Here is a 134,130-nt window from a genome sequence, read left to right as displayed (position 1 = left end):
CAAGAATTTATTAACACATGCAGTACAAATACAGGCAGAGGAAACTCATTGCCGGGTAGCTCAAAGGGGCGGTTAGGACTTGGGCTTACCTAGTGTCTAACAAGAAAATAAATTTTAGAGAAGTGACAAGGAAAGGAAAAGGAGTTGAGGCTTTTGGGGCGGCCACCTGTGGGAAGGTGAGTACATGGGTGAGACTAATGGAAGGTAAGTGTTGTGTTGATAAGCTTTGTTTGTGTTGATTCTGATAAAAGTCTCCAGTATTAAGATCCCTTTGCCCTTCATGGTACAAAAGAGTGGAGGGTGGAGAGTTTGGTGTCTGCTGTTTCTCACTCATCTTCAACTTAAAAGAATGCATATGCCAAAGTGGAATATTTTGGGGTGGTATGTTCTGATTCCCCACAAGTGCCAAAAGCACTGTCAGCAATTCCACCGAAGATGCGCGGTCTCCTCGGCGTATTCCTATCTACCAGTTACTGAGAGGTTCCCCCAGGACAAGAGTGGAAACACTACTGACAGGTCACTGGAAATGCAGCTCAAACTGTGTGGTCCTGACGGATTATTTTTTTTCTTTTTTTTTTTTTAATTTGGGACATTTGCATTATTTCAAAGTTTGAACATAAAGAGAGATTTTACTAATATTTTTAGCCTGTGCTATTTTAAAACTGTAAAATTCAAATTTACATAAAACATATTCACCCTGTAATTCCTATTGCAGTAAAATCTCTGAAGGAACTCTGATGAAGGTTGGGGTGAGGAGGGAGTTTCCCTGAGGAAACTGGGTTTGAGCTCAGATTGGAGTGAGAGGATGTCAGTAGTGAATTGGGCAGGAAGGTGGAGGGCGCAGAGGACCACTCCTGGAGCAGAGGGAACAATGTGCATCTGGGCAGCAGGATGGATGGCAGGAGACTTGGTACCGTGAGGATGTTAAAGAGGCTCATGGGACCTGAATGCAGTTAGCTGGGGGGCCAGGGGGGCCTCGGATGAGCCCAGAGGGGAGGCAGGGTCCAGACCAAGGGTTCAGACAAGAGGTTGGTCTTGATCTTCTAATATAGAAAGAAACATCAGGAAAACTGATGAAAACTTTGAAATGGGCAAAAAAGATTCTGGGGTTATCTGATTTAATAGGACCTGAGCTGCCTTTGAGGTGTTGAAAACTCTCTTAAGTTTGGGATGGTAGATTTTATGTGTCAACTTGACAGGCCATGGAGCACCCAGATAGCTGGTTAAACATTATTTCTGGGTGTGTTTATGAAAACATCTCCAGAAGAGGTTGGCATTTGAATCAGTAGACTGAGTAAAGCAGATTCCTTGCCAATGTGAGTGGGCCTTATCTAATCTACTGAGTGTCTGAAAAGAACAGAAAGTGGAGGAACGGTGAATTTGCTCTCTGCCTGACTGTTCAGCTGGGACATTGGTCATCTCCTGCCCTCAGACACTGGCATTCCTGGTTCTCAGATCTTTGGAGTCAAACTGGAACTTAGGCCATCGGTCCTTCAGTTCTCAGGGCTTCAGACTTGGACTGAACTACACCACCAGCTCTCCTGGGCCTCCGCCCTGCAGACAGAGGATCATGGGATTCTTCAGCCTCCATAACCACATGGGCCAATTTCTCATAATTAATTAACAAATAAATAAATAAATAACCTATTGGTTCTGTTTCTGCCTAACACTGACTAATACAAAGTTGTAAGAAACTGACAGTAATATAAATGATTCTAGTCTGTAGAAATGTCGATGACCTTTGGCAAAAATGCAGTTGATTTTTGCCCTACAGATATTGACTAGTTTTGCATCTATTTGTAAATTTTTTAACATTCTTGATGGTACATAGATATGTGTCCCTTGAATTGTCCATTCAGTCTGTTGTAACGTCTTGCTGGTTCCCTCATTAATTAGTGAGTTAAATAAAATCTGGGACACATGTTTCTTTTAGATTTGTATGAGAGCCGTGATTTTAGAGCTTTTAAAAGGAGCCCTCTGCAGAATTTAAGTGAATGAGTGGCATGATCTCTATAGAATATTTTTTAAATATTAAAAGTAATAGGTTGAATCATGAAAGTGTTACCAAGTCCAGGCTCATACCACTCACCACACAACAGGCCAATAAATCAAGGGATGAGGTGTTGGGGCAAGAATAGCAACTTTATTCAGAAAGGCAGCAGACTGAGATGAAGGTGGACTAGCGTCCCAAAGAACCATCTTCCCCGAGTTAGAACTCAGGCTGCTTTTGTACTAAAAGGGGGTGGGAGGTGGGGATGGTTGCTGCAGACTTCTTGAGAATCCTTTGTTCTTGCAGCTGTCCACATGGGTCTGGTCACAATGTTCCTATAAAGCTCCCACAAGACAAATGCTATTCTCTGTTCTGCAATTTTTATCTCTATATGAATGGGAAAGGGTTATACCTTTAAAGGTCAGAGCCTTGAGAATGGACTACCCTATATATTTCAGGCTATAGGCAACATTCTTTTAGTGATTAACTTGTAACAAAAGCAATAGAATACAAAGGTTAAAGAAACATATCCAATACGCAGTCAGATACATTCTTCCCTGTTAGAAAAGTGCCCACATTAAACTGTTTTTCACTTACATAGACAGCAATTTCATATTAGGCTCAATCTACTATAAAGAAGAAAATAAAACCCATGTGAAAGTATCACCCCTAGATAAGCATTATGAATTTTTAATACATAGCTTCTGTTGTTTTCCTCATTATAAGTGATACATATTAACTATGGAAAAATTAGAAGATTCAGGTAAGCAGAAAAGGAGGAAAATTTTAAAAGATTTCTCTTAAGCCCAACATGCAAAGACAAGCAGTTAGTAGCATGGCATATATCTGTTTAAAAAATATTCTTATATGATCTACTGTTTAGGAACCAGATTTTATTTACTTAATATATTGTAAGCCTCTGCCCCCAGTCAGTAAACACTCACATTATTTTTAATGGCTAAGCAAAATTCCATCAAAGGAAGGTGCATCACTTATCTAAGCATATTCCTGCTGTTGGGTGTCACATGACTGGCACATTTTATCACAGTGGTGAACATCGTCATGGCTGGATCAGAGCATAAACACCTAGTGATTTCCCTAGGATCAGGTCTGAAAAATGCAATTTTTACTACGGAGACAGTAAAAAGTTCAGTGACTGCTAGGGGTGGGAGGATAAATAGGCAGAGAAGAGAGTATATTTAGGGCAGTGAAAATACTATGCATGATACTGTTAGGGGAAATGCATGTCATTATACGTTTGCAAAAACCCATAGAATGTACAACACCAAGAGTGAACTCTAAAGTCAGCTATGGACTCTGAATGGTTGTGATGTTTCAATGCAGATTCACCAATTGCAACAAATGTTCCCCTCTGGTGAGGGATTGATAGCGGGGAGGCTCTACACAGAGGCTGGGGAGAGCTGCTGGGCAGGGGATATACCCTCTGAATCTGCTGCTTAAGTCTGCTCTGAACCCAAAACTGCTCTAAAAGATAAAGTGGGTTTTTTTCTCTCTTTTTTTTTTTTTTTTTTAATGCAATCCCTGGGTCAGAAGACATGCACATCTCAGGAAGTCTGAAACATTCCGGATTAGCAAGAGGCTCTCCAAGATAATTATATTGTCCCTAGCAGCTAATGTCCAATGCAATCAACATTATCAGCTATTTTAATTTTTGTCAATTTGAATGGCAAAAAAAAATACTTAAATAATTGTTGTTTTAATTACAAAAACAACAAAAGACCTCTTTATTACTTTGTTTATTTTGTGTATTCTCCCAGCCAGGACCTGTTGGCTGATCTTACTTGGATATCTACTCTCTCCATTTGTTGTATTCTTCCCATTCCATGGACCACATTGGCTGTGTCTACCTGCTAGCAAAACTTTACCTTTGTGGTCTCCCTCTTCTGGATTTAGGAACCACGATGTGTTCACCTTTCTGTTCCCAGCAAGGCTTGATACAGTGCCAAGCCCAAAGGGTGCCCCACGCACAGCTACTGGCAAGGCCCAACATCCACGGCAGAGAGAGTAGGTAGAAGGAATCTGAGCCCTCGGGGACTCTGAAGAGCCGGACTGCCTCATACGTAGAGAAATAAATGTCTACCATGTTGAAACCACTGCTATTTTGGTCTCTATAGCAGCCAGACTTATACACCAACTAATACAAGAGGATTCATAGATAAAAGCTAGAGACCATAAGGAAAATTCAAGATTTACTGGCCAAGGTTTTGGTCCTAGATGGTTAGAAAGACCAATGATTTGCGGTCATAAATGGTGCAAGTTACTTAACCTTACCAGACTCAGTTTTTCTTCTGTAAAATAGTGATACTAATATCTAGCACATGGGCTTGCATTGGATTAAATTTGATATGTCTGTAAAGTGCCAGGCACATAATAGATGGCCAGCAATGGGCAAGTATCATTATAACTAAATATTTCAAAAAAAAAGGAAAAAAGGAGTTTATGCATAAACTTAACTCTATTAGACACTAGTGTAACCTTCTTTACACAGCATAGGGATTTCTTGGCCTGGGTTTCTAAAAAAGAAGATCCTGAGAAAAAAAGCATTTGTGAGCAGGTAGTTTATTTGGAAGGTGATTCCAGGGCAAGAGAGAGGAAATGAAAAGAACCAGTGTGTTAGTTTTCTAGGGCTGCTGTAACCACACACTGGGGGCTTGGAACAGTGGAAATCTATTCTCTCCCAGTTCTGGAGCCGGAAGTCTGAGATCAAGTTGTCGGCAGGGCGGTGCAACCACTGAAACCCGTAGAAGAGACTCTTGATTCTTCCTCCTGGTTTCTGGTGTTTGCCGTCAATCCTTGGTGCTCCTGTGCTTGTGGCGGCATCACTCCAATCCCTGCCTCTGTTGTCACATGGACTTCTCGCCCCACATCTTCATTTCATCTTCTGATAAAGACACCAGACATGTTAGGTTGGACCCACCCCAATCTAGTATGACTTGTCTTAACTTGATTACATCTGCAAAGACCCTATTTCCAAATAAAGCCACATTCACAGGTACCATAGGTTGAGCCTTAAGCATTCTTTTTGATGGGGACACAATTCCACAATTCAACCTACAACAGTGAGATGGAGAAGGAGGAAGCCACAGTCTTTTCTTTTAACATCTTTATTGGAGTATAATTGCTTTACAATGGTGTGTTAGTTTCTGCTTTATAACAAAGTGAATCAGCTATACATATACATATATCCACATATCTCCTCCCTCTTGCATCTCCCTCCCACCCTCCCTATCCCACCCCTCAGTGTGGTCACAAAGCACTGAGCTGATCTCCCTGTGCTATGGGGCTGCTTCCCACTAGCTATTTTACATTTGGTGGTATATATGTCCATGCCACTCCCTCATTCATTCCCAGCTTACCCTTCCCCCTCCCCGTGTCCAAAGTTCACTCTCTACATTTCCGTCTTTATTCCTGTCCTGCCCCTAGGTTCTTCAGAACAGTTTTTCTTTTGTTTTTTTTTTTTTTGTTTTTTATTTTAGATTCCATATATATGTGTTAACATACAGTATTTGTTTTTCTCTTTCTGACTTACTTAACTCTGTATGACAGTCTCTATGTCCATCCACCTCACTACAAATAACTCAATTTCGTTTCTTTTTATGGCTGAGTAATATTCCATTGTATATATGTGCGAAATCTCCTTTATCCATTCATCTTTTGATGGACACTTAGGTTGCTTCCCTGTCCTAGCTATTGTAAATAGAGCTGCAGTGAACATTGTGGTACATGACTATTTTTGCGTTATGGTTTTCTCAGGGTATATGCCCAGTAGTGGGATTCCTGGGTTATATGGTAGTTCTATTTTTAGTTTTTTAAGGAACCTCCATACTGTTCTCCATATTGGCTGCATCAATTTACATTCCCACCAACAGTACGAGAGGGTTCCCTTTTCTCCATACCCTCTCCAGCATTAATTGTAGATGATGGCCATTCTGACTGGTGTGAGATGATACGTCATTGTAGTTTTGATTTGCATTTCTCTAATGATTAGTGATGTTGAACATCCTTTCATGTGTTTGTTGGCAATCTCTATATCTTTTTTGGAGAAATGTCTATTTAGGTCTTCTGCCCATTTTTGGATTGGCTTCTTTGTTTTTTTGATATTGAGCTGCATGAGTTGCTTGTAAATTTTGGAGATTAATCCTTTGTCAGTTGCTTCATTTGCAAATATGTTCTCCCATTCTGAGGGCTGTCTTTTCATCTTGTTTATGGTTTCCTTTGCTGTGCAAAAGCTTTGAAGTTTCATTAGGTCCCATTTGTTAATTTTTGTTTCTATTTCCATTTCTCTAGGAGGTGAGTCAAAAAGGATCTTGCTGTGATTTATGTCATAGAGTACTCTGCCTAAGTTTTCCTCTAAGAGTTTTATAGTGTCTGGCCTTACGTTTAGGTCTTTAATCCACTTTGAGTTTATATTTGTGTATGGAGTTAGGGAGTGTTCTAATTTCATTCTTTCACATGTAGCCGTCCAGTTTTCCCAGCACCACTTGTGGAAGAGGCTGTCTTTTCTCAATTGTATATTCTTGCCTCCTTTATCAAAGATAAGGTGACCATATGTGTGTGGGTTTATCTCTGGGCTTTCTATCCTGTTCCATTGATCTATCTTTCTGTTTTTGTGACAGTACCATACTGTCTTGATTACTGTAGCTTTGTAGTATAGTCTGAAGTCTGGGAGCCTGATTCCTCCAGCTCTGTTTTTCTTTCTCAAGTTTGCTTTGGCTATTCGGGGTCTTTTGTGTTTCCATACAAATTGTGAACTATTTTTGTTCTAGTTCTGTGAAAAATGCCATTGGTAGTTTGATATGGATTACATTGAATCTGCAGATTGCTGTGGGTAGTATAGTCATTTTCACATGTTGATTCTTCCAATCCAAGAACATAGTATATCTCTCCATCTGTTTGTATCATCTTTAATTTCTTTCATCAGTATCTTATAGTTTTCTGCATACAGGTCTTTTGTTTCTTTAGGTAGGTTTATTTCTAGGTATTTTATTTTTTTGTTGCAATGGTAAATGGGAGTGTTTCCTTAATTTCCCTTTCAGATTTTTCATCATTAGTGTATAGGAATGCCAGAGATTTCTGTGCATTAATTTTGTATCCTGCTACTTTACCAAATTCATTGATTAGCTCTAGTAGTAGTCTGGTAGCATCTTTAGGATTCTCTATATGTAGTATCATGTCATCTGCAAACAGCGACAGCTTTACTTCTTCTTTTCCAATTTGGATTCCCTTTATTTCTTTTTCTTCTCTAATTGCTGTGACTAAAATTTCCAAAACTATATTGAATAATAGTGGTGAAAGTGGACAACCTTGTCTTGTTCCTGATCTTAGAGGAAAGGTTTCAGTTTTTCACCATTGAGAATGATGTTGGCTGTGGGTTTGTCATATATCGCCTTTATTATGTTGAGGTAAGTTCCTCTATGCCTACTTTCTGGAGGGCTTTTATCATAAATGGGTGTTGAACATTGTCATAAGATTTTTCTGCATCTATTGAGATGGTCATGTGGTTTTTCTCCTTCAATTTGTTAATATGGTTTATCACATTAATTCATTTGCATATACTGAAGAATCCTTGCATTCCTGGGATAAACCCCACTTTATCATGGTGTATCACCCTTTTAGTGTGCTGTTGAATTCTGTTTGCTAGTATTTTGTTGAGGATTTTTGCATCTATGTTCATTAGTGATATTGGCCTGTAGTTTTCTTTCTTTGTGATATCTTTGTCTGGTTTTGGTATCAGGGTGATGGTGGCCTCATAGAGTGAGTTTGGGAGTGTTCCTCCCTCTGCTTTATTTTGGAAGAGTTTGAGAAGGTTAGGTTTTAGCTCTTCTCTAAATGTTTGATAGAATTCGCCTGTGAAGCCATCTGGTCCTGGGCTTCTGTTTGTTGGAAGATTTTTAATGAAAATCTCAATTTCAGTGCCTGTGATAGGTCGGTTTATATTTTCTATTTCTTCCTGGTTCAGTCTTGGAAGGTTGTGCTTTTCTAAGAATTTGTCCATTTCTTCCAGGTTCTCCATTTTATTGGCATATAGTTGCTTGTAGTAATCTCTCATGATCCTTCGTATTTCTTCAGTGTCAGTTGTAACTTCTCCTTTTCATTTCTAATTCTATTAATTTGAGTCTTCTCCCTTTTTTTCTTGATGAGTCTGGCTAATGGTTTATCAATTTTGTTTATCTTCTCAAAGAATGAGCTTTTAGTTTTATTGATCTTTGCTATTGTTTCCTTCATTTCTTTTTCATTTGTTTCTGATCTGATCTTCATGTTTTCTTTCCTTCTGCTAACTTTGGGGTTTTTTTGTTCTTCTTTCTCTAATTGCTTTAGGTGTAAGATTAGGTTGTTTATTTGAGATGTTGCTTGTTTCTTGAGGTAGGATTGTAATGCTATAAACTTCCCTCTTAGAACTGCTTTTGCTGCGTCGCATGGGTTTTGGGTCGTCGTATTTTCATTGTCATTTGTCTCTAGGTATTTTTTGATTTCCTCTTTGATTTCTTCAGTGATCTCATGGTTATTAAGTAGTGTATTGTTTAACCTCCATGTGTTTGTGTTTTTTACAGATTTTTTCCTGTAATCGATACCTAGTCTCATATCATTGTGGTCGGAAAAGATACTTGATATGATTTCAATTTTCTTAAATTTGCCAAGCCTTGATTTGTGACCTAAGATATGATCTAGCCTGAAGAATGTTCCATGAGCACTTGAGAAGAATGTGTATTCTGTTGTTTTGGGATGGAATGTCCTATAAATATCAATTAAGCCCATCTTTTTTAATGTATCATTTAAAGCTTGTGTTTCCTTATTTAATTTCATTTGGGATGATCTGTCCATTGGTGAAAGTGGGGTGTTAAAGTCCCCTACTATGAATGTGTTACTGTCAATTTCCCCTTTTATGGCTGTTAGCATTTGTCCTATGTATTGAGGTGCTCCTATGTTGTGTGCATAAATATTTACAATTGTTATATCTTCTTCTTGGATTGATCCCTTGATCATTATGTAGTGTCCTTCTTTGTCTCTTGTAATAGTCTTTATTTGAAAGTCTATTTTGTCTGATATGAGAATTGCTACTCCAGCTTTCTTTTGATTTCCATTTGCATGGAGTATCTTTTTCCATCCCCTCACTTTCAGTCTGTATGTGTCCCTAGGTCTGAAGTGGGTCTCTTGTAGACAGCATATATACAGTTCCTGTTTTTGTATCCATTCAGCCAGTCTATGTCTTTTGGTGGAGGATTTACTCCATTTACATTTAAGGTAATTATTGATGTGTATGTTCCTATTCCCATTTTCTTAATTGTTTTGGGTTTGTTATTGTAGGTATTTTCCTTCTTTTGTGTTTCCTGCCTAGAGAAGTTCCTTTAGCATTTGTTATAAAGCTGGTTTGGTGGTGCTGAATTCTCTTAGCTTTTGCTTGTCTGTAAAGGTTTTAATTTCTCTGTCAAATCTGAATGAGATCGTTGTTGGGTAGAGTAATCTTAGTAGTAGGTTTTTCCCTTTCATCACTTTAAATATGTCCTGCCACTCTGTTCTGGCTTGCAGAGTTTCTGCTGAAAGATCAGCTTTTAACCTTATGGGGATTCCCTTGTGTGTTATTTGTTGTTTTTCCCTTGCTGCTTTTAATATTTTTCCTTTGTATTTAATTTTTGATAGTTTGATTAATATGTGTCTTGGTGTGTTTCTCTTTGCATTTACCCTGTATGGGACTCTCTGCACTTCCTGCTCTTAAGTGACTATTTCCTTTCCCACATTAGGGAAGTTTTCAACTCTAATCTCTTCAAATATTTTCTCAGTCCCTTTCTTTTTCTCTTCTTCTGGACCCCTATAATTCAAATGTTGGTGCGTTTCATGTTGTCCCAGAGGTCTCTGAGACTGTCCTCAATTCTTTTCATTCTTTATTCTTTATTCTGTTCTGCAGTAGTTATTTCCATTATTTTATCTTCCAGGTCACTTATCCATTCTTCTCCCTCAGTTATTTTGCTGTTGATTCTTTCTAGAGAATTTTAAATTTCATTTATTGTGTTATTCATCATTGTTTGTTTGCTCTTTAGTTCTTCTAGGTCCTTGTTAAACGTTTCTTGTATTTTCTCCATTCTATTTCCAAGATTTTGGATCATCTTTACTATCATTTTTCTGAATTCTTTTTCAGGTAGACTGCCTATTTCCTCTTCATTTGTTTGGTCTGGTGGGTTCCTACCTTGCTCCTTCATCTGCTGCGTGTTTCTCTGTCTTCTCATATTTCTTACCTTACTGTGTTTAGGGTCTCCTTTTCGCAGGCTGCAGGTTCATAATTCCCGTTGTTTTTAGTGTCTGCCCCCAGTGTCTAAGTTTGGTTCAGTGGGTTGTGTAGGCTTCCTGGTGGAGGAAACTAGTGCCTGTGTTCTAGTTGATGAAGCTGGATCTTGTCTTTCTGGTGGGCAGGGCCATGTCCGGTGGTGTGTTTTACGGTGTCTGTGACCTTATTATGATTTTAAGCAGCCTCTTTACTAATGGTTGGGTTTTGTGTTCCTGTCTTAGTAGTTGTTTGCCATAGGGTGTCCAGCACTGTAGCTTGCTGGTCGTTGAGTGGAGCTGGGTCTTAGCGTTGAGGTGGAGATCTCTGGGAGAGCTTTCACCTTTTGATATTACATGGCGTTGGGAGATTTCTGGTGGACCAATGTCCTGAACTCGACTCTCCCAGCTCAGAGGCACAAGCCTGACACCCGGCTGGAGCACCAAGACCCTGTCAGCAACACGGCCAGGTACGTGGGGAGTTTCTTGCCTTTTGGGAAGTCTGAGGTCTTCTGCCAGTGTTCAGTAGGTGTTCTTGGAAGAAACAGTCTTATCAAGGAGACCACTGTGGATCATAGTACTCCATCACATTTGGACCTCCTGAGAAGTGTACACACTGCCCCCAGAACAATTCACCTAAGGACAGGAGGAGAGAGCACTTCCTGCCAGCCTCTGCCCCCGCAGGTAGAGTATCTTCTCCAAGGACATAACTCCCCACGTTGAGCTCCCCCAAGTCACAGCATCCAAGGAGCCCTGGAGTAGAAAGTAAAAACCTGAAAGACATGCTTAATGTAAGCCATTATCAGCATGAAGTGACTTGAACACAGAGCAGAAATGCAGTCCCGGCCCCTGCTGAAATCAGAGGCCAGGCCAAGAGGACACGAGTCAGAGCGTCACATGTCTGCTGGACACCCCAACACCTCTCAGATTGCTCTTTTTCTATGTTAATTCCACTCAATCTTCAAGTCTGTGACAAGCCACAATCTCTATAGATGACTCCATAGAGAAGGTGTGGGTGAGTAAGCAACCTGCAGCTAACCAGGGACCATGATTGAAATGTGTCATCCCCACTCTTCCACCACTGGCTCTCCATTTCCCTCATGCTCCATCAGCTCTTCCACTGGTCCAGGCTGCTTGCCTAAGTGCTGTCCAGTCATTGCTATCACCAGATGGGGGAGCACCAATAGAAGTCCAGACAACCTCCAAGTCCCAGGCATCCTCCCCTGTTTCAGTTGCATGGCAGCAACCATAGCCCCGGTGGTAACCGAGGTTAATGATCCTAGCTGGAAGAGTATATTCTTTCTTTGCCTACTAGTCCATCCACAGGGGAGGCCCAAAAGATGGGGTGATGTCATATTCAGGTGCAATGGAATCTTTACTGTGAACCTGAGTGGAAGCCCCCAAACTCTAACCCCAGGAACCAGAATCTCTAATCCTATAGAATGTAATTTTTCTGGCAAAATCTACTGGGAGTGACAGTGAAGGCAGCTGATCCCACTTCCAAGATTTGCTTTCCAGACCTGCAGATTCTGGCCGTTAGAAGCCAAGCACCATATGTTAGCTGCTGGTTCAGCATCACGTTGGCTATTGTTGCAGCACCATATGTTTGCCGCCCCAGAGGATGTGTCCGACTCCAGGGGACATCAGCTCTGAGCTGGCACAGTTGCTGAGCCTTTAATGGCCTTTTTTTGTTGTTGATTTAGGCTGATTGCTTCCAGGCTATGTAGTACATGGTAGAGATAATGGATTATATGGTCATGTACTCATGACACACTTTTTTGTCCATAAAATGGGTCCTTGGTTTGAGCTGATGTCATGCCGATCCAATTTGATAAATCATTCATCCTGAGGCCCTCTGATGGTGGTGCTGGCAGGACAGGAGCAGGAAAGGCAAACTTATATTAGGAGCAGATGTCAATTCCAGTAAGGATAAATTCCTCCTGCTGTAACTGAAGGACTCCGATGTTATCAACTTGCTAACAAATGACTGGTGGCTTCCTTGACAAGTACATCCTTGTCAAGCAGCCTAGACCTCAGGTGTCAGGTGTCCTCCACGTGACAAGAAGCCCTGTGAGGTCAACCTGGCTTTGTCACTGGGCTGAGTAGTGCTTGTTGATGGATGAGTGGGCTTTAAAAATGTGCAAAATCTTTTAAAAGCAGTCATTAAATTGGAGGGCTTCTATTGGTACCCTGGCCCCAAGCCAGGAGTTCCCCTCTTAGGTACCATCCTGTTCACACACTGATACAGTTCGCACACTAATGATTGTATGCAAAGCAAAATAAAAGTGGTCCTTGAAAGTGAACTTAGATTTTCAAAGACAAATAAATTATTTTTTTTTAATGAATTCCAGAGCATGGGAAAGCATAAATTGCCTTCGGAACATCATCATCTAATTTCTTCTATTCTATTTTTATGATGGAATTCTCATTTTAGGCATGTCAAAATGGCTTGACACATCACAGGTGCACGTGTCTGGAAAACGATCACATCACCCTTTTTTGGCCATCAGTGCTTGCACAGGGGCTCAGAGCTGCCTGGGAAATGATACCCCCTGGATGCTAACATGGGCTTTGGTAGTGGGATCTTTCTTGCTCCTGAGGGTGAGAGTTAAATTGACTTTGACTTCCGATAATGTACATGGTCACCTTCTGCTGTGTCCTCACATAACAAAGAAAGAGAGAGAGCTCCCTGGTCTCTTCTTGTGAGGACACTAATCTCATCATGAAGATCCAACTGTCATGGCCTCATCTAACCCCAGTTATCTCCCACAAGGCTCATCTCCAAATACCATCACATTGCAGTTTAGGGCTTCAACATATAAATTTTGGAAGGGGGAGGGGGTGGAGACACAATTCAGTCCATAGCATCCAGTCTCTGATCTACAACCCTACTTCTTCTAGGTCTCCACCAGAGGTCTCCATTTAATTTCTGAATTTCCAGTTAATTTTTTTAAATAATTCCAACCCACAGACTAAATGAGGGGGAAATCTCTCAAAGTCCATATCTATGGATCAAGGCCTTTCCTCATCATCTCTCCTACTCTAGTCCCCTTTCTTCACATTCCCCACCCCCCATCACTGGAGTTGAAGGCACACATATGCACCTGCACACACACTCATATGGTTAAAAATTAGTATAATGAGAGGGAGTTAGGAAGCAGACCGCATTCAGTGAAGGAAAATCACAACCCTCATGTCATTATCGTATCAATCTCACATCAATCATATCAATGTGAATTTCATATTAAACATTTCAATCTCATTTCATTCACATAGACTGATGGGATGTAAAGCATCAACCAGCCCCTGGGGCCTCCTTGTCTGCACTCCCTCTTGGATCCTGCAGGTTACCTGAGCCCATGGTCTCTTACCATCTCGACCAATTTCACCCTCCATGGAGTCCAGAATTCCGAAACAGCAGCTGTCACCCGCAGCCAATATTCACTTCATATTTTACTTTAATTTGCACAATTACCTACTTTAGTCTCATCCTAAATCATAATATCCATGGAATTAAGGCCATGATTTTTTCTTGTAATGTTTTTTCCTGATTGACACTAAAATAAAAGTCATAATTATGAAAATTAAAATTGTGTTTGTGCTATCAAGAATCATCTAATGGACCACTTGTAGGAAAAATGGTCATCTGGCCCAAAGTCAGATTTTATATATTTAGTCCTTTTTTTACTCTAGAAGAGGAAACTTGTCTTCTTTTGGGTCTGTTAAAGTGTTTAGAACTTGGACTTGGGGTTCACCTGTTGGGACTGTTAGAAGCTCTTTTATTGTAACCACAGCAGAGAAGAAAGAGGAACCATTTTCAAATGCTGAAAATCATTTAGGGGTTTCTATGTCAGGGGAACAAAGGGGCTTGATTTTACACAATGGAAGAAAAAGTATCCTGGTTCCATTTTGAGTAAACGCAGTGACATTTGAAGTGATTAACACCAAGTAGTATTTATGAGCTGTTACCATTTCCCATGTTTAATGACTGCAAAAATACCTAAAACATGTTTAAGCATGTTGGCACTCATACAAAAGCAGAGTTTTACATTCCAGATGGGTACAGCAGGCTCTGCAATAAAGCCACCAGGCAAGTGAGTCATGATCTCTTGATTTGGAAGAGCAGAAAATCACAACGGATCCATCAGGCACATTTAGCAGAAAACACAATACAGTCCACCTGAGTCTTACTGAGCGCCTCGCCTCACTGCTAACTTGATGAGATGGCAAATTGTTCTTTATGACACATCCTTAGGTTGTAAATATCCCCTGTGTGTCAGGATGAGTTGCAGCCACATATGCTTCAGATATATAGGAGAGAAACCCCAGAAAACAGGGGCTCATTCACGTAGGCATTTTCTCTCGCAGAAAAACGTCCAGAGGTAAAAGTCCTGGACCAGTTCCCAGAGTCCTTCCTTCTCTCTGCTCTGCAGCCTCAGCTGGTGGCTGGAGCAGGATAAAGGAAAGCTCCAGAGGATGCACTGACCAGCTGAGTCACCCAGTGGTAAGGCACCTTTCCAGGAGGTACACATAACACAGTGGCTAGAATTTAGTCAAATATCCACTGTACCTGCAAAGGAGGATGAGAAATGTACTCTTTTGGGCCCAAATAAAAGGACTTAGGATAAAGGTGTGAATAGAAATAGTTCCACTGACTTCTGTTATCAGTGTAGAGAGAAGAATGTATTACATTTTATGAAGAAGCAAAGTACTCTTAGGTCCAAGCAATTAGTTTCATAATTTCATGCCATCAAAAACCAATCTCCTTCTTAAAGTGAGTCTAAATTTCCTGATTTCATTTTTTTTAAAGGATGTGTATTATTCAGGGACCTGATTCTGACCCTAATGGGAATAAAATTAATATTTGAGTCTTGCTTAGTGAATGCAAACTACTTTTTGATCTGTAATCACATATAGTTCTAATAATGCCTCCATGAGGTAGGTTCTGGGGAGCGTGGTCCTTACCACTTACCTGCTATGTGGCCTTGTATAAGTGATGTCCCTTATCTGAACATATAGTTCCTTGTGGTGGGCAAACTCCAAGATGGTCTCAATAACTCCTCCCTCCTGGTATTCATGCCCTTGTGTAACGTCCCCCGTTTGAGTGTGAGGGGACCTTCTAACCAACAGATACAGCCAAAGTGATGGGGTGTCCCTTCTGTGGTTGCAAAAGGTGGTAACTTCCACCTTGCTAGCCAATGCTCTCCACTGCCTTCTCAGCAGGCACAGTTTCAGGAAGTAAGCAGTCGTGTTGGAGAGGTCCATGGCAAGGGACTGAGACTGTGGGAAGACTTCAGTCAACAGCCTGCAAGAAACTGAACCCTGCTGGCAACAACATGAGCTTGGAAGTGTATCCTTCCCCAGTCAAGCCATCAGATGAGATCTGAGTCCTAGCCAAACCTGATTGCAGTCTTGTGGAAACCCTAAACAAAACCACAAGCTAACTATCTGGACTCCTGACCCACAGCAACTAGGAAATAATAAGTATGTGTGGTTCTAAGCTATTTTGTCATAATTTGCTACACAGAAAAAGCTAACAAATACATTTCTCATAAGTAAAATGAGAATAATTCACCTATAAGGAAAAATAAGGACAATAATACTATCTACCTCATACACCATCGTGAGCTCCAAATGAGATACTGCATATAAACTCCTTGGAGAATACCCCACACTTAGAAGGTGCTCATTTATAGTGTGGATGCTTTCAGTGATGTTGATTAATTCACATAATAAATAATACTGAGCTTTGACAGCAGGGAGCACAATAGAAATCTCTGCTTTGGGGAACCTCATACTCTACAGGGGAAAACAGACAACCAATAAATGAACAGACAAATGTATGTTGTGTGGTGGTAAATGTTATAAAGACAAATAAGGTAGGGTACAAAAGATAAATAGTAACAAGGGATACAATTTTAGTTAAGGGTTGGTATTGTTAAGTATATCAGTCAGGATAAGATAGGCTCTGTCATGATACCAAATAATCCCCAAATCATGGTGGCTGCACACAGTCTAAGTTTATATCTCACTCAGGAGAATTCTGCTCATCTTGCTTCCTCAGACACCCAGGTTTGTGGAAGTTTCATCTTAAAAATTTTTCCTTCATTGAGACAGAAATGTGACAAATCCTGTGCTTGCTCTTAAAGTCCCCCACCCCCACCCCCTGCCACTACCTGCATAAGTAACAGATTATTTCTGCTTATATTGCACTGTCCAAATCAAACCACATGGCAACACCTAACATCAAAGCGCTTGGAAGGAGGGAAACCCCCATGTAGTGAACGGCACTGCTAACGTCACACAGAGCTCAGCTGTGTCACTGTTTTTACACAGTCATCACCACGAGTCTCCTGTCCTTGCTCTAAGCACGAATGAGATGCCCTTCCTTCTCTCTGCCTTTGGCAGGGTCTCTTGCTAGCTTTTCCATTTATAGTGTTTTCTAAAAGCACCCCTTTATAATTTGTCATACTGCAAAGTCCAACTCAGCATGTGTTTTTGTAAATAAAGTTTTATTAAAATATAACCATGCTCATTTACTTACATATGGTCTATGGCTGTTGAAAGCAAGTCTAAGTAGTCATAGCAGGTATATGGACCACAAAGCCAAAAGTATTTATTATCCTCCTTTACAGAGAAAGTTTGCTGACCCCTGATCTACATCTATACTCAGAATTTTAAAAAATGAGCATGACCTTTCATTCAGTAATTCCCCTTTCTGAGGAAACAACAAGGAAGGTGCACATAGTTTATATAAAAGAAGGTATAGTAGGGTAGTATTTATGATAAATGACAGATGGATGAATGAATGCATAGATAGATAATAAATGGTTTTATGTGTCAACGTGGATAAGTCACAGTCCCCAACTATTCAATTAAATGCTAACCTAGGTGCTGCAGAGAAGGTATTTTGTAGATGTGATTAATGTCTATAATTGATTTGAAGTAAAAGAGATTACTGTAGATAATCTTGGTGGGCTTGATTCGATCAATTTAAAGGCTTTAAGAGCAGAACTGAGGCTTCTCAAAAGAAGAAATTCCACCTGTGGACTTCATCTTTAGATTGTACTGAGTTCCAGCTGCACCTTCTGATGGTCTATACTGTGAATTTCAGACCTGCCTATCTGGATATACATATATCATCTCCTAGTAGTTCTGTTTCTCTGGTAGGACTCTCATTGATATAGATAGGTAAATAGATGGTATAATACTGTGATTTATAATAAGACATACATGTGTCTGCTCTTCATCCCCATTCCTAGCACAGAGTTCCTAAAACCCTTGGAACTTCCTAAGTGATAAGAGATAAAGATGGCTTTCTTATTCACAGAAGGCTTCCTTCAACCAAGGCTGCGTTTGTGAATGCAGTGATGTTTAGAAAGCCCCTAAGGATGGGGGGGCTTGTTGCCAGGGGAATCACCCTTGTGATTAGAGGGTTGGAACTTTCAGCTCCATGCCCTGCATCTACCTAGGGAGGGGAGAGGGCTGGAGGTTGAATTAATCACCAATGGCCAACGATTTAATCAATCGTGCCTATATAATGATGCCTCCATAAAAACCCAAAAGAATGGTGTTCAGAGAGCTTCCAGGTCAATGAACAAGAATACATCCATTGCTAGGAGGGTGGTTCACCCCAGACTCCACAGAGGCAGCAGATCCTGTGCTTGGGACCCTTGCACAGCTCCCCCTATGTTTCTCTTCATCTGGCTGTTCATTCTGTCCTTTACTTTCCTTTGTAATAAACCAGTAATCTAGGAAGTAAACTGTTTTCCTGAGCTCTGAGAGCCACTCTAGCAAATTGATCAAACCCAAGGAATGGGTCCATGGAAATCTTCCATGTATAGCAGTTGGTTGGAAGCACAGGTAACAACCTGGACTTGAGATTCGTGTCTGAAGTGGGGGGAAGGGGCAGTCTTACAGGAGGACCGCATTCTTAACATGTGGGATCTGATACTCTCTCCAGGTAGGTAGTGTCAGAATTGAATTAAATTGTAGGACACCCAAGTGGTGTCACAGAATTGCTTGGCGGGGGGTAAACACACCTCCCCACATATCTGGCCACAGAAGTGTTCAGTGTGAATATTGAAAGTACAGTAGAAACACAGCAGTGTTTTTCCTACCTCAATTAAATAACCTCGGGAGACCAGAAGGGGGAGCTCTCACACCATGCCATGATTGCAGAGCCCAACAGGAAGAAAAGGAGACTCCTCTCCCTTCCTGGAAAGGACTCAGCCAGTGCAACACCGCGGACTCTTTGTTTACTAGAGCCCTACCAACTTCCTTTACCCCTATATAAAAGCGTTCTCCTTCCCTACCTGTGCAGGGAATTTGAAGGTAGCTCACCATGGTTGCAGACCCTAAATTGCAATTCTCTGCTGATCCCAAATAAACCCATCTTTGCTGCAGAAATATCTGGCAGTCTATTTGTTTTAGGTCAACAGTACGTACATATATACATACGTACATACAACGGAAGCAACTGAACGAGAAATTTGTTAAATATAGTATGGTTGAGCACTGGTGGCGTGAACATAGCCTGAAGGGGTTAGTGCACCACGGATAGCCGGGAGGGAGTCCGAGGAAAAGTCTGGACCTGCCGAAGAGGCAAGAGACTTTTTCTTCCCTCTTTGTTTCCTGGTGCGCGAGGAGAGGGGATTCAGAGCGCTGCTTAAAGGAGCTCCAGAGACGGGCGCGAGCCGCGGCTAGAAGCATGAGACGCTAAGGCTCCTGCTGCCACCACCAAGAAGCCTGTGTGCGAGCACAGGTCACTCTCCACACCTCCCTTCCGGGGAGCCTGTGCAGCCCGCCACGGCCAGGGTCCCGGGATCCAGGGACAACTTCCCAGGGAGAACGCACGTCGCGCCTCAGGCTGGTGCAACGTCACGCCAGCCTCTGCAGCTGCAGGCTCACCCCGCACTCTGTACCCCTCCCTTCCCTCAGCCTGAGTGAGCCGGAGCCCCCGAATCAGCGGCTCCTTTAAGCCCGTCCTGTCTGAGCAAAGAACAGACGGCCTCCTGTGACCTACATGCAGAGGCGGGGCCAAATCCAAAGCTGAACCCCTGGAGCTCTGCGAACAAAGAAGAGAAAGGGAAATCTCTCCCAGCAGCCTCAGGAGCAGCGGGTTAAATCTCCACAATCAAGTTGATGTACCTGCATCTGTGGAATACCTGAATAGACAACGAATCATCCCAAATTGAGGAGGTGGACTTTGAGAGCAAGATTTATTATTTTTTCCCCTTTTCCTCTTCTTGTGAGTGTGTATGTGTATGCTTCTGTGAGAGATTTTGTCTGTATAGCTTTGCTTTCACCATTTGTCCTAGGGTTCTATCCGTCCATTTTTTTTGTTTTGTTCTGTTTTACTTTTTAAAAAAAAATTTTTCTTAATAATTTTTTTTATTTTAATAATTTTATTTTACCTTATTTTATTTTCTTTTATCTTCTTTCTTTCTTTCTTTATACTTTTTCTCCCTTTTATTCTGAGCCGTGTGGATGAAAGGCTCTTAGTGCTACAGCCAGGAGTCAGTGCTGTGCCTCTGAGGTGGGAGAGACAACTTCAGGACACTGGTCCACAAGAGACCTCCCAGCTCCACATAATATCAAACAGTGAATATCTCCCAGAGATCTCCATCTCAACACCAACACCCAGCTTCACTCAACGACCAGCAAGCTACAGTGCTGGATATCCTATGCCAAACAACTAGCAAGACAGGAACACAGCCCCACTCATTAACAGAGAAGCTGCCTAAAATCATAATAAGTCCACAGACACCCCAAAACACACCACCAGCCGTGGACCTGCCCACCAGAAAGACAGGATCCAGCCTCACCCACCAGAACACAGGCACTAGTCCCCTCCACCAGGAAGCCTACACAACCCACTGAACCAACTTTAGCCACTGGGGCCAGACACCAAAAACAACAGGAACTATGAACCTGCAGCCTGCGAAAAAGAGACCCTAAACACAGTAAGGTAAGCAAAATGAGAAGACAGAAAAACACACAGCAGATGAAGGAGCAAGATAAAAACCCACCAGACCTAACAAATGAAGGGGAAATGAGCAGTCTACCTGAAAAAGAATTCAGAATAATGATAGTAAAGATGATCCAAAATCTTGGAAATAGAATAGAGAAAATGCAAGAAACATTTAACAAGGACCTAGAAGAAATAAAGATGAAACAAGCAATGATGAACAACACAATAAATGAAACTAAAAATACTCTAGAAGGGCTCAATAGCAGAATAACTGAGGCAGAAGAACAGATAAGTGACCTGGAAGATAAAATAGTGGAAATAACTACTGCAGAGCAGAATAAAGAAAAAAGAATAATAAGAACTGAGGACAGTCTCAGAGACCTCTGGGACAACATTAAATGAACAAACATTCAAATTATAGGGGTTCCAGAAGAAGAAGAGCAAAAGAAAGGGACTGAGAAAATATTTGAAGAGATTAGAGTTGAAAACTTCCCTAATATGGGAAAGGAAATAGTTAATCAAGTCCAGGAAGCACAGAGAGTCCCATAAGGATAAATCCAAGGAGAAACATGCCAAGACACATATTAATCAAACTTTCAAAAATTAAATACAAAGAAAATATATTAAAAGCAGCAATGTAAAAACAACAAATAACACACAAGGGAATCCCCATAAGGTTAACAGCTGATCTTTCAGCAGAAACTCTGCAAGCCAGAAGGGACTGGCAAGACATATTTAAAGTGATGAAGGAGAAAAACCTACAACCAAGATTACTCTACCCAGCAAGGATCTCATTCAGATTTGATGGAGAAATTAAAACCTTTACAGACAAGCAAAAGCTGAGAGAGTTCAGCACCACCAAACCAGCTTTACAACAAATGCTAAAGGATCTTCTCTAGGCAAGAAACACAAGAGAAGGAAAAGACCTACAATAACAAACCCAAAACAATTAAGAAAATGGAAATAGGAACATATATATCGATAATTACCTTAAATGTAAATGGATTAAACACTCCCACTAAAAGACACAGACTGGCTGAATGGATACCAAAAATACCCCATATATATGCTGTCTACAAGAGACCCACTTCAGACCTAGAGACACATACAGACTAAAAGTGAGGGGATGGAAAAAGATATTCCATGCAAATGGAAATCAAAAGAAAGCTGGAGTAGCAATTCTCATATCAGACAAAACAGACTTTCAAATAAAGACTATAGAAAAGGAAAAGAAGGACACTACATAATGATCAAGGGATCGATCCAAGAAGAAGATATAACAATTATAAATATTTATGCTCCCAACATAGGAGCACCTCAATACATAAGATAAATGCTAACAGCCATAAAAGGGGAAATTGACAGTAACACATTCATAGTAGGGGACTTTAACACCCCACTTTCACCAATGGGCAGATCATCCAAAATGAAAATAAATAAGGAAACACAAGCCTTAAATGATACATTAAACAAGATGGACTTAATTGATATTTATAGGACATTCCATCCAAAATCAACAGAATACACATTTTTCTCAAGTGCTCATGGAACATTCTCCAGGAGAGATCATATCTTGGGTCACAAATCAAGCCTTGGTAAATTTAAGAAAATTGTATCAAGTATCTTTTCCTACCACAATGCTATGAGACTAGATATCAATTACAGGAAAAGATCTGTAAAAAATACAAATACATGGAGGCTAAACAATACACTACTTGATAACGAAGTGATCACTGAAGAAATCAAAGAGGAAATCAAAAAATACCTAGAAACAAATGACAATGGAGACACGACAACCCAAAACCTATGGGATGCAGCAAAAGCTGTTCTAAGAGGGAATTTTATAGCAATACAATCCTACCTTAAGAAAGAGGAAACATCTCAAATAAACAACCTAACCTTCCACCTAAAGCAATTAGAGAAAGAAGAACAAAAAAAACCCAAAGTTAGCAGAAGGAAAGAAATCATATACATCAGATCAGAAATAAATGAAAAAGAAATGAAGGAAACAATAGCAAAGATCAATAAAACTAAAAGCTGGCTCTTTGAGAAGATAAACAAAATTGATAAACCATTAGCCAGACACATCAAGAAAAAAAGGGAGAAGAATCAAATCATTAGAATTAGAAATGAAAAAGGAGAAGTAACAACTGACACTGCAAAAATACAAAAGATCACGAGAGATTACTACAAGCAACTCTATGCCAAAAAAATGGACAACCTGGAGGAAGTGGACAAATTCTTAGAAATGCACAACCTGCCAAGACTGAACCAGGAAGAAATAGAAAATATGAACAGACCAATCACAAGCACTGAAATTGAAACTCTGATTAAAAATCTTCCAAAAACAAAAACCCAGGACCAGATGGATTCACAGGCGAATTCTATCAAACATTTAGAGAAGAGCTAACACCTATCCTTCTCAAACTCTTCCAAAATATAAGAGAGGGAGGAACACTCCCAAACTCATTCTATGATGCCACCATAGTTTTGGAAGTTTTAGCCACAGCAATCAGAGAAGAAAAGGAAATAAAAGGAATCCAAATCGGAGAAGAAGAAGTAAAGCTGTCACTGTTTGCAGATGACATGATACTATACATAGAGAATCCTAAAGATGCTACCAGAAAACTACTAGAGCTAATCAGTGAATTTGGTAAAGTAGCAGGATACAAAATCAATGCACAGAAATCTCTGGCATTCCTATACACTAATGATGAAAAATCTGAAAGTGAAATCAAGAAAACACTCCCATTTACCATTGCAACAAAAAGAATAAAATATCTAGGAATAAACCTACCTATGGAGACAAAAGACCTGTATGCAGAAAATTATAAGACACTGATGAAAGAAATTAAAGATGATACAAATAGATGGAGAGATATACCATGTTCTTGGACTGGAAGAATCAACATTGTGAAAATGACTCTACTACCCAAGGCAATCTACAGATTCAATGCAATCCCTATCAAACTACCACTGGCATTTTTCACAGAACTAGAACAAAAAATTTCACAATGTGTATGGAAACACAAAAGACCCCGAATAGCCAAAGCAATCATGAGAACGAAAAACGGAGCTGGAGGAATCAGGCTCCCTGACTTCAGACTAAACTACAAAGCTACAGTAATAAAGACAGTATGGTACTGGCACAAAAACAGAAAGATAGATCAATGGAACAGGATAGAAATCCCAGAGATAAACCCATGCACATATGGTCACCTTATCTTTGATAAAGGAGGCAGGAATGTACAGTGGAGAAAGGACAGCCTCTTCAATAAGTGGTGCTGGGAAAACTGGACAGGTACATGTAAAAGTATGAGATTAGAACACTCCCTAACACCATACATAAAAATAAGCTCAAAATAGATTAAAGACCTAAATGTAAGGCCAGAAACTATCAAACTCTTAGAGGAAAACATAGGCAGAACGCTCTATGACATAAATCACAGCAAGATCCTTTTTGATCCACCTCCTAAAGAAATGCAAATAAAAAGAAAAGTAAACAAATGGGACCTAATAAAACTTCAAAGCTTTTGCACAGCAAAGGAAACCATAAACAAGACCAAAAGGCAACCCTCAGAATGGGAGAAAATATTTGCAAATGAAGCAACTGACAAAGGTTAATCTCCAAAATTTACAAGCAGCTCATGCAGCTCAATAACAAAAAAACAAACAACCCAATCCAAAAATGGGCAGAAGACCTAAATAGACATTTCTCCAAAGAAGATATACAGACTTCCAAAAAACACATGAAAGAATGCTCAACATCATTAATCATTAGAGAAATGCAAATCAAAACTACAATGAGAGGGGCTTCCCTGGTGGCGCAGTGGTAGAGAGTCTGCCTGCTGATGCAGGGGACACGGGATCGTGCCCCGGTCCAGGAAGATCCCACATGCCGCGGAGCGGCTGGGCCCATGAGCCATGGCTGCTGAGCCTGCACGTCCGGAGCCTGTGCTCCGCAATGGGAAAGGCCGCAACAGTGAGAGGCCCGTGTACCACAAAAAAAAAAAAAAACTACAATGAGATATCATCTCACACCAGTCAGAATGGCCATCATCAAAAAATCTAGAAACAATAAATGCTGGAGAGGGTGTGGAGAAAAGGGAAAACTCTTGCACTGCTGGTGGGAATGTGAATTGGTACAGCCACTATGGAGAACAGTATGGGGGTTCCTTAAAACACTACAAATAGAACTACCATATGACCCAGCAATCCCACTACTGGGCATATACCCTGAGAAAACCATCATTCAAAAAGAGTCATGTACCAAAATATTCATTGCAGCTCTATTTACAATAGCCAGGAGATGGAAACAACCTAAGTGTCCATCATCAGATGAATGGATAAAGAAGATGTGGCACATATATACAATGGAATTTTACTCAGCCATTAAAAGAAACGAAATTGAGCTATTTGTAATGAGGTGGATGGACCTAGAGTCTGTCATACCGAGTGAAGTAAGTCAGAAAGAGAGAGACAAATACCATATGCTAACACATATATATGGAATTTAAGGAAAAAAAAATGTCATGAAGAACCTAGGGGTAAAACAGGAATAAAGACACAGACCTACTAGAGAATGGACTTGAGGATATGGAGAGGGGGAAGGGTAAGCTGTGACAAAGTGAGAGAGTGGCATGGACATATATACACTACCAAACGTAAAATAGATAGCTAGTGGGAAGCAGCTGCATAGCACAGGGAGATCAGCTTTGTGCTTTGTGACCACCTGGAGGGGTGGGATAGGGAGGGGGGAGGGAGAGAGATACAAGAGGGAAGAGATATGGGAGTATATGTATATGTATAACTGATTCACTTTGTTATAAAGCAGAAACTAACACACCATTGTAAAGCAATTATACTCCAATAAAGATGTAAAAATATAAATAAATAAATAAAACTCTTAGAGGAAAAAAAAGGAAAAAAATATAGTATGGTTATAATTTAACTAAAGAATGGGAAATCCTTTAATGGAATTCTATAAAATCATTGAGAACCAAGTTGCAGAAGAACGTCATGTGACAATGTACACTCTATATTACTAAGTGATCAAAGAATGACAGAAAAAAATTTTGCAACATAATTGTAATTTTTTGTAAAATGTTTAAGTATGTGATTGTTTATGGGTGTTTGTGTGTGTTAGAGAAATAGAGAGAGGCAGACCATCAATTGGGTGGCTTAAACAATAGACATTTATTTTTCACAGTTTTGGAGGTGGAAAGTCTGACCTGTTGTGGAGGTGGGGTGGGTGGAGGGATTGCCTCCCCTGGGCCCAGCGCTGTGTCGGGGGCCGTTTCTACAGTCTCATTTAACCGGCCCTACAGTCCTGAGAGGCGGTATCATACACATTTTAGAGATTAAAACGGAGGCTCTAGACATTGCGTTGCCAAGAGCCATGCCATTGGTAAGCCAGGAGCTCTGCTTCTGTCTCTGACACCAAAGTCTGCCCGTTCTTTTCCTGCTCTACTGAGTTGTCTTTTTATTAGGATATTTATGAGAAAGTTTATAAGGGGCTTTGCTCATCTAACCCCTCATTCAGAAAACTGCCCTTATCATGAAGGATGTCATTTCGGATGTCTGTCTCTACAGCGTACATTACTGCCTCTTGCAGTTCAATCCATCAGCCACTTTATACTAAGATTTCTCTCTGTTAGGGCAAGTATTGTTGTTTGTTTTGTTTTGAAGCATCTTTTTTTAACAGATATAATTGACATATATTCGTTTCAGGTATATAACATAATGACTCAATATACGTATATATTATAAAACTATTACTACAATAAGTCTAGTTAACATCCATCACCTCACAGAGTTAACAAAAATTGTTCTTCTTGTGATGAGAACTCTTAAGATTTACCCTCTTAGCAACTTACAAATATGCAACATAGTACTATTAACTATAGTCCCCATGCTATAGTCCCCAGGACTTATTTATCTTATAGCTGAAATTTTGTACATTTTGACCCCCTTTCCCCATTGTACGCTTCCCCCAGCCCCACCTCAGACAACCACCAACCTCTTCTCTTTATCTATAGCTCAAGGGGGTTTTTTGTTTTGGTTTTTGGATTCCACATGGATTTTTTGTTGCTGTTGTTAAATAAACTTTTTATTTTAGAGTAGTTTTAGATCTACAGAAAAATCCCCAGGATAGTACAGGGAGTTCCCAGGTACCCCCTCCTCCAGCTTCCCTGCTTATTAACACCCTACAGGAGTAGGTACCCTTGTCACAATTAACAACTGAAGATTGATTTATTCTAATTAACTGAAGTCCATACTTCATTCAGATCTCCTGTTTTCCCTGAATTCTTTTTTTCCTTTCCTGAGCCCCACCCAGGATCCACCATGACACTCAGTCACCATGTCTCTTTGGGCCCCTCTTGGCTGTGACAGCTTCTCAGACTTTCTTTGTTTTTGATGACCTTGACAGTTGTGAGACCTACCGGACAGATACTCTGCAGAATGCCCTTCAGCTGCGATTTGTTTGATGTTCCTCATGTACCATACAGATGTAGGGTGTTAATTACAGGGGAAACTGAGTGTGGCGTATATAGAAACCCTCTGGACTGTATTCAATTTTTCTGTAAATCTAAAACAATTCTAAAATTTAAAGTTCATTTTAAAAAGCCTAAGACAAGAGAATGGTCAGTTGAAAACTATATCATCAAGATACCATCTTCACAATGTCAAATGGCCGAAGATTGCGCTGTGATTATTAGTACAATGCTCAGCTCTGGGTGTTGGTGTGCTGGTGGGAACAATGCTTCCGTCGGTCTCACCGGCTCTCAAGGCCGGAGCACGCGAGGACTTACTGCGTGGCAGAAAAAAAACACATTAATACCAAACCAGATGGGTAGTTCAGTGTATTCTATATGCTATATTTGTAGGAAAATATTTTAGGGACTAATGACATTTATTGTGCAGCGCAGTATGCAGTGAGTCTGTGGGTATTATATACACAGGAGATGCATGTATATTTCCTGTCTGTTTCTTCTATCTCCCCGTATCAGTTAAGCTCATCAGTTAGCAGCCTGATCATGACCTGGAAGAGAATTAGGTCAGGCTGGCCCCCAGCCAAGCCAAACTGCAGGCAGGGAGAGCCTGGGGTCTCCTTCTGTGCCTACACTGGCCCAGGTGAAGCCTCGGAAAGGTGAAGTGACCTCAAGAATTTTGTCATTTACAGGTGGTCCCGGTACCCATCCATTTACTCAACACATGTAGAGCACCTATGGCCTGTCAGGGCCCATTTTTCGTGCAACAGGGACATAAAGCAAACATGGTTTCCTCCCTCATGGAGCTTACAGTCAGGTGGAGGAGAAAGGCATGCAATAAAAATAGATCTCACCAGTATAAGCCCATGGTCTAACACTGGTGAGGGGTGGAGAGTTACAGTTTGACCCTCCGCTGAGGTGTTTGTAGCAGGGAAGGTCGGGAGGGAGGATGGTCAGGGAAGAGGATGTCCGGACCTGAATGATGCTTCCCCACTGGAAGAATCCCAGGCGTTGTGACAGGTACTAAGGGAAGATGTGTAGGCGGGAGGGGCAGGTGGCCTTCCAATACCCCTCAGGTCACCCCCGCAGGCCTCGGCTCGTCTACCCACCCCACGGCTGGGCGGGGTCCCCATGAGCGTGTCCAGGGCCTCAGGGGGCTGTAGGTGCCTCGGCTCCCTGCGGACACAGCACTGGCTGATCCGACGGCACACACTGGGGGGCTGCCGATTGGCTTTGAACGTGCATTCATGCAACTTTGGTTCTGCTGTCAGTGTGAGAAATCCAAGGTGCGTCATCTGAGCAAAAATGAGCGATTTATTATAAGGGCCCAGAGTGGCTCACAGACGGCATGGACAGAACCGGGTCTGAGCTTCAGGCCCAGTGGAGCCCGACACCTGTATCCCTTCCCGCTTCCCTTCCCCTCTCCTCCCCTTCCCCGTGTGTGGGTGAAGCTCAGCTCCTGCTGCTGCCCTTTCATCAAAAGCCACGGTCCATCGGCATTGCCCTCCAGCCCTGGAAAAAGACTGACTGTACCCTGCAGGTCTCACGTCCATAACTCCAGGGTGGAATGCTCATTGCTCCATCTTAGTTGGTGTCCAGCTCCAGGCCGGTCCACTGTGGCCCGATGAGCAAGGTCACAAGAGGAAATGGCACTCCACGTGGTCCATTGCAGGGCGGTGGGGCCGTGGGGGACCAAGCCAACGCTGTGTCCACTACCGCCAGCCTCCTATCCGCGGCAGGCTTGTCAGTCCACAGATGGAAGTCTCCTGTTCTCTGACTTACGTGGCTTCTGATTCTGCCCATCTCAGTGGTCCTCCAACTCTCCCCAGGGGCCCGCGGATGCTGCTGCTTCCCCTGGCCCAAGAGGACGTCATCTGCTCTGGGCACGATTTCGCCACTGGTCACACCTGGCCACTAGGTGGCGACAGACCTCCGCGTGCCGCACAGTCCCCTGGTCACCGCCTCCTCTGGGACACCAGACCCCCGAGTCCCACAGAGGGAACAGCCAGCAAGCCTGGAAGAGCGGGCCTGCCGCCCAGGCGGGAAGGTAACAGACCCCGTGGCTGCAGGGAAGGACTCAGGCAGGGAGCAGCCCCGGAGGCCAGAGCAGGAGCCCTCAGCTCGGGCTAGAGGGCGGCCTCCTTTGCGGTACTCTGACGCACCTCGTAGTGGACTCAGTATGGTCCTGAGGCCAAGATTCACTTATGGGGGAGAAGTCCCAGGGAATCGGATCCAAAGAAACCTGCCTCTGGGTAAATGGAGATAACGCAGTGTTTCTCTGTATCTAATATGAGGGGGACTCCATGGGTGAGGGCTGGGATTCTTGGACCACGTGCTGGATGTCATTCGGGATGATGGTGTTGACAGCATCACACAGACGGGGAGGCTGAGGGGCTGCCGGGGAGGGCACAGAGCTTCCAGAACTGGAATACGATGCTTGTTGGGCAGCAGGGCTCCAGAACTGGGGGCTGGGAGGCCACCAGAAAGCCAGGCCCGGGCTCCCAGCACTGTGGAGGCCTCAGGATCTCCCTCCCTCCCTCCTCTTCCCTTCCCCTTCCCTCCCCCTCCCTCCTCCCCTTTCTCCCTTCCCCCTCCCTCCCTCCTATCAGGGCCCTCCCAGCTCCAGGTTTCATCTCCTCCTCAGGGGACCATCAGAGACTAGTGTCTCGAGTCCATTCTCTAGGTTCCTGTGGGATGGACTCTGACCGTCCACCTTGCTCAGGTGTCCCCACTGCCACCTGCCGTCATGGGCACACAGGGCTGGGCCACCAAGAACAGGAGTGGCTGCCAGGGCCTCATCTATGGGTTGGAGGGTAGGTTTCCTAAGAAGGGTTCGTGGATGAGAAGTTCCTCCCAACACACATTCTAGAAGTTGGTGACCCAGGCTTGGCCCTCCAGCCATGGCTGGGCTGCCCACCAACCTGAATCAGAGAAGCTGGCCCCTGCTGGAGGCCTTCGTGTGCCCCTCATAATGGTACCCTGCTGGGGAGTGAGCAGGGGCATTTCCTTTAGGAATTCTGCGTTCACAGCGCTGGACTCTGTACGTGACACTCCCACCCTCGCATCTGTGGCTCGGCACCCAAAGTTCCAAGCTGGCATCTCCGTTTGTCCACGTGGAAATCTTCTCCAGTCCTCCGGCACCTTCCGGGGCCTGGGTCTAGTTCTCACTATGGCCCAACAGCACTTTCTGCCCCCAAATTCTATGAAGGTCACTAAATTAAACAAACTGTGGGGTTAATCATTATAGTCCATATCTTCATATACTACCCAGTCTGGACCTACATATATAACTGAAGAGGAAAGACAATTAAATAACTCGGGATCCTGCCTCCCCACCCAGATGCGTCCTGCTTGGCCAGGAGTGGCTCGTGGTCACCAAAAGTAAGCCATGCAGTTAAGAGCCTGAACTTCATTCTGAGCAACATTTGGTTTCAAATACCCGTTCATCCTCGCTGTCTACACTATCTTGAGTAAGTTACTGCACCTCTCCAAGCTAGGGTTGCCGGATTTAGGGGAAAATCAACAGTAACAATAACAATAACAGACCGTCCAGCTAAATTTGAAATCTCAAATAAACAAAAAATAATATTTTAGTATAAATAGGCCTCCAATATTGCATGGGCTATACTTATACTAAAAATTATTTGTTGCTTACCTGAATATCTGGACTTATACTAAAAAATGATTTGTTGATTGTCTGTAATTAAATGGACATCTTATATGTCATCTGGAAAATCTGCAAGCCCCATACCTTCAACAGCAAAATGAGAATAATTGAACTTACCCTTCATGAGGTTACTATGTGGATTTTATTAAATAATTCATGTAAAGTAATGCCCAATATATTAAAATTATTATTCTTGTATCTAGCATAGGTTTGCCTTTGACAGTCTTAGTTGATGCCTGTTGCCCCTGGGAAATTATTAATAGTTTTCCTTTTTACATTCAAAACTGTCCCAGTTTGTATAAATTATATGTTCATCACAGGTACAGGGGCCAAATGTTTATACCACATTAAGTCAGTGTTTGTTGGAATGTTTTCCTTCATTTCAACCACCAGATGGCACTGCAGGGTGATAAGCCGAATGAGAAAGATGTACATAAAATTTTACCTTAATAACATCCCTGGGTCCGTTCCCTGCCCACCCAGCACACGCGCGCGCGCACACACACACACATTTCATTTTATTCGGTGTTGTTGGGTGACTCAGTGATTCTCTGAATGCTCACCCTAAAGCTGGAACACAAAAAAAGAAAACTGTAAATAACACTAGTCATAAAACTCATGAATGATTATCCTCTGGCCATATTTTGTTCTTGAATAGAATAAAGTAGTATTTCTAACTTTCATAATTCAGGCTAAAATTAGCCAGAACTTTCTTGGCATTCTACAAGAACATCTATTTTCTTATTTGCTTACAACGCATTGTTAGTATCTAAAACAGTACCAAGCATGATAAGTGCTCAATGGAGAATGAATGAATGAATGCCAGGGCTGATTGTTAAGAAGATAAATATATGGACCGCCATAATTTGGACTGAAACTTTCTGGAAGCTGGAGTGATGTGACCCAGTTGAAAACAGAAGCACATATTTATTTACATTTAGAGAGAGGGTTACGGTACCAGGGATTATCAGCTCTGTGTCTTAAGGGAGAATCAAATGCTCTTCTTGGAAAACAGAGGTCAACTAGAATAAAAAGCTAAAATTTTCCTCTGCTCGATTCTTTGCTTATTCTACCCTCAATAGGAAAATAAAGGGTTTTCTTTTCCCTTTATTGGAAAGGAAAGAAAGTCACATTCAAGAGAGATTTGAAGACCCAGTCTTCAGGTACCAGCATACACCAAGCAAGGAACTGGTCAGAGATAAAAATATTTTTCCAGGCCAGTGCACCAAGAAAAACATTAAATAATTTCTTTTTCAGTTCTATTAATAAATAAGACACACACCCCGCAAAAGCACCTCAAAACATGTCTGTCAGCAAAACAGAAGAAAAGCAGCATTTCAAACACTGAGTCCTATTGGCCTTTTGAAATTTAACAAAAAGAAAATTTCACCTGAGAACCAAATATGTATATTGTTGGTACAAAATAAATTCATGATCATAATAAAACACTCCCGCATCACAGGGATATCCACAAAAACCTCCCAGCAGCAGCTGAGAGACAGAAGACGTGCATTTCTTTTTTTTATTGAAGTATAGTTGATTTACAATGTTGTATTAATCTCTGCTGTACAGCAAAGTGACTCATATATATATTCTTTTTCATATTCTTTTGCATTATGGTTTGCCACAGGATATTGAATATAGTTCCCTGTGCTCTACAGCAGGACCTGTTGTTCATCCATTCCATATATACTAGTTTGCATCTGCTAATCCCCAAATCCCAATCCGTCCCACCCCCACCTCTTGGCAACCACAAGTCTGTTCTCTATGTCTGTGAGTCTGTTTCTGTTTTGTAGATACGTTCATTTGTGTCGTATCTTAGATTCCACACATAAGTGATGTCGTATGGTGTTTGTCTTTCTCTGTCTGACTTACTTCACTTAGTATGATCATCTCTAGGTCCATCCGTGTTGCTGCAAATGGCATTATTTCATTCCTTTTAATGGCTGAGCAATAGTCCATTGTGTGTGTATATGTGTGTGTGTGTGTGTGTGTGTGTGTACCACATCTTCTTTATCCATTTATCTGTCAATGGACATTTAAAAACATGGAACACTTCCCAAATTTGCATGTCATCCTTGCACAGGGTCCCCGATAATCTTCTCTGTATCATTACAATTTTAGTGTGTGTGCTGCCGAAGTGAGCATGGAAGACACACTTTCAACCGCAGCGTCAGCGTTGATGCTGTCCAGTCCCGACGATGCCTGAAGCACAGCTTTTATGAGAAAATGAATATCTAGGGTTATCATCAAGACAGAAAGTTCTTCATGAGAAAGGATTGTTTAGGGCTAATGACACCTTCCGCCACCTGAATCTGTCCTTTATAAGAAACCTTGCCTTACCCCATCCTCCCAGCTCTCAGCAATAACATTTCAACAAAACGATCTGGGGTCCAGATGAAAATGAACCCCATTGAAAGCCTACGTGGCAAATCCTGGAGGAAACAGGATGGGTTTCTTAGCCAACATGTCCATAGCTAGTGGTTATGAACGTGTGTCTGGGGACCAGACTGGGCTGCATCTTATCACATTCAAGGGTTTTGGCTGTAAACAGCATCTAACTCCGGGTCACAAGCAAAATTCAGGGGAAAGTTGGGCAGCTCAAGGAATAGATGGAGCTGAGAACAGTGTTTGGAAGCAGGACCAGATCCTGGGTGTCTACACAGCAGGACCTCTCAGCCTCTCAGCCACTGATAGTTCAGGGCCCATCAGGGGGATGAACGTGCTCCCACCACCTTTTTCCATCTGGAGATGATTCCCCTCAAAATTCAAGTCCCAGAGAAAGTCTGCATGGCTGAGTTTGGGGCATGTGCCTACCCCTTGGCTGGAGCTGACAGAACACCTTGACAGATGGACACCCCCAGGGCAACACACATCAGGGAGAAGTCCTTTTCCAAGAGGAGATGCGATGTTTTTAACAAGTAGGAATGGATGCTGTGTAGGCAAAATGTCCACAAATGCCCATTGTGCCGAATTGGAGGAACCACTTCCTCTCTCTCCCCAGAGGCCTGCCTGACCCCGGAGCAGACATTCCCAGCCTCTTGGAACCTCTGTGGCCAGGTCCACTATTCTGTCTGCGCCTCACACCTTGTTCCTGCAAGAAGAGGAGGGATTTAGGGAGAGAGGAGTGGGGACAGCTAGAGCCCTCCCGGCCCTGCCCCATCAGGACACGCTTGCAGGTGCCCTGATCCAGGCACCCGCATGCTCTACCTACCCCTGTCCTCCCTGTGGGAAGCTGGCCTGGTCTGGGCTCAGGCACACCTGGGGGCTCCTGAACTCTTTTCTGGGAAGTAAGTTCTGGGCTTTGTGACTTTCAGGATACAGGTGGACAGGCTCCTTTCTGAGACGGGCTGGGGACGTGTTGCCTGGCACACCTGAGCCTTCCCCAAAGCAGGCCTGTAGCAGATGCTGAGGGAGACCCTCAGATGTCCCCCCGGCTTCCAGGAGTGTCACCTGCATGGCTCACACTTTACTGTGTCTCCAGGAATGGTCCCCAGCCAAAGCGAGCTTCCTTGCCCAAGGTTTCACTCCCCTCCCAAGGGCAACCTGTATCCAAAGACCCAGGGTGTGGGAAGACAACAGCCAGCCCAGCCCCAGGCCTCAGTTCGGAACACTGTGAAGGGCCGTCCCCTCTTCACAGAACCACGGGGCTGGCCGAGGTCTCTGTTACCACCACATTCCTGCTGCTCCGTTTCCTGCTTGACTCTCTGCCAAGGGCAGGTCCTGACAGCACCTCCCCACCCCAGTGAGGCTCCGCACACACGCCTCCATCTCTGTGTCCTGCTGAGGACAGTCTGGGCAATACTGGACCAAAGAAGCGGACTCTAAAATGGGAGCAGGTAGTTGGACCATCCACCCTCTGGATGGCCATGGACTTCAGGCTGATGATGGGCAACGATGGACGATTCCTGGAACAGTTCAATGTACTCAGATGGTTCAGCCCAAGTGCAATCGTGACGCCCTCACAGACGATGGATGGGATAAGATCCCCTTGGAAGGGAGCACCAAGAGGTTCGGGATGGGGCAACGTGAGGACTGTGGGCTCAGAGGCTGCGGCCGGGCACTGTCAGAGAGCTGGCAGAACACAGCGAAAGCCTGACGTGGCTCAGTCATCAACTCAAGGCAAAGGTGGATTGGGAGTTCGGGCCTAGCAGATGCAAGCTATTACATAGAGAATGGGTCAATGACAAGGGCCTACTGTAGAGCACAGAGAACTCTATTCAATATCCTGTGATAAACCATGATGGAAAAGAATATATATATGTATAGCTGAATCATTTTGCTGTACACCAGAAACTAACACAATGCTGTAAATCAACTATACTTGAATTTTTTAAAAAAGAGGAAATAAAAGACAAAGGTGAAAGCCATAGGACCTCCTTGGCCATGTGTAGAGAGACTCATGGAGGGTTGAACCAGCTGAGGCTCCGGCCCAGGAATTAAGTGTAAGGATGACAAACCTGCAGGGGTGTTTGACTCCACCCCCGCAAGCCTGGTATAACAAAGTGAGGGCCCTGATGGGAAAGGACAGAGACTCAAACACTCCAGATGGCGACCCCTGAGTCAATACGCAAATCCTAAACCCTCTGGGTCTATGTAAGTAGCCAACTCTTCTCTGATGAATGCATCTCCGCCCCAACCTTGCTTGACTACAATGCAGAGGCCCCTGCCTTGTCAGAAAACATGCGTCCCCCACCCTTTCCCCAGGACCTACTCCAAACTCACCATCCCGCCAGCAACCTGGGTTTACTTGCAACATAACCCAGCCAGGGAAGGGTTGGGTCGGCCAGGGGAGAGAGGGCCTCTGCCCCACTGGAGCTGCAGGACCCAGCGGACATGCACCAGCCAGAGCTGGGGGAACATGTCGGGGGGCTTGTCCAGAGGAGTGACCATGCCACCTGTGTTCTTGGGAACCATCTGAAGACAATGGTTAGAAATCCTCAGGTGAGAAGCCACAAGCACTGTTGGGAAGCTAGGGGCTGGCTGACCACAGGATGCTGTGGCAGGACCAGGCTCCCTGATAGCAGTGGGAGGAGGGAATCCACAAAGTACAAAGGCCTGGGGCCAGCAGTTCCCCACCAGCAGCCACAAGGATGCTATTACTGTAATGGGAAGCATGACTGGAAGGGCAGCTGGAAGAGCTCACCCCTCAGAGAGCCCTGGACATGGAAACTAGGACAGAGTTCCGAGGAACAAGACAGAGGCAGCCAGTGGGGTATGGCCCCATCTCTACATTCAACCAAAATCAAGGATGGCTGGTGGGGATGCTGAGGGCAATAAGTCCCAACCCCTGCCCACTTTCTGTACCTGAGCCACTTCTCAGGGCTGAAGCCCATGGACTAAAGGAGACGCTGGATTCTCAGGAGGAAGGGCCCTCAGCACCACAGCAAATGCAACTGGTAATGATTCCCCAGTCGTTCCCCAAAGGGACCCACAGCCACTAACAGAAAGGAGACACACACAGTTTGAGGGCTGCTATACACGGTGGTTGACACTCAGGGATCTGAAGCACCACCAGGGTGCCCCTGTTGGAGTGGGGGCACATTGGGGCTGATAATAAGGCCAGACTTGGCCCGGTTCTGGCAGGTGCACAGACTCACCCAGTGGCCGTCTCCCCATTCTCCATGTATCAATATAACTGGAATGGACAGACTTGGTAGTTGGAAGAGCCCACATATGATGGGTTGAATTGTGTCCCCCAAAACTCACATTTTGAAGTCATAATCCCCAGTACCTCAGAATGTTCCCTGGTTAGGAAATGATGGTTGCACATGTAATCAGTTAAGGTCATTAGGACAGGCCCTAATCTAATATGACTGGTGTCCTTATAAAAAAGAGAAATTTGGACACAGAGACACACTTAGGGAGAACACCGTGGGAATATGGAAGCAGAAATTAGAGTGATGCTTCTGCAAGCCAAGGAAAGCCAAAGATTTCCACAGAACCACCAGAAGCTGAGAGGGAGGGGATAGATTCTCCCTCACATCCTCGGAAGGAACCAGCCCTGCCCACACCTTCATGATGGACTTCTGGCCTCCAGAGCTGTGAGAAAATCAATATCTGTTGTTTAAACTAACCCACTGGTGGTATTTTGTTGTGGTAGCCCTAGGACTCTGCTCTACCACGTATGGATTCCTTGGCCTAAGTAGTAAGAGCTATCACAGTGGGAAAGCCAAACAGAAACTCATGTAATTGGCTTCAGGACAAGAGACTAAATAAAAAACAATATTTCCCAGAGAAATGAAAGATCTTTAAAGACCAGTGCAGGGGGTGAAGGCTTCTATCACCTCCTCTGTCTTGTTTACTAACTGGGCTCCTTCCAAGTCGTGGAGGTTCTGGAAGATAAACGTGAACTACTGCCAACTCAACCACACAGCAGCCTTGACAACAGCCATTGTGCCAGATGTGGTCTCTTTTCTAGAATCAATTTGCGTGGATGTGATATGCAGCCCTTGATTTGACGTATGCGTTATTTTTCATCTTTATCCGGGAAGAGGATTAGAAGCAGTTTACACATGAGATGGAGAACAGCATTTATTTATAGCTCTGCCCCAGGGTTGCATTAATTCTCCTTCTCCCTGTCATAATTTAATCCGAAAAGGCCTGGGCCATCTGGACTTTTCCCAGAACATCACGTTGGTCCACTCTATAGATGACATGGTAAGTAGACTGAATGAACAAAAGTGGCAAGTATGCTGGAGGTTTCTGAAAGATAGGAGTGCTCCAGAAGGTGGGAGAAATTGCTGTAAAAATTCAGGATATTCAGTAAATTTTTAAGAGCTTAATGGGCCGGGGCTTGCTGGGACATCCCCTCTAAAGTAAAGGATGAATTATTGCATTTTTATCTCCCACCTCTAAGAAGGAAGCACAGCTTGGTTCTCCGCTTTCTGGAAGTAACATATTTCAGACTTCAGAATATTACCGAACACGTTTACATTTACTGTGTGGCATGGAAGGTGCCAGCTCTCAGGGACACTGAGAAAAGGAAAGGGCGCCGCAGTAGGTCCAGGCTGTGGTGTAACTGTGCCTGCTGCTTGGCCATGCAGCTGGGAGACCCTGTGTGTCTGTGGTGGCCACTTAAGACAAACCCCAGCAGGAGAATCACGATGTAGACCCCTAAGATTCTAGAGCAAGCCCATGCCAACTGCAGCAGAGAAATATACAGTATTTGAAAGGAAAAGCATTTGTCCTGCTGCTGGATCCTGATAGAGACTGATTACCTGACCATGAACACGAAGTGACCACGTAGCCATCACTGCCCATCTTGACCTACACACTCACAAGCAAATAATTCTTACAATGGAAGTGGAGCCTACAGATGAGGCACCAGCAGGGCCAGAAAGTAAGTTGCGCCTGCAGGTGGCCTAGAGATCCATGTCAGTTAGGACTGTTACACCAGTGGATCGAGACCTCTGGTGGAGACCTAGAAGAAGCAGGGTTGTAGATCAGAGACTGGATGCTATGGACTGAATTGTGTCTCCACCCCCTCCCCCTTCCAAAATTTATATGTTGAAGCCCTAACCTGCAATGTGATGGTATTTGGAGATGGGCCTTTGGGAGATAACTGGGGTTAGATGAGGTCATGACAGTTGGATCTTCATGATGAGATTAGTGTCCTCACAGGAAGAGACCAGGGAGCACTCTCTCTTTCTTTGTTATGTGAGGACACAGCAGAAGGTGACCATGTACAAGCAAGAAAGAGAGCTCAGAGCTCAACCATGCCTGCACCCTGACCTTGAACTTCCAGCCTTCAGAACTGTGAGAAATGGATGCCTGCTGCTTACGCCCCCTCCCTCCCCCAGGCTACGGTATTGCATCTTATCAGCCCCAGCAGACAAAGACACTGGAGGCCCAGGGAAAAGGGATGTGGATGGGCTTTGGGGAGTGGGCAGGGGGCATGCAGATGCCCATGTCCATGGCACTGTCCACTGAGGGCCTCTGTGCCTCTACAACCAGTCGGACAGGGTGACTGGTCTGGTGGTGTCCAATGGCCTCTGTCCTCAGTCACCCATTGCGCCTGCAATGGCCCATGGGTGGAGTAGCCAAGATGGCAGGGATAGAGGGAGGTTCTGCATGGCCCCTCACCAAGGCTGATCTAGCTCCCACCTCTGCTGAATGCCAGCTGCTGTTCACACCTGTGGCTACAGGATGAGGACTGCACATTACTACCTGCTAAAGAGGAGATAATAGGCTAAGTTTTAGTTCATTGGTGAGTCAGCTTGCTACGTAGTACACCCTGAGAACAGACTATTGATTCACTACAGTCGCTGAGCGCTCAGGGAGGGGGCCCTGAAAGTCATGGTGATGGAACTCCTCCCAATGGGAAGAGCTTCAAACCTCTGTCATCCATTTGGAGCAGAAGTGACCTGAGGTTAGAACATACATGGACTCGTGGGCAATGGTGAACTGCTTGGCTCACTGTTCAGTGGCTTGGAGGAAGGAAGTTTTGAAGGGACAAGGAGGTCTGTAGATGGTCCTGTGGGAATGAGCATTAGGCATAAAGATCATTGTGTTCTATGTTAGCATCCACCAGAGAGTACTCACCATGCAACCAAGTAGATAAAATGGCTCAGCCAACTGAGGTCAGTCCTCTCATTCACTGACCACACCAGTGCTTACACAATGGATGCATGAATAGAATAGCCATGGTGACAGGAAGGAGGCTATGCAAGAGCCCAGCAGCATGGGCTCCAACTCATCAAGGCTCATCTAGCTACTGCTATGGCTGAATGTCCAACCCTCAAACAATAGAGTGCCACCCTGAACTCTCAAAATGGTACCGTCATTCAGAGACCAACCAGCTGTCCTGGAAGGGAATGACTCACCTTGATAGGCATTAACTCATATGCCAATGTGTGTTTGCCTTTCCTGTCCACAGGGCTTCAGGCAGCACCACTAGCTGAAGGTTTACAGAATATTTGATCCACGAATATGGATCCCACGTAACATCTCATGGGCTCAGGGACTCACTTTACAGCAAAAATGTTTGACAGTGGGCCAATGACCACAAAGTCACTGGTCCTATCACATACTGTACCACACCAAAGCTTTCTGACCTGATAGCACAATGGAAGAATTCTTTGAAGACACAGGTAAAGCATCACCTTGGAGGTGGTACCCATCAAGGGTGGGCACTACCCTCCAGGATGTAGTAAGTCAACAACAAAACATGGTCCTGCATCCCCAGTAGGTATTATATATAAGTGTGGAAATCAAGTGTGGAAGTAACATTGGCCCTACTTATCATCACTTCCAATGACTCACTTAGGGGATGATGCTTCCCATCATTGAAATTCTGGACTCCAATTCACGTATCCACTGATGGAGAGGAATTTTGCCCCAGGGTGATCATACCCAGAGTCTCACTGATACCTGCTTTCAGTGATTTAGATAATGAGATTTAGGACTTTTGATCTGATAAGACAGATGATAAGATTTTGGAGTTGAGTTGATGCTGTAATGATTTGAGAATCTGGGGGACTTTGGGACCGGCTGACTGTATTTTGCACGTAGGATGGGTACGAATCTTTGGGAGCCTGAGGCAGACTGTGGTAGACTGAACAGTGAATAGTCCCCCAAAGATGTCCATACTCTCAACCCCTGGCCGCCCAAGACAACCATTATTCTACTCTTGGTCATTGTAGGTGACTTTAGTCTTTTCTAAAATTCATATCAATGGAATCACACAGTATTAATGCTTTCGTTCTGGCTCCCTTTTCTCAGCATCGTATTTTTGAGATTTATCCATGGTGCATGTATCTGTAGTCTGTTCTTTTTTTACTGTTGAGTACTGTTATGTTGTGTGAATATATCAACATTTATTTATCCATTTTCTTATTGGTGGACATTTGGGTTACTTTCTAGTTTGGGCTACTCTAAATTAAAAACTACCATGAATATTCATGTCCAAGTCTTTGTATGGGCAGATAAATGCTATTTTTAAACTTGGGAAACTGAACAACAGAAGTGAATTAATTAGCAAGTGATCCTCACTTAAGTTGGAATCACAGGGAAAGACTGTACATCTTGGACTTCCCTGGTGGTGCAGTGGTTAAGAATCTGCCTGCCAATGCAGGGGACACAGGTTCAAGCCCTGGTCTTGGAAGATCCCACATGCAGCGCAGCAACTAAGCCCACGAGCCATAACTACTGAAGCCTGCGTGCCTAGAGCCTGTGCTCCACAACAAAGAGAAGCCACCGCAGTGCAAAGCCTGCACACCGCAACGAAGAGTAGCCCTAGCTCACCGCAGCCAAAAATAAATAAATAAATAAATATATATATATATATATATGTGTATGTATATATATATATATATATATATATATATATATATAAGACTGTACATATTGTTTACGGTTAAAAACTAATATAACCCAACAGGATATAATTAGTGGTTCTGTAACTACCCTTTGAAGTAACTCAAAGTTCCCATTTGCACAATTTGGATGTAGTCAGGTCAATCTGAATATTCTCAATTATAATAGAATAACATTTTAAAAAATCTTGCTTTTATGATTTCTAGGTGTATAAAATAACTAAATTATTTGCCTCCCAAGATGTTTCTAGGGAAAGACCCTGGGGTATTTATTTAAATAGTAATTATATTCTATTGTAATTTACCTTTGACGTTTAATCACTTAAACATTCTCCCTGGGATCTTGATTACACTGTTAATTTGCTTAGCAAACACTTGCTTCCAAGTATAACAGGAAACCTGAACTAAACAAATAGAGGTATAAATAATCCCTGGTTAATGAGACCCAATTAATGAAATTGTAACTTCAGGTGACATAATTGGGATCTCACCAGCTCAGCCCAAGAGGAAGGGCAAGTCGCTATAGTCTGAGTGAGTGGGTGTGGTTGGGGAAGGTGAGGACCCACGTAGGGGAGGCTCCCTCCCCAGCATCACTAACAGCCAAGTCGGCCTTTGTCAATGCTGCGCGGCCAGCCTCTTTTAGTTCAGATACTTGCTAGTGGCAGAATCCCTTATGTGAACTTCAGCATAAGGAAATAGTATGTGAAATAACCAAAGGTAGAAATAATTCATAGCGATTTTGAACACATCAGATCAGCCTGGAATGGATGATTAAACATAACTGTCGGAAAAAATGGGTCTATTAAATTCCCTCCCCAAAGAAATTAGAGTGAAGATGGTGGGTTTCATAATCAGCATGACACAAAAGAAAGAAAATGGGAAGGTGGTGGAGCTCTTGACAAGACTTTTGGGGAATTCAGGGTAAAGGAAAGCCACTAGTCTAGGACCAAATCCACTCAGCCTCCCAGCCGTTCCCCTCGGGTTGGATCTAGTCATCAAAAGCCTTTTATCTGGAGAAATGTGTTTAAGGCTCACTCTTAAGAAAATGAATTTTGCAAGAGCCCTGATGTTATCTTTGGGAGCACCGAGTTCCAGGGGTGTGCTGCAGGTGTGGCACTCAGGACTCCCAGGGACCAGTTATGTGCATCTCTATTGGGAGCTTGAAATCACCTTGATGGTAGTACTTACACCATAGAAATGGGAAATGCACAAATGGAAATGCACAAATGGCATGGGGTCCCCCCACCCCTAAGCATTTACCAGCACACCACAGCCAGCGATGCTACATGGCTGGTTGACCACGCCAGAGCCAGAGCACAGCTGATAGTAAGTTCTCAGAAATCACTTAGTAAGTGGAGGAGGCTTATAAGAGGTTAAAGGAAAAATGAACTGCAGAAAATAAATTACTTATTAATTACCTTATTGCTGTTGAATGTGCACACCCTGCGTTTAAAGCATTAGCTTAAAGCAGGAGAGTTGAAGAACCCTCTCCTTTAATTAACCAGAAGCATGGGAGAGGAAGATTTTATGGAGATAAAGGGGAGCAGAATAAGCCACCCCCAAATATGATTGATTATTTTGAATTAAAGGTATTTGAGAAACAGCTGTTGCAAGAACACGCTGACCCTTCTCTGTGTCCCTGAAAGCAATTGATCAATCTCCAGGGTGAAAGGTGCCCTCCCTGTACCAGGAGAGTAGAAGGCATCCTTATCACCAGAGCCTGGGAATTCAGGGCCAAGCAGGCTGTGTAAACAAACCTGGTTATTTTTTCACCCATTTGCTATGCCAAGCCTAAACCCTTTTGTCTTATCGATTCTTCACAAATTTATTTTCTTTGTCTAAAAGATATAAAAGCTTCCTGCTTTGGTCACTTCTTTGAGTCTCATATTTTTATGGGACTCTCGTATATATGTATGTAATTAAATTTTCTCTTGTTACTTCGTGTTGTGTCAATTTCATTATTAAACCATCCAAAGAACCTAGAAGGGAAGAAAGGAATTTTTCCACCCCTACATTAGAGATATTAGGCGTGTGTGCGTGTGTGTGTGTGTGTGTGTGTGTGTGAAAAACTTGACAAAGACTAGTTTAAAGAAGTAAAGAGTTTTATTTTTCTCATACAATGTGAAGCTTAGTAGTAAACGGTCCAAGGCCGAGGCCAGTACTCAAGGATGTCTGCAGTGAGAGTGCCTGACAACTGGCTTTTCTGAGCATAAGTGCTGACGTTAAGCTTTTGATCGCCAACAAATCCATCTCAAATAAACACATTGCCAACTACATAACGAGGTCAAGGGCCAGGCTGCCCCCCACCCATAAAGTTCTCCTTTTAGAAGGTTCTGGATGATAACTGACCACCGGACTGACCCTGTGTGTCCTTTCCTGTGCTTTAATTTCCACTCTTATGTTGTAAATTTGTCAGTAAAAAAATGAACCTGCAACCGTAGACACCCCACCCTCGATCCCCATAAAGGCAAAAACCCCAGGTACATGCTCAGTCTCTCTCGCTCTGCCTCTCTACCTGCAACCTCACAGTATGGTCTTAAACTTGGCATGTACCCTCCAGAACCCAGAGTAATAAATCTGATTTTTGCAAAGTTCCCTAATCGTTGTTGCTGAGGTGCATCTTGCAATTATAATATGATCTGTCAGAGCCAGTCCAGCCTCAACATTGGCTCTGGTCAGGGAAATGTCTCTGAGGACTCACCGAAAGGTCCCAGGTGAACACCCCCAGGCATTCCTAGTGAATAGCATCATTATTAATAGGCTGAGACCAATCCAAAACAATGTCATCCTTGTGTCTTCTGGCTTCATCATAATTACCATGTGACTCTAAGTGTGAAAAAATGGCTGCCGCTCCTCCAGCTATTATGCCTGCATTCCAGGTCGACAGAAGAGGGGAAGCACAAGAGAGGCCTCCCCCAGGGACTTCTGCCTGAACCAGAGTTCTGTAAAGAGCCACCCTAGCTACAAAGGAGCCTGCGAAATTAAATATTTTCATTTGATAGCCTCTAGAGTACAGAGCAGAGCAAGAAAAGGGGAAAAGTGTGTGGAGTGATTGTTCCAACACAGATTCAAATCCCACTGCCTCTGGAATTCAGATTCAGAATATATTATCTCATGAATTTTGCATTTACAGAGCATCCACTTTGAAGAATGTCTTTCTCAGCTGGGTTCGGAACCACAGAGCACAGAGAATGATTTGAGCGGCTATTTCTCAATTCTCCCTTGGATGGAATACTACTCACACGATCCTAGATGCAGAGGAGACCAGGTCACTTATTACCTGCAATGGAGGGGCTCCATCTCCTGGGATCTCTCGGTCTCATTGGAATAGAAAATCCTTACCTATATGGTACACAGGGCAGACTCTGTGTCTCCTGGGTATAAACAGTGTGCTGGGGGGAAGTGGAGAAGAAACAGATGTGTTAACTGAAGGAAGGAAGGTTTCCAGAGGTATGGAGATCCAGCTGGGTGTGGAGAGAAGACAACTGTTACTGATCCCCAATGGGTGGGTGACCCCTTAATGGGTCCTTTGCCCAGAGCTGCAAATGCCAATCAAATGTCAGGTAGAGCAGAGCAGAAACTTGATTCGTTGATCAAAGAATGGAGAAAGGAGGGTTCATGCTCTAAAAGTACCTCCTCTCCAAAGGGAGGGGAGTAAAGGATTTGAAGGGGTAGGAGGCAGGCTCTAGCAAAGGGACGGAGATTTCTGAGGGCAGCTGGGGGCAGCCAGGGCGTGCGCAGTCTTCCAGGCTTCTTTGCACTCGGCGCAGATTGTGCCTAGCAGAGGGCAAGTCTCTCTAGCCCACCCCACCCCACCTCCTCCACCCCCTGTGGAGATCTTAGCATGGTGATGAAGCAAAGGGAACTTTTGGACACCTCCAGGTCTCATCTGTGCATCTGTGGTCAAGTCAGAGCCGGTTCAGGGCATAAACCACTGCATATCTCTTGAAGCACGACGGTAAAACATTCGACAAATACCGGGTGCTTTGAAATAAACACAGAGATACATCAAGACCTGGATCCTTCAGGTCTCAGGGGCGGGTATGGGTGACACACCCTCAACAGATACCAGGAAAATGCAGGCACGTAGATGGATGGAACACATACTCGGAAGTGCAGGGCACCAGTGGGTGGGGTAAGACAAGGTTAAAAAGTAGATAAGAGTTACTTAGGGCAGACTTTGAATGTCAGAGGTAGGATTTTAGGTTAGGATATCAAGAGGACAGCACATATGGATCAGAATAGTGAGGCCAGACATAGGCAAACCAGTTAGGAGGCTGTCTCAATAGGGCAAAGAAAGATAGTGTCAGTGGGAGCAAGGGAAAACAGGACAGCAGTGGAGAGGAAGAGGCCAGATCTGGAGCTGAGGTTCTCCATCTGGGCTGCGTATCAGAGTCAGGAGGACTTCCAAAGTATAGATGCCCACGTTACACCTGCAGACCAGCTGAAACAGAACCTCGGGGTGAGAGCCAGGTATCCGTGCTTTAAAGCTCTCCAGGTGATTGCAGTGTTCGCTAAGGATGAGAACCCCTCGTCCAGAGCTGAGGCAAGGGGCAAGCCACAGAGCTTGGTGACTCATTGGATAGGGGAGGCAGAGGAAGGAGCTGAAAATGTGCCCAGGCGTCATTTCCATGAACGTTGAGGAGGTGATGCCCTCAGACAAGGTCCTGAGGAAGGAGACAAAGCAGTGTAGGTCAGGATGGAGGGCCAGGTGGAGATGGATGCTGGGAAAAAGGCTGAGAAGTCCATCTCCTATCGGTCTGGTCTCCAGAAAGCACTGGCAACAGAGACCCTGAAGGGCAAGGAAGACCAGAAAACATCCCTTCCATCCTCTGTCCTGCAGGACCCGTTGATTTTGCACTTTAAGGAGGAGAAGACCGTCTCTGAAATATTGTCTTGGTGGCTCAGGTCTAAATAGATACCACTGTTTTGCACTGGAATTTTTTAAAATGGCATTTGGTGCCAGAACATTGGCAAAGCCAGTCCTGGATTCCTCCTCTGACCCAAGGCCCAGCTACCAGAGTAGTGCACACATTCCTGGAGGGTTAGACTTGGCTCTGATTTTCCTAGTTTATCTAAGTCATTTGGGAAATATGTACATATTTTGGCCTTTACGATTTCTGTACACCGCGAGGCACACTGGATCTTTGTTCCCTGACCGGGGATTGAACCCAAGTCCCCTGCAGTGGAAGCACAGAGTCCTAACCACTGGACCGCCAGGGAATTCCCTGCACTTTTTTTTTTTATGTTTAGCAATACTCTGAGTTACTTGGAAATCCTTCAAAGGACTTCAGTTTTGATTATAAAGCCCAAATTCCAATTACACACATGTATCAAAGCTCCAAGGAGTCCAGAAAAAGAACTAATTCTATCACTTCCACTCAACTCTGACTCCACCCAACTTTCCTTTGCTTTTCCCTTGGCAAACTTCTGAGCAGTTCATGGGGAGCTTTTCCAAAGTGTCTATTGCCTTTGTTGTATTTTTTCCCTATTAGTATATTGGTATTATTTTAAATTTTCTATCCATGTCAGTCACGTGTAGAAAATTTCACAAGCTGTAAGTATAGAAATTGATGAATTCTTACAAAGTGATCACACCTGTGTAACCACCCAAGTCACACCAAAAACGAACGTTGTCAGCACCCCGGAGACCCCTCTCAGACCCCCCAAGTTACTGCTCCAACCCTTCTTCTCAGAGGTTACCACTGGCCAGACTTCCAACACCACTGATTAGTCTTGCCTGTCTGGGGACTTTTCGTAAATGCATTTTATTCTTTTGTGTTTGTGTAATTTTCATGCAAAATCACATGTGTGAGATTCACCCACACTGTTGCATGTAGAGTTGGTTCATTTATTTTCTTTACCATGTAGGACCCCACTGTGCAAACACGTCACTATTGTCCATCACACCGTTTGGATTGTTTGGGGCTAGAATGGATAATGCTGCCATGAACTTATCTGTGCATGTCTTCCGTGAACATGTCGATTATCGAATCTTAATTGTGTTTCTTGTATTTAGGTTAAAAAGACAGTATTTTAGGTCTTCTGCCCATTTTTGGATTGGGTTGTTTGTTTTTTTGTTATTGAGCTGCATGAGCTGCTTGTAAATTTTGGAGATTAATCCTTTGTCGGTTGCTTCATTTGCAAATATTTTCTCCCATTCTGAGGGTTGTCTTTTGGTCTTGTTTATGGTTTCCTTTGCTGTGCAAAAGCTTTGAAGTTTCATTAGGTCCCATTTGTTTATTTTTGTTTTTATTTCCATTACTCTAGGAGGTGGGTCAGAAAGGATCTTGCTGTGATTTATGTCATAGAGTGTTCTGCCTATGTTTTCCTCTAAGAGTTTGATAGTTTCTGGCCTTATATTTAGGTCTTTAATCCATTTTGAGCTTATTTTTGTGTATGGTGTTAGGGAGTGATCTAATCTCATACTTTTACATGTACCTGTCCAGTTTTCCCAGCACCACTTATTGAAGAGGCTGTCCTTTCTCCACTGTACATTCCTGCCACCTTTATCAAAGATAAGGTGTCCATATGTGCATGGGTTTATCTCTGGGCTTTCTATTTCTCCAAAGAAGATATACAGACTGCCAACAAACACATGAAAGAATGCTCAACATCATTAATCATTAGAGAAATGCAAATCAAAACTACAATGAGATATCATCTCACACCAGTCAGAATGGCCATCATCAAAAAATCTAGAAACAATAAATGCTGGAGAGGGTGTGGAGAAAAGGGAACACTCTTGCACTGCTGGTGGGAATGTGAATTGGTTCAGCCACTATGGAGAACAGTATGGAGGTTCCTTAAAAAACTACAAATAGAACTACCATATGACCCAGCAATCCCACTACTGGGCATATACCCTGAGAAAACCGAAATTCAAAAAGAGTCATGTACCAAAATGTTCATTGCAGCTCTATTTACAATAGCCAGGAGATGGAAACAACCTAAGTGCCCATCATCGGATGAATGGATAAAGATGTGGCACATATATACAATGGAATATTACTCAGCCATAAAAAGAAACGAAATTGAGCTATTTGTAATGAGGTGGATAGACCTAGAGTCTGTCATACACAGTGAAGTAAGTCAGAAAGAAAAAGACAAATACCGTATGCTAACACATATATATGGAATTTAAGGAAAAAAAAATGTCATGAAGAACCTAGGGGTAAGGCAGGAATAAAGACTCAGACCTCCTAGAGAACGGACTTGAGGTTATGGGGAGGGGGAAGGGTGAGCTGTGACGGGGCGAGAGAGAGTCATGGACATATACACACTAACAAACGTAGTAAGGTAGATAGCTAGTGGGAAGCAGCCGCATGGCACAGGGATATTGGCTCGGTGCTTTGTGACAGCCTGGAGGGGTGGGATAGGGAGGGTGGGAGGGAGGGAGACGCAAGAGGGAAGAGATATGGGAACATATGTATATGTATAACTGATTCACTTTGTTATAAAGCAGAAACTAACACACCATTGTAAAGCAATTATACCCCAATAAAGATGTTAAAAAAAAAAAAGACAGTATTTTATTTGCAGACAGAGGGGCTGAGGGGAGGAACAAGTATTGGGGGAATGAAAATAAGTAAAAGAGGAAAAAGAAAAAGGAAAACCTCAGTTTCCCACGCATTTCGCCTCTTTATTAACCTCACACACTTTATTACTCCTCACACTTGGGAGACAAGAGCCACGTTGTGGAGGAACTGAGTGGGAGAGAGTGGGGGACAGCAGGTCAGTAATCCCGGGGCCGTCCTGTTAACTGAAGGGGTTCGATGCCACGAAGTTGGTTGTTCCTCCAGGTCAGCATGGCACTACATTTGGGATTTCTGAATACAGAGTGGCATTATTTTCTGTTCCCTCCAAGTTCTATTTAAAAATCCACATTGCTGGGCTTCCCTGGTGGCGCTGCGGCTGAGAGTCCGCCTGCCGATGCAGGGGACGCGGGTTCGTGCCACGGTTCGGGAGGATCCCACATGCCGCGGAGTGGCTGGGCCCGTGAGCCATGGCCGCTGAGCCTGCGCGTCCGGAGCCTGTGCTCCGCAACCGGAGAGGCCACAGCAGTGAGAGGCCCGTGTACCGCAAAAAAAAAAAAAAAAAAAAAAAAAAAAAAAAAAAAATCCACATTGCTGATTTTCTTCTCTTCCATTAATAACAGCTCATCTTGGATGATAAGAAAGCACATCTGGTCTTTGAATCTGAGGATGATGCCCATTAAAAACTATGAAAAAAACAGAGGAACAAAAGAATTGCACTCAAAGAAAATGGGTAGAAGTATGTTGACTTGCCCTACTTTATTTCAAACTGGTGTGAATTTTCTTTCCTCTGACCACACCCCTTTAAAAAAAAATACAATTTAGTATAAAAGTGTCAGTTGGCAGCGGCAGAAACCCAATTCAGGATCATTGATGACAGAAGAGATATACCTTTCCTCCAGGTGGAAAGTTGCTCCGTGTGCACTTTTGTTTCTTTGCTTATTTTTTTATTTCTCTAGATAAATATTTCTATCTGTAGAATAATATAGAAATAACACACATATCTGTTTCTACAGGACTTGTGTGTCGTTGAGGGTGGCCTCAGGATGATAAGCTAACTATGGTTTATCACTTTAAAAGTTATACCTTTAGGGTTACAGAGGACCTACTCTTTTTCTCTCATCCACAAAGGGCTGGGAAGTCTATTGCCTTTGGTGCCAAATGGATCAGAAAGAGAAAACACGGAAGAAGAAAAGAAAATGAAAGGAGAGAAAAGAATCCACTGTGGACGGATGCTTCAGAGGAGTATGCTGTGGCCACTCCCTTAGTTCACAACAAACTCATTGCTCAAGGTGCAGACAAAACCTTTGCAAAGTGCTAGCCTTGGGTTGCATTTTAAATATGCCCAAATCAATCCCAGCAGCTGACCAGACAAAATACATAATAAATAGATGATAGATAGGAAGATAGATCAATCAGTAGACAATGATATAGGGATAGATATAGATAGATGATAGCTAGATAGATAGATAGTAGATGGCAGATAGATAGAAGATGGATGATAGATAGATATAGATGATAGATAGATAGATAGATAGATGATAGATAGGTAGTAGATGATAGATGATAGAGAGATAGAGAGATAGATTGATTGATGATAGAAATGATAGAGAGAGAGAGTGAGAGAGAGAGAGGAACAAGCCAAATGCAAACCTAGTAAAATTGACACTGCTTCTCTCTCTCTACCCCTCACCGCTGCCATTTATCCAAGATTCCATTCATGCCTGGCGCCCTCAAAAATTACAAAGTTGTTTTACACCCTATCAGTTCCCTATTTAACTACAACTTACGTTAGGTGACAGCCATTTTTGTGGGTAAAAAATGAACAATCTAATACTAGCAATTTTATATGGTTCTAGCTAATATTTATCTACTGGATTACACAATTCTTTCACACACATTATCTCACTTACTCTTCCCAGCATTTACTGAGGAGGGCCCCTATGGTTGCAGACTCCTACTCACACCCTTGGGTCATCCCCTCCCCTTGAGTGTGGGTTGAACCTACATATTTTGCTTCTAACAAACAGAATACAACAGAAGTGACAAGATGTCACTTCAGAGGTCAGGTTACAAAAGGCTGCAACTTCTGTCTTGCTTGGACATTCTCCCTGGCTCTTCTCACTCCCTTGCTCCGAGGAAGCCAGCTGCTGTGCTGTGAGCTGCCCTATGGAGAGGCCCACAAGGCAAGGAAGTGAGGACACCCGCTGGCTGGCAGCTCTCGAGGAATTTGTGATGGTCAGTTTTATGTGCCAACCTGGCCAGGCTACAGTACCCAGCCATTAAATTAAACACACATCTTGGTGTTGCTGTGAAGGTATTTTGTAGATGTGATTGACATCTAGAAGTTGACTTTTTGCAAAAGAGATTTTCCTAGATAATCTGGGTCTGATTCAATTCACTGAAAGCCCTTAAAAACAGAACCAAGGTTTCCCTGAGGATGTGGATTATAGCATCAGCTTCTGCCCAAAAGATTTCACCTGCCTTCCTCACAGCCTGCCGTATGAATTTCAGACTAACCTAGTCACACCCCACAATTACATAAGCCAGGTCCTTGCAATATATAGATCTAGATACATAGAGATGTGGGTGCAGGTGTGGATGTGAACATGGACTTGGACAAGGACATAGGCGTAGACACATCCTACTGGTTCTGTTTCCCTCTGGTGAAGCAGTAACATATACAGACATGAATCCAGCCCTCAACCACTGAGTGAGCTTGGGCGTGGATCCACCCCCAATCAAGCCCTCAGATGAGACACAAGCCACCACCTTGACTGCAGTCTTATGAGAGACACTGAGCCAGAGACACTCAGCTAAGCTGTATCTGGATTCTTAGAGAAACTGTGAGATAATAAATGTTAGTGATACTGTGTTCCCCAGGGCACCTAGCTAAGAGGCCAGGAAGAAGGGGCAATTTTCTATTTTATGCAAAGGTAGTCTTATGGGATGGCAATAGCCCTGAGCTGAGGAAAGGGAAAGGGTGTTTGTCTTCATCTTACTAATGAAAAATAAATTTCATGGAGACCTAGTCTCAGAGAGATTAAGCATCTTGCCCAAAGTCGAGAGCTAGAACTAAAAACAGGAGTCAAGTTCCAGTCTAGAGTTTTCTAGTAAGCCATTTGCCACCTGGATTGCTAGTCCTATATCCTTACTCTGCCCCATGGCGCCTACAACAGCCTCCTTGCTTTCTGACACAACAGGGTGAAAATCTTGCCCATTTTCTGCTTCAGACCATGAGTCAGTCTCTTTTTTTCCAAAAAAAAACCTCTGATTCCTTTTACAGGGAAGTTGTATTAGAAACCACAATCTGGATGTCATTGTTTCTTGGCCCTTTTGATGGACAGAACCAGGAAATACTTTTTAAGAAAAAAAATATCATAAGACCATTCTGATATATCCCATTCAAATTTAATATTAGAAGGTTTTGATTTAACTTCTTTGATTTTATGCTGTATCTCTTTTATACTAGAAATCTTAATTTCTAATGACAGTCCAATAATTATGTATTTGTTTTACATTAATAACTTATAATAGTCTCATATTAACAATATTAATATTACTACTGACAAGAAGAGTGCTGAATGGAGTTTAAGAATTATTTGATCTGCTATTGATCCTTAGAAGAATTTTCCTAGAGATATGGATTCAAAACATTGTGTTGAAAGTCACACCAAGGAAGTATGTTTTCTGTGTGGTTCTTCTTTACCTTGATAGGGGTAGGGTCAATTGTTTTCAGTTTTTAGGAACTGCTTTTTATCTTACTTTTATTTCTTTTGTTAAACTATGTAAAACATGTGCATGGTTCCAGAATAAAACTATATACTAAACATATTCCTGGAAATCTTCTACCTCGTGTCCTACACCGCTATCCTTGGATGACCACCACTATTAGTTTTGTGTATTCTTCTAGCCTTTCTTTTTGAAAACACAAGTAAATATGTATCTACACAAGGAGTCGCATACCATAAACATCATTCTACACCTTGTGTTTCTCACCTGATGCCAAAACCTCGTCCTCTGTGCACTAGTGCTAAATCAAATCTCAGAGACAGAGTTTGGGGTGAAGTAGAAAAGAATAGCTTTATTGTTTTGCCAGGCAAAGGGGGACACAGTGGCCTCAGGTCACGCAAAACTCTGTGTCCCAACCTGGTGGAATTTGGTGAGGAGTTTCATAGCAATGGTTCAAGGGTGGGGTTGCTGATGAGGATCAGGGTGTGTGCAGGGCCTGCACTCCTTTAATCTGGCCTCAGGTGGTCTCCTGAGGAGCTCCTCAGGTTATCAAACTGTGACCTTCTCTGGAATGAAGAATGCTAACATCTTCCGTTTGTTGGGGGTTTCAGTTCTGGAGAAGAGCTCAAAGCTATTGTTCTGTGTATCCCTTGTGGTGGAACCAGGACCTGCCCCAAGGCTGCACTATTGTTTCTTGACTGTTCCTCCCCTGTCTCTGCATCCCCTTCCTTCCCTGATTAGCAACTGTTTGAATCTGCCCTTCAGGACTCAGGGAAGGTCATGGAGGCTGGAGTCTATTACCTACAAACGAGAAATGGGGGACACAGAAAAGCTTCCATGCCCAGGAGCCCCACAGGATCCTGTGTGGTTTCACACCTAACAATATATCCTAGAGAACAACCCATATCTGTGTAAGAAACCTTCTCCATTCTTTTTCATGTCTTCAGAGTGATTTGTTATGTGGATGTACCCTGCTTCATGCAAGAGAGCCTTTTGAGGAACATCTTCTGTAATTCATAACTGATTCTCATCAGATAGGTCCAGGACAAATGAAGAGGACCTTCTCTCTCCACCCACCTCTCAGCACAGAGAATGAAACTAAACTTTAGCCAAGATGCCAAGTCTCTTGTTCATAACCAGTGAATCGTTGACCTCCCCTCCACACACACTTTTACCCAAATTGATTAAGAGAGAAAAGAAACGTCACTGCCCCACTGCCTTGCCTTTGGTGCATGCCATTTCTCCCTCCACGCAGGGTTCCTCTCCTCCCACACTGCTGAAAGGCCTCTTGCCAAGTGCCCAAGATGCCCCTGCTGCTTGATCTAGTTGACCAGACTCAGGTCATCTTCTCCATGAACTTCAGCCACATTCGTTCACTAGCCACATTTTTACTCCTTTTGCTCCCTCTCCTTGGGTTTTGTCACAAGACTCTGGTCTCCTCCCACCCCTCTGGACGTTCCTCTTTTCCTTCTTTCTTGCTCTGTCTGTTCCTCCGGGTTCTTAAACACACCCTCTTCTTATCTAACGACTGTTCTTGGTGATTTTCATTCATTCTTACTGCTTCTATTATGTTCTAGATTCCTAGATTTAGGTCTCCAGCCCAGATGTTTCTCCTGGGCTCTCAGACCTATACAACCAACTACCTCTCAGACAGTTCCACTTGGATGACCCCATCCATTACAAACTCTCTCTGTCCAAACTGATGAAATAAAATTTATCTATTAAAACAGGACAAGAAAAACTTAAACATAAAATTCTCTCTGTGTCCATTTGGGCCTCCTCCCTCCCTAATGTGCAGCGGGCATCGGCATTACACATTAACCAGAGCTGCTCAAAGACGGGAGTGCCTGCTCGACAGCAAAGATCAATCTGTTTTCTTTCTTCTGACCTTAGCAACGTAACTTCTTAAACAATAGCATTCTTTCCCAGCTCTGTAGGGGGTGATGATGACTTGCTGCTCGCTTTGTACATGCTTACCTGGACTATGAATCCTTGGGGAACTTTATGTGAAATATCAGTACATCATTTTGATGTACGATCCTTTGTCTCAAAAATGTAGCTGACTGGGCTTCCCTGGTAGCGCAGTGGTTGGGAGTCCTCCTGCCGATGCAGGGGACACGGGTTCGTGCCCCGGTCCGGGAGGATCCCACATGCCGCGGAGCGGCTGGGCCCGTGAGCCATGGCCGCTGAGCCTGCGCGTCCGGAGCCTGTGCTCCGCAACGGGAGAGACCACAGCAGTGAGAGGCCCGCGTACCGCCAAAAAAAATTGTAGCTGACTATGCCTTCGACTTCTATCAGGCAGAACAGTTCTCAGAGCTTCCTGAGAATCTGCTTCCTGGGTTAGCATCCTCAGTTTGGCTCCAATAAAACTCCCTCTTTTTCTTCTTGATACTTACTTGAATTTTCATCAACAAAACCTACATTCAATATCTTCTCTCTCAAATGCCAGTCCTCCTTTTGTGTTTTCTATCCCAGAAAATGGAACCACTATCTACCCAATTACCAGGCCTGAAACTCTTGGTATCATCCTATTCTCTCCTTCTCTTAGTCCCCATATTTAATTAATCACCAAGTCTGTACATCTCACTCCTTAAATATTTCCCTGCAATTATCCCCATGGCCTGGGTCATTTCCTCTTGCACAGATTACTATCATGGAACTCCTGTCTTCCAGTTTTACCTGCCTTTAACCCAACCTATACAGAAAAGCCAGAGCAAAATTTTGTTTATAGAAGTTTTTATAGAAGCTTTTTTAAATTCACAGCCTAGAGTTTACGTATTTGGCCCTTAGTTCTTCCATGTGATTTTTTTTTAATAAATCTATTTATTTATTTATTTATTATTTGCTGCATTGGGTCTTCGTTGCTGTGAGCGGGCTTTCTCTAGTTGCGGAGAGCGGGGCTACTCTTCATTGCAGTGTGGGGGCTTCTCACTGCGGTGGCTTCTCTTTGTTGTGCAGCACGGGCTCTAGGCATGCGGGCTTCAGTAGTTGTGGCACGTGGGCTTCAGTAGTTGTGGCACATGGGCTTCAGTAGTTGTGGTATGTGGGCTCAGTAGTTGTGGCTTGCAGACTCTAGAGTGCAGGCTCAGTAGTTGTGGCACATGGGCTTAGTTGCTCCACGGCATATGGGATCTTCCCAGACTAGGGCTCGAACTCATGTCCCCTGCATTGGCAGGCGGATTCTTAACCACTGTGCCACCAGGGAAAGTCCCCTATATGATTTTTAAGGTCAGTTTGTTGACTTCTATTAAAAGCCTTGTTGGGATTTTTGCTGGAATTGCATTGAATGTACAGATGAATTTTAAAAGAAGTGACAACCTACAGCACTGGATTTTTCCAAACATGAATATGATATGTCTCTCCATTTATTTAATTCTTATTTTGTTCTTCAATGAAGATATATAATTTTCCTCACAAATTTCTTTCACATTTTGGTTAAATTAATCTTAAATAGCTTATAGTTTTTGTTGCTGTTACTAAAGAAATTTTTGAAATTATCTTTTAAAAACTTTTTATTTTGAAATAATTATATATTCACAAGAAGTTGCAAAAATAACACAGAGAAGTAGTAGTATTACTTTTAAAGTGGTTGTTGTTAGTATGCTATTTGCTTATGTATATTGATCTTACATCCAGCAACCGTGATGAGTTATCTATGGTTTTACTAGTTTCTGTATATTATCTTCAGGTGTTCAGTCATATCATCTGCAAGAAGTAAACATTTTTTTCATTCCAGTCCTTACATCTCTTTTTCTCTTGCTTTATTTTGCTTTTTACATTCTTCAATATAGCACTGAATAGAAACAGTGAAAGCAAGCTTCCTTGTCTTGTTTCTTACTTTAGAGCAGAGTTTCTCAATCTCAGCACTACTGACTTCATAGGAGGTGTAGCAGCATCCCTGGCCTCTACCAGTAGATGCTGGATGCCATAGCACAGAGCCCTCACCCCCATCCACACCATACCCACTGCAGGTTGTGACAACCGAGAAGATCTCCAGACATTGCCAAATGTCCCTTGAGAGGCAATATTGCCTCTGTTCCAGTCGAGAAACACCACTTTAAAAGGTGTTCTCACATTTCACCATTAGGTTTGATTTTTGCTGTAACCTTTCTATATATACCAATTAGGGTTTAGGGTTACATACCTCAGAATCTGATTCAGGCTAAACTTATCACAAAAGGGACAACAAAAAAGAGATGGCAGGTTTCTAACAGAATCAATGAGAAGGCTGAAAAAAGCAGGCTTAGAGAATAGGCATGAACCAAGGAGGCTATGCAGGAACCCAGGGCCCAGGGAAATTTCCAGAAACAGCCTGGTGAGGGTACTGGCGGGAAGCTTCTGCCCTTGCCACCGGGGACAGCCCCAAACCAGAGCTGCTTCTTTGTGAAACCCATTCCTTATCAAGGTCACTGGTAGAGCATCCAATCGGCTAGGTTTAAGTCACAGAGCAGCTGGGGGCGAGCAGGGACAGGATCAGACTTTGGGGCCTCTAGAACAGTAGATGGGGCTGGGCTGTCACTGACACTCACAGAAAAGTGGATTTCCCGAATGTAGGAAGGAGATTCAGATGCTGAGCAGACTAAAAATATACACGAATATTGAGAAGTAAAATATAATCGATATGGAATACAACTGCATTTATCAGGTTCAGGAAATATTTTCAAAGCCTAATTTGGTTTTTTTTTTTTTTCCTTTGGCTTGAGGATTAGTTTGATTTGTCAACTGAGCTAGGCTAGAGTCCCCAGTTATCCAATCAAACACTAATCAAGGTGTTGCAGTGCCAGTATCTTGTAAATGTGGTTAGGAAAGCAGGCTACTCGCCATTGAAGTAATCGCCAGTGGGATGAGGGTGGGCCTCATCCAATCAGTTGAAGGCCTTAAGAGTCTACTGAAGTTTCCTAAGGAAGAAGAAATTCTGCCTCAGGACTGCAACATCAGCTCTTGCATGAACGTCTCCAGCCTGCTGACCTGCCCTACAGATTTCAGATTTGCCAGCCCCTCAGTTACCTAAGCCAATTGCTTGCAATAAATGTGTGTGTGTGTGTGTGTGTGTGTGTGTGTATTCTGTTAATATATAGATTTGAGTAAAAATATATACTTTTTCTGTTTCTCTGGAGAATACTGACTGATAACAAACGGTGTTTCATTTTATTAAATGTTTTATCTGCATTTAATAAGAGAATCTTCTTTTTTCTCCTTGGGGCAGAGACAGCTAGTTTTCCCCTATTATCTGTTCTCTTTTTCTTCCATAGTAGTAAAATTTCAGGGGACACGTGGCCACTCAATACTTTCCTCAAATCCCTTGAAGCTAGATGTATCCATGTGACTAAGTTCTGGCTGCTGAGTTGTGATTTGAAGTATGTGCGGTTGCCATGTCTTTGTCTTGCCCTTGAAGTCACCCGGGAAGAGCAGGGGATGGATAGGAAGGCATGCCTGTTTCTCCCATTTCTTCCTTCCTACTGCCTGGGATATATCATGACGGCAGCTGGAGCAGCCATCTGGACCAGAAGATGGAAGCCATGTGTTGAAGGGGGCAAGGCAATGACTGAGTGTAAGTCACTATTGACCATGAGTCACCACACCAGCTTTAGACCATCTGTGCAGAGTTTTGTGTAAGACACAAAATTCTGTCTTGTTAAAATTGCTGTTATTTTAGATCTCTCTGCTCCAGGAGCCAAACTTACACCCTAATACATCCTGTTAATGTAAATTACACCGACTTTCGAATCTTAAACAATATTGTCATTTTGTTTGTTTGTTTGTTTTGCGGTACGCAGGCCTCTCACTGTTGTGGCTTCTCCCGTTGCGGAGCACAGGCTCCGGACGCGCACGCTCAGCGGCCATGGCTCACGGGCCCAGCCGCTCCGCGGCACGTGGGATCCTCCCAGACCGGGGCACGAACCCGTGTCCCCTGCATCGGCAGGCGGACTCTCAACCACTGAGCCACCAGGGAAGCCCCTGTCATATATTTTAATGTACTACAGCATTCCATTTGGTAGTGGATTATTTTTGGTTTTTACATCTATTTTCTTTTTAACTTGGCTTGAGTATGAGCTTTCTATCACTGTGTAGCAAATTGCCTCACGCTATTTATTCTCTCACAGCTCTGCAGGCGGGAAGTCTGGGTGTGCTGGAGAGGGCTCCACTAAGGACCTCACACTGTCAAAAAGTGTCAGCCAGGCTGGATCCTTATTTGAAAGTTTGGGGGAAGAATCCACTTCCAAGTTCATCCAGGTTGTTGGCACATTCTGTTCCTCGAAGCTGTAGGACTGAAGTCCCACTTCTGCGCTGGTTGTCAGCTGAAGATGTGCACATTCCCTGACAATGGCCACCCCCATCCTTAAGCCAGCAACAGCATGTTGCAGTCTCAATTTTGGCATCACTGTGACTTCTTTCTGCCACTAGCCAGGAGAAACGCTCTGCTTTTAAAGAGCTCGTGTGATTAGAATAGACTCACCCAGATAATCTCCCTTTTCATTAGCTCAAAGCCAACTGATTGGTAACCTTACTTACATCTGCAAAATCCCTTTTTCCATGTAATGTAATGTAATCATGGCTGTGATGTCTCATCATATTCACAGTCCTTGAGATCAGGGTGGGAGATCTCAGGGGACCGTTTTAGAATTATGTCCCACCACATGCTGTGAAGCCATTCATTATCTGGTTCCAAGTTATCTAGTCTTGTCTCGTCAGCTCAGGCTGCCATAACAAACACCATAGACTGGGTGGCTTCAAGAACAGAAATTTATTTCTCACAGTTCTGGAGGCTCAAAGTCTAAGACCAAGGCACCAGAAGACTCGGTTCCTGGTGAGACATCTCTTCCTGGTTTTCAGACAAATGTCTTCTTGGTCTTCTTGCTGTATCCTCACACAGAGGAGAGAGAAATTCTCTCTCTCATGTCTCTTCTTATAAGGGCACTAATCCCATCATGAGGACTCCATCCTCACAGTCTAATCACTTCCCAAGGATCCCACCTCCGAATACCATCACACTGGGGATTAGGGCTTCCACATATGAATTTGAGGGGGACACAGACATTGAGTCCATAGCATGTCTTATCCCTTGGTCCTGCCCCTATGGACTTGGCTTCTGCTTACTGAGCAGTATTTCCTTCCCCAACTCACCATTTTGTCCCTGAAGCCCTCCTGCGCCTCCCATGAGGCGGAGTCTTACACAGGTCTCAGGTTAGAGTTCACTTTTTCTGGAGAGCTTTCCTGGTCCGTCAAGAATACGTTAGATCCTTCTCTGTGTGCGCCCATCGCACCCAGCATGAAACTTACCAACACAGCCCTTATCACACTGCACTGTGAATGCCTGTCAACAAACCATTTCCTTTACTAGAAAATGAATTCCATGAGGGCAGGAAACCCGGCCCACAGTAAGTGTTCAACAAAAATTTGATGAATGAATGCATAGCAATTGGCTGTCAGTAAACTGTTGGAAAGCTAAGCACATAATTGCTTTACGATGTATACCTCTGGCTCTAAATTTGAATTCTAGGCTTTACTGCCATGCAGTTGGAGTTAGAACTCCAGGGCCAATTTCTAGATGTGCACCTTTGCTATGAACTAAATGTTTTTGTCCCCCTCCCTCCTCATGATGGGATTAAGAGACACCAGAGATATGAGCTTGCTTGCTCTCCTCCAAGTAAGGAAAACGAGGAAACACACCTCACCAGAAACCAGACTGTTGGCACCTTGATCTCGGACTTCTAGCCCCCAGATCTGTGAGAAATAAATTTCTGTTCTTAAAGCCACCCTGTCTGTGGTATTTTTGTTACAGAAGGCTGAGCTGACTCAGACAGACTTGGGCAAATTCTTTAAACTTTCCGAGTCTCTGAGTCGGATGGTTTTAACTTTGAGATCTTTGCTTACACTTTGCAAGATCAAATGCAGAATGGTGTATGTGTATATATATATATATATATATATATATACACACATAAATATGTATATATATTTATATAGATATACATATTTATATACATATACATATATATACATATTTATGTGTATATATATATATATAAAATATCTTAAGTGCTATGATTTAATGTAGCATTCAAAATCCAAAAGGAGCTAAAATTACAGAGAAATGAATAAATGACCTTGTTTCTGGTGTTTTCTCCTGTAGATAAGTCCGATCTAACTTAGTTTCATCGTCTCTGCAATAAGGAGGTTGGACCCGTGGGTCTCCAAGGCCCCTCTCCTGTCTGATACTCTGGGCTTCTTACCTGAGATGAGCAGGCATCACTAAAAGTATTACTGCTAAAAGCACTAATTAAAAGACTGCCTTAATATAGACGCAGTCAGGTTCTCACGACTGAACAGGAATCTAACTGTTGAGTTCCAATCTTCATCTCTACTGATGAAGGACAGTGTCCTCCAGAAACCTTCAGGGCCACAGTGCTGTTCAAATAACAAGAGGATAAACAGAAGCATTGGTCAGCCCAGAGTCAGGATTGGCTGCAGGTGCGTGATGGGAAGAATATTTTGTCATGGTTCATAGACATTGTCCATATGGCATGAACATGCAGAGCAGAACCACCTAGAACTCTAAAGACAGTACCGGTGGGCTTCCCTGGTGGCGCAGTGGTTGAGAGTCCGCCTGCCGATGCAGGGAACATGGGTTCGTGCCCCGGTCTGGGAAGATCCCACATGCCGTGGAGCGGCTGGGCCCGTGAGCCATGGCCGCTGAGCATGCGCGTCCAGAGCCTGTGCTCCGCAATGGGAGAGGCCACAACAGTGAGAGGCCTGCGTACCACACACACAAAAAAAGACAGTACCGGATCTGTTATCTTTGTTGTTTCCTACCTAAGTGACTCTTTTCTAGACCTACCTTATAGCTCTGCGTCATGAGATAGTACACCTGACATCACCTGACATCAGTCATAGGACACTCCTGAGTTCAGTCGCTATTCCATGTGGGCAGAGGAACTCACCAGGCCAACGTGAAGGGAATTGTTGATGTCACAGTTTATTTCTCCTTTGGCTTCTTAATCACCTAACACAGGTCACTTTGTCTGTTGTAAGCTGGGGATAATTCTAGTGGCTATTCAAATAGGAATTAAATGAAATAATGTACATAAATCAATTGCTAATACCTAGTAAATGCTTATTGTTAGCTGACCATTTAAGCTATTTAGGACTAGTGGACTCATGGGCAGAAAAGGTAGACAGCTACTTAAGAAGTATGTTTCAAGAAGCATGAGAAAGGGACTTCCCTGGTTGTCCAGTGGGTAAGACTCCATGCTCCCAATACAGGTGGCCCAGGTTTGATCCCTGGCTGGGGAACTAGATCCTGCAAAGATACACCACAACTAAGAGTTTGTATGCCACAACTAAAGAAGCCCACATGCCACAACTAAAGATCCTGCAGGAGTGATTGACAGGAGATCAGGAAGATGGCGGAAGAGTAAGACGCGTAGATCACCTTCCTTCCCACAGATACACCAGAAATACACCTACACGTGGAACAACTCCTACAGAACACCTACTGAACCCTGGCAGAAGACCTCAGATCTCCCAATAAGGCAAGAAACTCTCCACATACCTGGGTAGGGCAAAAGAAAAAAGAAAAAACAGAGACAAAAGAATAGGGATGGGGCCTGCACCAGTAGGAGGGAGCTGTGAAGGAGGAAAGGTTTCCACACACTAGGAGCCCCTTCGCAGGCGGAGACTGCGGGTGGCGGAGGGGGGAAGCTTTGGAGCTGCAGAGGAGAGCACAGCAACAGAGGTGTGGGGGGCATAGCGGAGAGATTCCCACACAGAGGATCGGTGCCGACCGGCACTCACCAGCCTGAGACGCTTGTCTGCTCAGGTGGGTGGGGCTGGGAGCTGAGGCTCGGGCTTCAGTCGGGGCGCAGGGAGAGGACTGGGGCTGGCGGTGGAAACACAGCCTGCAGGGGGCTAGTGCATGACGGCTAGCCGGGAGGGAGTCCGGGGAAAAGTCTGGACCTGCCGAAGAGGCAAGAGACTTTTTCTTCCCTCTTTGTTTCCTGGTGCGGGAGGGGAGGGGATTAAGAGCACCGCTTAAAGGAGCTCCAGAGACGGGCGCGAGCTGCGGCTAACAGTGCAGACACCACAGACGGGCATGAGACGCTAAGGCTGCTGCTGCCGCCACCAAGAAGCCTGTGTGCAAAAACAGGTCACTATCCACAACCCCTTCCGGGGAGCCGGTGCAGCCTGCCACTGACAGGGTCCCGGGATCCAGGGACAACTTCCCCGGGAGAATGCATGGCGTGCCACAGGCTGGTGCAACGTCCCGCCGGCCTCTGCCCCGCAGGTTCGCCCCGCATCTGCACCCCTTCCTCCCCACGGCCTGAGTGAGCCAGAGCCCCCGAATCAGCTGCTCCTTTAACCCCGTCCTCTCTGAGGGAAGAACAGACGCCCTCAGGCGACCTACATGCAGAGGCGGGGCCAAATCCAAAGCTGAGCCCTGGGAGCTGTGCGAACAAAGGAGAAAGGGAAATCTCTCCCAGCAGCCTCAGGAGCAGCGGATTAAAGCTCCACAATCAACTTGATGTACCCTGCATCTGTGGAATACATGAATCATCCCAAATTGAGGAGGTGGACTTTGAGAGCAAGATTTACTATTTTTTCCCCATTTCCTCTTTTTGTGAGTGTGTATGTGTATGCTTCTGTGAGAGATTTTGTCTGTATAGCTTTGCTGTCACCATTTGTCCTAGGGTTCTATCCGTCCATTTTTTTCTTTTGTTGTTTTGTTTTGTTTTGTTTTTTTCTTTTTAAAAAAACGTTTTTCTTAATAATTATTTTTTATTTTAATAACTTTATTTTATTTTATCCTCTTTCCTCTTTCTTTCTTTCTTTTCTTTCTCTCTTCCTTCCTTTCTCCCTTTCTTTCTTTCTTTCTTTCTTTCTTTCTTTCTTTCTTTCTTTCTTCCTTCCTTCCTTCCTTCCTTTCTCTCTTTCTCCCTTTCTCTCCCTTTCTTTCTTTCTTTCTTTCTTTCTTTCTTTCTTTCTTTCTTTCTTTCTTTCTTTCTTTCTTTCTTTCTTTCTTTCTTTCTTTCTTTCTTTCTTTCTTTCTTTCTTTCTTTCTTTCTTTCTTTCTTTCTTTCTTTCTTTCTTTCTTCTTTTTCTCCCTTTTATTCTGAGCCGTGTGGATGAAAGGCTCTTGGTGCTGCAGCCAGCAGTCAGTGCTATGCATCAGAGTTGGGAGAGCCAACTTCAGGACACTGGTCCACAAGACACCTCCCAGCTCCACATAATATCAAATGGCGACAATCTCCCAGAGATCTACATCTCAACACCAGCACCCAGCTTCACTCAACAACCAGCAAGCTACAGTGCTGGACAGCCTCTCCCAAACAACTAGCAAGACAGGAACACAACCCCACCCATCAGCAGAGAGGCTGCCTAAAATCATATTAAGGCCACAGACACCCCAAAACACACCACCAGATGTAGACCTGCCCACCAGAAAGACAAGATCCAGCCTCATCCACCACAACACAGGCACTAGTCCCGTCCATCAGGAAGCCTACACAACCCACTGAACCAACTTTAGCCACCGGGGACAGACACCAAAAACAATGGGAACCACGAAACTGCAGCCTGCAAAAAGGAGACCCCAAACACAGTAAGATAAGCAAAATGAGAAGACAGAAAAACACAGAGCAGATGAAGGAGCAAGAAAAAAAACCCACCAGACCTAACAAATGAAGAGGAAATAGGCAGTCTACCAGAAAAAGAATTCAGAATAATGATAGTAAAGATTATCCCAAATCTTGGAAATGGAATAGAGAAAATGCAAGAAACATTTAACAAGGACCTAGAAGAACTAAAGATAAAACAAGCAATGATGAACAACACAATAAATGAAATTAAAAATACTCTAGATGGGATCAATAGCAGAATAACTGAGGCAGAAGAACGGATAAGTGACCTAGAACATAAAATAGTGGAAATAACTACTGCAGAGCAGAAGAAAGAAAAAAGAATGAAAAGAATTGAGGACAGTCTCAGAGACCTCTGGGACAACATTAAATGCACCAACATTCGAATTATAGGGGTCCCAGAGGAAGAAGAGAAAAAGAAAGGGGCTGAGAAAATATTTGAAGAGATCAGATTTGAAAACTTCCCTAATATGGGAAAGGAAATAGTTAATCAAGTCCAGAAAGCACAGAGAGTCCCATACAGGATAAATCCTAGGAGAAGCACGCCAAGACACATATTAATCAAACTGTCAAAAATTAAATACAAAGAAAACATATTAAAAGCAGCAAGGGAAAAACAACAAATAACACACAAGGGAATCCCCATAAGGTTAACAGCTGATCTTTCAGCAGAAACTTTGCAAGCCAGAAGGGATTGGCAAGACATATTTAAAGTGATGAAGGAGGAAAAGCTACAACCAAGATGACTCTACCCAGCAAGGATCTCATTCAAATTTGATGGAGAAATTAAAAACTTTACAGACAAGCAAAAGCAGAGAGAGTTCAGCCCCACCAAACCAACTTTACAACAAATGCTAAAGGACATTCTCTAGCCAAGAAACACAAGAGAAGGAAAAGACCTACAATAACAGACACAAAACAATTAAGAAAATGGGAATAGGAACATACATATCAATAATTACCTTAAATGTAAATGGAATAAATGCTCCCACTAAAAGACACAGACTGGCTGAATGGATACAAAAACAAGGCCCATATATATGCTGTCTACAAGAGACCCACTTCAGACATAGAGACACATACAGACTGAAAGTAAGGGGATGGAAAAAGATATTCCATGCAAATGGAAATCAAAAGAAAGCTGTAGTAGCAATTCTCATATCAGACAAAATAGACATTAAAATAAAGACTATTAGAGGAGACAAAGAAGGACACTACATAATGATCAAGGGATCGATCCAAGAAGATATAACAATTGTAAATATTTATGCTCCCAACATAGAAGCACCTCAATACATAAGTCAAACATTAACAGCCATAAAAGGGGAAATCGACAGTAACACATTCATAGTAGGGGACTTTAACACCCCAGATCATCCAAAATGAAAATAAATAAGGAAACACAAGACTTAAATGATACATTAAATGATACATTAAACAAGATGGACTTAATTGATATTTATAGGACATTCCATCCAAAACCAACATAATAAACACAGTTTTCTCAAGTGCTCATGGAACATTCTCCAGGATACATCATATCTTGGGTCACAAATCAAGCCTTGGTAAATTTAAGAAAATTGAAATCGTATAAGTACCTTTTCCAACCACAATGCTATGAGACTAGATATCAATTACAGGAAAAGATCTGTAAAAAATACAAACACATGGAGGCTAAACAGTACACTACTTAATAACGAAGTGATCACTGAAGAAATCAAAGAGGAAATCAAAAAATACCTAGAAACAAATGACAATGGAGACACGATGACCCAAAACCTATGGGGTGCAGCAAAAGCAGTTCTAAGTGGGAAGTTTATAGCAATACAATCCTACCTTAAGAAACAGGAAACATCTCGAATAAACATCCTAACCCTGCACCTAAAGCAATTAGAGAAAGAAGAACAAAAACACCCCAAAATTAGCAGAAGGAAAGAAAACATGAAGATCAGATCAGAAACAAATGAAAAAGAAATGAAGGAAACAATAGCAAAGATCAATAAAACTAAAAGCTCATTCTTTGAGAAGATAAACAAAATTGATAAACCATTAGCCAGACTCATCAAGAAAAAAAGGGAGAAGACTCAAATCCATAGAATTAGAAATGAAAAAGAGAAGTAACAACTGACACTGCAAAAATACAAAAGATCATGAGAGATTACTACAAGCAACTCTATGCCAATAAAATGGACAACCTGGAAGAAATGGACAAATTCTTAGAAAAGCACAACCTGCCAAGACTGAATCAGGAAGAAATAGAAAATATGAACAAACCAATCACAAGCACTGAAATTGAAAGTGTGATTAAAAATCTTCCAACAAACAAAAGCCCAGGACCAGATGGCTTCACAGGCGAATGCTATCAAACATTTAGAGAAGAGCTAACACCTATCCTTCTCAAAATCTTCCAAAATGTAGCAGAGGGAGAAAAACTCCCAAACTCATTCTACGATGCCACCATCACCCTGATACCAAAACCAGACAAGGAAGTCACAAAGAAAGAAAACTACAGGCCAATATCACTGATGAACATAGATACAAAAATCCTCAACAAAATACTAGCAAACAGAATCCAACAGCACATTAAAAGGATCATACACCATGATCAAGTGGGATTTATTCCAGGAATGCAAGGATTCTTCAATATATGCAAATCAATCAACGTGATACACCATATTAACAAATTGATTTAAAAAACATATGATCATCTCAATAGATGCAGACAAAGCTTTTGAAAAAATTCAACACCCATATATGACAAAAACCCTGCAGAACGTAGGCATAGAGGGAACTTTCCTCAACATAAAAAAGGCCATATATGACAAACCCACAGCCAACATCGTCCTCAGTGGTGAGAAACTGAAAGCATTTCCACTAAGATCAGGAACAAAACAAGGTTGCCCACTCTCACCACTCTTATTCAACATAGTTTTGGAAGTTTTAGCCACAGCAATCAGAGAAGAAAAGGAAATAAAAGGAATCCAAATCGGAAAAGAAGAAGTAAAACTGCCACTGTTTGCAGATGACATGATACTATACATAGAGAATCCTAAGGATGCTACCAGAAAACTATTAGGGCTAATCAATGAATTTGGTAAAGTAGCAGGATACAAAATTGATGCACAGAAATCTCTGGCATTCCTATACACTAATGATGAAAAATCTGAAAGTGAAATCAAGAAAACACTCCTATTTACCACTGCAACAAAAAGAATAAAATATCTAGGAATAAACTACCTATGGAGACAAAAGACCTGTATGCAGAAAATTATAAGACACTGATGAAAGAAATTAAAGATGATACAAATAGATGGAGAGATATACCATGTTCTTGGACTGGAAGAATCAACATTGTGAAAATGACTCTACTACCCAAAGCAATCTACAGATTCAATGCAATCCCTATCAAACTACCACTGGCATTTTTCACAGAACTAGAACAAAAAATTTCACAATGTGTATGGAAACACAAAAGACCCCGAATAGCCAAAGCAATCTTGAGAACAAAAAAAGGAGCTGGAAGAATCAGGCTCCCTGACTTCAGACTAAACTACAAAGCTACAGTAATCAAGACAGTATGGTACTGGCACAAAAAAAGAAATATAGATCAATGGAACAGGATAGAAAGCCCAGAGAAAAACCCATGCACATATGGTCACCTTATCTTTGATAAAGGAGGCAGGAATGTACAGTGGAGAAAGGACAGCCTCTTCAATAAGTGGTGCTGGGAAAACTGGACAGGTACATGTAAAAGTATGAGACTAGATCACTCCCTAACTCCATACACACACAAATAAGCTAGAATGGATTAAAGACCTAAATGTAAGGCCAGAAACTATCAAACTCTTAGAGGAAAACATAGGCAGAACGCTCTATGACATAAATCACAGCAAGATCCTTTTTGACCCACCTCCTAGAGAAATGCAAATAAAAACTAAAATAAACAAATGGGACCTAATGAAACTTCAAAACTTTTGCACAGCAAAGGAAACCATAAATAAGACCAAAAGACAACCCTAAGAATGGGAGAAAATATTTGCAAATGAAGCAACTGACAAAGGATTAATTTCCAAAATTTACAAGCAGCTCATGCAGCTCAATAACAAAAAAACAAACAACCCAATTCAAAAATGGGCAGAAAATCTAAATAGACATTTCTCCAAAGAAGATATACAGACTGCCAACAAACACATGAAAGAATACTCAACATCATTAATCATTAGAGAAATGCAAATCAAAACTACAATGAGATATCATCTCACACCAGTCCGAATGGCCATCATCAAAAAATCTAGAAACAATAAATGTTGGAGAGGACGTGGAGAAAATGGAACACTCTTGCACTGCTGTTGGGAATGTGAATTGGTACAGCCACTATGGAGAACAGTATGGAGGTTTCTTAAAAAACTACAAATAGAACTACCATATGACCCAGCAATCCCACTCCTGGGCATATACCCTGAGAAAACCATAATTCAAAAAAGAGTCATGTACCAAAATGTTCATTGCAGCTCTATTTACAATAGCCAGGAGATGGAAACAACCTAAGTGCCCATCATCGGATAAATGGATAAAGAAGATGTGGCACATATATACAATGGAATATTACTCAGCCATAAAAAGAAATGAAATTGAGCTCTTTGTAATGAGGTGGGTAGACCTAGAGTCTGTCATACAGAGTGAAGTAAGTCAGAAAGAGAAAGACAAATACTGTATGCTAACACATATATATGGAATTTAGGGGGAAAAAATGTCATGAAGAACCTAGGGGTAAGACAGGAATAAAGACACAGACCTACTAGAGAACGGACTTGAGGATATGGAGAGGGGGAAGGGTGAGCTGTGACAAAGCGAGAGAATGGCATGGACATATATACACTACCAAACGTAAGGTAGATAGCTAGTGTGAAGCAGCTGCATAGCACAGGGAGATCATCTCCGTGCTTTGTGACCGCCTGGAGGGGTGGGATAGGGAGGGTGGGAGGGAGGGAGACGCAAGAGGGAAGAGATATGGGAACATATTTATATGTATAACTGATTCACTTTGTTATAAAGCAGAAACTAACACACCATTTTAAAGCAATTATACCCCAATAAAGGTGTTTAAAAAAAAAAATAGATCCTGCATGCTGCAACTAAGACCTGGCACAGACTAAATAAATAAATAAATAAATAAATAAATAAATAAACTTTTTTTTGAAAAAAGGGTATGAGAAAGACAGAATCTCCTCCCAGAGACAGACACACACCCACCACTCTGTCGTGTCTCCATTACATCTTTATTCCTCTTGTTTCGGCACATTGCCTAACAATCTTCAGGGTAAACAACCTCTATTATTTGGTCTAGGTAGCATTCTTGCCTTAGGACAAAGTATCCCTGGCTCTAATCCATGTGGTTCTGCTTAGACTGTATTAGTCACTACCTATGACCCCTCAAGGCTGCAGGGTCCCGAGAATGAGCCACAACTCAGGTGTGGCCCATCAGATCTCCTCCCCCGCCCCCAACCCCACCATTGGCAACATGGATTGACCCAAGGTATGGGCCTGTGACACAAGCAGACCAGTCAGAGAGCTTTGAAGGTATGGAACCACAAAAGCTGGGAAAGATGCTCTCTCTCTGTGCAGACTGCAGCCCCCATGGTCCATGGCCTCTGTCACTGGCAGAGAACTTGATTCAATAGGAGAAGATAAGGTTATCTGCTCTTTGGAGGTAGGGTCTTTAAGGTAAAATGAGGTCATCAGGGTGGGTCCTAATCCAATAGGATACAAAGGAGAGAACACGTAAGGACATAGGGAGAAGACAGTTGTCTACAAGCCAAGAGGCCTCAGAAGAACCAACCCTGCCAACATCTTGATCTAGGTCTTTCAGCTTCCAGAACTGAAAGCAAATGCATTTCTGTAGTTTAAGCCTCCTGGTCTGTGGTATTTTGTTACGGCAGCTGGAGCAGACTAATACACATGGAAAGAGGTCATTTGACTCCAAGCGAGAGTCAATGGCGAGGAAGAGAAGAGGTCTGAAGTTTCAGCCCTGGAGTGCTCCAAATGCTGGCTGGCAAGGCTGGGGAGTGAACGTGGAATCAGCAAAGGAGACCAGGAAGTAGAGGCCAAGAGGTGAGGTGAGAGGAAATACAGCAGAGCATGTGGTCTTGGAAGACAGGGGAGGGGAGCCCAAGGGAGCAGGGAGGGAGCCCAAGGGAGCAGGGTGGGCTCAGCCGTGTCAGATGGGGCCAAGGGCTCCAGCAAGACATTGGTGTTGGTCAGGTGGAGGGCACTGGTGCATCCAACAGAACTGTCAGTGCAGTGGCCAGGTGAGGAGAAAACGGGAGCTGAGGATGGGTGGCGGTTGGCTGTTCTTTGGAGATGTTATAATCTTAAAAAATAGAGGAAGGGAACAGTACTGGAAAAAGGAGGGAAGTCTAGAGGGCTGTCTTTGAGTGGAAAGTGAGAGCAGGTTTGTGTGTCATGGGAATGTTCTAGAAGGGAGGGGTGACTGGAGCTGCAGATGGGGGAGAGAGACAATAGTGGGAGTGGAGTCTGTGAGGGGAACGGCAGGTGAGGCAGGTCAGGCCATTTAGGGAACCAGGGACAAGACCACTTCATCACTGGAGGGAGGGAAAGGCCTGGCTGCAAGGTCACCCACACTTTTGAACCCAAGCAGGACCCTGTGGGGCTCCTGGGCATGGGAGTCTTTCTGTCCAGCCTCCATTACCTTCCCTGAGTTCCAAAGGGCAGGTTCAAACAGTTGCTCATCAGGGAAGGGAGGGGATGCAGAGACAAGGGAGGAGCAGGCAAGAAACAGTAGTGCAGCCTTGGGGCAGGTCCTGGTTCCACCACAAGGGATACACGTAACAATAGCTTTGAGCTCTTTACAGAACTAAAACCCCCAACAAATGGAAGATGTAGCATTCTTCCTTCCAGATTAAAGGAACCAGAGAAGCTCTTCATGAAGACCACCTGAGGCCAGATTAAAGGAGCGCAGGCCCTGCACACACCCTGATTCTTATCAGCACCCCTGTCCTTGAACCATTGCTATAAAACTCCTCACCAAATACTCCCAGGTTGGGACACAGAGTTTTTCAGGGCATAAGCCCACTGTGTCCCCCTTTGCCTGGCAAAGCAATAAAGGTATTCTTTTCTACTTCACCCAAAATTCTCCAAGATTCAATTCGGCACCACTGCACAGAGGCCAAGTTTTCAGCATCACTTTGAAGATGTCCCCTTCTCTGCCCATCTCCAGGCATCCACACCCCCTGACACACAGCCCTGCACCCCCTGCCTGATCCCTCCAACTTCTTTTTTTAATTTATTAATTAATTAATTAATTAATTTATGGCTGTGTTGGGTCTTCATTTCTGTGCGAGGGCTTTCTCTAGTTGCGGCGAGAGGGGGCCGCTCTTCATCGCGGTGTGCGGGCCTCTCACTGTCACGGCCTCTCTTGTTGCGGAGCACAAGCTCCAGACGCGCAGGCTCAGTAGTTGTGGCTCACGGGCCTAGTTGCTCTGCGGCATGTGGGATCTTCCCGGGCCAGGGTCCAAACCCATGTCCCCTGCATTGGCAGGCAGATTCTCAACCACTGTGCCACCAGGGAAGCCTCCTCCAACTTCTGTTTTGTGTTTATGATGGGCTGGGAATGCCACCTGCAGGAAGCATGGATGGACAGTGACCTGCAGGTCTGCGGTACCACAGGAATCATGGCAAATACATGCTCAAGGCAAAGAAAAACACATCTGTTTCAATCATTTTATTTCCATTTAAATGAACTTTGAAAGATCAAGGATCCAAGCTATACCTCAGAGATGAGTTACCAGGAAGATTCTAAAGGTACAATCATATCAATTCACAAGGCTTGATTTCTTAAACTTAAATGGTAGCTTTTAAAGATTATAAATATACCTGAGAGAAAGAAAATTCCAAAGGATGGCTGCCTCATAACACCCTGGGCTTATGATTCCCAACAGGATACCTCACCTCCTGTCACTCGCCCAGGCACTGCACCCGAAAGACTCTGCAAGAGTTACAGCTCCATTTCTTTGCTTCCAAACTCCAAACGAAACAAGAAATCCCCATCTCTTACAAAGATAAGCGTGTCGAGGTTGTTCAGCATATTTTTCTAAACATATAAAATCAAAGTCGAATTTTTAAAATATTTTCCCCAAACAAAATAAATATAAAAAACATCAATATCGGGGGGAAAAAGGAAGATTGTCTACTTTAAATATTACATTGCTGACTTTTCAGGAAGAACACAAGTTTATTGCATCATTGACAACTGAGAACGAACCAAGTTAAGTGCACTCTGCTATCATAATAATTTAACTTTTATTAAAGATAAATACCATTCTTAATACTTCATAAATACATATGCCTACTCCCAAAATATGATGACCTAAGAGTCTAGTAAATTCCCCTAAAATACAGGGAGACAACATTTTCAGGTATCATTCAGTAGTATAGAGTTTTATTTTTATTTCTTGTCTTTTAGGACAAGCAAAATTTGACCACAAAGGGTCCTCGGTTGGCATTAAGTAATTTCCAGTCACGCTGGATTTTTCTTGATGTCTTATTTGACCAGCTGGAACATAAATCAATCCCCACCCGCCCCCGGCATCTGATATATTCCAAAGCAGAATTTAACTAAGAGTATCACTACTTCTTTGGTTTGTCTCTATTTGAGGACTTGAAGACCTTGCATTAACTCCCCCGGAATGTGTGTGGCAGGAGCTCTGGGCCAGGCCGGGTAAACGCCACCCTGGTGACCTTAACTCTGCCTGCACTGGGCACGGGTTTCTTCAACCAGAGTACAGAGGTAGTGGGACAAAGAGACAAGGTGAAACATTATGACACCAAAAGCTACATTTGGCTATGGAATTCATTTTTCTACTTATATTTAAGGTTGATTATGTCTGATAAGAGAAGAATTGGGTTTTTTTATTTAATTAAAAGCTAGTTTTTTGGTCTGTCCCTATTCCATCCGGCAGGCACTAGGACATACCCCGCTTCCTTGTCCCCTGGGCTCACCCAGGTTTCACGGCTCTTTGTCCCACATGGGGGGCGGGGAGCTTCACCACTCAGTGTCCAATCTGAGAGCAAAGGGCTTTTCCTCAGAGTCATATTTGAAAAGCAGGAAAATAGAGGAACTCATGCTTCTAAGTTCCCACAAGCTACAAATCCTTCCATCAAATTCAAAACAGAGAATGGAAGAATATTTCACCTCCCAGACACCTCCTTGAGAGCTTGTCTCTAATACACCTCAGCCCAAGTTCACATACGGATTTCTGGATCATGTAGAACCAAACAGACATAAAAGTGAGTGGCAACAACAATCTAGAAAAGAGGCTTCAGGGATGGGTGCTTGAAGGGGCCTGCGGTTCCCTTTATCTTCTACTCCACCCCACCATTCTGCTTGGACACCTAACCCAACAACTAGTTTATTAAGCATCTCCTCCCCACCAGGCAGGGGACTGGACAGAGGGAAGAGAAGCCTGGGAGAATCTGACAATCACTTGGGAAATTGCTAAAATGTCAGTCCTGATATGACAAATGCCAAAAATGAATTCTTAAAAAAATGAGAAAACAAATACTTCCAAACAGGAGATGTGGAGAAGAGGTAAACATCCCGTCTATTTTTAAAATAAGGAGGCACAGCAGCTGTTGTGTACAAGCAGGCTTGTTAATTATTTAATCTCTTGTAGAGCCATAGACGCTCAGCCTGGAGAGCCCAGGAGAAGCACCCAGACCCGGCCTTTTCCCTTTAGCTGGTGTATCAGGGCTCAGTGGGTGGAGCAGACCACTCTAAATAGTAGTGTGGGCACAGTCCTTGCTTCTAAGAAATGCATCCAAATTCAAGAGGCTGTTTGATCTCTTTCACTTTCTTTCACTTTTTCTAAGTATCCTGCCTGAAAGGTGGAGCTCAGGAAAATCTCTGACCCAGGCGACTGCAGACCATTCCTGCAGCCCGGGTTTCCACCACACCAAGCACGGCATGTGGCACATACTTGCTGTGTGATAGGTGACAAGGGACACCTCTCAGACTCCACACCGTCACGGCCAGGGCTGAGAACACTGGGGGCACCTGGTCCTCACATCCCACGTGGGCAAACATCACCTCGCTCTACTTATTGCCCCTCACAGACTTGGCGAGGGCAGATAACATACAAAAACCGGCTGCCACTGAGCATGGAGCCTCTATTTAGAGCCTCAGATCACACCTTTACACACACGTACACACACGCACGCACGCTGATAGAAGCCAATGCCTGGAGTGTTGAACCCACACTCTTTGGAGAGACAGCTTGTTTTGCAAGGGCTTCAGGTAAAGAGAGGTGAAAAGTGGGCTGGACTGGCCTGGAGGGGTTCGTGTTCTGAAGCCAGACACTTGTTCAAGCCGTCAGATGCAGACTTGAGTGAACTCAAGATGGGGCTGGCCAGGACAGGACAGGTTGGACTACCCAGCTACACAGGAGATTCCTGGGACACCATAGATGACAAAGGGCCAAGTCCCAGAAGGTCACATAGGACAGGGAAGGAGCAGACAGAGATGCTGTCAACACTTGGAAAAGAAGTGGTGGCACGTGGAACAAAGACAAGATGGCAGACCCCTTGGGCAGTTGGGCGGGGCCAGTCCTGAGCTTCCCATGAGACTCAGGCGGCTTTGCCGGTCCTTAAGCACCGTGGGAGGGCTCACCAACCATGCCCTGGTGAAGGGGGAGGTATTGAAGGCTAAGGGGGCGGATGGTCTCTGCCACATCTGAGCCTCCCTGGCAGGTCAGTAAGCCACTCTGAACCTCAGCTCAAAACCAGGGTGTTGTTTATAATAAGAATAGCTACTGTGAGGAACCGAGGACACAGCAGGTATGGAAGAGGCTTATGATGTCTGTCAACTGAGAAGGCACTAAACAAACGCTTCTTCTTTCAGTTGTCCAGAGAACAGACACCCCTTCATCTTCTTGACACTGTGTGTTTACCCAGCTAACGCTCTGTTTGCAGAACAGATGGCTGGCCGTGAACCTGAGCTTGACTCTCATTCCTGGTGCCTTGTAAAAAGCACTGAGCATATTTTCCCAAGGGGTGAATAAATAGAAGAATGAATGGCTGACATGAGCTTTCTGATGCTGGTTACTGATCTTGGAGATGCCGCTAACTGAAGGACTTAGCAAAGTCACTCCATTTTCCTGAGTCTTGGTTCTCTCATCTGGAAAAAGAAGGCTGTTTTTTAAACTGCATATAATCTCTATGGCACCTCCGGCTCCATCTGTTTTTTACCTGTTCAGGTTGTCGTACCTTCTGAATTAACTGAGTCTAGAAACACTGTACTCTGCGATGTTGAAGAATGCAATGGATAGAAGAACTTCTTCAAGAGTGCCAGGGAAGATTAAAAGGAGAGAAAGAAACAAGAGCTGAAACAAAGTCTTAAAGACTCACCCTGAAGATCTCTTGATTTGCCCACGGATCACTAAAAAATGCACCAAAATTCACAGCCGGAACACTGACCATCTCAAAAGCACCCAGATTACTGAGCAATTTACATACAATGTCTCAGCTAACACAATAACCCTGTGAGTTGGGAACTACTATTGTCCCATTTTTCAGTTGAAAATAAATGAGGTAATGGTAAATGGGAGTGTTTTCTTGATTTCACTTTCAGATTTTTCATCATTAGTGTATAGGAATGCCAGAGATTTCTGTGTATTAATTTTGTATCCTGCTACTTTACCAAATTCGTTGATTAGCTCTAGTAGTTTTCTGGTAGCATCTTTAGGATTCTCTATGTATAGTATCATGTCATCTGCAAACAGTGACAGCTTTACTTCTTCTTTTCCGATTTGGATTCCTTTTATTTCCTTTTCTTATCTGATTGCAGTGGCTAAAACTTCCAAAACTATGTTGAATAAGAGTGGTGAGAGTGGGCAACCTTGCCTTGTTCCTGATCTTAAGTGGAAATGCTTTCAGTTTTTCACCATTGAGAACAATGTTGGCTGTGGGTTTGTCATATATGGCCTTTATTATGTTGAGGAAAGTTCCCTCTATGCCTACATTCTGTAGGGCTTTTATCATAAATGGGTGTTGAATTTTATCAAAAACTTTCTCTGCATCTCTTGAGATGATCATATGGTTTTTCACCTTCAATTTGTTAATATGGTGTACCACATTGATTGATTTGCATATATTGAAGAATCCTTGCATTCCTGGAATAAATCCCACTTGATCATGGTGTATGATCCTTTTAATGTGCTGTTGGATTCTGTTTGCTAGTATTTTGTTGAGGATTTTTGTATCTATGTTCATCAGTGATATTGGCCTGTAGTTATGCAGAAAATTATAAGATACTGATGAAAGAAATTAAAGATGATACAAATAGATGGAGAGATATACCATGTTCTTGGATTGGAAGAATCAACATTGAGAAAATGACTCTACTACCCAAAGCAATCTACAGATTCAATGCAATCCCTATCAAACTACCACTGGCATTTTTCACAGAACTAGAACAAAAAATTTCACAATGTGTATGGAAACACAAAAGACCCCGAATAGCCAAAGCAATCATGAGAACAAAAAACTGGAGCTGGAGGAATCAGGCTCCCTGACTTCAGACTATACTACAAAGCTACAGTAATCAAGACAGTATGGTACTGGCACAAAAACAGAAAGATCAATGGAACAGGATAGAAAGCCCAGAGATAAACCCACGCACATATGGTCACCTTATCTTTGATAAAGGAGGCAGGAATGTACAGTGGAGAAAGGACAGCCTCTTCAATAAGTGGTGCTGGGAAAACTGGACAGGTACATGTAAAAGTATGAGATTAGATCACTCCCTAACACCATACACAAAAATAAGCTCAAAATGGATTAACGACCTAAATGTAAGGCCAGAAACTATCAAACTCTTAGAGGAAAATAGAGGCAGTACACTCTATGACATAAATCACAGCAAGATCCTTTTTGACCCACCTCCTAGAGAAATGGAAATAAAACCAAAAATAAACAAATGGGACCTAATGAAACTTCAAAGCTTTTGCACAGCAAAGGAAACCATAAACAAGATGAAAAGACAACCCTCAGAATGGAAGAAAATATTTGCAAATGAAGCAACTGACAAAGGATTAATCTCCAAAATTTACAAGCAACTCATGCAGCTCAATAACAAAAAAACAAACAACTCAATCAAAAAATGGGCAGAAGACCTAAATAGACATTTCTCCAAAGAAGATATACAGATTGCCAACAAACACATGAAAGAGTGCTCAACATCATTAATCATTAGAGAAATGCAAATCAAAACTGCAATGAGATATCATCTCATACCAGTCAGAATGGCCATCATCAAAAAATCTAGAAACAATAAATGCTGGAGAGGGTGTGGAGAAAAGGGAAAACTCTTGCACTGCTGGTGGGAATGTGAATTGGTACAGCCACTATGGAGAACAGTATGGGGGTTCCTTAAAACACTACAAATAGAACTACCATATGACCCAGCAATCCCACTACTGGGCATATACCCTGAGAAAACCATCATTCAAAAAGAGTCATGTACCAAAATATTCATTGCAGCTCTATTTACAATAGCCAGGAGATGGAAACAACCTAAGTGTCCATCATCAGATGAATGGATAAAGAAGATGTGGCACATATATACAATGGAATTTTACTCAGCCATTAAAAGAAACGAAATTGAGCTATTTGTAATGAGGTGGATGGACCTAGAGTCTGTCATACCGAGTGAAGTAAGTCAGAAAGAGAGAGACAAATACCATATGCTAACACATATATATGGAATTTAAGAAAAAAAAATGTCATGAAGAACCTAGGGGTAAAACAGGAATAAAGACACAGACCTACTACAGAATGGACTTGAGGATATGGAGAGGGGGAAGGGTGAGCTGTGACAAAGCGAGAGAATGGCATGGACATATATACACTACCAAACGTAAAATAGATAGCTAGTGGGAAGCAGCCGCATAGCACAGGGAGATCAGCTCAGTGCTTTGTGACCACCTAGAGGGGTGGGACAGGGAGGGTGGGAGGGAGGGAGAAGCAAGAGGGAAGAGATATGGGAACATATGTATATATATAACTGATTCAATTTGTTGTAAAGCAGAAACTAACACACCATTGTAAAGCAATTATACTCCAATAAAGGTGTAAAATAAATAAATAAATGAGGTAAAGATAAGTAACTTGCTTATGGAGTGAGGGAGGAAAGTAAAATTCAAACCCAGGCAGCCCAACCCCAGAGCAACCACTTTCAAGAGGATCAAAAAACTCACATGAAAATTAATTCAGTTTGTCCTAAAAGTACATTTTAGCACTTCATGCCAGCATGTGGAGATCACTGGAGCAGTGCTGGGGTGCCCAGAAGTAGCTGGCATCATCAGTCTGACTTCTGAAACAGCTCCTGGCTCATGGACAGGAGGACAGAATTCCCCCAGGGCAATCACTCAGCTTCCCTGGGTCTCTGAGTTTCCTAATCAGATCCACGTTTTTTAAAAAAATTACTCTGTTTGCAGCAATATGGATGGACCTAGAGATTATTATACTAAGTGAAGTAAGTCAGACAGAAAAAAATCAAATAGCATACGATATCGCTTATATGTGGAATCTTAAAAAAATGATACAAATGAACTTATTTATAAAACAGAAATAGACTCACAGATATAGAAGATAAACTTATGGTTGCCCAAAAAGTGGGAGAGGAGGGATAAATTAGGAGTTTGGGATTAGCAGATATACACCATTATAAATAAAACAGTTGAACAACAAGGACCTACTGTATAGCACTGGGAACTATATTCAATATCTTATAATAACCTATAATGGAAAAGAACCTGAAAAGGAATAGATTTATATACATGTATGTATAACTGAATCACTTTGCTGTACACCTGAAACTAACACAACATTGTAAATCAACTATACTTCAATAATTTTTTTTAATTATTCTGGGTGTAAAGTGGAGGAGAGGTTGGAAGGCAATATGATCAGATCTGAGACCAGTTAAAAACATGTTGCCTGAGACCAGCTGATCCAAGATGGTGCCCTGGACTGAGGCTGCAACGATGGATGTGGAGAGAAGAGGCCAAATCCATGGGAATCGGCAACCATCAGGTACGGCAGGGCCGCAGCAAGGCAGAGGAAAGTCGAAGAACTGAATAGGCAAATGGACAGTGACAACATTTCCTGCAACCCGAAACACTGGGGGAAGACAGGGCTGGGGTCGGAAGGGTGAAGATGTGGTTTCGATGTGCCTTTTAGATGCACCTGGGAGGGGTGTCCAAGAGCAGACGCTAGTCGGGAACTCAAGGAAAGGAGGTCTAACAGGTTTTGTTTGTTTGGATTTTTCCTCCCTCCCTTTTTACACAGAGTGCGATGTGGCTACAATGGTGTGTTTTAAGACAAATAGGAATTAGGTACATAAGATAGAAAGAGGCAGTACAGCACCATGGGTGTAGCATCAGGCTGAGGGTCAGCGTCCCTCTGAGTGCTGACCTGAAGCTCAAATTCTGCAAATCTTGGTTTTCACACATAAACTAAAGGGATGGGACCAGAGCTCTAAAACCTCTTGAAGTTTGGAAGCACAGCAATTGTACCTTCACCTGAAACTATCTTTTTTACCCTTTATTGCAGTTGTCATCATCTTTAGAAATGAGGTCTATTTCGTAACAATGTGTTTTATTGCTGTCCTTCTCCTGAGACTAAAAGTTGCATACGGTTGAGGAAAAGATCCAAAATTTTATAATCATGAAAACAGAAGGAGGTTGTAGATGAGATAAGATTGGCCATGGCAGGGGCCGGGGGTGGGTAGGACTGGGGGATAGGCACCCTGGGTACATTATAGGATTCTGTCTACTTCTCAGTGTGGGAGGTTTTCCATTCTAGAAAAAGGGGGATGTGAGGTCAAGAAGCACTATCATACAGCATTTCTAGGTTTTCAGTAAAAACAGGATTTCAGCATCCCATTTACTGATTGATACTGGAACCATACGTTGGACCCATAGTGTTGGCTACATGTCAGAAATCCTTCACATTTTAGTCGAGGTTCATCACTTCCCCTCTAAAACCACCTTCCATAAAGGTCATCTCACATCCAATCGACAAATATTTCTTAAGCATCTACTATGTACCAGGAACTGTGCTAAGAATTTGAGGTTCATCAGTGGAGAAAACAAAGACCCATTCCTGCACGAAGCTTTTGCTCAAGTGGGCTGAACTATAAACACTAACAAAATAGCCACACGATAATAAATAGATATTGTATACTCTGTTAGAAATTGATAAGTGCAATGGAAACGATATAACAAGGCAAGGGGACAGGGGGTGGGTTGAGTTGCAATTCCAAAGAAAGTAATCAGGATGAGCCTCATTAAGAAGGGGATATATGGCCAAAGACGTGAAGGAAGCAAAGGAATGGGCCATGAGACTGTCTAAGGAAAGGGCGAGCCTGGCAGAGGGATCAGCCCGTGCAAAGGCCCTGAGGAAGATGGAGGGTGCCTGGATGTTCCAGGAAGAGCAAGGAGGCTTGTGCTGCTGGAATAGTATCTCCTTTCAGGGAGGCCAGAGTGAGTGAGGGGAGGATAGAAAGGGATGAGGTTAGAGAATAACAGAGGCAGACAATGACATTAAAGATGTGGCTTTTCTCCGAGATGGGACATCACTGGAGGGTGTGGAGCAGAGACGTAAGATGCTCTGGTCCATATTTTTAAAGGAGTAGTCTGGATGCTGCCTAGGAAACAGACCAAGGGGATGCAGCGATGGAGGTGGAGAGACGAGGTAGAAGCTACTGCCAGAACGCAGGTGCGAGGTGACGGGGGCTTGGACGGGGTGGCCATAGCACAGTGAGGGCCAGTGATTGGCTTCTGGATATAAAATGATGGTCTCTCTCCTGACATACCGGCTGAGAGAGAGAGGAGTCACAGATGGCTCCGAAGTGTTTGACTTGAGCCACCAAAGGATGGAAGGGCCATTACCTGAGGTAGTGAAGGCTGCAGGTGGTGCGGGTTAGGAGTGGAGGGAGGGGTTCATCCCGACTTCAGTCTCGGATTTGCTCACTATGGGATGTTAAGCAGACAGTGGGACATGTGAGACTGAAAAGTGAGAGAGGATTCCGGGCTGGAGATAAACGGGCGTCCTCAACACGAGAGAGGATGTTTTAAACCGTGGGGCTGGATGAGACCACCAGAGTACAACCAGGGAAGAAAGGAGGCCAAGGCAGAGCGAGGAGATGGAACAAGCAAAGAAGCGACCCGCGAGGAGGAGAACACAAAGCATCCAGCGTCCTGGAAGCGGGCAAGACCCGCAGTCCAGGCGGCACGATGAGGACAGAGACCAGACCTTGGATCCTGCATCTCGGGTCATCAGTGACGTTGGAAAGAACCATCTGGTGGAGTCAGGCACCAGAGTCTGATGGGAGGGGATTTCAGGTAGAAAAGGAGACAAATATGGAACACGCTCTTGTGGGGCTGAACAGCAAAGGGAGAGGTGGGGCAGTGAAGGGGAAGGGTTTTATGATGGTTTGGAAGATGGGAAATGACAGCACATCTGGGCACGTGAGGGCTGAGCCGGCAGAGGGGAGATGGAGCGTGAGAGTGAGAGTGAGGCCTAGGCAGGGGTCTTGCTCTTGCTGAGGTAAGAAGAGCTGGGAATCAAGCCCAAAAGTGGAGAGGCTGGCTCTGTGAGAGCCCAGCAGAGAGGAGGATTCGGGGTTCAGATCCTGGAGGGTGGGTGTGCGTGATGCGGAGAGACTGATGACGGGCCAGATGTGCAACCTGAGCAGCCAAGGCAGTGGGCACCTGCATCCCTCTGCACACTGACCGCATCCCGGGGGCCCGCTGACCGCCTAGGGGCCTCAGCGCTGAGTGTACCCAGCACGCATCGTGCCCCCAAGAGCTTGGGTTCACATTCTATTTTTGCTGCTTTTCAGCTATATAAGCTTGAACTAGCTGTTCATGCTCTGTCTCTGCCTCGGTTTCCTCATCTGTAAAGCAAGGAAGTGGGTAGTCACCTCCCCACTGGAGTGGTTGTGCGCATCTAAGGAGGTAATACTTTTAAAGCCCTTATCTCAGTGCCTAGCAAAGAGCCTTTGCCATCAGCATCATTCGTCCCTGGGTGCCTGTGAGTGAAGCCACTGCATTGCCAGCCGGGCTCCTCTCCGATCCCATTATGAAACTCACTTTGGGTGTTATTGGAAAAGCGTCGCTTCGCCTCCTAATTCACAGTTTCTTACTCTCACCCAGGCAAGACGGCATCATGGAATACAGCTCTGGCTGGAACCCGCATTCCACAACAAACAAGCTGTGAAGTCTCGGGCAAAGTCTTGGGCAAGCCTCTGGGTCTCTTCGAGCTTTATTTTCATCCTACGTAATGGCAGGACCGAATAAGCTCTGTGGTCCCTTCAAGGTCTACAGTCACGAAACATATTTTTTCCCTCGAGAAGAAAAAGTCTTGACTACATAAAGAAATAGAGTCGGCGAGGGGTGCAGGGGGCCGAATGTGTTTTGCAGAAAGTCCTTTAAGAACACAGAGCGGCTCTCGGTGGAGCTGAGCCTGTGCTCATGGACTCCTACGGCCGAGGGCTTCCGGGTGGATGCTGAGAAGACCAGATCCTGAGTCAGCCACACTCACCCACCCAGCCCGGTGGCCACCTGGACACGCGCACCAGACAAGGGCTGGTTCTGTGATTCTAAGCACAGACAAACTCCTTCACCCTCAAAGCCCACCGTTGAGAGGCAGCCCATCCTACAGGACCGAGGGACCCACCCTGGCAAAATCTGGGCTTCAGAAAAACAAGTTCAGTCCCTGATTTCCCACCTGAGGAGGTGGCTTCTCTGAACGTGACCCAGCACGTTCAGAGCAGCCAGGATAAGAAAACACATCTGCAAGAAGCAGTCCCATCCAGATACGAGAAACACTGTGCAAAATAAGATGCCAGTTTGCAATCTAACACGGCCATGACCATTTTGCAGCGAACATCTCTTTCTGAGTTCAGGTAAGAGGTTCACCCAGGTTTGTAAGTTTCACAGCCACGTGAGGTCTCGGCTTTGCAGGCTGCTAACATCCAGTTCCGTAAAGTAGAAAGTAAGAACCGTTCATCTCGATGATCGCCAGCAAAATAGCTTTGCGTGTCATGTGACAGTGACTGAACGGGCAAAGACCCTGGCCAAAAAAAAAAAGTGCTTCATTGCCACCCAACCCTGCAGAACAGGCTCTTCCAAACCACCAGAAGAATATTGAAGGTTTAACTCCACGCCACAAAACTCAGCTGTTCCTTGGCCATCTGAGAAGTTCAAAGAAGCTGAGCTAGGATCTGATTTAGGAAACGGACCCAGGAAGACGCTCCCTTGACCAGGACTCAGTTCAGTGCTCAGAGTCCCAGGGGGTTCTTAAGAGTGTCTTGAGTTAAATCCACCCAAATTCCCAGAAAAGCTCCCAGCATCCTTCACAGACAAAGCCTTGCATCCAGCTGCCTTCCGGTTTGCACTTGGAGACCTGACGTGCAGACCAAGGGCACGTGGAGCTGACAGGCGGGGTTGCCGCAGATGGCTGGGAAGAAATGCCATGCTCTCGGGGTCGCGCGCTCAGCAGAGTGGCCAGCGAGTCTCTACAGTGGGCCAAGCTTCACAGCGATTTCTGAGCCAAATCTTGAAAGGCTGATTGCTGTCTCGAGCTGGGTGTCTCTGGGGGGCTGAGCTGCAGCCACTGTGGAGGTGTCTTCTGGCACGTGCTTTGCAGTGAGTTGAGGGCCAAGCTGCTAACACGGTCTCAGGCCAGCCAGACCCACTGCAGTGAACAAAGGGAGCTGGGGGTGCATTGGTTCACCCCAGTCTCTGCACTAAAAGGCACAGGAATGGGATTTGAGGAGGAGGGGACTCGAGCAAGGGACTGACAGATGCCAGCAGCAAGGCTTCCCTCGGAGCCTCCCACACCACCGTCCTCTCCCAAGAGGCAGCACGCAGGGGTGTACTGAGAGGTGGGCTCTCATCCCTGCTCCAGTGTCTGCTGGCTGTAATCCTTGGGACAGGCCCGCATGCTCCTCTAAGCTGCTGTTTCCTTGTGTGTGAGATGGGGTGCTAACACCCACCACTCCGTATGGATGCTGACCCCTGACAGGAGAAAATGCAGGCATACATCACTTAGTGCAACAGGGTAGGTACTCAAGAGAGAGTATTTGTGATGGCTCGGGGCACCAGATGGGGATTCGTCCGCGGTGGCGTTCAGGTTTAGATCGGGAAGCCTTCAGGATATCACCCTCACCCTTCGGCCTCTTCCTTCCTTACTCCCTCCCTACCCCAGGAGTCTCAGCCGTGCCATCCAAGATCTTTCAAACACCATCACCGCGGGCTGTCTGCTGTGTGTCCAGATGTGCCGCTGGGCTCCCTTCAGATATCTGGACACTCTTCCTCCAGGGAATTTTCCAGAGCCTGCCAATACAGCAGGATATCGTGAGGCTTGATGTGATGGCAGGCCACGATCTTCTTGTAACGGCATATGGTGAAGGGTAACCCATTGGGGAAGAAAGTCTGCTTGGAGTGAAGCTCCTGCAGTGTGATTTGCAGTTTTTCCAGGCAGAGCCCCACAAAGACATCTTCCAGTTTAATGAATGGGACACTTTCAGCCACGTTGTACACCTGGCCCGCCACATCGCTGGAGAAAACATAGCCAACACCGGAGCAAAAGGGCGGGTACTTGTCCCACGGATATTCGAATTTACTAACAAACCACTTATTATACCTTTTCCTGATTGGGTATTCGTTTAGTTTTAAGTAGCCGGTGAAAAACCGAGTTGTTCTGTTTTTCTTCAGGAGCAGTTCAGTCAGATAGTAGATGTTGACAAACATGTCAGAGTCTGTTTTCATCACGAAAGATGCCTGCGGACAAAAACGGTAGATCCACTCCATACCCATCATGGTCTTTAGAGTCAGATTGGAATAAACATCCACGAAGTCCTTCTGGATAATATCGTGATATTGTTGGCTCTCCTGGGACACGGCCCTCGACATGCCTTTACTGGGGGTGGTTCCCAGGAGGAAGAATGTTTTTATTCGTTTTCCCCTCACGATCTTTTCTCTCCCCCACGTGCTCCGGATGACCGAGCGGGCAAACATCTGCTCGTGGGATGAAGTAACCAGCAGGACGAGGAAGGGGGGGTCCTGCCTGCAGTCTATATCTGGGAGCTGAAGGAAGCTCCCACCTTCGTTCTTGAAAACCAATGGTTCGCCTTTAAAAGGACTCAGACCATCCAGGCTAAAATACAGACAAAGGGCTCCCAGGACCACCAGGGAAATATAAATCCATCTCATCTTCACATAAGCCATCTGAAAGGAACAAAGTCACATGGTTAGACCTCAAAAGCAGGAGTGCCTGTTTAGCTTTACCCTGGGAGGCTGAGACGGGGGACAAGACCCACGTTTCATGGCTCAGGTTTTAGAAACTCTGGAATCTTGTTGCAGACAGAAGTGGAGAACCATGGTTCCACACAGAGGCAGAGACGGCTGCCAGCATCTCTCACCCCCTAGCGGAAGATCAGGCTCAGGCAGCCCTTCACCGATGGGAGCCTCACATTCCTTACCCAGAAGGATATGGAAACACAGGGCTCACTAGGTCCGTCCTTCCGGTTCTGCCCTTCTCTGACTCCATAATGACATCTGGCTAGAGAACCTGCAAGGCTAGACCTACATGTACAGGCCAGCTGGCATTCTTCTCTGATTGATTTAAGTACCACTTCATCACTCCCAGAAAGAAGCAAGACCAGTCTTCAGATGTGCACAACTACCTCGGAATTCCGTCTCTGCTAGCAGTGGCCGTTTTTTGTTTTGTTCTGTTCTGTTTTTAGCTTACTGTTTAAAGCTCCTGGTTCTCTTATCTTTTGCTCACCTCTCTTTTATTCTCCACAAATTCAGGATTATCCATGTCAGTGTTATAACATTAAGAAAGCAAATAACTCACTCTTTTCCTGGGTAAGATGAACCTCTGGGTTGAAAGCTAAGCCAAAGGGAAGATTCCAAGAGCTGTCAACATATGACATTCAGCACGATCAGGTTCTGGGCCTGGTTTGTTTGCCAAAACAATGATTCTCTTCCTTGGGACGCCCTATAAGGGCAAACCAAAAAGAATAGTGTCATTAAAAGCCCTCATGCCTCACCGGCAGCTCTTCACCTTTTGCTGTACTGAAGCATTTGCTGTAGTGCCGATGCACCACCCACCTGCAAGACATTAATCCCCAGCCTCACTTTTCTCATCTGTAAAATGGGTCCAGTCAAGACAAATCCCAACACACGGTTCCCCTGTTGACAATAATAACAGCAAGCAAATATCCAGGAATCTTTTTAGCCTAATGGGTTAGGACAGCAGCCAGAAATTTTTAAGGAGACACGACGGACATGTAAGCCAGTGACAGTCACGTAACAGAGTCCATGGAGGATGCTTAAAGAACCTAACACAGGGAGGAAACCAACCCATCAATTCTCAACTCAGTGTCCACGTTTTCAGAATGTTATGCTGGATAAGAGGACATAGGGGTGGGCTTCCCTGGTGGCACAGTGGTTAAGAGTCTGCCTGCCGATGCAGGGGACACGGGTTCGTGCCCCGGTCTAGGAAGATCCCACATGCCGTGGAGCGGCTGGGCCTGTGAGCCATGGCCGCTGAGCCTGCGCGTCCGGAGCCTGTGCTCCGCAACGGGAGAGGCCACAACAGCGAGAGGCCCGCGTACCGCAAAAAAAAAAAAAGAGGACATAGGGGTTAGCAAGAAACCCACAAAGTGAAATGTAGAAAGGGTTGGTTGTTTTGATAGCCAAAGAGGACTTGAAATTTCATTAAGTAAAAATCTGTTGCAAGTACATTCTTCATAAAAGAAATGGAACAATGATGGAGCTTTCCAGAACTAGCCCACTCTCTGGAGGCTAACTCGGTCCAGCTGCTGTTCTTCTGGGTCCCCCATGGAGCTCCTGACCAGCTGCAGCCCTCACTGACTTCACAGAAATCACCACAGGACACAAAAGGACTTTGAGAACGTGGCTGAGCCTGCAGGAGGCTGAGAAGTCTACAACCCTTTCTTTGTGAGGTTATTTACTTGCAGGGCTAGGATGTGTAGTCGATTTGCGGCGGGGGGAAGGTGTAAGGGAAACGAAATTGCATTTTCTCCCGCAGTATACTCTAGAAAGAAACATGAAAACCAATGCAGGGGAAAAGACGCTATTTCTCGATTTTGCTTCCTTTCGCTGATAAGTTTGCTCTTCCTCTGTGGTTGCCTCAACAGCAAACCTTGGTTTTCATTCCACCTCCTGTGCCCTTTCCCGGGACCCTTCGCCTGAATCTCAGTCCCCAGGAAGGGACGCTCAGCTCACTCACAGCACTGGCGTTCAGACGGCAGAGCGAGCACCACGCTCCATGGCCCGACTGGCCAGCACTCCCTGGGGTCGTTTGTCTTCACGTGCAATTGGAAGAAACTTCCTGCCTACAGCGCAGTGACCAAGAAACACACTCTGGGGACCTCCCTGGTGGCGCAGTGGTTAAGAATCCGCCTGCCAATGCAGGGCACACGGGTTCGAGCCCTGGTCTGGGAAGATCCCACATGCCGCAGAGCAACTAAGCCGGTGCACCACAACTACTGAGCCTGCACTCTAGAGCCCGTGCTCCACAACAAGAGAAGCCACCGCAATAAGAAGCCTGCCCACCGCAACAAAGAGTAGCCCCCACTTGCCACAACTAGAGAAAGCCCACACGCAGTAACGAGGACCTAACGCAGCCAAAAATAAATAAATAAAATAAGTAAATTTATTTTAAAAAAAAAAAAAAAAAGGAAACACACTCTCCAGAAGTTATACCTCACACTCCCATTTACATCTGCATCTCTGATCGAGCATATGGTGTGTCACCAGGACCAGGAATCCAACCTTCCATCGAAGGACCAGAGGCTACAGGGCCTGGAGACAAAGGCATTGGAAGTCCACACCCCAAGGCCTGGAAGGCCAAAGGGACAGTCTGGAAAGTTAAGTTCAAGTGGGCTGGTGGGGAAGACCTCCTGGATCTGAAGGGAAGGACCTGGAATGAACAGCAATGGTCCACTCTGAGGCCAGAGAGAGTGTCCGGGGCCAAGGCACACAGCCAAGAGGCCCATGGCCTCAAGGGAGAGAGAACTGGTGAGGTGCCCAGCCCATTGGATGGGCCAGGTGAAGGATGTGGTACTCGAGCTTGTTCTTGAAGGGCAGGTGCGATGTGACAGGTGGCAGCAGAGGTGGGAATTCCAGAGCCAGGGACTCACAGAGGGTGGTGGGCAGTTCAGAGGGCTGGGATCCACCTTCAGGACATCTGCTCCAGAGCTATCCTCACACATCTGAGAAGACTGCTGCCAACCCACGGGCCACCGGAGAGCAGAATGGCATCGCAGGGAATGCACAATGAACGGATGACATGCAGCCTGAGAAACCCAGAGGCTCTCAAACTCAGTAGGTGGAAGAATCTCCCAGGAGGCTGCTTAAAAATGCAATTTCAAAGCTTCCATCCCTTAAAAAGAATGAAATAATGCCATTTGCAGCAACATGGATGGACCTAGAGATGATCATACTAAGTGAAATAAGTCAGAAAGAGAGAGGCAAATACCATATGATATCACTTATATGTGGACTGTAAAATATGACACAAATGAACTTATCTACAAAACAGAAACAGACTCACAGACGTAGAGAACAGACTTGTGGTTGCCAAAGGGAAGGGGGTATAGAGGAAGGATGGATTGGGAGTTTGGGATTAGTAGATGCAAACTGTTATAATATAAAGACTGGAAAAAACAACTAGGTCCTACTGTAGAGCACAGGGAACTAGATTCAATATCCTGTGATACACCATAATGGAGAATATGAAAAAGAACGTATATATGTGTAAACTGAATCACGTTGCTGTACAGTAGAAATTAACACAACACTGTAAATCAACTATATTTCAATACAATAAATTATTTTACAAAAGGGTGTCATCCCACACAGACTCAGATAAGGCAGGTCTGGAGCCCAGGAATCTGTGTTTTCATATGTCCCAGGTGACTACTCTAGGCTGGTTCCTTTGAAAACACCAGTGGGCAGCACTCGGGTAAAGCAGTCTGGAATAAGTTTCCCTACAACTGCCCCAGACCTACGCTGGGCCGCAGCTCTCAGCTCCCACCTGGTGCCCAGCCCCTGCCCACTGGAGGAGACATGGGCGTCAGCCTCCAAGGCAGTGGGAACAACGTAGCTCTTGCAGTGCAATGGCCGTGCGTCAACTTGCCTAGGCCATGAGGTGCCTAGACATTTGGTCAAACACTATGCTGGGTGTGTCTGTGAGGGTGTTTTTTGGATGAGATGAAAATTTGAATAAAGAGGCTGAATAAAGCAGATTGCCCTCCCTAGTGCGGGTGGGCTGCACCCAATCAGTTGAAGGCCTGAAGAGAAGAAAAGTGCTGACCTTCCCCCAAGTGAGGGGAACTCCTCCTGCCTGACTGCTTGGACTGGTACTTCACGGCTTTCCCTGCTTTCAGACTCCAGCTAAACATCAGTTCTTCCTGAGGCTCGAGCTGTTAGACTAGAACCACACTCTTGGCCCTCCTGGGTGTCCAGCAGGCTGACTGCAGATCTTGGAGCTTCTCATCCTCCATAACCATGTGACCCAGCTCCTTAAAATAAACCTCAACTTATCAAGCATCTCCTGTTGGTTCTGTTATGTGGTGAGTGCACCCCACCCCACCCCTGCGTCTTGGGAACAGCCTGTCAGTGATGCTTCCAGGGCAGCATTTATGGTGGAGGGGGCAAAGAGATTCTTCTGGAAGCATAAGGGAGAGGAGTAAAAGAGGAGGAAGACATCAGGAGTACACACCCCATCACAGGTTTCTCACAGGACAATGAGTAAATGGAGGGGAGTGAGGCACAGAACAATCATGTCCTGCAATTCTGTTTGCACCCAGATGACTCCCCCAGGCTGTCTGGTAGCCTGGGCAACTAGATATCTTATACAAAAGCTGAGGGTGTCTATCTAATCTTTTAACCAAGTTCAGCAATTTCCTTTACTATACACATAAGCTGATGTGCAGTTAACTATGTAAGAAAACTGGCATTACAATAGAAAAATAGGTTAATGGAGCAGAAGAGAGAGCCCAGAAAGAAACCCATACATATGATAAATGCAACACAATTTCGTGGGGAAAGAGTGATCTTTCAATCAAGAGTCCTGGCTCCAGGCTTCCCTGGTGGCGCAGTGGTTGAGAGTCCGCCTGCCGATGCGGGGGATATGGGTTTGTGCCCCGGTCCAAGAAGATCCCACATGCCATGGAGTGGCTGGGCCCGTGAGCCATGGCTGCTATGCCTGCGCGTCCAGAGCCTGTGCTCCACAACGGGAGAGAAAAAGGGTCCTGGGTCTAAATGCTGGAGAGGGTGAGGAGAAAAGGGAATCTTCATGACCTGTTGGCAGGAATGTAAATGGATACAGCCACTATGGAGAACAGTATGGAGGTTCCTTAAAAAACTAAAAATAGAACTACCATACGACCCAGCAATCCCACTACTGGGCATACACCATGAGGAAACCATCAAAAAGAGACATGTACCACAATGTTCATTGCATCACTATTTACAATATCCGGGACATGGAAGCAACCTGAGTGTCCATCGACAGACAAATGGATAAAGAAGATGTGGCACATGAATACAATGGAATATTACTCCGCCATAAAAAGAAATGAAATTGAGTTATTTGTAGTGAGGTGGATGGACCTAGAGTCTGTCATACAGAGAGAAGTCAGAAAGAGAAAAACAAATACCGTATGCTAACACGTATACATGGAATCCAAAAAAAGAAAAAGAAAAAATGGTTCTCATGAACCTAGGGGCAGGACAGGAATAAAGAGGCAGACGTAGAGGACGGACTTGAGGACATGGGGAGGGGGAAGGGTAAGCTGGAACGATGTGAGAGAGTGGCATGGACATATATACACTACCAAATGTAAAACAGATAGCTAGTGGGAAGCAGCTGCATTGCACGGGAAGATCAGCTCGGTGTTTTGTGACCACCTAGATGGGTGGGATAGGGAAGGTGGGAGGGAGATGCAAGAGGGAGGGGATATGGGGACATATGTATACATATAGCTGATTCACTTTGTTATATGGCGGAAACTAACACAACACTGTAAAGCAATTACACTCCAATAAAGATGTTAAAAAAAAAAAAAGAGTCCTGGGTCTATTTGATATCCACATGGGTAAGAAGTACCTGACCCCTACCTTACACCATACACAAGTCAAATCCAGGTGGATTGCAATATCTAAAGGTGAAAGGTACAACAATAAAGCTTCTGGAAGAAAAGTTTTCTGATCTTGGACTGGGTGATTTTTTTTTAAAACAGGATACAAAACACACCATAAAAGAAAAGGATGATAAATGGAACTTCAAAGCTTCTATAGTGAAGGAGTTTTTGAGGGTACAAATGGAAGTGTCTGTTGATTTTAATTGGGAAGTAAAATTTGTAAATGAGAAATACGTGATGCCACCAGAACCCGATAATGACTAAAAGATGTTAGACTTGTGTGTCCTTAATGAGGGTGTCAAATGAGTGTCCTTGGAGGAGAATATCATTAATGTAATGTCATACTGTGTCCTAGAGAAAGGTGGATGCAGTGAAGGTCTTGTCTGAAAAGATCAGGATGGCAAAGCTGCTGGGGTGCCCCATGGGAAACATGGAAAACATGTCCCTTGGGAAGTGGAGCAACTCAGCTGAGAGGCTGTTGAAATTGACACTGAACAGACACGTCCACCATATCCATAAGAGCAAAATGCTAGCCAGTTGTGGACTGAATAATATCAATAATTTTAATAATATTGGGTATTGGATATTGGGCCCTAATTGATGGAAGCACAGCATTAAGATTGTAGGAATTCCCCATATGGGAAAAGAATCTGAATACATATAAGTTATACATATACGTGTATAACATATAAGTTATACATATACGTGTATAACTGAATCACTTTGCTGTACACCAGAAATCACAACATTGTAAATCAACTACACTCCAATATAAAATTTTTGAATTTTAATTTTAAAAATAAATAAAAATTTAAAAATAAAAAGTTAAGAGCGCTCTCCTTAGTGCTTTATTTCACTTTTGTATTATGAACGCAAAAATACTGGTAAGAAAACCGTTACGAGTTTTTTAAATGCAACTGTATCTATACAAAAATTGTGTTTTAACACGGAATGTATTTTGGTTAACTTGAAAGAAATACTGGTTTGTTTCATGAAAAAAAAAAAAAAGATTGTAGGAATCCACCATGAGGCGCCCTTTATTTTTTCCAGATTCCAGAACAAGGAAAATTGAGCTGTCAAATGGAGAAACAGTGGGGATAATCACACTTTATTCGTTAGATTTCATATAGTTAATAAGGCCCCGTATTAACGTACATGGAGCCATGTTAACTATTTTAACTGGGTGTTTATGGGATTCCATTTTACTGAGCCAGTTTGTAAGTGTCAAAAAAAAGTCCTTTTATTTTAATTCATTATTTATTGTGTCAGACCATCTATGTCCAATTTGGAATATTTCAAAGCAATGGGTGCTGTGATGACGGGTAATTTAGGCAAGACAACAGAGTATACCCATTTCTCCTCCATTTGATATTTAGTTACTTTTTTAAGATTATGGGGGTACAATGTTTCAATTCAGTGGGATCCTCAGATATAACTATAATTTGAGGCCCAGTACTGACTAAGTCCATGAAGTTTTGTTAATTACTGCATTTTAGCAAATGTTAAAGATAATTTGAGAAACTCTGTGGTACAAGCACAAAAGCCAATAGGCGCCTTTTTTACTTTTTGTCACAATTTTTTTTAGTATGCAAATTTTGGGTTTTTAACTGGATCAAATTATGGAACTTGGTTTTAATTTAGTTACATAATTATATATTCTTTAGTATCTATGTATATGAAATCTTTGTCTTAATTTAGTTATATAATCATAATCATTTTCATGAACTATATTAATAATTAAATATTTAATAGTAAAAATAATAAAATGCTTATATCAATATTTATTAGTATTAAATATTTTAATCAAATATTTGTTTTAGCAGTTACACAACGTGCTATATATTTATATTAAAATATTCTATGTATCCATAATTTATTTAATGCCCTCTCCAGTTTCTCCCTCTGTATCTAGGAGTGTGTTTTGAAATCATTAGGTAATCTAGGGCTCTAGTAATGTTGGTTAGACCTGCCATGTGCTCAGGAAAAAAAAATTCAGTTTCCCTTTTTTTTTCTCTTGGTCTTGTAGCCTCCTAAAGCTGTACTGGGGTGAGAGTTGTTTGTTTTTTGCTTGAGGCTTTAGCCACCCAAAGTCACATCATCAGTTTCTCTCTCAGGTCAATAAGAGGAAGGGGGCTTCCCTGGTGGCGCAGTGGTTGAGAGTCCGCCTGCTGATGCAGGGGACGCGGGTTCGTGCCCCGGTCCGCGAGGATCCCATATGCCGCGGAGCGGCTGGGCCCGTGAGCCATGGCCGCTGGGCCTGCGCATCCGGAGCCTGTGCTCCGCGACGGGAGAGGCCACGGCGGTGAGGGGCCCGCATACCGCAAAAAAAAATAATAATAATATGAGGAAGGAAGGGAAACCCCAGTGTCTGCAGGGACCTCTCCTGGAGAAAACCCTTTCCTCTTTTATTTTTTCCTTAAGCAAAATTTTTGAGAATGGTTGGTCGGCTGGTATCTCTAAGCAGCTTAATTTTTCTTTTTTTTTTTCTTTTGTATCTCCTGTCCATCCCCAACTGTTGTTTGTTTGCTTTTATCTTTTCGGATGTTTTCCTGATAAGCCCTGATGGCCTCTGCTGTGCACAGGGCCTCCCTTGGCCAGGTGTCCCAACCAAGCTCAGAGCAGCTGTGGTCTACACTCAGGAGAGCCGCGGGCAGCATCCTGATTTTGTGATTATTTGGTTTCAGGAAGAGACTGAGCAGGTCAGTAGGCAGCCACACCTACAAGTGCCTGAGGACGTGGAGTGGGACATTTGTGATCGAAGCTGAGCTAAGCAACCTCCCCAGGGGCTTTAGGGGAGTGGGATCAAGTGCTCCTTGCTTGGTTTTTTTTTTTTTTTTAACATCTTTGTTAGAGTATAATTGCTTTACAATGGTGTGTTAGTTTCTGCTTTATAACAAAGTGAATCAGTTATACATATACATATGTTCCCATATCTCTTCCCTCTTGCGTCTCCATCCACCTCATTACAAATAGCTCAATTTCGTTTCTTTTTATGGCTGAGTAATATTCCATTGTATATATGTGCCACATCTTCTTGATCCATTCATCCGATGATGGACACTTAGGTTGTTTCCATCTCCGGGCTATTGTAAATAGAGCTGCAATGAACATTGTGGTACGTGACTCTTTTTGAATTATGGTTTTCTCAGGGTACATGCCCAGTAGTGGGATTGCTGGGTCATATGGTAGTTCTATTTGTAGTTTTTTAAGGAACCTCCATACTGTTCTCCATAGTGGCTGTACCAATTCACATTCCCACCAGCAGTGCAAGAGTGTTCCCTTTTCTCCACACCCTCTCCAGCATTTATTGTTTCTAGATTTTTTGATGATGGCCATTCTGACTGGTGTGAGATGATATCTCATTGCAGTTTTGATTTGCATTTCTCTAATGATTAATGATGTTGAGCATTCTTTCATGTGTTTGTTGGCAGTCTGTATATCTTCTTTGGAGAAATGTCTATTTAGGTCTTCTGCCCATTTTTGGATTGGGTTGTTTGTTTTTTGTTATTGAGCTGCATGAGCTGCTTGTAAATTTTGGAGATTAATCCTTTGTCAGTTGCTTCATTTGCAAATATTTTCTCCCACTCTGAGGGTTGTCTTTTATTATTTTTGACTAAGCATTGAGCCACAGGTATCTAAGGATGGGATGGGGACAGCAGCTGAGTAAGCGACCACAACCAGACCTGCCTTTGAAACATGACACTTTTAGGTCCCTCGTTTTCCATGAGGTTGGTGACCTGTCCTGTGATGGCCAGGAGACCCCTACAGATGATGGGGACTAAGGCCAGGACCCTTCGAGACAGGACAGGGTGAACACTTTAGGATTGGCTAGTTTGAATAATTTTGGTGGGCCTTGGGCTACAGGGGTGCCCTTAGTTGCCTGGTGCCTGGCCCTGGGATGACTAAGGCACAGGACTATTCTCCTGGGGCCCCAGGGCCACGGAGAGGAAGTGGGGCTCCACATGGGTTCATTTACATGTTAAAGACTAGCTCCTGGCTGGGCACTTTGTGATCTCTAGGAAGTGACAGCTCTTCTCCCCAGCCAGAAAGGTTTTTTTTTAAATGTCAAAACATCATAATATACAGAAAATTAAAAATAGGATTAATACAACCCCAGGAAATAAAGTCTGAGATTTGCTTTTTCTATAAACTCTAAAGCACTGACGGTTGCTTTAACACACCAGTTGGCCAGATACGAAAGGCAGGCTCCTTAATCAAGTATGAGGTTGCTATGATGATGCTTCAGTATTTCATTAATTGCCAAATCAGTACCCACTCCGTTTTCCATTTTAAATCAGCTTAAGATGCTGCAGAGCAGATTAAAAAAAAAAAAAAAGTCCTCTTTTGTTAACTTCAGGCAGCCTGCTGGGATGGAAAGATCCGGGAATTTGGAAACAAAAGATCTTGTTCACATCTGGCTGGATCACAACAGTTTGCAATTTGACCCAGGGTATTTAAATACTCCACACCTGTGTCTATGTCTCCAACTGGGGAGAATCATGCCTGCCTGGTGATAATTACTCCTGTCATGACTTTTTGGGGGCTCAGGGCAGGTCGCTCCAAAATATGCCTCAGTGGCGTATGGGTTATCTTGAATTACGGTTACTTAAGAAACAGCCGATGCACGAGGGACACTCTGACCCTCCTTTCCGTCTCTCTGAAATCAAAAAAATAAATCTCCCATGTGAAAGATGCACCCCCTGCATCTAGAGGTAGAAGAACACCTTTATCTCCAGAGATGGGGAATCCAGGGCTGAGAAACCTATATAAACAGATCTTGTCACTTCTTTATTACCCCAGCCCAAACTCCGTTTACATTCTTCCCTAACAGAGCACCCCAAACCTAAGTTTCTTTATCTTGTCAATTCCCCACAAATTTATAGGCTCAAAGGTTTAAAAGCTGCCTGCTTTTTAGCCACTTCTCAAGTCCCATTTCTATGAGATCTCCTTCCGTACACAAAAGGTAAAATTTGTTTCTTTTTCTCCTGTTCATCTGTCTTGTGTCAGTTTTATTATGAGTCCAGCCACAAGAACTCAAGAGGGGTAGAGGGGGAATTTTCACCCTCCTGACAACTTCGAATCAAAGTGTGCCCTTTGGCAGGTTGGGGGGCACCCCATAGTGTCACCTCAGTTCGCCCCTTCAAGTCCACCTTGCCAGAGGGATTCTGTCACACACAAGCAGAGGGCGCCCTGCCCCCGGGATGACCCCAGCCTGGAGAAGCGTGGGAAGAGTGGTCCAGATTTGCCCTGAGAGCCTCCCTCCTGGCAGGCTGCTTGCATCACAGGCCACAGCCACAGAGGGTTCAAGGGCACCGGAGAGAAAACGCAGCCGGGTGGGTTCAGAGGACAGTGTCCTCAGTGTTCAGAGGACAGTGGGCTCTTGGACAGCCAGCGAGAGGAACAGAACTGGGTCTCCTACAGTTCTCTGTGTAAGTAAGTTCTTCCCGAAGGCAGCAGGAGCCACAAACCCTCCACAAACATTTTATATCATGGAACCTTTCACCACAGTTCATAAAATAAATGATACAGGATTACAAAGGAAATCAACGATGTTGAAATAAATGTATCAAAATACTTTTAAAAGTGTACCAAAGTAATATTCTACGCTGCTGAACAAATCCCAAGCCTTTTAAACTTAGTCACTGAAAGAAAATACAGCATGAATTCAAACTACAGATTATCTTATAGAAATGGAGACATAAGAAGACACACAGCTTCAAACCCTGGAGCAATGAATGTGCTTGTACCCGGTTTGTGAGGGAAAGAAGTTCCGCAGCTTGGAGGGGACTTGGACTCCCCTTGGAGTCCCGCAGCTGTCTGTAGGGTGGAATCTCCTCATACACACAACACTATCAATTGGCAAAAACTAGAACTCCCTGCTCTGTATAAATGCTGGTGAGGGTAACCTGCACTACTGTTGTGGGTCAGAGCAACAGTATGCTGGATTTCAGGCATCAGGTGGACGCTCTCTTTGGGCTATCATGTTAACAACATCGAAATACATCAATTTCTTTAAAAATAGTTTTATAAGAAAAAAACTCTTCTATGCTGGAATGCCCTTTATTATTGTATCTGCTAATGATTTGTAGCTGCATGTCTAATAACTATCTTCATTTTGAAGGCAGCATGAGCTCCACCCGTATTTGGAAGGGTCCACAGCTACTACTCTGCTGTGCAAACGCCGATGAGCTCTTTCGGAGGCGAAGTCGCGGGCTCCACTGCTGAGCGGGTCGGTGCCTGTTAGGGGCTGACCTGTGGCCCCCACCCTGCAAAACGCCTCTGTTGGAGCCCTAATCCCCAGAGCCTCAGAACGTGGCCTGATTTGGAGAGTCTTTACCAAGTTACAATGAGGTCTATTAGAGCGGGCCCTCGTCCACTTATGACTGGGGTCCTTATTAAAGGGGGAAATTTGCACACAGTTAAGCACACAGGAAGAACACCATGTGAAGATGAAGAGAGAGGTTAGAGTGATGCTTGTAGAAGCCAAGGAACGTCAAGGATTGCCAGCCAACCAGCAGAAGCTGGGGGCAAGGCCTGGGACAGACTCTCCCTCACAGCCCTCAGAAGGAACCAATTCTGCCCATACCTTGACCTCCAACTTCCAGCCTCCAGAGCTGTGAGAAGATAAGTACCTGTTGTCTCTCTGCGGTCACACCACCCCATCTCCTCTGGTCCTAAGCCCTGGGTTTGAGGTTCTTTGTTACCACCGCCCTAGGAAACTAATACCATGCCATATTCGTGATGGAAGGAAGTGCTAAATTTCAGTGAAAGGTTCATGAAAATAAGAATGTAATTTTTGTCCCATCCAAGGTGTCAGATCCACTTTATTAGTCCTATTCTGGTGCTCAGGGTCTTCTGTCACCACTGGTGGACAGAGGCTCTCACACCTGAGCTGAGGGATGGTCACACTTCAAAACTAATGATGGCAGTGATTCCAGGAGGCGAAAGACGGCACCGTAGGCATCTGAGGCGCTGGGTGAGGTCATCTCCACATTTCTGGTCCCTCTAAGAAGGTTACGGTAGTTGTTTTTATCTGACCTTCCCTCGAGGGCCTGAGAGTCAGGGCTGGGGTGAAGTGGAGTGGAAACTTCGCACATTTTTACCACTTTTCTCAGTAAAACGTATTTTTCCATTTTATGAAAAAGAATGGTGACGGTGGCTGACCATTTTTAAAATTTTTTCTGCTTAACCAAAGAAACCATCAACTCTACTTCAGCCCCTCTCCCACTTAAAAACTGTTTGAGACCATCTGTTCTGGCTCCCTGCGGCAGCTCAGGGGAGGCTGCCCCTCCCCCGGAGGCACCCTTGGGCTGTGGCCGCGCACCCCAGCTGCCTTTGACACTGTGGGTCATCGCCGAGCCAGTGGCTGGAGTCTGCACACAGAGGTGTCTAGAGGGCGCCGGGGGCCTCCTCTTTGGCGAGAAGGGAATTTGAACGTCCCAACCCCACCACGAATGGTTTCTTTCTGTGCCTTTCACATCACCTCATGAGCTCAACCAAGAACCGTGAACAAAAATTCCATTTACCATTCAGCTCTCATGCTGCCGGCGGCTGTAGGAAATTATATTGGTGAAGCGTCCCCACCGACGTGGCCTCGGGGGCATCCTGTGCCCATCCTTTGAGGCTGACCGGCTGGGACAGGAATGCTTCCCATTGGAAGAGCTTTCAGTGTAGCCCCTTGCTGTTGGGAGGGAGCGAGCCCTGCACCCTCATCCCAGACACTTTCACTGCCTCAGAAAACCTCTTCCGAGCACCTCCTCTGTACCCGGCAGGGGTCCGGGGGCCCCGGGTTCCAGGATGAAGAAGGCAAACTTTTGAGGGGCTCACAGCCCACAGGATGAGCAGAGCAGTTAAGAACGACACGACACAACGAGGAGGTCTGCGGACCTGACAGACCCTCTCCCTGACCAAATTCGTCAGGCTCTTCTGAATCCATTTCTCAACGAGGCCTCAACCTTGGACTCCCACGTAATCTCTGTGTCACCCAATTTCAGCAAGAATCCTGCTAAGTGGGTTTAGCCAGAATCTCCCATCCTCAATATCTGGTCAAATTCCTTATCCCCCCAGGCTTGGGGCCCACCGTCAGCAAGAACCCTGTCAAGTTCAGTTTAGCCAGAATCCCCCCGACCCCTGATGCTTCCTCTCAGTAATTTCCTACCCACGGATCCCACACCCTGCTCCTCGGCTATAACTCCCCACTTGTCCGGGCCGTACTCCGAGCTGAGCCCAGCTCTGTACTGAGGTCTCATTTCCCCTATCGCGATAGTTCTGCAATAAAATGTGTGCTTCCTGCTTTATCTGCTGTCCGGCTCTGGCTTTGCTTTGACAGCACAGAGGAGAGAACAGAAGTCCTACCTGAGGGTGTTCAGGATTGCTGCTCTGGGGAGGCCCATGGGTCCCAGAAACAGGGCAACATGCAAAGGGAAAGCTTGGAAGTGAGGCTGGGGGCCAGCACGGCCTTGAGAAGCACGTGAGGAGTTTGGCTTTTCTGAGGACATCAGGGGGTCGGCTTCTCTAGGCTTTACGGACTGCTGAGTCTGGGGTCCAGTGGGGCCTCTCTCCCCATCCACTTACTTTGAACATGACAGCTCCAACCACATCAAGTGACTGAGAAGACAGAGCCCAGAGATTCATACCAACGATCCCTGGTCTCAGAATCAATAAATGTTTAGCTTTAGGAAGGCATTTTAGGGGTTGGCATTTTAGGCAGGTCAGGCTGCCGTACCAAAACACCATAGTCAAAGGAGGCTTAAACCACGGACATTTATTTTCTCACAGTTCTGGTGGCTGGAAGTCTGAGATCAGGCTGCCAGCAGGGCTGGGTTCCAGCGAGAGCTCTCTTCCTGGCTTGCGATGGCCGATGTCTCCATGTGTCCTCACGTGGCACAGTGAGGAAAGAGGGAGGGATGAGAGAGAGAGGCAAAGAGAATGCACTAAAACTAAACCTAGTTACCTTCCAAAGGCCCCAGCTCCAAACACTATCACACACATGTGAACTTGGCAGGGACACAATTCAGTCCATACCAGGGACCATCTCGCAGCGTTCACTATCTGAAAGGTACTGCTGGTCCCAGGGGGTCTCCTTAGATTTCCCTCAATTATATGAACTATTATCCAGAGGAAAGCATCGCTCTTTTCCAGGCTATCGGTTGTGCTTTCCACTGGGAAGCTCCATTTCTGGACCTTCTGTCTCTTTTTCTCTCCCAACTGTGGAAAAGATCACCCCACCGGGCCTTGTGACTGGAATTCTGACAGTGAGACAGAGACGTGTGTTTGCAGGGGTCCATACTCCACTCAGGCTCTGTCCCCTCACTCTGCAATCTACCCACTGCTGAAGACTTCTTTATTTCAAAAATAATAATAATAATAATAATGCCTTTACTTGCGGCTCCCAATCCTTAAGAAACCAAGGGCCCAACTCAAGGTATTTTGAACCTATTTCTGTTAAGCCTCTGAAGCATTCTTTTCTGAACAGCCCAAATAACAATGAACAATTTTCATTTTATTGAACAGTTTTATCCACAGTGTTAAAAAGAACCAAAAAATGGTGTCCATAGATTTAAGAAAGCCGATCTACAATGGGTTTTTAAAGACGATAAGCTTCTGATGACTTCAATAAGCTAAGAATAAGGACCCTTCTTCTGACCAAAAATGAAACAAAACAAATTAATAACATACCGAAAAAGGATACAGCAGAACATATCCTTGCTTATTCTTCTGTGCAATAACCAGGTTAGAAAAATCTGAAATTTTTGGAAAAACTCTTTGGCTGCCTGAGTCTGGTGAAATAAAGTATTCTTTAGCCCCATATAAAACACTCTGAAAACAAATACAAGAGATTTTTCTCAAAGAACATCTTCTCCCCAATTATTCTGGACTCCTGCGGCCTGAATGGGAGAGTCACAGAATCTAGAATGCTGGAATAGGGTCTCAATAAGAAAGTTGAGAGTGATAGGGATTCAGCGTGCAAACCACAGGCACGGGGGAGAGAAGGAAGAAAAATCACTGAAACAAGAGAGTGTGATCATTCTGGAAATACAGCCTGCCCAGATTTCGACTTACATGAAGCACCCTCAACAGGAGGCCATGGCAACAGTAGGCAGGATTCAGGTTGGACTGCGCTGAACCCTTCATGGCTTGAAATTTCAATTCTTGACAAATAAGTTCAGTGGATCTTTAAGATGACCGTCCACTCACCCACCGAGCTCCTTATAAAACAGCTCACATCCTGCATTCTCTGTTACAGTTGACCTCTCCCTGCCTCTCCTCTCAGGCCACGCTTGCTCCCTTTCAGATCCTTCCCTCCTGTGCAAATGACCTTCCTTGTGTGAGTTTCCAAAGCCTCTGCCACACCCCCGCCCACCCCACTCTGCTCTGCGTTACCCTTCAGGGCCCATTCCCCAGCAGTGGTGTTCTCTCCTTTACTTCCGCCACCCACTGCATGGTATTTTATCAGTTTCATGAATGGGATTTTATCATTTCTTTGTGCAGACTTTGGACTGCTGCCCACCTTTCTCACTGGCTGATACTCCAGAAGGACAGAGCAGGGACCATCTTCCATATTTTCCGTCATTGTAGCATCTGCTGACTCACCGTATTTGACTCAAAGAAACCCAAAGGAAAGATCTGAATGAATAGAGAAGCCACCCAAGTCTCCAAAGGCCAAATTATCCTTCTTTGCAACTTGGATAACAGTTTCTTACATGAAAACAAACACTTGGTTTATATGGCGTCTCCTGAGGATTAAACTGTTTACAAAATTTTTCAGTGCATTAAGTATTTTTGCTTTATGAACATTGCATAGGACTTCAATAATATCTCAGAAGAAACAGAACCTGGCGTATTTCAATGGAAGAGGAAGAAGCCATATCAAGAGTTTCACCCCCTGCTGTTCACACTGAGGAGGCTGGTGGGTTACTAGAGGCAAAGTTTGGACTGTTTTTAGGAGCATTCAGAAACCTAAGTCAGGCTGCTTTAGCAGGAAGGGGAATAAAAAGCTGTGCAAGAAGAAAGACAGGGAACGAAGGGCACACACAGGGCACAGATCTGCCTATTGGTGCCAGGAGGTAGACAGGATGATTAAGAGGATGGAAGACAGCCTTCTTTCAAAACCCTGAAGACTCCACACAAAAGCTGCTAGAACTGATAAACAAATTCAGCAAGGTAGCAGGATACAAGATTAATGTACAGAAATCCATTGCATTTCTTTACACCAACAATGAAATATCAGAAACGGAATGTAAAAAAAAATACCTTTTAAAATCGCAACCCCCAAAATAAAATACTTAGGAATAAACCTCACCAAGGAGGTGAAAGATTTATACTCTGAGAACTATAAAACTTTAATAAAGGAAGTTGAAGATGATTCAAAGAAATGGAAAGATATCGCATGCTCTTGGATTGGAAGAATTAATACTGTTGAAATGCCCATTCTACCCAAAGCAATCTATGGATTTAATGTGAACTCTATCAAATTACCATGACCTTTTTCACAGAACTAAAACAAATAATTCTAAAATTCATATGGAACCATAAAAGACCCAGAATTGCCAAAGCAATCCTGAAGAAAAGGAACAAAGCAGGAGGCATAACCATCCCAGGCTTCAGACAATACTACAAAGCTACAGTAATCAAATCAGCATGGTACTGGCACAAAAACAGACATGTAGATCAATGGAACAGAACAGACAGCCCAGAAATAAACCCACACACCTACAGTCAATTAATCTTCCACAAAGGAGGCAAGAACATACAATGGGAAAAGGACAGTCCCTTCAGCAAGTGTTAGGAAAGCTAAACAGCAGCATGTAAATCAATTAAGTTAGAACACACCCTCTCACCATACACAAAAATAAACTCAAAATGGCTTAAGGACTTAAACATAAGACATGACACTATAAAACTCCTAAAAGAGCACATAGACAAAACATTCTCTGACATAAATCATGCCAATGTTTTCTTAGGTCAGTCTCCCAAGGCAATAGAAATAAAAATGAAAATAAACAAATGGGACCTAATCAAACTTACAAGCTTTTGCACAGCAAATGAAACCATAAAGAAAACAAAAAGACAACCTACAGAATGCCAGAAAATATTTGCAAACGATGCGACCGACGAGGGCTTGATTTCAAATATACAAAGAGCTCACATAACTCTACAACAAAAAAACAAACAACCCGATCAAAAAATGGGCAGAAGACCTAAAGAGACATTTCTCCAAAGAAGAAATACAGATGGCCAATAGGCACATAAAAGATGCTCAACATAGCTAATTACTGGAGAAATGTGAATCAAAACTGCAATGAGGTATCACCTCATGCTGGTCAGAATGACCATCATTAAAAAGTCTACAAATAACAAGTGCTGGAGAGGGTGTGGAGAAAGGGGAACCCTCCTACACTGTTGGTGGGAATGTAAGTTGGTGCAGCCACTGTGGAAAACAGTACAGAGGTTCCTTAGAAAACTAAAACTAGAATTACCATATGATCCAGCAATCCCACTCCTAGGCATATATCCAGACAAAACTACAATTCAAAACAATACACGCACCCCTATGTTCATTGCATCACTATTTACAATTGCCAAGACAATAACCAAACATCCTAAATGTCCATGACAGATGAATGGACAAAGAAGATGTGGTACATATATACAATGGAATATTACTCAGCCATAAAAAAGAATGAAATAAAGTCATCTGCAGCAACATGGATGCAACTAGAGATATCACACTAAGTGCAGTCAGAAAGAGAAAGACAAATACCATATGCTATCACTTATATGTGGAATCTAAAATATGACACAAATGAACCTATGAAACAGAAACAATATCAGGGACATAGAGAATAGACTGGTGATTGCCAAGGGGGAGGGGGCTGGGAGAGGGAAGGATTGGGAGTTTGGGATTAGCAGATGCAAACTCGTACACACAGAATGGATAAACAACAAGGTCCTACTGTACAGCACAGGGAACTATATTCAATATCTTGTGATAAACCGTAATGGAAAAGAAAATGAAAAATAGTATATATATGTATAACTGAATCACTTGGCTATACGGCAGAAATTACCACAACATTGTAAATCAACTATACTTCAGTTTAAAAACAGAGAGAGAGAAAGATAGTCTTTGTTCAGAAAATCATGCACACACAGTAATAAACCATGGCTGTCCAGACACAAAATGCAAAAACCTACGTGACCTGTCACACAGCAGAGTGACTCTTTCAGGAGCAGATACACCTCTGGCGGAACTGCCTCTTGACTCGCACCTGCGCCCTCCACGACACACGCAGATCACCCTCAACCCACAACTTCTTCTCATTGTGGGATGACTTCTCACCACGGATTTCATCACTCACAGCTCCCTCTCAATCCTGACAGCAGACAATCACAGAAATCTACAAGCAGACAGGTGAAAAGCTGAAGCCAAACATCAACAGTCTCATCCACATAGGCAGGTCCCTTCTTGAGCTGCCCACGGTAACTGCGATTATTATCATGTCTTCTGCTGGAATGTCGTTTGAACTGTGGGCTATTTCAGGCTCTTGACTTCATCGCAGGAGGTGTGGTAGAACAATCTGATTTCACAGTGGATGCTCTTGTAACAAGTGGGTGATTTCTACCTCAATGTGATGAATGCTTACTTATGCCTGTCATTTTTTCCTATATAGTAATCACATAGCTTCCTCCAGCCTGTCATTACTTGCTGATTGCCTTTAGAAAGTGGGCGGATTCTACTGAGGACATATGACTAAGAAAGGAGCTTTGTTTTTCTAGTAGAAGTAGAGAAAACCTCGTGACTTCTGCCTGTTGGGTTCAAGATCACTTGGCCTGGCCTGAAGCAGATCCCTGTGCCCAGGGTCCGGACAAAATGGTGAGGCCGTGACACTCGGCCAAAAGACTCACTGATGGGGGAGGGTTTAGACCCCTTTTTTGATTCAAACACTGACCTACACAGTTGCCAAGAGACTTCCCTCAAACTCCCAAGACTGTTCAACCCAAACTTTCATTTACAAAGACCAGCCATGAAGAGTAAAACATAGACGTTTGAGGAGAATTAGCAACTGGGAGGAAGGATTGGGCAAACATTTTTGTAGTCTTCTTAAGAAAGCAGATTTCCACAGGACACCCTAATAACCAGTTTCACAACTGCCACATGTGTATAAATATTGTGCTGGTTACAAACATTCCTACCCAGATCCTAGTGCAGGCAGTATTCCATGACAATATTCTGTTAACCTTCTTGTATTTCTAGTTTTATGAAGTGCAGAAGCAAAGAAAGTGAATGCCATTGCACATAAACATTCACTAATTTAAACTTGACCTTTCCCTACATTTCTGAACTTGGGATCACCTCACCACAGTCGCAACAGGTGCTGCTGAGTCACACATACTTTTTAGGATTCCCTTATTACCAAAGGGCCAAGGTGTAAGACAGCTAGTCACGGCAAACCCTCATGGTCCTCCTGTGATGGACGGAGCCACCTGTCTACATCCACCTCCCCATTTAGATAAATAATGATATCCACTCCCCTGTTCCCAGACCTAAATCCTCAGCCTCTTAATAGAAGAATTCAATAGCCACTTCCCTCTGGGAATCTTTGGGTTAAGAAAAAAATTAGCAAAGGAATGATGGGATATTATATCTGCCCTGCTACAGCCCCAGGAGCCCTAGGAACCCCGAGGCCTAGAACAATGGGAACGAAATGGTAGGCGATGCACAAATATTTATTGAATAAGTAATCTGGGTAAAGTCTATGAGCATAAAACAAAAGGCACTTTTCCCTGCGTCAATAAGCCCCATCGCTCGGCTCATTCCTTCCCCTCAAGGTGGACCCACATTCATACCTCACCCTGTCCTCATAATGTTTAAGCCTCTCTAGTAGTAAATGTCCATGTTCTGGGATCCAGGCTTCTGGCCTGGGGGTACTGTGAATTTCTTCTTCATCAGTTCCAATGACAATACACATTAATAATGAGCAATGTGGGACTTCCCTGATGGGCCATTGGTTAAGACTTTGCCTTCCAATGCAGGGGGTGTGGGTTTGATCCCTGGTTGGGGAGCTAAGATCCCACATGCCTCATGGCCAAAACACCAAAACGTAAAACAGAAGCAAAATTGTAACAAAAAAGACTTAAAAGTCTTTAAAAATGGTCCACATCAAAAAAAAAAAAAAAAAAAAACCTTTAAAAATAATAATAATAATGAGCAATGCAAACGGTATTGTTTTTTCCTCTTAAGATGACAGCCACGGCCTACATGAATCTCTGCTGTAAGTATGATTGCAAAACAAAAATTCACTCCAAAAACATGTTTAAAGGACCTTATCTCAATAACCTAACATCTTCTGGTCAGCCTTTTATTTTCTTTCCCTTCCAAATCAAGCTTCTGGAATAAATAGTCTGTACTCACCACTTTGTACAGCCTTATCCCCCAATTAATTAACTTTCAACACACTGCTATCTGCCTCTACCCCCATTGCTCACCTGAAAGCACTCTACCAAAGGTCACCAACAGCCTGCTTTGGGTCAGGAAAGGATTAACGGAGGAATACTGATAGTCTATTCCTCCTCCACACTTCTGCCAAGAATGCTGTCTTTACCAGCTTGTTCCTTGCAAAGAATGAGCGAAGAAATGAGTTCCTTGCAAAGATGAGCGAAGAATTGAGAAATACTGGAAAAGGCGGAGAGTTACTAGTAGAACAGAACAGAATCAACATGGAAGATAAGAGGTGCTGGGGTGAAAGAAAGAGCTATGAGGGCTGGATTGGAGAGATGTTGGAGAATTTACAGGACGGGGACCGGGTAACTTTATGTTATGTTTCTTCTCATAACAGCCACAGTCCTTGGCTTCTACGCTGTGCTCAACTGCTTCTCCTCTGATCACTCATTTTTCACTCTGACTCTCCTTTGTTGTCTCTGCTACTCATCTTGCCCCTAAAATTCAGGTGTGCTGCCGACCCTCTCTTGTTACTTGACATGGTCTCCCTGATCCACCCCACCTCCCCCGGTTATACACAAAATCATCCCCTAATCCATACTGTCTTCCCGCACTTTTTGCCTATCTCCAAATCCAAATGCCAAATGGACCTCCCATAGACATCTCAAATTCCACTCCTCTTTTCAGGCTGAAGGGCCTTAGAATCCACTCACAAGCGCCAAACTCAAGCCCATTTTGACTGTTTCATCTCACAAACTCTGGACTTAACCACCTCCACTGCAGCCTCTATGCTGTCAATCAGAACTTTTCAAAACCACAAGTCCAGTAGTGTCATTCCAGTGCTTAAAACTTTCCAGTGACCATGGACTATTACTCAGCCTTTAAAAAAGAATGAAATAATGCCATTTGCAGCAACATGGATGGACCTGCAGATGATCATACTGAGTGAAATAAGTCCGACAGAGAAAGACAAATATCATAGGATATCACTTATATGTAGAATCTAAAAAAAATAACACAGATGAACTTATTTACAAAACAGAAACAGACTCACAAGCACAGAAAACAAACTTTCAGTTACCAAAGCGGAAATGGAGGTGGGGGAGGGATAAATTAAGAGTATGGGATTAACAGATACAAACTGCTATATATAAAGTAGACAAACAACAAGGATTTACTGTAGAGCACAGGGAACTATATTCAATATCTTGTAATAACCTATAATGGAAAAGAATGAAAAAGAATATATATACATATATAATATATAAGTGAATATATATATACATATATATAAGTGAATCACGTTTGCTGTACACCTGAAACAAACAGAATACTGTAAATCAACTGTACTGCAATTAAAACAAAACCTTTCCAGTGGCAACCATCACCTCCACAGTGCAGCCTACACTCCTGCCACAAGATGGCTTAAAGTCCCATGAGTGCACTGTTTTGTTTCAGACCTCCATTCTGCTCTCTCTGGCCAGAATGCCCATGGTCTACCAAGTGATCTCCTTTTAATCCTTTCAGATCCGGCTCAAACTTTGCGCTTTGAGTGAAGTTTTCCTGTCATCTCCACCACAATTCCTTGTACACGCCTTTACCATAGCACCACCGGATTATAGTTATTTGTTGCTACATTATTTGTTTATACTATACTGTAAGTGGCTTGTGACAGGAAATATTTTATTGGTATTTATTTAAACCTCAACACCTCATAACGTACTTTTCACATAGCAGATGCTCAGTAAACATTCACTGGCTGCGTAAATAAATATTTACTGTTATGGGTTGAATTTTGTTCCCCCCAAGTCCGTATACTGAAGTCCTAACCCTCAGGACCTCAGAATGTGACCTTATTTGGAAATAGGGACATTGCAGATGTAATTAGTTAAGATGAGGTCATACCGGAATAGGGTGGTCCCTCATCCAATATGACTGGGGTCCTTAGAAAACAGAGAGATTTGGACACAGATGCACACACACACACAGAGCACCATGTGAAGATGAAGACAGAGATCAGGGTAATGCTTCTACGAGCTGAGGAACATCAAAAATTGTTATCAAACCACCAGAAGCTGAGGAAAAACCTGGAGCAGATTCTCCTTCACAGGACTCAGAACCAGCCCTGCTGACACCTTGATCTCGGACTTCCAGCCTCCAAGGCTGTGAGACAGTAAATTTCTGTTGTTTAAGCCACTTGCTCTGTGGTCCCTTGTTATGTCAGCCCTAGAACACTTACACATTTACTAAGTGAATAAATGAATAAAATTACTCAAAGCAGTTATTGCCGGAATATCTGCAACGCATCTTGTGCGAGCTGTGCTAGGCAGCAAACACAATACGGTACTCGGTGGAATTCCTCCCACAAGTCATATTGCATTTAGATCTGTCAGGACATGCTTCCTCCTCTCTCTATGAATATTCTGAAAGGAAAAATGTTTTTTCCATAATTTTCCGTAATTCTTCCCCACTTGATTTTTATTTCTGTTTAAAGAAAACTCTAAAGGCAGGAACTCCTACAAAAGACTAGACAGATGGTTACAACATTCAAGAGTCAAAAAGAGCTGGGGGCTGTTTCCATTCAGCTGTGTCCCATCCTTCCTTAGTTTTTCCTGCCTCATCTTACCTCTCCAGAACTACCCTCTCTCCTCTGGCCACCTCTAGGTCATCATAGCTTTTCAATGAATCTATGGAAACCACCTTTCCTGAAATGGAAAAAGAAAATACTAACATGCAAACATCATCTCCTGGTCAAATGCCAGTCACCTCCTTGTGTATTTCACTTGAAATACACACTTGAAATTTCAAGTGTGAAATACACACTTGAAATTCTCACTTGAAAACCCAGCACAGACACCATGAATCAGTGGAAGAAGCAGAAATATGTGAGAAAGACATTTCACTGACCTAAGTCACCAATTCCCAAGTAGTCCTGAATGAGTCACTGCCCTGGGACTTGGGGGGAATGTGGCTAAAATTGCCAGAGGTAATTAACAGAACCAAGACCCACATGCTCAGGAAATTTCCCCTCGGACACGGGTTTCTTATGGATTCTGCTTCCAGCTCACTCACATTCACTTCGCTCCAAATCTGGCTGGAAGCACACAGCTTTCATTAACGATAACGTTGGCAAGAAAACTAGAGATTTTAATGTGAAACGATTCACAGTGAAAATATGACACTTTTGAAAAGCTCATTAAAATTGTTAAACATTGACGGATTTGTTAGCTACTCCTACGGTTCCACTTAACAACAGCTCTTCGTTTTTACAGAGTGCTGGCTGTTACAGAACAGGCTGGGACCATTTTCCTATAAAAAACAAAGCTAGAAATGTACCCTAAGGATTTTATTGAGAATATATAGTTTATTTTAATAATAAAAGAAACACAGCATATCAGTTGGAGAAATGAGAACTCAAATTTAGACTAAAATAAGTGAGTTATAAGCACTGTTTTCAAATGCTGGTAATTTTCATTTTAAGCCAGCATTCCCATTATTATAACTACATGTACTTCTGAATAGCAGTATAACTGTATACCGACTTAAGAGGGAAACAACAGGCCATCATCCCAGCAATAAACCAATAAAACCAGGAATTAACATTAAGTTTAACAAGATCATCAAATCCTAACCACTTAGAAATAAAGAAAATTAACTATGAGGTGAAAAGGAGATATTAAAGGTGTAATAACAGTTTAATTATAAAACAAAACAAAGGAGAACACTAGTTGATTCCTTAGAATGTGTTCAAAGTTGCTTTCAGAGGCAAATGCATAGCCTTAAGTATTTCCATTATTAAAGAAAAGGACTAAGCTCTCATAGAATTTAGAAAACAAATGAAAATTATAGAAAAGAGTTGGAATAATAAAAACTAAAAGCAGGATTGAATTAATTCACACATTAAAACAAGATATTATTGATAAATACACACACATCCTCTCTTTGAAATGGACTAAGCTGTAGCATATCCAATAAATGTAGGAAGAGGGGGCAGGAAAAAATAAAATGAGAAATGGAAAATGGGAAATGACACATACTGAAGACAGTCAAGATGTTAAGAGTTCTGTGTTTGGAGTCCAAGGAAATGGGTTAAATCTTAAGTCAGGCACTTGCTAGTTATGAGACTCTGGGCATATTTACCATCTTAAGACTAACTGATTCACTTTGTTATAAAGCAGAAACTAACACACCACTGTAAAGCAATTATACTCCAATAAAGATGTTAAAAAAAAACATGCTGGAAAACACTAAAAAAACAAGAAAGAAAGAAAATCAACTGGCCACAGAAGGTTGAATATATTTCTGGAATCTCAAAAAAAAAAAAAAAGACTATTGTCTCTATAAGTGAGAAATGGAAAAAGTCTAAAATGGTAAGATAATACTAACTACCTTCTAAAGTTTTTGTGAAAGTCAATTAAGTACCTCACATTATCCAGTAACTAGTAAGCACCAGGCTACATTCTAAATCACTCCTAGGACTTCCATGACGTTAGTTTGTTTGATTCATAAAGCCCCACCATCCCTTCTTACATCTACTCAGGATATAATCACTTAATGTGGTCCTATTAGGTCCACTGTGCAGGGTGACACTTGTGATTTCATCTTCAAAATAACGCAATTCATAGAAATAGGTGAAAGGTCAAATTCTTCCAGGTTTGTGGTGGAACTGACATGGCTGTGTATGAGCTGGTGAGGGGGCAGCTGACATGGAGTGATCTGACAAGAGTCAAAATGTCCTCCCCAAAAGATATCCATACAGCACAGTTTCATGCTACAAGAAGCCTCCTACTAAAAGGTAGAGAGGTAACCTAGTGAGAATCTGTCTGCACAAAGGCGGACAATGAAATGACGACAGCAAGACAATGTCTAGGAAGAGAATGATGAGGAGCAAAGAACAGAATTTAGGAAACAAGAGTCAGGAGGGGAACAAATGGAGGTGAAAAGGGACCAACTGGACACGTAAGAGAAAAACCAGATTACAGGCATCCCTCGGTATCCATGGGGATTGGCTCCAGGACCTCTGCGGATACCAAAATCCAAGGATGCTCAATCTTATAAAATGACGTAGTATTTGCACATAACCTACGCACATCCTCCTGTATACTTTAACTCATCTCTTGATTACCTTTTTTTAAATTTATTTACTTTATTTATTTATTTTTGGCTGCGTTGGGTCTTCGCTACTGCGCGCGGGCTTTCTCTAGCTGTGGCGAGCGGGGGCTACTCTTCCTTGCGGTGCGCAGGCTTCTCATTGCAGTGGCTTCTCATGTTGCAGAACATGAGCTCTAGGCATGCAGTGGTTGTGACATGCGGGCTCCAGTAGTTGTGAAACGCGGGCTCAGTAGTTGTGGCTTGAGGGCTCCAGAGCACAGGCTCAGTAGTTGTGGTGCATGGGCTTAGTTGTTCCATGGCATGTGGGATCTTCCCAGACCAGGGATCGAACCCGTGTCCCCTGCATTGGCAGGCAGATTCTTAACCACTGCACCACCAGGGAAGTCCCTAGATGACTTTTAATACCTAATACAATGTAAGTACTATGTCAATGCTCGTAAATACAGTGTAAATGCTATGTAAACAGTTGCAGGTGCGAGGTTTCTATAATTTCTTTTCCTGAATATTTTCTATCTGTGGTTGCTTAAATTCGAGGATGCAGAACCCACGGATATAGAAGGCCAAATGTAACATTCCAATAGTGTCTAAAAACTAACACTTCCTATGCGCCAACTACTGTGTCTAAGCAGATTTTATGTGATGACTCATTCAGTGCTCACCACACATCTCCGAGGTGGGTGCTAATGTTCTCCTTCACTGAGAGGAATCCCACAGAATGACGTCACTAGAGTGAGTTCACAGTCAAAGCTAGCATCTACAGCCAGGCAAAGGTCCACCGTCCTAAACCCCACTGCTCACTCCCCTCCCCTCACAGAGAAGTGTCCCAGGGACCAAAGGAGCTTCAAGGAGGAAGAGGTCATCATCAGTGTCAATCTGACAAAAAAACTGTGGAGCCAGAAGCTCCTGGGCTCCCAAAATGCAGCTTCAGTGGAGGAACTGTGGCTAAAATCAGAGAGCAGATGACAATCCTTAGGAAGAAAAAGAAGGCAATGGGGGCCGTTGGCTTAAATAAAACTCTCTGTCCAAGGAACCAACAGCTAAAGAGACAAGAGTCCACAACATGGGATGTGGGAAGGGGAGGGAAGGAGCGGATCTGTTGGGTCAAGTCTGAGAACAGGACAAACTAGGACAGCAATAAATAATAACCAATGGGGAACTATGATGGAGAGAGAAAAGCAGAAAAGAAATAAATGCAAGTCAATATCTTTCCCATAAGTTCATGACAGTGAGAGTATCTTATCTGTTAACAAGTAAGGGTTCATCAATAACAAAAAACAAACACCCATATTTAAAAATGGGCAAAAGACCTGAATAGACCTTTCTCCACAGAAGACATTCAGATGGCAAATACACTCATGAAAAGATGCTCAACATCACTAATCATTAGAGAAATGTAAATCAAAACCACAATGAGGGGACTTCCCTGATGGTCCAGTGGTTAAGACTCCACGCTTCCACTGCAGGGGGCATGGGTTGGATCCCTGGTCAGGGAACTAAGATCCCACATGCAAAAAACAAAACGAGATACTAGTTCACACCCACTGGGAAGGCTATTACAAAAACACAACTTTTTAAAAATTAACCAGTGCTGGCAAGTATGTGAAGACATTGGAACCCAACCTGTGCAATGCTGGTGGAACTATAAAGTGGCACGGCACTGTAAAAAACAGTATGGCAATTCCCAAAATAAGAAACCCTAGACATACCATATGATCCAGTAATTCTCCTTCTGAGTATAAACCCACGAGAAATGAAAGCAGGGACTTGAACAAATATTTGTACACCCACGTTCACAGCAGCATTATTCACAGTAGCCAAAATGTGGGAACAATGGCCCATTGATGGATGAATGGATAAACAAAATGTGGCATATTCATACAATGGAATAGTATTCAGCCTTGAAAAGGAAAGAAATTCTGACACACTACAGAAAGGATGAACCTCGAAGACATGATGCTAAGTGAAACAAGACAGTCACACGAGGACAAATACAAATGGTCAAACCCATAGCGACAGAAGGTAGAATGGTAGTTGTTAAGGGCTGGGGGCTCTGGGGAGAAATGACTGATAACGGGTACAGGGTTTCCTTTTGCGATGATGAAAATGTTCGGCAACTAGATAGTAGGCATGGTTGCAAACCACTGTGGATGTACTAAATATTGTGGAATTGTGGCTAACATGGTCAATTTAATTTACGTATATTTTACACAAATTTATAAAAAAGAGTTTGAGGGTCAATGAATTGTAAACTCTGTGCAAAAAAATATATGATGTGGATATTATACTCCAATAAAACTATTAAATAAAAAAAGAAAAAGGAAAGAATCAAGGGTTGAAGGGAAGCCAAGATGAGAGTGAGTGGGAACATGGAGTCCTTTCTGTCAGTGTGGGGGAGGTTTGCCCACACTGCCCCACCGTGCCCACGTAGGTGCCCACACATACGTCAAGCAGACTGTGTGTTGTGTTGGGGGCAGAGGGGTGAGGGTGGGAGAGAGGCGGAACTGCAAGTTGGGGAACCACTGTATTAAACAAAATTAAACAGGCTTCTTTAATGCACGACTTTGGGGAAACTTTACAAAGACCATGTGCAGAGTGAACCTCAAGAGAAGATTCACAGGCAGAGTTGCCCAAATTTCTCTGATCTTTGAACAATAGGAAACATATCCCACAGACTAATGAAGACATTGAACAAACAAAGAACAGACTGACTGCGTGGGGTAGCAGCCCAGATGGGGTGGGGCAGCAAGACAGCAAAAGCCATCAGCCCCACGAATCTGAATAACCAACCACATGCAAAATGCCTTTCTAACCTCAGAAGTCCTTTTCTCTAACCATTCAAATCTCCCACATGGTGGTTGGCATCATAGGTTTTCATTAGCCTGAAAAAGCTCCTCCGTTTCACCTGATGGAAAAACCAGTACAAACTACAGGTGATCCAAGAAGGAGTTTCAATTAGACAGGTGCGAGGAGCACGTTAGAAGTCAGCAAAACAAGAACCAGGAAAAGTGGGCACGCGATACTGGATGTAAGTGCTATGCCCTAAGTCTACAATGGGACGTGTAGATCCGTCAAAGCGTAACGCAGGGGAAATTGCATATTTGCATGCAGTTTAGTTATCTTTCTTATAAATGATGTTCTCGCATGGGAAGCAACTGGTAAACTGACTCTCAGAGCAGAAGCAAAAACGAGATATACAAGAGAATGTGTACAGGGAGAAAAACTTCAATTTTGGGATAACGAATCTTACTTGCACTTTTTTGAGGGGTAAACTGATTAGTTAATAACTAGCAAGGAGGGAAACTGGGCATTTTGTCCTTGAGAAAGCCAAATAAGGGTATCCAAAAAATCCAGTTTCAGGATTCTCCAGAAAACTTTGAGAGTTAACTGTGGAGCATTCATGATGGGTTGTATCTATGGAATGTTGACCACCATTCTTCCATCTACACCTACACCTTAATAAGGCCATCTCTCCACCATTTATTTGCCTCATTCAAATTTCTCAGTTCCTTAATTCATGTCCAATTATAGTGGGTACCTCTTTCTTTCTAAAGATTCCAATCACCTGGGCATGGTGCCAGACCTCATACAAAATAGGAATATTGAACACCCACTCTGACTGAAACCTAGTGGGGCCCTGTGGGGCTCCCAGGCATGGAGGCCTTTTTTGTCCCGTGTTTCTTGTAGGCAAGACTCCAGCCTCCATGGCCTGCCCTGAGTTCCAAAGGGCAGATTTGAACAGCTGCTAATCAAGGAAGGAACAGCCGGGAAACCACCCGAAGCAAGATTAAAGGGACCAGAGAAGCTCATCCAGATTAGGAGACCGACCACCCGAGACCCTGCTCACATCCTCATCCTGTCAGCAACCCCACCCTTGAACCGTTGCCATAAAACTCCTCGCCAAACTCCCCTGGGTTGGGACACATAGTTTTCGTGGGCAGGAGCCCACTGTGTCCCCCTTTGCCTCGCAAAGCAAGAAAGCTATTTTTTTCTACTTCACCCAAAACGCTGTCTCCGAGATTCAATTCGGCACCAGTGTACAGAGAGGCTGAGCTTTCAGCATCATGACCCACTGCTGATGGGTTGAACAATATTAGCAATTATTGATATTATTGCTTAAATGTGTAATAGGGTACCGAGACATTTCTTCCTCTACTTTGTCCACACTGAAATGAAACAATAAGTTCAAATGGGCCAAAATTATACAAGCAACACTCAAATGAAGGGACACAACTCTTGGCATACTCCTTGAAAGTGCTGGTCCAGGAAAAGCACTGGAAACACCAGAACTTTACATGCACAGGTGAATGGGCAGATGAAAGTGGGAAAAGGTGAGGAACTGAAATTCATAAAAGTCTTACTTGTTGCACTTCCCAAGCTGGAGAAAAGTGAACAGAGGTGGTAGGTAGGAAACCTGAGGGAAGTGATCCTCTAGAGCAGCGGTCCCCAACCTTTTTGGCACCAGGGACCATTTTGATGGAAGACAATTTTTCCAAGGACCGGGGTTGGGGGGGGGGGTGGTTTGGGGATGATTCAAGCACATTACATTTATTGTGCACTTTATTTCTATTATTATTACATCAGCTCCACCTCAGATCATCAGGCATTAGATCCTGGGGGATGGGGACCCCTGCTCTAGAGTAAAATGAGGGTTAAACCTCCAGGCTTGCCTTCCCAGTTTCCATAGAGAAAGGCAGACCCTTACTGAAAGGAGAATCATTATCTCCCCTCAGAGATAACTCTCCAACAACAACCAGAACTTATCAGAAAGACAAAGGAGATGTTGCAAACAGATTAAAAGGATCAGCTTAATCTGAAAAGAGTTCCTGAAGAAAAGAATTGAGGGAATAGCAGAGAAGAAATACCAGAAGAAATACCAGCTGAAACTTTTTCAGAATGAAGATATGAGTTCTGAAATCAAAACGGCACCGGCACCGTAAGTACCCAGCATGATAAATAAAGATAAATCCACACCTCAACACATCATGGGGGCACTGTGGGACATGGGGGTAAGGAGAAAGTCTCAAAAGCTATCAGAAAGAAAGGCAAATTGTCCACAAAAGCCACACAACTAGACTGACAGAAATTTCTCATGACGGAAGATAATGGAGTGTTATCTTCAAAATGCTGGAAGGAAATTATTGCCAATCTAAAATGTTATACCCAGTTAAACTAACATGCAAATGTAAAGCCATAATTAAGACATTTTCAAGCACACAAATAGTATGAAAGTTTACCACCCATGTAGTATCACTAAAACAATTATTAATGGATGCACTTCAGCAAGATGTCCAAACCCACAACAATGGCAGAGAAATTGACCAAATTTGTGATTAATAAATTAAGTTGTGTGAATAAATTAATTAATTTATGTCCATATAAAGAACTGCTATTTCATGTTTAAAAAGTTAAAACCAAACTCTAGAAACAGTTACAAAATAAGGGAGAGAGAGCTTCCCTGGTGGCACAGTGGTTGAGAGTTCACCTGCCGATGCAGGGGACACAGGTTCGTGCCCCGGTCCGGGAAGATCACACATGCCGCGGAGCGGCTGGGCCCGTGAGCCATGGCCGCTGAGTCTGTGCGTCCGGAGCCTGTGCTCCGCAACGGGAGAGGCCACAACAGTGAGAGGCCTGCGTACCGCAAAAAATAAAAATAAAAATAAATTTAAAAATAAGGGAGAGAGGTTGTTTGATAATTAAAGTGTGTTAAGGTCCTTGTCATGGTAGGGAAAATGATAGAAATACTGAAAAACTTTAAGTTATATATGGTTAAAATGCATGACTCAAAATTAAGGATAATCACTAAAATAATGCAACTACAGTCTGTAGTTCGCAAATCAGCAAAGGGCTAATATAGAAACATAGAAAACTTTATCAATTCAACAGGAGACAAAAAATGAAGAAAAAAGAACTAAAGAAAAATGGGGACTTCCCTGGTGGCGCAGTGGCTGGGAGTCCACCTGCCAATGCAGGGGACATGGGTTGGATCCCTGGTCTGGGAGGATCCCACATGCTGCGGAGCAGCTAGGCCTGTGCGCCACAAGTACTGAGCCTGCACTCTAGAGCTCGCAAGCCACAGCTACTACTGAGCCCGCACGCCACAACTACTGAAGCCCGCGGGATCCCATGTGCTGCAACTACTGAGCCCACGCACTGCAACTACTAAAGCCCACATGCCTAGAGCCCATGGTCCGCAACAAGAGAAGCCACCTCAATGAGAAGCCTGTGCACTGCAACAAAGAGTAGTGCCTACTCGCCACAACTAGAGAAAGCCCATGTGCAGCAACAAAGACCCAACGCAGCCAAAAATAAAATAAGATTTTATTTTAATCTATAAAAAAAAAAGAAAACACTTTGGTAAAGAGAACACTCATGAGAAAATAGAATTCAATCCAAGTACCTCAGAAATCATACTTATTATAAGTGGATTAAACTCATTTATAAACAGAATTTATCAGATTGGGAGAAAAAGTCCATCTATATGCAGGTTCAAATAACACACCCGAAGTAAAGGTACAAAAATAGGTGGGACGGATACCTGCAGTACTAAGCAGTGAGGTGGGCTGGGGGAGATCCCTAGTGCAGCTATTTGAGACAAAGGAGTATTCAAGCCAAAAGTAGCAACTCAACACAGCAGTTCACCATTTAATCTTATAATACAGATCCTTGATATACCTGGAAGCCTTTCACAACACAGCCTCAAAACATACAACACAAAAAAAGACAGTAGTACAAGTATAAATTGTGTACTTGGATACAGTATATCCAAGTACTACAAGGATAAATTGTATGTGTACACATTCCTCTCAGAAAGTATAAGACAAGCAAACCAAAAAACAGTAATAATAGTGACTTAATAAAGAAAACTAATGAACTTCATTTAATATATATGTAGAGAAATAAAGAATAAACACTTTTTTTAATTGCACGTGTACCATTTTTAGAATCTAAAAATCAACATAGGGGTTTCCCTGGTGGCACAGTGGTTGAGAGTCCGCCTGCCGATGCAGAGGACACGGGTTCGTGCCCCAGTCCAGGAAGATCCCACATGCCGTGGAGCGGCTGGGCCCGTGAGCCATGGCCGCTGAGCCTGTGCGTCCGGAGCCTGTGCTCCACAACAGGAGAGGCCACAACAGTGAGAGGCCCATGTACCACAAAAAAAAAAAAAAAAAACCATAAAAACATAATGGAGAAAAACGTACGTTTTGAAACTTTTAAATTTATATATGAAATAATTTATGGCTGGGACTTCCCTGGTGGTCCAGTGGTAAAGAATTCGCCTTCCAATGCAGGGGATGTGGGTTCGATCCCTGGTCAGGGAACTAAGATCCCACATGCCACGGGGCAACTAAGCCCACATGCCACAACTACTGAGATTGCATGCCTCAACCAGAGAGCCTGTGTGCCACAAACTACAGAGCCCACATCCCCTGGAGCCTGTGCACCACAGCTAGAGAGAGAAAACCTGTACGCCACAACTAGAGAGAAGCCCGCGCGCTAAAACAAAGAGCCCGTGTGCCACAACTAAGACCCAACATGGCCAAAAATAAATAAATAATCAAATAAATCAAAAAAATAATAATAATAATTTATGGCTTAAAGAGGAATTCACAACGGATATTTTAAACCAAATAACAATGAAAGAACAACATATTGAAACCTCTGGAATGCAACTAAAAATCACTTAAGAATAAATTTACAGATAGAAAAAGAAGGATTTAAAATAAGTTACACATATAATTCAAGAAGCTAGTGAAAAGACAATAAACATTAAAAAGGCAAAAACAATGGGGAAATGATATGAGTAGCAATGAATGAAATAGAGAATAAAACAGAGGAGATACCTACATATTCAAAAACTGTTTATTAGAAACACCAATAAAATAAAGTTCTAGCAAGATTTAACCAGAAAAGAGGCACAAATGAATCACATTAAAAATTAAAAAGGTCCATAACCATAAAGAAATAAACATTTTAAATCATAATGGAATATTATGAACAACCTTTATGCAATAAATTTCAACTTAGATGAAATCATATTGTAAAAAAAATCACAAATAACAAGGTTCACTGAAGAAGAAATAGAACCTGAATAAACAAACAGTAATTAAAGATACTGTACCTTACCCCACCCTAAAAGACAACAATTCAAAAAGATTTAGATTTAAACATACAAAATTTAAAGGAACAAAATACTGATAAAAATCTTTCTTTTATACAAGCTGTTTTAGAGAAACAGAAATAAAAATTTCAACTTCAGAGAGCAAAAGTAAAAGAAAAGAAAATTATGAACAATATCTCCTTCATACATAAATGGTAAAGTTCCTAAATAATATATCAGGTTTCTATTAATATACTATATCAGTAAATTAAATGAAGGAAAAAAATACATGATTATCTCTAGGGATGCAACCAAAAGAACGGAATCAATAAAATTCAGCACTAATTCATGATAGAGAAGGGTATTCATCAAACCCCAATCATAAACATCATACTTAATAGTGAAAATTAAGAGAATTCCCTTCAATGTCAAGATCACGACAAGAATGTCTATTATCACTGCTTTTATCAAACATTGTACTCAAGGCCCCAGCCAATGCAATAAGACCAGAAAAAGAAATGAGATATAAGAATTGGAAGAAATGAAACTATGCTATTCTTATTTACAGAAAATACTGTATCAAACCAAATAGTCTAGATTATGCCACATTAACAAACAACCCCAAAATCTCAGATCTAAATACTGTAAACATTTATTTTCACATAAGCAAAGTCCATTGCTGATCCAGGCTACTTTTGAAGGCAGCTATCCTTCATATGTTGATTTATCATTTTATGCTATTTTTCTTATGACATGTTCATATCAATATGTGCTTACACAAGCAGAGAATAGAGAGCTGGAAAATCAAGCAGCTGCAATTAAATCTCTTAGCATTCACCACTTCAGCTCCCATTTCACTGACCAAAAAAAGTCATGTGACTGTGCCAAACTTCAAAAGTTTAGAGAAGTAAAACCCTCTCACATGCTAGGAAAACACAAACAACCAAAATATCTAATACAATTTTCTATATAAAATATTCTAGAGAATCTACATATAAACTACTATAACCAATAAGAAAACATATCCAATTTATCAAACATCGGTGTTACTATTGTTAAAAATGCATAACTTCAATCTAGTCCTAAGAAAATGTCAGGCAAATCCAAACGGAGGAACATTCTACAGGATAACTGCCCTGGACTCTTCCAAAATATCAAGTTTGTGAAAGACAAAGAAAGACTGAGGAACTACTACAGATTGAAGGTGATAAGGCGACATAACAACCAAATGCAAAATGGGCTTTTTGGTGGGATCCTGGACCAGAAAAATGACATCAGCAAGAAAAAGGGCAAAATTCAAATAAGGTCTGAAGATTAATTAAGAGTACTGTGTCAATGTTAATTTTCTGATCTCAATAACTGAACTATTAGTGTTAACATCTTACATAACCATGTAAAGGGGAAGCTGAGTGAAAAGTTTACAGGCACTCTCTGTACAACCTTTGCAACATTTCTGTAAGTCTAGAATTGTTTCAAAATGAATACTTTTTAAAGCAGCACAAAAATGAACAAAAATCTTGTTCACAAGGGCATCAAAAACTAGAAGAAAGGTATCAAGGACTAAATCTAACTACAGATGTGCAAGACTGCTATATTTTAAAATGTTATTAAGGAACATTCAATGAACAATGCAACAGATAGCAATATAATAAATAACAAATATAACAAAAGGACATAAACTATGTATAGACATACGATGTTCATAGGTAGAAAGATGCAATATCATAAATATGATTCCATTTCTCCCCATAGCTATAAGATCTAGAAAAGTGGCTTAAAAGAACAAGGTGGGGAAACTTTACAACTAATCTTTAAAACTAATCAATAAATTAGAAGTGGTAAGAAACGGCATAGACAAAGCTGAAAACTTACATAGTAATGCCCAGGAATGGCTTCAAATAATTACAGAGTCAGAAGTTAAATATAAGGCGTAGGAACCAAAACTGAGACATCAAATTAAATACTGTGGCCCTAACATTAGTCATTTTATTCCAACAATTCTGCTGTTGCTCAAAATAGTCCGGGCACATTTTGGGTGCAATTGCTTTTAAAACCAAGGTGCTTTTTTTTTTAATTCAATAAAAGAAAACCAGTTTTGTTACTTCATTTTCATTCTTGATCCAAAGCAATTTTTTTTTTTTTTTTTTTTTTTGCGGTACGCTGGCCTCTCACTGTTGTGGCCTCTCCCGTTGCAGAGCACAGGCTCCGGACGCGCAGGCTGAGCGGCCATGGCTCACGGGCCCAGCCGCTCCGTGGCATGTGGGATCTTCCCAGACCGGGGCACGAACCCATGTCCCCTGCATTGGCAGGCGGACTCTCAACCACTGCGCCACCAGGGAAGCCCACGAAACAATTTTATACAACATGGTTTTAAGTGCGTGGCACATAAAAGGCAAATAATAGTAATAGCTATAAGTCCTATGGTACATATTACATAATGGCACTGTTGTAAAACTCTATAGATATGGAACCATCTAATCTCATAACCACCCCCAATGAAATAAATATCACTATGACCTCTGATTTCAATTGAGGAAACTGATGCAGAGAGAAATTAAGTAACTTGCCAAAGGTCACAGAACAAGTACCTGACAGAGCTGGCATGTGAACCCAGGCACTTGGGTCCAGCGTCCAAACTCTTCATCCCTCCATGAATGCGTGAATAGATGGCCAGCTACTTCCTTTACCCAACTTGGTCTCACACAACTTCTGGCTCTTTTTCTTCTATTGAGGCTATGGGAAAACATTCAAAGTTAGATATAAAAATTCTGGTTGATGTGTTCTTTCAAATGAGTCTCATTCCACCATATCCATATCCCATAATTCTGGTTTGCAAGGAAGGCCACGTTTATTGTCAAAATCTCTACAAATCACCCGCCTCCCCCACACACTTCACCTTGTCACTTCAGACACAGGTTCACTCCCTTCGTAAACAAAGAAAAGTCTTGCCAAAACCCACAAGAGACCAGCCACAAAAAACTCAAAGGAGCCTGGTCCTCAGGCCAAGGGCAAAGGAGAAAAGTCTGGAATTAGGAGGGCTGGAAGTAGCCCCTACCCATTCGAGGGGCTTTCCTGGGGGTGGGGAGGTGCAGCAGAGGAGGTCAACAGAGCACCAGGGCCAAGCCGAGTTTCTCGGCCATTGGAACCAGGACCCAGGACGAGGATCTAGTTCTGGCAGAGAATCAAGTAAAAATGTGATCAGAGGCTGGGTCAAATAGACAAGCATCCTGAGAAGGCAAAGGACTCCCCTGGGACACCAGTGCCTGGCTCGGAGCCCAAGTCCAAGTCCATGTCCAGGCAGGAGGCAATGGAGACCCTGACACCCTTCCAGAATTGGTCTGAACTGACCTGAGTCTGCGCTTGTCTTCTGCCTGAAGCTGGGCAGGCAGGACGGAGGAAGGAGGGCTGCGCGCTGGTGCCCTGATGAAAGGATGAACTTTGCCACCCACACGAGGAAGTCTGTCCAGGCACGTAGCCTCTCATAAAAACAGACATTAATCGTGGTCCTGGTTTATTCAAAGCACCTACTTAGAAATCATACAGAAGAAAGGGTGCCAGTGTCTGGAAGAATCTTCACAAAGACAGCACTGTCCTTGTCAATTTTTTGAGGTGACAACTTAGTGAAATATCTTTACACTCCGAGTTGCATATGCAGGAGTTAAATGTCAGTGGACCTCATATTGAAATCCTCTCTGCACATATTAGAGCTTAATTATTTTTTAAGTTTACCTAACAAAGGAACTATATAAGATGAACTGACTTGAAAAGAGAAAGAAAACAAGAAAGGACAGAGAAAACAGGTCTTAATAGATGTGCAACCATTCCTTAAAAGGAAGATATATGTAGACAGACAGATAGATAGATAGAGAGGGTGTTTTTTTTACTATGTTAAAAAAAAACTTGTTTCTCTTGTAATAAGAACTTATTTCTCTTCTAACTGGAATCTGTACATTTTAAGCCCCTTGACCCACTTTGCCTATCGCCCACCCCACCTCCACCCCTCAATTCCCCACCCCCGGCCTCCGGCAACCACCAATCTGATCTCTATGAGCTCAGTTTTTTGTTTGGTTTTGTTTTAGATTCCACATATTAGTGAGATCATACGGTATTTGTCTTTGTCTGACTTATTTCACCAAAAGGAAGATATTAAATGCTCTCTCTTTGAAACAATTTGCCTATTACTTGTAGCTGTTTCAGAGGAAACACCATAAAAGATGGCCATCTGCCAGACTAGACAACTTAACTGAAATATTTTAGTACATGTAAGGATGGGCAGAATCAGTATGCATTTAGCCACAAATGTGGTTCTAGGGATTTCCTGTCTATAAGACACTCCACACAGCTGCCATGTCCCACCCCCCAGCGCTCGCTGGAATATGACACTCCCCAGATCTCTATCTTCCTTAAATTCTACTCCTCCATTTCAAGAAGCGGGGGCAGAAATAGTAAATGAGGGAGACAAGGGGATGGGAGGTGATATTAATATTTACAAAGGGTAAAAACATAACAAAGATTTTTTTTTTAAGTTTGTCATGCTAATACAAAGGAAGAGTGAAAAATAACTTCACAATATCTGATTACTACTGATTTGGAAAGGGTTTTGGAAGCTGTATTTATCCCCAACAGGTCAGAAACCTAAAGAAACCAACAAAAAAGTGAAACAGAAACAGGATTTTTTCTTTTTTAAGTTAGATGCAATATTTACCACACATACACACACACACACACACACACACACACACACACACACACACACACACGACTGGCACAGATATTGCAAAAATGTTGATTATAAAATCTCACCGCACTTAGAAATGATCTAAAGAGACTCCCTTTCTCATCTCTTCCACAAAGTCAAAACCCTACTAGCACTTGGTGAAAAGATGTCTTTTCATCATATTGTCTGTCAGTCCCTGCACAACGCCCACGCTCTGCAGGAGCTGTCTGTGCAGACTGCTAAGGAGCTGACAGTTTTTTTTTTTTTAGATCAGTTATTCATTTTAACTGTGAGACATTTCTATCCAATGTTAATTCCCTAATCTTCTGTTTGCACTGTGTCCACCCAATAACCCAACTTCCTGGGTGTGTGATGTGAGTAGGGATAACCCTTCAGAAATATATTGTTATCAACAGCAAGAAATAAACAAATCAGGCCTTCCCTGGTGGCGCAGTGGTTGGGAGTCCATCTGCCGATGCAGGGGACACGGGTTTGTGCCCCGGTCTGGGAAGATCCCACATGCCGCGGAGCGGCTGAGGCCACAGCAGTGAGAGGCCCGCGAACCGCAAAAAAAAAAAAGAAAGAAAGAAAGAAACAAATCATCCAATGGGCAAAAGATGTGAACATTTTTTCCAAAGAAGACATATGGCCAACAGGTATGTGAAAACATGCTCAACATCAGTAATCATCAGGGACTCATCAGGGAAATGCGAATCAAAACCACAGTGAGATATCACCTCACACCTGTTAGGTTGTCTATTATCAACAGAAGAAGAGATAACAAACGCTGGCAAGGATGTGGAGGAAAATGAGCCCCTGTGCCCTGTTCATGGGAATATATATAGGTGCAGTCACTATGGAAAAGAGTATGTAGGTTCCTCAAGAAATCAGAACTACCACAGGAGCCAGCAATCCCATCTCTGAGTATAAAACCTAAAGGAAATAAAAACATCATCTCAGAGAGCTGTCTAGTCCCATGCTCCCTGCGGCATTATTCACAATAGCCAAGGTACAAACACAACGTAAGTGTGGACAGATGAACAGATAAAGAAAACGTGGGGGGACTTCCCTGGCGGTCCAGTGGTTAAGACTTTGCCTTCCAGTGCAGGGTGTGCAGGTTCCATCCATAGTGTGGGAGCTAATATCTCACATGCCTCGTGGCCAGAAAACCAAAACATAAAACAGAAGCAATATTATAACAAATTCAATAAAGACTTTAAAAATGGTCCACATAAAAAAAAAATCTTCAAAAACGAAAAGAAAATGTGATACACACATAGGAATGATGGAATGGAATGTTTTCAGCCTTAAAAAAGAAAAAATCCTGCCCTTTGTAACAACATGGATAACCCTGAAGGGCATTATGCTAAGTGAAGTAACCCATAGGGAGAAAGACAAATGCTGCAAATACTGCATGGTATCGCTTACACGGGAAGCTTAAATTTTTTTTTTTTCAGTGGAAATCATAGAGAGTAAAAGAGTGGTTGCCAGGCGCTAGAGCGTGAGGGAAATAGAGCTCCTGAGGATCTACTGCACAGCAAGGTGTCTATAGCTGGTGACACTGTATCGGATAACTGAAATTTGCTAAGCGGTTAGAACATAAACGCTCTCAACAACAAAGGTAAATTTTTTAAATGAATACACTGTTGGACCAACTTGGATCACATCTAGTCTGTAACCACTGCCTTAATGTGCAAAGAAGAAAGAAAGAGGTCAAACCCAAGCCCGCCGTAGGCGCTCCTCGGAAGTGCGCTGGAGGGGAAATCCGCCCGGCCCCGGCCGCCGCCCCCAGCTGCCCCGGCCCCGCCCGCGCTCCCCGCGCGCCCGCTCGGCCCTGCCGGCCCTCACCGTGCGCCCAGCACTCCCCGCGCGAAGCCGGTGCAGCCGCGGGAGCTCAGAGCCGCATTGCGGCCGTCCGCGGAGCAGTGGGTCGAGGCCCAACGCGGCTGTCCCCTCCGCTAGGCATTTAGGAGGTGGGAGGAGCGGCGCGCCGTGCGCACGGGAAATTTGATAGGTGAGGAGGCGGGGGGGGGGAGGGGCGGGGACGCGGGGCGGTGCTGCTGCGGCTGCTGCTGGGGGGGGGGCCGCCCTCCCCCTCCCCCTCCTCCTCCCCCCCGAGTCCCCGCCAGCGCCCCGCGCGGGGCTCCGGTAAGTGGCGGTACCCCCGCGCCGAGCGCCAGGGGAGGCGGCAGGCACGCTCTGACTCGTTCCTCTTTGGTCGCCCCCAGGGGAAGAACATCTTTCACGGAGCACCAGGCGTTCACGACGGTGGAGTTTGCTCCGATGCCCCTCAGGCCGGGGCTTTGCGTTTACCGTCCTGCCCTCCCTGGGGACGATCCCAAAGTTAACTTCGAAAACGCTCTCCGTGCGGGGAGAAGCCCCGCGGTCCAGCACTTCCTAAACCCCAGAGGCCTCCAGAAAGAAGTCCCTCCCCCCGCCTTTCAGAAAAGAGATGCTATTTTCATAGCAAACAACGTGGTTATGAGCAGAGTCAAGGTCAGACGACGGAATGGGGAGTTAGGGGGGCTCTTAAAACCTTAGGACGGCCGAGCGAAGCAGGCTGTATCCCCATTCCCACTTCACAGATGAGGAAACAGGCGCGGGAAAGTTAAGGGGCGTGCAGCGGCTGAGGGGATGAGCAGCGAGATGGATGAGAAGATGCCGGTGGGTACCCAGCTCCCTCTGGCAGGGAAAAAATCGCTGGCTAGAGATTCATGTGCGAAAATATACATGTACGCTTGTTAAGAGCTGGGGACACGTCATGGATCATCTCATTCATCTCAACCCTGGCCGCACATTAAAATTGCCTGGGAAAGTTTTAAAATTCCAAACGTTCAGGCCCTACCCCAGGCCAAAGGAACTGACTTCTTTTCCTTAATCTCATATCTGCAGTAACGTCAGAACAATGCCAGGCCTTCTTTTGCCACGGTTAGCATGTGATCCTTCTTGCGCAAAGATGAAGTGAGCTCTTCTCGGGGGGAGGACGAAGACCCCCGATACTTGGTGAGCTACAGCGCCAGAGCCTGAAAGGTGCAGAACCCTTGCTGAGCTGGAGAGAAAGGAAGTCACAGACACCCGCCCCCGCCCCGAGATCCAGTGGGCGGAGCTGAGCTGAGGGTGGCTGGCGAATGCCCCGTGAAGAGGCTGATGAGACAGGAGTCAGCGCTGAGAGCAGGGTGGCGTGGCGCGAACACCAGCCTCACTCGGTTGATGCAGCTCGTTTCCTGCGGTAAGCAAATGAGCCTCGCAGCTGAGCGCTGATGGGCTGGCGCAGCCAGGCGGTTGCAGCTTCCACAGCCTTTAGGTGAGGCGGCCAGAGCCCAGGGGTGAGTGAGGAAATGCCTGGCCTCCCCAGGCATCCCCGTCGTCTCCCTCCCCCAAGCCCCTCTCAGTCTCGCGCTCCGTGTCTTGTGCCTCCTCCGTCCAGCGTTGGTACCAAGCCACGCCTGTCACACACACACACACCTCAGCTCACCTCAGCTCAGAGGGCTCTAGGCCTCGCTTCTGGTATCCCGAGGGGCTGTGACACAGGGCAGATGTTTTTTAATCGAGGAGAGCAAGGTGGGTCCAAGACCTAGAGAAAAGGGTCTGGGGAGGATGGGACTGAGTGGTGGAAGGCCAGTGTCCCCTGAGATTGCAACGATGAAAAGCCATCCAGGCAGAGGGAAGCCTGAGACACGAATTTGCCTGCCCGTGGCTCAGTACTACCGTGTGGTGACACGGGTCAGTGTGCGCGAATCACGTAGCTCTGGTTACACATGTCGGGAAAATGAAAGCACCATCCCTGGAGCAGAGCTCACTGAGGTTGGCGGGTGTTTGCTAAGCTCCGGGAGGACCCGGGTAGTGGCTGCTCTGTCCCCTTCACCGCGGGGTGGGTCTCACCTGTGAGTGACGCACAGCACTCCCCTTGAGGAAAGGATTTTGCAGAAGCAGAGGCAGCTCTGCCCCATGTCCCCCACCTCCACCCCACGCCCTCTCCGCCGCAGGGGACCCGTGACTGCCAGTCGTAGGCTGCTGAGACCCAAAACAAGGGTTCCCAACCTCAGCACCGTGGACATTTGGGATCAGAGTTGTGAGGACTGTCCCGTGTGTTGCAGGATGTCTAGCAGGAACCCTGGCCTCTCCCAACTAGATGCCAGGCGTGCGCATGCGCACACACATGGTTGTCTCCAGACGTTGCCACGTGTCCCAAAGGGAGCGAAGTTGGCCCTGATGAAGAAGCACTGCTCTAATAAGAAGGAAGGGGACCCAGTGCCCCACAAATACTGCAGAACACGTATTTATCAGTGATGGCCCCATGGAAAGGGGCTGTTTCTCAAATTGGAAGCCTTCACTACAGAACGGGGCCCCTGGCCAAAGTCCACTTCGTCCGGTCACAGCATCCTTCCTGTGCTCCTTGAACAGGCCGAGCTCATCCCATGGCAGGGTCTGGGCACCTCCTCTTCCCTCTGTCTGGAGTGCTCCTCTGCCGAATATCCATGGGAAGGCCACCTCATCCCCGGCAGAGGCTCGGCCTGGCACGCAGTGGACGCTTGGACCGTACTTATTGGATAGACAAGTGGGAGGATAGACAGGGGGCAGAGATGTGCACAGGGGCTGGAGGGCGTGGAGAAAGCTCCGTTTACGCTGTTGGCTTGGGTCTGGGCGTTATGGGAAGCAGGGGGCAATCCTTTCCCTCCTTGGTGATCACAGCGGGTTCTCACTCATCTCAGACAGGGGACAGCTGCCCCAAGCGGGAAGTCCTGCACTTCCGATAAAGAACCCGGTGGAACCAGCACCGTGACTCACACAGTCCCGGGGACCCGCATGGAAATTTACAGAACAGACCAGAGTTTCTTTGAGGCCTGGAAAACGGTGCTCCTGGGGCATCCACTACACTAATTAGAGTGATTGTGCCGGGGGAGGTGTTTCAGGCCAGCAGCAGTTTTCTGAAGCGTTAAGCAAAGCTCTCAGGGAGCAAGGTGAAGGGTTGTGGGAATTGATATCCCGAGCTCCGAGGAAGTGGCTGAAATTGGCTCGGGATCTGGTGTATGTGCTGGCTGTGTGAGGCCTCAGTGAGGAGATCCTGGCTACAGTCAGGTTGGCCCATGTGGTCCTACAAGGCTGTGGCCAGTCACACCCTACATACTGGGATATTAGGGCCGCCCCTCATTCTTATAAGTAGATGGGACCCCACCTTCCCAGACAATGAAGGGATTCACGCTCCGAGTGAGTCCAGAAATGGCAGTCTACCCCGGTCTAAAGAGGGTCGGGTTAGGCAGAAGGGCTGAGTTCCGATGACCCCGGCCACCTCTGAACAGATAGAGCCCTTCAGCCCTTAGGCCACAGCCGGAGTGTAGTAAACAGTGTATGAACTCGCATCAGTAAGTTTTGTATTTTGTACTTTCATGTAAGTATTTTGCTTTATTTTGGGATTTTTTCAACATCATGCAATTTTATGGCACATGAAAAACCCAAGGACTCAGAAAAAGACCCCTGAGTTTCAGCTGCTGGCGTGGTCATTTGTACTTACTCCTCAGCACAATGAACACCATCCACGCAGGGACACGCTCCCCTTGACGTCTCCAGTGAGTGCTGGAGCATCTAAACCTAACCCAGAGAACTCCCTGGTGGTCCAGCGGCTAACCAAGCAGAGCAAGTCCTAAGCTTTCATTGCCAAGAGCTCAGGTTCGACCCCTGGTCGGGGAACTAAGACCCCACAAGCCACTCAGCATGGCCAAAAACATAATAAATATATAAATAAATAAATAAACCTAACTGGATTCTAAAGTCTAAAAATAAGTGTTCGCCTTGCCTCTTTTTTTCTTTAAAGCATTTTAATTTTTTTTTTTTAATTTTTGGCTGCATTGGGTCTTCGTTGTTGCGTCTTCGTTGCTGCGCGCAGGCTTTCTCTAGTTGTGGCGAGCGGGGGCTACTCTTAGTTGCGGTGCGCGGGCTTCTCATTGCGGTGGCTTCTCTTGTTGTGGAGCACGGGCTCTAGGCGCATGGGCTTCAGTAGTTGTGGCACGTGGGCTCAGTAGTTGTGGCTCGTGGGCTCTAGAGAGCAGGCTCAGTCGTTGTGGCGCACGGGCTTAGTTGCTCCACGGCATGTGGGATCTTCCCGGACCAGGGCTCGAACCCGTGTCCCCTGCATTGGCAGGTGGATTCTTAACCACTGCCACCAGGGCAGTCCCGCCTTGCATCTTAAGGATAGAAGTTCCAAGCCAGGGAGGTGACAGAGAGGTGGGGCCAGTCATCCTGGTTCTGCAAGCTTCTGGCTCTGGGCGTTGGGTCCTCCAGCTCCCTCATTTGAACAGTGGACATCAGGACGGAGGGTTATGTGGAAGACAGCCACCAACCCTTGTCTCAGCATTGCCTGCAGGAGCATTGGCGACCCTCTTAAGAAACCCATTCTTCAGAGGTATGCACCATCCTTGTCAGAGAAGCTATCTACCTTCTCTTTTTTGAGGTGTTGAAATCAACTCCACACTCAGAGATTCTTTTACGACTGAGGAGACTTTCACGTTCACATGCCCTGAGCTCTGTTAACAGCTCCTAGAGAGGCATTGAAGAGAGTCACGGGGACCATTTGCAAGAGAGGACATTCATTTCAAGCATATAAACTCCGGAGCGTTGGCTTCATATATTGATCGTCTTTTGAAGAGGGCACAAAAAAAGGTAAAAGTCATCATCTTTCTCCTTCAGGGAGCCCCCCTGGCAGAAGAGGGACCTGCTTGTCAGTAACTGTCCATTTCAGGAGTTGGATCTGGACGTGAATGAAGTTTAACAGAACGTGGTGGGAGAACAAGGAAGGGCCGCTCAGTTCTAAGTGGGGGACAAAGGAGGACTTGTATCCAGAATATATAAAGAACATTCAGAACTCAATAGGAAGAAAACAAAAGCCTAAACTTAAATATGTACAAAAGACTTGAACAGTCTCCTCACTGAAGAAGATATACAGGTAGCAAGTAAGCTCATAACCGTTACCCAGCATCAGTCACCATTTAGAATCAAGACTTCATCATTGTTTTCCATCCTTTTTTAGCACTAGAAACCCTCTTTGCAAATGCAATGTGTGTGGGCCTCCAATACCCCAAAACGAGCTAGGTCAGAGTTGTTCTCTAGGAGGTTAGCGGGACCCCCCAGCCCACTCAACAGCTCTCTTTCATCGTCCCAGGGATACCATCTTACACCCCTAGGACTTTGCGCAAGCGCTTCAGCGTCTCTAGACCTGAGCACAGGGACGTTTCCTTCCGGTTCTAACCATCATGTCAGTTAAGGGGGAGAAGTACAGAGCAGGGAGGAGGCTAAGGAAGTCAGGGCACTGGCCACTTGTTTCCGAAGCTGTATGCTGGGGCCCTTGCCCTCGACTCTGGCCTCTCAGACATTTCCTTCCCTTTAGCCCACAGGTGGGTGTGCCAGGGCAGGGCGAGGAAATCAAATATTAATCAGCCGTGACTTCTTGCCTGCTCCCTTCCCCGAGATGGAATCAAGATAAAGGCAAAAGCTACAGTGCAGTTTGGAGGGCCTCTTACTTTGTCCGAACTCTCCTACTTTCAAAGCACCGTGTCTGTAAACCATTTCATTCAAGCTTCCCATATTCCACCCCTCTACCCCTTCCACCCCTGGTGGACTGCGTGGGAGGCTTTACTATTTTTCAGATGAAACTGACCCAGTGGTGACTGAGATCACGGGCTCCAAAGTCACTTACCAGCCCTGTGCCCTTTGTCACCACCGTGACCTGTGCCCATAAGGGAGGTGCAGGAAAAGTGGTGGGGAGGGGTTAGTTTTTTGCGGTTTTTTACTTCATACATCTTTGTTCCTTAAAGCATTCGTGGTTTTTTTTAACATCTTTATTGGAGTATAATTGCTTTACAATGGTGTGTTAGTTTCTGCTTTATAACAAAGTGAAACAGCTATACGTATACATATATCCCCATATCCCCTCCCTCTTGTGTCTCCCTCCCACCCTCCCTATCCCACCCCTCTAGATGGTCACAAAGCACCGAGCTGATCTCCCTGTGCTATGCAGATGCTTCCCACTACCTGTCTATTGTACATTTGGTAGTGTATATATGTCCATGCCACTCTCTCACTTCATCCCAGCTTACCCTTCCCCCTCCCCGTGTCCCCAAGTCCATTCCCTACATCTGCATCTTTATTCCTGTCCTGCCCCTAGGTTCTTCAGAACCATTTTCTTTTTTTTTAGATCCTATATATGTATTAGCATACGGTATTTGTTTTTCTCTTTCTTATTTCACTCTGTATGACAGACTCTAGGTCCATCCACCTTGCTACAAATAACTCAATTTCATTTCTTTTTATGGCTGAGTAATGTTCCATTGTATATATGTGCCACATCTTCTTTATCCATTCATCTGTCGTAGGACACTTAGGTTGCTTCCATGTCCTGGCTATTGTAAATAGAGCTGCAATGAACATTGTGGTACGTGACTCTTTTTCAATTATGGTTTTCTCAGAGTATATGCCCAGTAGTGGGCTTGCTGGGTCGTATGGTAGTTCTATTTTTAGTTTTTTAAGGAACTTCCATACTGTTTTCCATAGTGGCTCTATCAATTTACATTCCCACCAACAGTGCAAGAGGGTTCCCTTTTCTCCACACCCTCTCCAGCATTTACTGTTTGTAGATTTTTTGATGGTGGCCATTGGACTGGTGTGAGGTGATACCTCATTGTAGTTTTGATTTGCATTTCTCTGATGATTAGTGATGTTGAGCATCCTTTCATGTGTTTGTTGGCAATCTGTATATCTTCTTTGGACAAATATCTATCTAGGTCTTCCGCCCATTTTTGGATTGGGTTGTTTGCTTTTTTAATATTGAGTTGCATGAGCTGCTTGTAAATTTTGGAGATTAATGCTTTGTCAGTTGCTTCATTTGCAAATACTTTCTCCCATTCTGAGAGTTGTCTTTTCATCTTGTTTATGGTTTCCTTTGCTGTGCAAAAGCTTTTAACTTTCATTAGGTCCCATTTGTTTATTTTTGTTTTTATTTCCACTTCTCTAGGAGGTGAGTCAAAAAGGATCTTGCTGTGATTTAGGTCATAGAGGTTCTGCCTATGTCTTCCTCTAAGAGTTTTATAGTGTCTGGCCTTACATTTAGGTCTTTAATCCATTTTGAGTTTATTTTTCTATATGGTGTTAGGGAGTGTTCTAAGTTCATTCTTTCACATGTACCTGTCCAGTTTTCCCAGCACCACTTATTGAAGAGGTTGTCTTTCCTCCATTGTATATTCTTGCCTCCTTTATCAAAGATAAGGTGACCATCTGCATGGGTTTATTTCTGGGCTTTCTATCCTGTTCCATTGACCTATCTTTCTGTTTTTGTGCTAGTACCATACTGTCTTGATTACTGTAGCTTTGTAGTATAGTCTGAAGTCTGGGAGCCTGATTCCTCCAGCTATGTTTTTCTTTCTCAAGATAGCTTTGGCTATTCGGGGTCTCGTGTGTTTCCATGCAAATTGTGAAATATTTTGTTATAGTTCTGTGAAAAATGCCATTGGTAGTTTGATGGGGATTGCATTGAATCTGTAGATTGCTTTGAGTAGTATAGTCATTTTCACAATGTTGATTCTTCCAATCCAAGAACATGGTATATCTCTCCAACTGTTTGTATCATTTTTAATTTCTTTCATCAGTGTCTTATAGTTTTCTGCATACATGTCTTTTGTCTCCTTAGGTAGGTTTATTCCTAGGTATTTTATTCTTTTTGTTGCAATGGTAAATGGGAGTGTTTCTTTAATTTCCCTTTCAGATTTCTCATCATTATTGTATAGGAATGCAAGAGATTTCTGTGCATTAATTTTGTATCCTGCTGCTTACCAAATTCATTGATTAGCTCTAGTAGTTTTCTGGTAGCATCTTTAGGATTCTCTATGAATAGTA

At 43.8% G+C, this 134,130-nt stretch overlaps 1 protein-coding gene across 1 annotated transcript; it reads right to left on the bottom strand.

Moving 5' to 3' along the window:
* Positions 1 to 83,810: 83,810 nt before the first annotated feature.
* On the bottom strand, positions 83,811 to 126,211 carry B3GALT5 (beta-1,3-galactosyltransferase 5). Its single transcript, XM_079922366.1, has 4 exons — positions 126,097 to 126,211; positions 122,120 to 122,264; positions 85,560 to 85,703; positions 83,811 to 84,928 (listed from the first exon to the last, which is right to left on the bottom strand). The coding sequence occupies exon 4, from the start codon at positions 84,926 to 84,928 to the stop codon at positions 83,993 to 83,995; it is 936 nt and encodes a 311-aa protein (XP_079778492.1). The 5' UTR covers positions 85,560 to 85,703; positions 122,120 to 122,264; positions 126,097 to 126,211; the 3' UTR covers positions 83,811 to 83,992.
* Positions 126,212 to 134,130: the final 7,919 nt, after the last annotated feature.

Source organism: Stenella coeruleoalba, assembly GCF_951394435.1.
Source record: "Stenella coeruleoalba genome assembly, chromosome: 5".
Taxonomy (NCBI): domain Eukaryota; kingdom Metazoa; phylum Chordata; class Mammalia; order Artiodactyla; family Delphinidae; genus Stenella; species Stenella coeruleoalba.
This window is presented reverse-complemented; position numbering and strand designations above follow the sequence as displayed.

What these genes read in the sequence shown, in the direction of transcription:
- B3GALT5 (XM_079922366.1), bottom strand. Translation starts at nt 84,928, where the DNA reads ATGGCTTATGTGAAGATGAGATGGATTTATATTTCCCTGGTGGTCCTG.